This window comes from Telopea speciosissima, chromosome 10 (assembly GCF_018873765.1).
Source record: "Telopea speciosissima isolate NSW1024214 ecotype Mountain lineage chromosome 10, Tspe_v1, whole genome shotgun sequence".
NCBI lineage: Eukaryota > Viridiplantae > Streptophyta > Magnoliopsida > Proteales > Proteaceae > Telopea > Telopea speciosissima.
In genome coordinates this window covers 42,472,719-42,612,483 of record NC_057925.1, presented here as the reverse complement: position 1 = coordinate 42,612,483, position 139,765 = coordinate 42,472,719, and the positions used below count along the sequence as shown (strand labels likewise).

At 40.0% G+C, this 139,765-nt stretch overlaps 5 protein-coding genes across 10 annotated transcripts; 2 read left to right on the top strand and 3 right to left on the bottom strand.

The window, feature by feature from the left end:
- Positions 1-15,494: 15,494 nt before the first annotated feature.
- On the bottom strand, positions 15,495-17,834 carry LOC122643586 (protein NRT1/ PTR FAMILY 5.6-like). Its single transcript, XM_043837200.1, has 3 exons — positions 17,781-17,834; positions 17,040-17,677; positions 15,495-16,371 (listed from the first exon to the last, which is right to left on the bottom strand). The coding sequence occupies exons 1-3, from the start codon at positions 17,832-17,834 to the stop codon at positions 15,495-15,497; spliced, it is 1,569 nt and encodes a 522-aa protein (XP_043693135.1).
- A 34,328-nt stretch (positions 17,835-52,162) lies between these two features.
- On the bottom strand, positions 52,163-56,431 carry LOC122643585. The gene is made up of 2 exons (XM_043837199.1): positions 55,563-56,431; positions 52,163-52,490 (listed from the first exon to the last, which is right to left on the bottom strand). The coding sequence occupies exons 1-2, from the start codon at positions 56,429-56,431 to the stop codon at positions 52,163-52,165; spliced, it is 1,197 nt and encodes a 398-aa protein (XP_043693134.1).
- A 22,995-nt stretch (positions 56,432-79,426) lies between these two features.
- On the top strand, positions 79,427-92,415 carry LOC122644128 (abnormal spindle-like microcephaly-associated protein homolog). 5 transcript variants are annotated; one of them, XM_043837735.1, is made up of 23 exons: positions 79,427-80,212; positions 81,127-81,595; positions 81,712-81,797; positions 82,015-82,128; positions 82,224-82,412; positions 83,203-83,268; positions 83,527-83,583; positions 84,789-84,911; positions 85,006-85,122; positions 85,216-85,323; positions 85,409-85,538; positions 86,584-86,721; positions 87,561-87,737; positions 87,833-87,990; positions 88,091-88,435; positions 88,573-88,750; positions 88,960-89,102; positions 89,316-89,493; positions 89,600-89,841; positions 90,894-91,083; positions 91,652-91,877; positions 91,956-92,111; positions 92,265-92,415. In XM_043837735.1, the coding sequence occupies exons 1-23, from the start codon at positions 79,532-79,534 to the stop codon at positions 92,350-92,352; spliced, it is 4,359 nt and encodes a 1,452-aa protein (XP_043693670.1). In that variant the 5' UTR covers positions 79,427-79,531; the 3' UTR covers positions 92,353-92,415. The 5 variants fall into 5 exon arrangements, with proteins under 5 accessions (XP_043693670.1, XP_043693669.1, XP_043693668.1 ...); XM_043837734.1 differs by having other exon boundaries at positions 88,861-89,102; positions 89,316-89,488; positions 89,595-89,841; XM_043837733.1 differs by having other exon boundaries at positions 88,861-89,102.
- Positions 92,416-115,891: 23,476 nt separating this feature from the next.
- Positions 115,892-121,929, bottom strand: LOC122641917 (purple acid phosphatase 18-like). Its single transcript, XM_043835251.1, has 5 exons — positions 121,700-121,929; positions 119,878-120,546; positions 119,028-119,216; positions 118,465-118,553; positions 115,892-116,259 (listed from the first exon to the last, which is right to left on the bottom strand). Exons 1-5 carry the CDS (start codon positions 121,838-121,840, stop codon positions 116,040-116,042), a joined length of 1,308 nt encoding a protein of 435 aa, XP_043691186.1. The 5' UTR covers positions 121,841-121,929; the 3' UTR covers positions 115,892-116,039.
- Positions 121,930-122,520: 591 nt separating this feature from the next.
- On the top strand, positions 122,521-136,549 carry LOC122641918 (B2 protein-like). 2 transcript variants are annotated; one of them, XM_043835253.1, is made up of 6 exons: positions 122,521-122,619; positions 122,768-123,368; positions 123,914-124,014; positions 125,338-125,421; positions 125,509-125,619; positions 136,277-136,549. In XM_043835253.1, the coding sequence occupies exons 2-6, from the start codon at positions 122,777-122,779 to the stop codon at positions 136,319-136,321; spliced, it is 933 nt and encodes a 310-aa protein (XP_043691188.1). In that variant the 5' UTR covers positions 122,521-122,619; positions 122,768-122,776; the 3' UTR covers positions 136,322-136,549. The 2 variants fall into 2 exon arrangements, with proteins under 2 accessions (XP_043691188.1, XP_043691187.1); XM_043835252.1 differs by having other exon boundaries at positions 122,556-122,619; positions 122,762-123,368.
- The last annotated feature ends 3,216 nt before the right edge of the window (positions 136,550-139,765 follow it).

Sequence of the window (139,765 nt, the reverse complement as noted above, 5' to 3'; positions counted from 1 at the left end):
TTGTAACTAAGTTTCTACTTCAAGTGTTCGTCCAAGTCTGTAACTTCAAGTCTTAGCCTTTATCTCAGGCTTTCAAGGTTCCGTCAAAGTCACCTGTAAGTTAACAGTTATCTTCAAGCTTACCTCAAGAGTCCTGTATATCAAGATTGTAATTCAAATTCTCCAAGTAATATATAAGATTCAAGTTTTCTTTCAAACTTTCAAATATTTGGCCGGCTCGATGCCTACTTTTCCAATGACGCCGCAAATTGTGAGAGGGTTACCCCCTTGATCTGTGACCAATCCTTATCGGGATTGCGGTTCTGCTTAGCACACACATAAGTTTTATTTTCGCACAAGTTTTCACTTGTATTTACTTTCATTACTGCATATTTTATTTAGCATCATGGAAAACCTACTGCCGGAAAGTAAAATTGAAAGGGAGAGAAGAACTTAAACCTGGCTTTGATACCAGTAGGTTTTCCAGGATGCTAAATAAACTATGCAGTAATGAAAGTAAATACAAGTGAAAACTTGAAGGAAAACTTGTGCGGAAATAAAACTTATGTGTGTGCTAAGCAGGAACTGCAATCCTGATAAGGATTGGTCACAGTACTCAAGGGGGGTAACCCTAATCGATCTGCCAATTTGCAGGCAATCTTCTGCTGTGAAAAGTAGGTGGCTGAGCCGGTCAAATATTTGAAAGTTTGAAAGAAAAACTTGAATCTTATATATTACTTGGAGAATTTGAATTACAATCTTGATATACAGGACTCTTGAGGTAAGCTTGAAGATAACTGTTAACTTACAGGTGACTTTGACAGAACCTTGAAAGCCTGAGATAAAGGCTAAGACTTGAAGTTACAGACTTGGACGAACACTTGAAGTAGAAACTTAGTTACAACTTGAAGTATACTTGATGAGTTACACTTGAACTTGAAGAACACTTGATGAAAATAAAATTAAAATTAAAACTTGAAGAACATTTGGTGTAAGAACTTGAAGAGCTGAGCTACAGCAATGCTGCGTGCTTCTATTTTCCTCTTCAGAGATTCTCCTCCCATTCTTGGAGAAGACGAAGGGTCTTATAGAACTTTGGAGGCTTTTGACGCTTTACTTTTCCACCGAGAGCAACCTTATCTCGAAGGAATCTTTGGCAGAGCGTAGAAGCATGTGGGCGTGGGCCCAGACTGTTGATATTTGAGGCAGAGTCTTGACTTTTGAGGCAAAGCCGCCGAAAGTATCCTTGGACGGTAGTGCTACAGTAAAAAGTCATTTTTACTATTCACCACTTTGTCGATAGAACTTGGAATCTTTGAGAAGATGCTTCAAAAACTGCACCGAGGCATTCCACGTGTCGAAACACTGTTTTTCTCATTGGTTTGGTTTAGATGGTTCACTATATTTGAATGAGCCCAGTGGTGGCTTGACTATCTAGGACCAGAGATAGTAGCTGGGACACGACTTTTGATACAGCCACGTGTTAGTTGCTGAGCCATTCTTTTGATGTCGTCATGACTGACGATTCTCCAACATCAGGGTTTGGAGATTAACCCATGGGCTTATGGCCCAACTTTCTGGATGTTTGGCTCATGGAGCATCTGGTGGACCTTATTGAGGAGAACTGTTGACTGATGAGGTCCAGCCCATCATCAGGGTCTTGGGCAAATGGGCCTCCATGGGGATCAATGGATCCAACACTGGATTCTGTGCCTTCTCCTTCTTCAGTATCAAGGGCCGCAAGTTGGGCCTCGATCTCTGCTTGCTTGGCCTTTAATTTAAGGCATCTACTGCTGCTGGACTTGTCTGATTTCTCTGAGGGAGCTATTTGAGGGGTGGCTTTGGTAATTGATTGGATTAGGGCCTCAGGATTGCACTTGCTGAGGTCACATTTGTCCCACCACTTGACTCTGAAATTCCTTATGAGTATTGGGATGGAGCAATCGGGGCTTTCATTTTGCTCGGTTGCATATTCCCAGTACATGATCCAGGCCAGACGGCAATGGATGAAGAATTTCATCAGATCAGACTGTTCTGGGATTTGTTCAGTGTGCTGGCAGTAGATGTTGAAGGCATCAAACACTTGATCTGGTAGGATGTCTTGGATTGGCCCATAGGCGGTCCACCATCGGGGGAACCAATTTGGGATTGGGCTAAAGAACTTGTAATCAAAGCAAAAGAACCATGAATGTTGGTTCTTACTATTTTGATAGAGGAGGCATGGTGCCAAGCATCTATGTAATCAAAATAGTAGTATTCTTGTGGTTGGTAGATTTGAGAGAATCTTTTTGGAGTGAGGGAATGTGTGCCCCAATCTTTTGAACTGATCATCTGAAGGATTGTTATTGAGGTATGAGTCACCAGATTTGGATTATTTTTGTCAAAGTTTTGTTTGATGCGGATAGAATCCGTATCAACAAGAATGAATTCGTAGAATTCTTGATTTTTTGAACTGTTTGGGGAATAGAAATTACAATCTTTGTAAAAGACCCTTTGACCTATTTCTATGGGAGTTTTGCAGCCTTTGGTGAATTGATCATCAAGGATAAAAAGGTCTTGATAAACTTGTTTGAGGACATACTGACTTTTGGGCCAGTTCTGGGAAAGAACTGGTTTGGAGACTGTTGTGGAAGAACTGGGCTTGGCCAGGAGTTGAGAGGTCCTTGAATTTGGAATCATTTGGGTTGACTGACTAGCCACAACTTGGGTGAAGGAAACACTTGCAACAACTATTTTGGAAGGAGAAACTTTGACTAACTAGCTTGAAGGAGCGGACTTGGCATAAGAGTCTTTTGATTTAATGCCTGGTTTTGGTTTGGGAGGCTCTTTAGGAGCCATGATTACTGAAACTGTTTTAGGACCCTGCAAGAATTCACGGGTCAGGAAATCAGGAATTGAATTCATTTCTCCTTTGATATAAGTTATGTCAAAATCAAAACTTGATAAAAGGGCTTGCCATCTTGCAAAAATCTGTTTTGAAACAATATTTTGAACATCATTTTTTAAAACTTGTTTTGCAGCACTACAATCAACTCTTACTAAAAATTTCTTGTTTAATAAATTACTTTGAAACTTTTGAATGCAAAGAACTACTGATAGGATCTCTTTTTTGATGGTACTATAATTTTGCTGGGCTGGGTTCCAGACTCCTAAAGCGAATTGAACTAACTATGCTTTGTCATCTTGAACTTGCTTAAGAATGCCCCCATAGCCTAATTCTGAGGCATCCGTTTCTACAATTTTGAAGAGTGCAGGATCTGCAAGTTTTAAGCATGGGATTTCTTTAACTAATTTTTTGATATCTTGAACTGCTTTGGTATGATTTGAAGTCCATGGACTGGGTTTTTTCTTGAGCCTAGAGTAAAGGTCTTTACATAACTGGCTAATTTGGGGAATAAAATCTCTGACATAATTTAGGCTTCCTAGGAACCTTTGTAGTTGTTTTTTGTCTAGGATTTGATCAGGAAATTTGTCAGCAAAAGCTATAGATCTTTCTATGGGAATGACTTGATTTTGGTAGATGTAATGGCCTAAAAATCTAACCTTGGTTTGGAACAACTCCATCTTTTTCTGGGAAAGAACTAATCCACTAGTTTTCATGGTGTGGAAGAAGCTCCTAAGATGCTTGAAATGTTGTTCAATAGACTTGGAGAAAACTAGAATATCATCAATATAAACTATTATGAATTGGCTGAAAGGATTGAGGATGTCGTTCACAATATTTTGAAATTCACTAGGGGCATTTTTTAATCCAAAAGGCATTACATTCCATTCGTAATGATCAAATGGTGTGGTGAAGGCTGTTTTGTAACGGTCTTCCTTATGAATTTGAATTTGCCAGTATCTAGATTTGAGGTCAAATTTTGAAAAAATGGTAGCTTGGTAAAGTCTTTGGAGTAGTTCTTTTTTATTTGGTATAGGATATCTGATCCATTGTAAGGCTTCATTTAGGGGCTTGTAGTTAATGACTAGCCTGGGTGTTCCTCTTTCTATTTCAACATTTTTATTAACATAGAAAGTAGCACAACTCCAAGGAGACTTGTTTTTACTTATCAAATTTTTGTTCAAAAGTTCTTGGATTTCTTTTTTACAGATTTCTTGTAGTTCTTGGGTCATTTGGATCGGTCTGGCTTTTATAGGAATGTTCCTATCTGAAAAGCTTGGTTCATATGGAAGATGGACAATATGCCTACATCTATGCTAGAAGGCATCGGGAAACTCTGAACAGAGCTCCTTTTCAATTTGGGTCTTGGTGCTAGAAATTTGTTTCTGAATTATTTTATCTTGGAGTCTTTGCTCAATAGTTCTATGATTAACTTCTTGTTTTAAATATTGGAGATGTTTCTGTTTATTTTGGAACAGGCTTATAGTTGACTGTTCTGATATAGCAACAGCTTTGAGCAGATCTATTTCTTTTGTTCTAGCTTGTTCAAAGAATTCAAAATAAACTTGTTTACCTAATATATTGGTCATGATTCCTTGATTTGACACAGTGAAGGATTTTATGAGTTCTAGGAAAGGTTGCCCTAGAATAACTTTTGTGTTTAAATCTTTTACTAAGATGAACATTTGTTTGAGGCAGACACCTTGGTTACAGATGTGGACATCTGAAAGTTTGTAATTGACTTTCAATTTTGATCCATTTGCTCCTGTTAACTGTTGGGTTGTTTTTTCAAAGTACTGTGTTGGGACTAACCCTTCTTGTATGCAGTTTGTTTGTGCACCTGAATCAACTAGGGCTATAGTACTTATCTTGTGGGAGGAAGATATGACAATAGTTATATTGACATACCATTGTTGGCATTTGACTTTGTTAATGATATCGATAAAATCTTCATTATTATTTGGTAAAGTTTGTGTACTGTCTTCTTCTTCTATTTCTACGACATGTTTGGACTTTTTTAGGTTTGCTATATCTGCTTTTATGTTCTTGATTTCAGTTTTTAGATCGTTGGTAGTGGCCTCTAGGTTAGTGATTCTAACTTGGTCTGGATTTTGAGAAGAAGTAGGAGTTTTGTCAAACTTTTTATAAATATTTTTTATGTTGTAAGGGGTTGCCTTAATTTGAGGTTTTGTCGAGGATACTTGCTGTAAGAGTTCTTGAGCATGTTGAAGATATAGAGTTTTGGTATGTTTATCTTTTATTTGATCAACAAAGTTGAGGAACTCTTCTGGTTTGTTAAAATTTTTCATTCCTGAACTTGATTGTATCATGTTGATGGACTTTGATGATTCGGAATCATCATAATTTTTACAAAATACTCCTTGACTGCAATTGCAAGGAGAGGCTTGTTCATCACTATCACTATTTGACTCAATTTGGTTTATTTCATTTTCTTGGGGTTCTGATTCACTCTCGGAGCTATTTTCTTCTAAGCCAGCTAAGAGTTGGATTTTTGTATCATCAGGCATTATAAGGGAATTTATCTTTTTTGCTAACCTGCAATATTTTACTATGTGGCCTGGTTTACCACAATTGTAACATCCAGTCTTGGTGTTTTGGGTTGGCCTTGGTTTTGAAAAGGGTTTCTTATAAGGCTTATATTTTTTAGGGCTGGACCTAGTTTCTAGCTTTTGATCTGGGTCCTTTTGGTTTCTATATTTGTTTGAATACCTATTTTTAGATTTCCTAATGTGTCTATGACTTTTATGTTTCTTTTGAGAAATGGTTTTAGGATCAAATCCAAACTGTTCGCAGAATCCCCCTAACTCTTTTTTGTAGGATTTTGATTCTTTCCTAATTTGTTTTCTGTGTTTGATATCTGTACACAAAGCTAATCCTTCTTTGTGCACGAGACTTATGAGGTCACCATAGGTGAGAGTTTGGTAGGGGATTTCTCCATTGTTTTCTTCTCTTAATTTTTGTTTGAGTTTTTCAGAGAACAAACTGGGTAACCCAGTAAGGAACTTTTCTTTCCAACAGGGAAGATTTGCATCTTCCCTAGTTAGAACCTTGGTCATGAACGTATCTTTGTATCACTTGAAATCATGTAATTTTTTACATTTGAGGTTTGATAATTGTTCAGAAGATCTGTCCTTTAGTCTTGTGGGATCTCCTAGAAAATACTTGGTTATGCTGAAAATCAAAGTATTTACAGCATCTTCAACTGGTTGGTTATCAATTATGACTGGTAATCCTTGTTCATTAATTTGGATTGCATTTAGGATTGATTCTTTTTCAATTGGACTGAGAACATTATCCCACCAACCTTTTAGTTGACCTGTAAACCCAGAAATAATTATTTCTGCAATGGCTTGGTCAGGTATGTTCTTGATACGATGAGCATTGCTCACCATAGTCATTTCTTGAAGTTTATTTGCTAAATTATAATCAGACATACCATCTATGTTCCATTCATAGATGGTACCACTTTGGTAATTTGCTTGGAAAAATTCTTTCCTTTGTTCAATTTGGAGATCTGGGTAAGTTGGTCTGGAATAGTAATTGTTGTTCATGTATGGGCTAGTAATAGCATTTATTTGATCTTGATCTTCATCTTCACTTGAAGATTCAGAAAGGGCAAGTTGTTGTATATTTGCCACATTAGAAGCAGAGCTTCCTTGTGTTTCCTTTTGAGGTGTGTCAGGGACAACCAAGTTTTGTAATCTTATAGAAATCTGACTTATTAGATTTTTGTTTTCCTGAGTATTCAGGTTTTTTAGGCTTTTGTTGGATATTGTAAAAGGTTTGAACAAAGTTGTTGTTGAGGAAGTACTAGATTGATTTAGAGACGATGGTTCAGTAGGGGTGTCCTTTTGAACTAAGTTCTCTATCCTGATTAGTTGACTTCCTATGGTTTGTAGGTATTGGTTTGTATAATTTGTTTGTTCTATAACTTTTTTTGATCCATCAGTAACACCTTCAGTAGATCTAAAAGGTGTTGCCGAGATTTCAGTGTTGTTTATTTTAAACTTGATGCTTGAACAAGGAGGGTGTATGGTTTCAACGGTTTTGTCATCAGCTATTTTCCAAGTGTGATAAACCTTCTTACTAGCATTGATGTTTGAGAACGGATATGGAATGTCTCTATTACTTGTATAAACGTCTAGGTATGTGAAGAACATTATGTTTACCTTGATAGCTCTCATTTTATTGTACCAAAGGTTTTTGATTTCTTGTTGTTTCTCTTTTGAGAAATAGTTGAAGAACCATTCTCTTTTTTCATCATTTCTGGGTAACATGAAATCTATCCTGAGTTTGGGTTTGTCTATCTCATAGTCTTCTACTGTGATGACAGCAACTCTTGCTTCGTGTTGCATGTCAGTTTGTGTTGGTGAAGTTGGTTCATTTATTGGAGAAGACTTGTTAGACTGTTCTTCATAAATTCCTTGGGTAACATTACTATTAATTGGAGTATGTAAACCTAGGATTTGGAAGGTCCTTAATTGTTCATGTAACCTTTGGTTTTCTAAGTGAAGACTTGTCAGAGAACTGGATGTTGAAGCTCTACTTGGAACTTGGCTAAGTTTTTCAAATTCTTCAGTACTTGGTTTTATTTGTTTATCTTTTCTCTGAAATGTTATAGTAACCATTCCGTCTTGATCTTGGTTTATTGACTCTACATCACTATTTGGTTCAACAAGTGACTTAGGGCAAGTAGCCTGGAGACACCATTTTGAAGGAAACTTAATGTCTTTCCAGCTAACAGTTTTTGGGTGAACGGTTCTTGAATGGACAAAGTCTGTTTCTATGAACGTAGTCTGTCCTTTGATAGTTCTTCTTAGAGCCTTGGGTCTTAGAGTCTTCATAGCCTTGTACTGAATCCTATGGATTATAGAATTGGTATAGACCCTTGTTTCATCTTGTAACCACTTGTAAGGATGTTAACTTTGAGAGTATCTAAGAGATTTGCGTCATTCAGGGAAAGGTCTGGGTAACAATTGAAGTAAACTGGGCCTTTGTGTAAACTGGTTTCAATCATCCCTAGAAGGGAATCATCAAATTGTAGGAACCTTTGATCCCTGAGTGCAAGCAGTTAAGGGTGTCAATTTGGAACCGAAACTGAAACCGTCCGTGTAAAATCGTATCAAACCGCACCGTTGCAAAAATGGTACGATACGATACAGTTAAACGGTATTGACCACGGTATGGTACGGTATCGGTATTGGGTACAATACCGTCGGTATGTACCGTTACCGTACCGTTATACCGAAATCCTACCAAAACCATACCGTTTTTGGGGGTATATTTGTAAAATCAATTCATAACCCCTAAATCCCTAATTCCTTAACGGCTTAACCTCTCACGCTTTCGACTTTCAGAGTTTGAGTCTCACAGTAATGGAGGAATTCACGCTTTCGACTTTTATAGTTTCAGTCTCACAATAATGGAGTAATGGAGTAACCTTAACCTCTTCAAAGTTCAAACACAACTCCTCTCACAAAGGTCGTCTTCTTCAGTTCGCGAAAACCCTAACGGCGGAGATTTATCAGGTACACAATGAATCTCTCTCGCTCTCTCTGTCTCGATCTCTCGCTGTCTCGCCCTCTCTATCTTCCTCTGTCTCTCGCTCGCTCTCTCCGGCTTCGTCTTACTGGATCTGGGTTTTTTTCTTGTTTAAATCTTGATCTCTCGCTCTCTCTGTCTTCGTATTACTGTAAATCTTGATTCTCTAATAACCCATTTCTTATCATTCATCAGTTCTAAAGATTTTGTAGTTAAGGGTTTGAAACTTTGAATGAAAAGACGTGTTCACAACAGTTTCTCAGTTACCTCCCAATCACTGCCACCACATTCCCAGTTGATTCTCTTTCCTTCCCTCTTTCGTTATAAATGTTCCAAACATGGGAAGTTCATCACTGGTTTAGGGAGGTCAAGGGTTATATCTGTAAAGTCTAGATTCTAAAATCCCTAAGAGAATCAATCAAAGCAATTCTACCCAAAAGAAAAGATCTTCCATGAGGGAGGAAGGTATGGACTACGGAGGATTTAGTTGTTGATGGACAATGGAGTATTCCCTTATCATTTTAATTTTTTTCTTTTCTCGGTACTTCAAAACTTTCCAAATTTACGAATCCAAATACGCATTCAATTAATTCCCAATTTCCCATATCAAATCGCTTGGATTCTTCATATTTACTTAACAAGAACCCTCCTCCTCCTCTCGCTCCCGTGTGTTCTTCACTGCTCTGCTTTCATACTTTTTCCTTTTTTTTTGCTTTTTCGAGTAAGAAAAAAAAATAATGAAAAAAAGGGTAGTGAAGCAGGTCAAGCTTGTGCAGCATTTATACTATTTTTAAACAGAACAATGAAGGATTTAGTTGTTGATCGACAATGGAGTATTCCCTTACCATTTTAATTTTTTCCTTTTTTCTGAATTTATACTATTTTTATATCGTTTTTTTTTTTTAAATTGAATTTATACCGTTTTTGTACCGTATGCATACCGTTTTCACACCATACCGTATGCATACCATTTTATATACCGTTTTCATATCGTATCGAAATCGTACCGCTACGGTACGGTTGCAGGATTGAAAATAAGAGTCCTAAACGGTACGGTACGGTATCGGTATTGGGTACCTATTTTTGGTACCGTACCGAAACCGTACCGTATTACCAAAACCGTACCGGTTGACAAGCCTACAAGCAGGAGGGCTACATTGAGTCCTTCCCTGTGTAGGGGTTTTATGGCAACTTGGATAAGTCCTATGTGAAGGTAATTGAAGTCTTTTTTAAGTTTGTTAAGATTTGAAGGATCTAGGAGTTGGATCTCTTTCATATCTGGAGAGTAATTGATGGTTTGTTCGACTGTCTTGATAGTTTCAGTGAAACTATACCACTCTTGTTTATAGACTTCTTTGGTTGGGACCTTGGGTAAGGTCCAGTTTTGCAGGGACTGGTCAAGATCACTTGTTAGGACTTCATTACTAATTACTTGATTTGACGAACTGAAGTCGCCGACTAGTCTTGAAGACATGGTTTTACTTAGTCTACTCATAGTTATCGTAACATATCCCCCTAACTAAAATATACTTCTTTCCATCAAAGGGTGAAGGAGATTTTAGTTGCTAATCAACCGCATATTTGAGACTTACCTCTGCCCAACGACTCCAAATAGCCACTAATTTCCACGACGCAACTCCCAGAGGACTGCCGAAAAGTAAAATTGAAAGGGAGAGAAGAACTTAAACTAAGGGTCGACTATATATACATATTTTATATATATATATATATATATATATATATATATATATATATATATGTTGTAATATGGGTTACAGGTTGGTGCTTCGGATTCTGTTAGGGTTTCCTCTATACACAGAGTTCAAGGTTGAGCGAGACAGAGAGAGATGCCAATTATAGTGTTTTGTGGACTGATTATTGGGCAATAGTTTTTTATAACAGTACACAATAATGGTAAAAATAACTTTCACTTGTTTTTAGAAAAAACGTTTTTGTTGCCATTAATTATTATAAATTTTGATTTATGGTAACAGAAACACATGAAACAAAATAGGTTTATCAAACGGTTTTTCTATGCCATTTGTGTGCTGGGGACACAAATAGCACAGAAACACCAAAAACATAACGTTATCAAACGGTACCTTAGTGCAAAAAAAACCAAGTTAAACCGTTTTACATGGCTTCTGCAACCTTATATTACAAAGGTTATGTTAGGGTGATCACAAGAGACAAGGGTTCTTGCACTATGGATGAGTGCGAATAAAGAAGTAAATCCAAAAGCGTAGGAGTAGATTGGCATCTTGGAACAATGGATCTTTAACAAGTTAGGCTCTGTACGTGTGACAATGTTAAAAAAACGATTTTAGTGTTTTTTTCATTTTTTTAGAATAAAAACCGAGTGAAAAGTGTATGATATGTCCGGTTTAATTTTTTTTCTTTTTTTAAACAAACCGGACAATTGGCACACTTTTGATCCATATTTCTACATGTGAGAAACGCTTCTAGCAAAATGTCGGGGAAAATACCAACTTCACTTGAGTGAGTGAGGGTATTTTTATCTTTTGGCAATAAAACATAACAAAAGCCCATTTCTTCTCCTCTACCATATCCATTCTCTGGAGAACTGAGGTGAGAAGAGAAGAACTGCTGTCCTCTGCTCAATACGAAGAGAAGGAGGACGACCGCTACAACTCTCAACGATCGTCGCAACTTGGTGATCCTTCGAATCACACAACAGATTCACGCAACGTCTGTGATCCATCTTACTTGGAGTTTGGGTTTTAAGAATCCTAAATCGCATGGTTCTTCTTATGATTTGGAGTAGCAACAGACGAATTTTCCTGCAGTTTTTCTCTTGTTGTTCGCCTTTCTTGAAATCCTAGATGTTTTTTATTTTCCTTTCATTCATTAAAGTTTTTTCTTTTAATGCACTTGCATATTGGTGAATGGTTCTGCTTATGATTTTCAAGCATGGTCACAGATGCATGAACTTAATTTGAATTGAATTAATGTTTAATTTGATTTTGGAGCTCTGTATCTTTGAAGCCATACAGTCAAGGTGGAATTTGACTTTCATGGCCTTTCGAGCTTCAACTCTTTCACTGTCTTGTATTAATTTTGAATTGGATTTTTAACGATTACCACCTTAAAAACTTTGATATCTACTATTACTCTCCTAAAAACTTTCAAACAACTATTACCCTCCCCGACCTGTTGCATACTAATAACTAATGGGCCCCCACCATTACATTTCCGTAACGGAGAGGGTTAGTCGTGACAGTGTGTCATTATCACAGATTTTTTAGGACCAAAATGCCCTTTTGGGGTGATAATTATAAAAAAAAAAATCACCCCATCCCCGTCCCTTCTCCTCTGCAACCCCAAACCTTGTTTTCTCCACTTGAGGTCCTAATCTCGAAGCGTCCTAATTGAATGATAATGAAATAATATTCTTCAAAATCAGAACCATGACGGCAGCGAAAATACTTAAATCAGAAATCAAGAGTACAATTCTAAATATTAGGCACAAATTTAATGCGATCCCATGATTCAGTTTCACCGTTTTCGCATAACCCACTTGCAGAATTCAATTGGATTCTAACTTTATAAACTAAACTAATAACACTGAAAAGAAAGAGATGAAAGTCGATACCCATAAGAGAGGAAAGCTTTTGGATGACAACTTGACAAGAAGCAGGAGGAATTCCAGAAGGGGTGCAATCCTTCTTGCACAGGTCGTAAAGAGCTTGAACTGGAGAGATCTTGGACATCGGAACGTGCCGTTTGTTGTAACTCTAAACACTGCCACTGCACAACTGTTCTTCCTTGCCACGTAAAAAAAGTCTTTCTATTTGTTCACTGTGAATAGAAAAGGACGACTTTGACTAAAACCAATAGGCAGAGTTCTCCAAGCAGGGGAACTGAAGAAACGAGCGGAATTCTCTAGGGAGGCCTTCTCCGCTGCTTTTCTCACCTGAATCTCTTGATTCAAAGGCGTTTTCTCCTTAATCTCTTAAAGGCTAAGTGAAGCAAGGTTGTGTTACTCATTTTCTTCTTGAAACGGCTCATATTCCCCATTCAGCACCGAGCATGCCCCATTATCATCGATTTCTCCCTCATTTCTCGTCGCCGATCGTCAGGATTCTTAGTTCATTTAGTGCACGCCGGCGATTTCGTATATATCAAGGAGCACTCAGCATTGTTGGAGTTCTATCCTAATCATTCTATGTTATCGTATAATGGAGAAGCGCCTCTCTGTAAGTCTCTTCTTCTTCCCCTTCCTTATCCTGCCGGTTTAAGATTTGGTTTCCCTTTTACCCTATTATATTTCAGTCTCGCCATTTATGCTCACTGCATGTCATCACCAGCATCATTTACCCATCTCTTCTTCATTATGAACACTACAATTGTTGCATGGTGGAAGCCCACTGGTTTTGTTCCAGTCATTCTTTATCAGTTCCATTTATGTTCGGATTTGGAGGAAAAGATGTCAAGCGGGAAATCCGACTAAGCACAAACCTGCAATTTGGTTTTTCTTTTTGGTCTACTATCTTCTGCATCCCATATTCTAATTCGAGAAGAGTCTGGGGTTTTCCCCAATCGTTAAGGAGTTGATGCGGAGAGAAAATAAGTGGAGAAAACAAGGTTTGGGGTTGCAGAGGAGGAAGAAGAAGGAAAAGGGACGGTGATGGGGTGGGTTTTTTTTTTTTTTTTTACAATTACCACCCCAAAAGGGCATTTTGGTCCTAGAAAATTCGTGACAACGACACACTGTCACGACTAACCTTCTCCGTTACGGAAATGTAACGGTGGGGGTCAGTTAGTTATTAGTATGCAACAGGGGAGGGTAATAGTTGTTTGAAAATTTTTAAGGGGGTAATAATAGATATCAAAGTTTTTGGGGTGATAATTGTAAAAAACCCTTTTTAATTTGACTCAGGGGTTGTAACTGTCGTTGGGACTTGAGTCATCTGCAACCAATAGTTAGTTGAGTTGAGTGATCGTCAGAGGTTAAAGGTAGCTTGCCTCATGGTTGAAACCAGAGTCTGTAGAGAAGAGGTATACATATCAGGCAGGAGATCACTACTTGGTCGCATGGTCTCTTCACCACCATCTGGACCAATGGGAGAGGGCACCTGGGCGTCATTTCATAGTGCCCCGTGAGAGGGTGTAGAGGGCACCACCAAGCAAAGATCTTTTTCCCATATATATAGGAGGCAGGAGATCACTACTTGGTCGCATGGTCTCTACGCCAGCGTTTGGGCTAATGGGAGAGGGCGTCTGGGCGTCATTTCATAGTGCCCTGTGAGAGGGTGTAGAGGGCAGTACCAATCAAAGATCTTTTTCCCATATATATATTGCATATTTTAAAGCATAATTATGTCCTCCAATCACAAAAGTAAACAATTGAATGATAATGGAATTCTAGTTGAGAAGAGGTTTTTGATTTTAAATTTCAAATAAAAAAATGTATAAATAGGACCCAGTTTCGGAATCCCTTTATCATGAGCTATTACAGTAGGTGAGTTGCTATCAGGAATCGAGATCCTCTACTTCTGCTTGCCTGGTACTACTGTGTGCCGTACAGACACAGTAGGGTGGTGAAAAGACTGCCTTACCCCTGATCGAGCGCTTTGTCCAAGCGGGGGTAAGGCGATCTTTACCACCTTGCTGTGTGTAGGGCACATGGCAGTACCGGCCGGGCGAAAGTAGAGGATCCAGATTATGTTGACAAAAAGGATTTAAAAGGCAACAAGACAAGATGGAGTGGAGGCTGGCAGTGGTGTAGTCTTGACAAAGTGGGGGCTTCTAAGTGTTGCAGTAGTTGGGGGTGGAGGCTGCCAGCAAAGGTCACAGGGATTGCGGTGGATGGATTGCAGAGGCTGAACAGTGGAGTGAGCAGGTTGGAGGCAATAATGAAGGCCGCGGGAGAGGATTCAGGCACCAACGAGGAGAGGCTTGGGTTGGAGGAACACGCCCAAGAGTAGCTGGGACATTGGAAGGTAGCGTTTAAGAGCATTCCCCACTCCCCCCCCCCCCCCCCGCGCTCATTTCAAACCTCTTATGCCAACAAAAACTCACCAACACGAGCGCTCTTTAATGCCAGCCACATCCTCCATTACCCTGAATCACCCTTATCCACCACTTGTCGGTGACCATGCCCCTACACCCTTCACACCACCACTCGTAGCAGACCCCACTTTAGTCGTCGAAGATCCCACCCAAAGTTCCAAAAGGATAAACTAAAAAGCACAGCCATAAAAGGATAGACAAATAGGTATTTGTAAACTCAAAGGGGAAATGAATTATTCTATTTCTTTGGCTGCAACTTTGGGTAGAAGCAAAAAAATTTCTGAGGAACAGTGCATGAAAAATTGAATGGTAAATAAGTAGAGCCAATAGATATAAATGTGGTACATGATAGAATAATTCATGCAGAAACATACATGGAGATCAATGAGCATACAAGCATAATTATGGAGGTGTGATCGGTATACCTGAATCCATGGTTGTGGAAGCCTCAGTTGCACACGAGCTGTGTTGATCTGGTCTACCCTCTTCCACAAAACTTTAGGTTTTCTTAAGTTAGTCACTTAATGGGTCAATGACAACTATTTATAGTGGTGAGGGTAGAGACCAACCCTGCAAAGAAACTAGGGTTTCCTTACCATTAAGGAAACAATACTTTACGTCCGTACATAGAAACTGAATTCATACCATTAAGGTAGCTCCCATCAGCACAACTAAACCAGTTTTATTAAAATAAATGTGGAACTATGTCGGCCCACCTTATTAAAATCTTACATTACATAGTTATTTGGCACAATGAAGCAAGGAATCCATCTGAACTTATTCACTTTGTTTGTTACTTGGCACTTGTATGTATGTTATGTCTCTTAATTGTCAAATTTAACATGAATACATAAATACATATCATTAATTAGAAACTCCATGTACATCTTCTAAAATTTTGTCATTAAATTATCAGACAGAGTATAAATGCCATAATTGATATGGTAGCTGCAAGGACAATATTAAGGCAATATTGTTTTCTTAGTACAAGAAGAGGATTAAATGAAAAAATTACATTAAAAAAAATAAAGTAAAATCATAAATCTGGAAGAAATTTAATTATCAGGTTCACCAGAGGTTTTCTGTCTCCATCTAGTGTAATATTTGGAGCTTCAACATTATCAGTACTGTGGTCTCTCTCATCGGTAGACATCTTGTACCTCAGAAATTTGCACGAAGTTGAGATGCTACAGTATAGAAAAATGTTGAAACAACTTGTTATCATCAATACCATGTAATACTTATCAAAGCGACTCTGATCTATGGTTCCAGAAAACCAACTATTTGATGAGAGGACAGAAGTAAAAGGAGCACCAAGTAGTTTTCCAAGTCCAATAACCAAGTTACTTGCAGTCTCACTGTCACATCTTTCAGGTGCACAAACTCGGTCAGAGATGTACTCTTGTAAGCCACATTCTGTAAGTTCTTCCATAAACCCTAGCAAGCAAAATTGAGGAACTAGCCAAAATATGCTCATGTCTTTAGAACCATTAAGCCCTAATCTTCGAACTTCAACCCTCCATGAAATGAGACAACAAATTACAGTTAAGATTAATCCGGCACCAATTCGAATTAGTGCAACATAACTCGCAAATCTTCCTTTCCTTAACCTCTCTGGGAGCAGTATATATAGATTGGAGATTGCCGACTTGGACAGTGACTGAATCACAATAAGAGAAATAATACCAAAGTCCATATTGATTGGGCTTTCTAACTGGGAAGCTTGCTCGATAAAGAAGGTACTCCCCATAGCTTTTACTAGACCATACAGCAACATGGATGGCCAGAGAGGAGCCGTTGATATTATTACTTTTGCTTCCTCCAATTCTGTCATTGTGAAAAGCCTCCAATTTTTCTTTTGCTCTTTCTTGCTCATTGATGAAGCTTCAACGATAGCTGCTTTATCCAACCATCTGTTGTTGGAAATGAAAGGCAGTGACAATAATAAATATTAATCGAATGATAATACACAGATCAAAACAAATTATTTTAGACAAATTCTACTTGTTCATTTAGAAGAGATATTGGATGAATTCTTTGAGCCGGTTGGACAAGCAGAAGTCCACCCGGACTTTTTGGCCATTTTATTTTTGTGCAATTCGAAGGCGAAACTGCCTGCCGAAGTTTGGAATTTGAATTTTGAATTTTTTTTGTTTTCTTCTCATGTAAGCAAGCCTTTCTATAAGACGGCTTCGAAGTTTCCTTTGTAAGCAGTTTACAGTTTGAGTAGAAGAAGTTTTCAGTTTCCTCTACTTGTGGATTTAAGGTTCGTCCGCGTTACAACGAAATCTAACCCCCAGTTTCCTACTACATCACTTGTTGTCCCTTTACCATATAAATGTAATCAAAGAGATCTGTAGGAAGAGGGATGGGCATGTTAGTGGTATACCGTATACGAGCATTATATGTGTTTATCTCTCTCTTCTCCCTTTTGAAATGACTTCCTTACCCTTCAATGTGGGGAAACGAGAGATAAACACATAGGGTGGTAGCTAGCATACGGTATACCATTAGCATACCCAACCTATATATATACATATATATGAGAGAGAGAGAGAGAGAGAGAGATGTTGCACTACACCTGCAGAAATCAGAATCTGCAACCCTCAAATTATCATCAAGTGGATCTCTGAGTTTCTCTCCTATAAACCCCCGAACACTTGGACTGTTGGGTTCGAGCAGGGATGGGCACCTACGTGGGACCTGGTGTGCATCCCAGTGCATGCCCAACAGCCCAGCTGTTGGATCCTTCACTGGGCTCTCCCTAGGCGCTGGGCTCGCAGGAGAGGAGCCCAATCCTTCATGCAGCTGACTAGTATAAAGTGGGTCTTGGAAAAAGCTCTTCAGGAACACGGCCACCATAGCACGAAAAAAATGATTAAGAGAGGTCTCAGTTAATTCGCCATACTGGTACCATTTTATGGCAGAAAAGGAAATTAGCAATGAGCACCCCATCACTATACACGAAATTTCAAAGGTCTTATCCCAACTGAAGGGATGTGTGACTTGGGCGACAATAATTCCAAGTAAAGAAGCAAAGAACCAAACTAATATTTTCATGGTCTCTGCACATTCTTTCTTGTCTACAAACATTCCCTTGAACTGCTCAAGAAGGAATTCTTTCAAATGAGATTCTTGTCCTGCTTTCCCAATTGTTATGTAGACCAATCCAATATAGAGTCCGATCTTACCGGTGGGACTGAATATGGCAGACAATCCCTGCAGCAATATCTAATGGTTAGCATCCAATATAAGTATGCAAGCATGAACCTCTCCAATGAGGCAAGCGCCCAATGAGCATCCAACGGCTGGGCACGCTTACGCACAACCAACCCAGCCGTTGAAGACCCAGGATCACGTTCAGATAGACCCACATGGAGTGGATTCCAACTGAACAACTGTGAACCGTTCTTGTACGTGAACGTGAACCCAACTCGCAGTCGGGTTACTCATTGGAGAGGATCCACACGCCAACAGCTTAGGTATTGAAATGGTAAGAAAAACTTACCAAGGTATAGATCCAAAACGATGAGGAGATGATATGGAAACGATTTAGATGAACATAAGTGATGTGAGCCATGACAACCTTTATTATCGCTTCTGCCCCCTCTCCTACATTCATTATTATAGCAGCTTTGGATGTGCTCAAATTCTGAACATCCGTTAAGTATACCATCATTAAGGACATAATCCCATACTTCACCATGCTTTGGGCGAAAACCAAACCTGTAACTGAAACAAGATCCAAAGGAGATAGGGTTAAAAAAAAAACATTATTTTTGGTGGTATACTTTCAATGCTTTCCTCCTTCACTTCCATAGATTTAAGGGTTGCTGAAACATCACCTGCAATAAAAATTACAGCCCTGAACAAGATAATCCAGCTGAAGAGTGACATCTCCACAAAATTCCTCAAAGGCAAGTCAAGAAATGGAATGAACAAAATTCTTGGAGTTGGGCCGATTTGCATCTCTCTCTCCATGTTCGACTTCAACAACGATTCTCAAGTTGAGCTCCTTCTCCTTCCTATTTCCACAGCCTCCTCTCTTAAAAATCCTCTTGTTGCAATTCTTCTCCATTTTCCTTGTTAATGTGACATTTGAACCTTCTTTGTTCCTGTTGTGGGTCTTCCTCGCAGGTCTATTTCCCGGATATTTCTCTTCTCCATTTAACTTTTACAAAAGTTAAAAGGACCTAAATCTAACGAAGGAGAATATCCCACCTTAACCCAACCCAACCCTACCCTATCCTAACCTAAAATTCTCTCTCCTCTCTCACTCCTCTCCATCCTTCGTCTCTCTTTCTTTCCTCCTTCTGTTGGGTCCTCCTCATTTATGAGGCCAGCCACTGCCCAAGACAAATGGCTTGGGCGGTGGAATAGATTGTACAAAAAAATCAAAGCAAAAGAAAAAGAAAGAGACGAGAAGAGAGAAAAAGGGAAGAAGAATTGGGAGAATTGATGGGCTAATGGAAGGAAAAATGGGGAAGGGGGGTGTCTCCCATCTACCTGCCCCTTTATCTACACGAGTTCAATGTGGCATATTATTCCTTGTCAATTCTTATAAATAGGGGTAAAAGGTAAGGGTTCTATACACTTAAACAATATACAAGTTCAAGAGGTGAAGTGAGTTGAGCGGATGATTATTTGTGGAGTATTGGATTTTGTGTTATCTCTTCAGGGGTTTGAGAGTGTGAGTTGAGAGAGGGTGTACAAGGGGTATCCGATTTTAGATACAGGGTTGAGTTTGGCTTAAATCCAATGTATTGTATCTTGTACTATTATTTTCAAGTTCTCTCATAGTGAAGAAGTCTCAATTACACCCGTGGATGTAGGCATTGCCGAACCACATAAATACTTGTGTCTGTGAGTTTGCTTTTATCATTTTATACGCTCTCACTTTGTGTTAACGTGGGTCCCGCATATGGTCACTATTCATATTTACTATTCATGTATCACTATTCACATGTACTATTCACATGACACTATTCACAGTTATTATTCACATACTACTGTATTTCTCCAGTTTTCTTTACACATAGAGGGAAAGGATTTTCGTATTTTTCCCAACAAGTGGTATCATAGTCAGGTTCGCGTGAACGTGTGTAAAAACTTGGATTCAGTACGATGACCAAAAAAGGCATCTTGTTGGGTAAGTTCGACATGGAGCTCTTTGATGGCAAAAATAACTTCAGTTTATGGCAAAGCACGGTCAAAGATATTTTGGTGCAACAAGGGTTGTTCAAAGTATTGTCTAGCAAAGCCAAGAAGCCACAATCCATGTCTGATGATGACTGAGAAGAACTTGAAATGAAGACAGTAAGTATCAACCGCTTATATCTTGCACCTGAGGTAAAGTACGTATAATGTGTTGAATGAAACCTCTGTTCCTAAATTATGGTTAAAATTAACTTGAAAGTTTATATATGTCAAAATCCCTCACAAATAAATTGTTTTTGAAAAAACAATTATATTAATTGAGGATAGAAGAAGGAACTAACCTCATGGATCATCTAAATATTTTTAATAGAATTGTTACTCAACTGTTAAACCTTGAAGTAAAAATTAAAGATGATGATAAAACTCTTCTTCTTTTAGCTTCTCTTCCATCTTCATTTGATACACTGGTGACTACCTTATTGGTTGGAAAAGACACTCTCGAAGTTGATGAGGTGACAACGGCTCTATTGGAAAATGAGACAAGGAGAAAATCCTTGAGGCTGTCTCAGTAAGAGGCACTTGTCACAGAAAGCCAGGAAAGAAGCAGAACCAGACGACCACAAGATCGTGAGAAGTCACAGGGAAGATCCAAGTCAAAAGGAATGATCACATGCTACTACTACTAAAAGGTAGGGCATATGAAAAATGACTGTAGAAAGCTTAAAGCAAAAAGAGAGAACTAGGATGACAAGAAAGAAGAAAATGACACCACTGCCGTGAGCTCAGATGGAGACATTGTCATCATCTCGAGCTGTGAAAAATCTTGTCTCACCCTCACATGCAATGACTCAAACTGGGTCATCGATTCAGGTGCATCTTACTATGTTACCCCTCACAAAGAATTTTTTACTTCTCTTAAAATGGGTGATTTTAGTGTCGTAAAAATGGGCAACAGTGGCATCTCAAAAATTATGGGGATGAGTGATGTGAACATTGAAACAAATGTTGGTTGTAAAATGATTCTCAGGGCTGTAAGGTATATACCAGATGTCCGTTTAAATTTGATATCTACAGAAAAATTAGATGAAGAAGGATATCACAATCACTTTGGTAACGGTCGATGGAAGCTTACCAAAGGATCTCTTGTGATGGCAAGGGAAAGTAAGTGTTGCACTTTGTACAAAACAAAAGTGTAAATTTGTAAAGTTAAAATAAACAAAACGGAGGATGAGTCCACTACGGATGTATGGTATCGGCGACTTGACCACATGAGTGAGAAAGGGATGCAAATTCTCACAAAAGGTAATATTTTACCAAACATTAAAGGTACGTTCCTAAACCGCTATGTTCATTGTTTAATCGATAAACAACACCGAGTTACCTTCAACAAAAGTTCTCCCCAAAGGAAAAGAAGCATCTTAGAATTGGTGCATTCTGATGTCTGTGGTCCTATGAAAGTAAAATCACTTGGTGGTGCGTCTTATTTTGTTACTTTCATAGATGATGCATCTAGAAAAGTGTGGGCATTTGCATTAAAAACTAAAGATCAAGTTTTTTTGTGTATTTAAATATTTTCATGTCACTGTTAAAAGAGAAACAGGAAAACCTCTCAAATGCATTCCTACTGATAATGGTGGTGAGTACATTGGTACATTTAAAGAGTACTGCAAAGACCATAGAATTCGACATGAACAAACAGTTCCTAAGACCCCACAACATAATGGTGTAACTAAAAGGATGAACCACATCATTATAGAAAGAATCAGATGCATGCTTTCACTTGCAAAATTGGCATGGTGTTATTAGGGAGAGCCATGCGGACAGCCGTTTACTTGATTAATTTATCTCCATCAGCTCCTTTGAATGGAGATATTCCTGAGCGGGTATGGAGCGAAAAAGAAGTATTCTACAACCATGTGAAGGTGTTCAGTTGTAGAGCGTTCGTGCACGTTGTGAAAGACGAATGGTCCAAACTTGATAATAAATCAAAACAATCCATTTTCTTAGGATATGCTAATGAAAAGTTTGGTTACAGGTTATGGGATCTGGATGAGAAGAAGGTGATCAGAAGCAGAGATGTGGTCTTTCTTGAAGACCAAACAATTGAAGACTTTGACAAGATTGAAAAATCTCAGCCGTTCATTGATGACCTTGTGGATTCTGATCCAGATTCTCCACCCATGGCATATGATGATGGGGGAGATGCACAAGAAGGCGTTGAAGAAACAACCGGTGATGTCGATGGTGAAAATGATGCTCCTACAGATGATATCGATGATGGTGAGCAGGTGACTCAAGAGCCACCAGTTGAGTCCCAGTTAAGAAAATCCACCAAGGAGTGCCAACAATCTACCAGGTACCCACCTCATCAATATGTTACACTAACAGATACAGGTGAACCAGAGTGCTTTGAAGAAGCGAAAGCTGATAAACACAAAGCTGAGTGGTTAAAAGCTATGTGAGAGGAGATGGACTCCCTACATAAGAACCATACCTATGATCTGGTAAGTTTACTTAAGGGTAAGAAGACACTAAGGAACAAATGGGTGTTCAAATTAAAGACTGAAGACACAACCGAGATACAAGGCAAGGTTAGTTGTGTAAGATTTTGGGCAAAAGAAAGGTATTAGGGGGGTAAAGCAGGGGAAGTACGTGGAATATTGAGGGGTGGTACGTGGACTTATCAGAAGCTTAGGGGGGGTATGAGGAATATTGGGTACATTACAGGGGGGTACGCGTATTTAACCCATTAAAAGGAGGAGGAGAAAAGGAGGAAGTGAAAATAAAAAGCATTGTGCCTTGAAAGATGATTTTAACAAAAAGAAGAGCATGAGTTGCTGGCCGAGACGATGAAGGTGAGGAGTGGAGAGAGGTCATACTGTTGATCATGTTACTAATGACGAAGCCATTTGGGCCAAGGTATCAGTTAAAGAGTTGATAACCTTGGAATATAATGGAAATAGCTAGTAACAATAAAAGAAGGGAAAATGTCATAGACACCCCCTGTAAGTATATGAAATATCATAGACACCCCAAACTATGTCAAAATATCAACCTTCCCCCTAACGTTAAGCACTGTTAGCATCCAAAGTTGAAATGTCTATTTTAACCCCCCCAAGTAGTTATTTAAATAAATAAAATAAAGAATGGAATCCCATCCTCCCATTTTCTTCACCTTTCCTTCCTTTTTTTTTTTTAATTCTTAAAATATCAACTTTAGATTTTGCAGGTTACCGTCGAACTGCAAATGGCAAAAAAATTGAACCGCCCTTGGCCGATTGTCAAGCAATCCCAGACTAGCAGCCCTCTCGGGCGCGGGTTGCTATGGATTTAACTGCCGCTGCCATGGGTTAGGCTGCTGGTACGGGGTATGCGAGGGGTAAGAGAAAAAAAACAACCGCCTGCCAAACAGCCAAACAGCCACAGGCGGCAAGGGTTCCTAGTTCCTACAGACGTATCATTGCTGCAGCGGAGGTTAGCGTAATATTTAGAGGGCTGGATGCTTGGATCTGGGCTGATTACATGGCCTATACAAAGGTTATGCACAGTTCTGGATAGGAAATAATTTGCTTGTGATTGGGAGTGAATAACTTCAGTAATTTGATCAAACTCGAAACCTCTCTGCATCAATTTATAATAAAGCCATTAGTGATCAGAGACTAGATTCTGGACTTTCTCACAGTTCAAATGTTAAATTCATATACAATATTAGAAATTAAAAGATCACCGTAGAAGGCTACCCTTACCAATTAAATCACTAGATCGATGATGATCAATAAGTGTGTTTTAGGTTTAGTACCTGTAGTACATGTCTTAGTGATTGCAAGCTCTCCGTGGAGAGACCGAAGTATGAAATTTCCTCTTTCTCAGAGACCAATTCACTAAAACTTGATGTTTGGAGATGGCAATAGAACAATCCGTAATAATTCTCCTTCGGGCGCGTCTCGAAAAGCACCTTAATATTCCCATCATATTTCACCCATATTAAAAACTATATTTTTTTAAGATAAAGAAGACTTCTACCCAGATTTGGGAAAGATCAAGCCGGTTAGGCCGACATGGAGAAGGATTTGCATAGCTGGAGGATCTGCAACTTCTTGGCCACAGGCCATCTAGCCCATATCTGGAAATTTTTTTTTTTTTTAATTTTTTTTGTGTGTGTGTGTGCAAAACAATAAGATATAGATGACGATCTTCTAGGCAGAAAATAGATTTTACTTCACTCGTTCAGACCTCAAATACAGTAATCGGTATCTCTTTTTTTTTTTTCTGTTCATCTCGAAATTTTCCAGTTCTTGCTTCTTCCGCCTTAGAATGGTTTGTAATTTGGGTTTTACCCTTAAAGGTATTATGGGAAATTCACCGTGGTAAGGATAATTTCATCATTATAAAATAATTAACAGTGATTTAACTACACGAACCTAATAGAGTGGACTAAATTGAAATTAAATCAGAAAGTAAGGGTTATTTGGGATATTTTGATATAATTTAGGATGTCCGTGTTATTTCATATACTTACAAGTGGTGTACGTGAAATTTAGACAAAGAAACTTGATATCCTCAATAATTGGAGTTGTTGCTAACCGAAAGAGATTGTTGGAATCCTGAATGCACTTGACCTCCTGGTCATCAGATTCAACTTGTATGCTTCTATGACCCCTTGATATGGCATGAGACAAGCCACTGTGAATACCAAGAGCTTTTCCAATGAAAAAATCGTTAATTAATGGGATCGGTATCCTCTGCTGCAGCCTGTCCGCACGGCCCACATGTAACCCGAGCAGAGAGTAGAGGCTACATGGTCCCTAATAATAATTCCAATGCCTCCACATGACTTTTTATATTTTTAGGATTTTCTGATACAGCCAGCAGATAGATGGTCCCTTATCATAATCCCAATGCCTGTGCATGACTTTTTATTTTTTGAGAAGAGGGACACACTTCAGACGCAGCAGATAGATTGTTTTTGGGTGAAAGTGTAATCACACAAACCAGATGCAGCAGATAGATGGTCCCTCATAATAATGAATTTTTATCAAGATCAAGAACTCGGGTTTCGATCAGGTTTTGGCCCAGTTGAAACCGAGTTTTGATCGAAACTTTATACTTTTTCCCATTCATGAGGAAACTTTAGTTCCGGCAAAGAAGAATGTGTTGATTTGACTCAGTCAGCCATTACTAAGAAGAGCGTGTTGATTTTTATCAAGGATCAAGAGCACATGGGGGGATACCTCTCAGCAGCTTCTTCTGTGGTCTGTGGAAGACTCAATCAGCCATTACCATCAGTCTTGCCGCCCACAAAGAAAGGCACATCATTTCATAAAAAAACCTTTTTCTTTTCAAGAATTTCAACTATGCCATTAGCAATACTTCCCAAATTCCCTCTTAGATTCGGATTCGTTTCCAGATATCACCGGTACCATGTTATGTAGCTCACAACCAAAAATGTTGAATCAGTTCTTAGTTAGTCTTTGCCCACAACGCACGCTTGAAGAGGGCTTATTTGGTAGAGCACAAACCAGATTCATTGCAAGGGTAAGCAAAGTAGAAGAAGCGAAATCTCAAGAACCAGCAGAGAAATTAAAGCCAATGGATAGAGAATCAGAGGAACTCCAATTCCTGGGTTTGATTGGCATCTACAAGGATTCCTTGAAGATAATCTTCACATAGCGAAAAGTTTTCACCAAAATCACCCTTTCACTCATCCTTCCCCTTACTTTCATCTTCTTAGCTCATTTACAGATCCCTGAACTCATCTTCTTTAAAATCATCTGAAACAAAGTAGTTTCGATCGAAACATGATCGAAACTGCCGTTACTGAATTGAAACCATGTAGTGTTTAAAATCCCCCCCTATCTCGTCTCGGAAACCTGTGAAACTGAGATACCTCAGTGTTTTTGACAGGTTTCGATTGAATTCTTCTTCCATGATTTTTATCGCCCCAGTGCATGATCCCCCAGTGCACCCCTGTAATGCAGCCATGTGGCATTTTAAAATCCAACGGTAGAGTTTGAAGTCCGATAATTCCCATAACCCTAACCTCATCTCAAGTAAAGATATCAACAGATGATTGAAAATCCCAAATTCGATTCGCATTCGTATTCGTTTAGGGATATCCGTATTCGAAAAAACATTATCCGAAACTATTCGTATCCAATCCAAATCTAAATGGATTATCCGATTCGTTTAGCTCCCAATATCTATGTATCCTATAAAAGTACGTACTACAAATTTTTCTTCCAATTTTTCAGCTTCCAAATATACCCCTGAGATCCCTCCCAAAGACTTAAACATGACCACATTTCTTCCCGATATCCCTTTCTCACAAGCTCTCTTTCACGAACAGACGTAAACTCAAGAGAAGGTAGGGATAAAGATCCTCTCCAATTCTTTAATCTAGCAATTCCTGGCAATAGCACCTTTATTGTGCGACACATGGCACATTAAGATCATGTGGTGGGGATTGATTTGCACCATTTCAGGAACCACAACCCGATTTGGCAACCGGGTTATGCTAACCTAGGTTGCAACCAATGTTAGGATTTTCCCAAAATGCGACGAGTGTGGGCTTAATTAATTATCGGGTCGATCATTGATGGGGATCAAAAAATACAACGGCTGACGTGGCTGCTACTATTTTATTGAGATGGACTGGACCGGCCTGACCCATTGTAGAAGTGGGTTAGGGTTTGGGGAGTATTATAAATACTACTGATGAGAGGTCCCTGCATTCACTATTCTCTTTTCTCTTTTCTCCACAAGAAAATGAGTTGTGGGAGAGTTTAGGAGGCAGCAGAAGATCCCTATCGCGGATTGCATTCATTCTCTGACAGATCGATGCTGCTTATGGAGGCGTTCTTATGTGTTCTTCATCAACATACGTGGGTGTCAGGTACACTTTGTTTTCCCTGTTTATTTTGATTCAATCGTGTTCTAGGGATCTGTATGGGGACGGATTCGATTTTGAATAAAACCCATGAATGTTCTAACAAGTGGCATCAGAGCCGACCATACGGACCTAGGATTGATTGATTAAGAACCTGGATTGAGTTTTGACGGTGGAAATAGGGTTTTTGGCCAGATTTTGGCGGAACCGCACATTTTCGCCGCTGTCGGAGTTTTCCATCGGTAAAAGTCGGAGTTTTTTGTATGGCTACGAAGAGCTCGGAGAGACGATCACGGCGACGTGTGGATCTTCACCGCCGATGGCCGAACGCACCGACAGCTGTTGTAGGAAAAAAATTTTCTTCAGAGCGATGCTGACGTCAGCCCTGTTCCTTGCGGGTCACGTTTGACTCGGTCAATGTTGACATGACCAGGGTCAAACCTGACCCAGACCCGGTCAACGTTGATCCGACCCAACACGAGACCCGATCAATGACCCGGATTTCGACCCGAGCCACCCGATTGGGTGAACCGTCGGTCCGGTTCAGGTGAACCGGGTTCGATCCGATTTGGTTTGGTTCACTTTTTTATAAAAAAAAAAAGGGGGGGAAATGACCAAAAAACTTCAAATGGACCGTGTGGGTTCGTTTGGATGAATTTTAAGACGCAGTTGTTTGTGGTGTGTCTGCTTTTTCATGCTCTTCGTTTTAATATGCAATTTAACATACTTTGGATAAACAGAGACTATAATTTTGATGGTTTTTGTGTTTTCCAGTTGTTTTGGGAACAGAATCGACTGTTTTAGAACGTTTTTACTATTCCAGAAGCTGTCTTTTCCTATTTTGGAACACCGTTTTGATTGGATTCTGATCTGGGATACCCCATTTTACTTGTATTTTCAAGACCGACGTTTTGGGTATCCTGTTTGAATAGTTTTGATGAATTTCTGGGACCTGTTAATGACGATTGTGTCACCTTCGAGTGACGTATGGGTGAGTGGAGCATCTGATTGGGCTCCGGTTGGTCTTGTTTCGTTCGTAATTTCAAGACCTACCCACTAGTACCTGATTTTGGACGTTTAATAATCCCAGGGACCTGTTTTGGACGATTATGCTACTTTGAGCATATTTGGACTATTTTGGGTTGACCATTGTCGCTTGGACGATAAATGTGCATGTCACAACACATTATGGACGATCGATGTGTTTACTTCCACATATATTGTTGCATACCTGGTTGAGGAATTATGAGAGGATAAAATGGTGATCCACCAAAGTGGCCCATTGAATCCTTTTATGGTTCTGTCAAGGCAGCGGAATAGGTGACATTAGCCCAAAGGCGATGTTACCAAAGTTTGACGAGGTGATATGCATATGGATTGGAAGGATAGTGGTCTAAGGGTTCCAGTTGCCCAAAGGTGCTGGGATATTTGAAAACTACTGATCTCTTCACGGAAAGGCACTCTGTTCATCCAAAGATAGTGTATTCAAAGAATTTGGGATGCGTGGCCTAGGGGTTTTCTTACCGTCCAAAGGTGGAGAAAAATTTTCGAAAGTCATCGACATCTCGCGGTAATTGCAGTACGATAAATTGTTATTGAGGTACATAACCTAGGGGTTTCTCTATCACCCAAAGGTGGAGGGAGATTTTTGAAAGTTGTTGCTATCTCGTGGTATTTATGGTACGATAAAGACGTGTACCTTTGACCCGAAAAGGCAAGAATGCAATGTTGTTGTAAAGAAGTATTGTTGTTTGATATTTATCATCTTCATTGCATATAACTATGTGTCTGATGTGTTGATGATAAATGTTTAGAACCACTAATTTTGTGATAATATGTTGATACATGTTTGAATGACGAATGGACATGCGATGGTTAAAGAACATATTGATTTGTGCGATATAGAAACATTTAATATTATAATGTGTTGTTTCTATATATGCTGTTGACGAATGACGGATAATAACTTATTATGGTAGATGAAGTAATAAGTGAATAATTATGGTAACTGACGGTTAACCAACGAGCATAATGAACTATGAACGAATAATCCATCAATAAGAATTGTAATGATGAAAAATTAACAATTTGTAACCTATAGGGTATAACAGGCCTTGAGCCATTTGACGGAAGCTACTTCGGTGGCATGGATTGAAAATGTATTATTAGTATGAAAAGATAAAGCCAAACACTGAAATAAAACAAGGAATAATGAAATGAATGAGCAAGCGAATAAAATCACGAAGAACATATTGAAAAAATTGATGCACTTAACAAACTACGATTATACCTTGAAAGAATTGATATCTAATTGTGCACAAGAAGAGAAAGAATCTTAAGAATGATAACTTGACTGAGAACAAAAGAAGTAATCGGTTTGAATAGTTTGACGATTTTTTATTACTTTGTGCCGGGATGTGTGGTTTGAATCTTTATTTCAAACTTTATTGATTTAGTTTGCTCGATTCTCTTGATCAGTGGGAGTGCTTCTTTATATGATTATTCTGTTTATGGATTGAGAGTCCTTATTATTGCGTTGATATGCTTGCTGAGTGGGAGGACTTAAATATATGTTTCGTTTCGATTGTGATGCTTCTGTTCGTTGTGATGAATAGCATCTGCATGCATGCATATGATTGATGTGTTGAGGGCCATTTTGGTCCAAGGATGTTCAATTGGCGGCGAGCCAAGTCGTTCGGCTACTTCTAGCCATGGATGTTCGATTGGTGATAAACCAAGTCGTTCGATTACCAACGAATCATGATGATGTTCAAAGGTAACCTATGAGTCGTACAATGTTCATGAGATGTTCGAGGACCCACAAGAAATGATGACGATATTTATGTGATCACAGACGTGGACGACATTCCTTGTACAAATTATCTCAAGGCGGTTCATGTTAGTAGGTAGATCTTTGTTTGTAGCTGACAGAAAGTGATATGCCGTATGTTGAGGTGTATTTTCTGTTGTTGTTCGACATCGATATATTTGCTAACTGGATCAAGGTTTAGTAGCATTATTGTTGTATTGAGATCCCATGGCCACATCTGATAATGATGACCTTATAATTAATCTAGCCCAAGTGGGAGATTGTTAGGATTTTTCCAAAATGTGACGAGTGTGGGTTTAATTAATTATCGGGTCGATCATTGATGGAGATCAAGAAATATAAGGGCTGACGTGGCTGCTACTATTTTATTGAGATGGACCGGACCGGCCTGACCCATTGTAGAAGTGGGTTAGGGTTTGGGGAGTATTATAAATACTACTGATGAGGGGTCCCTGCAGTCACTATTCTCTTTTCTCTTTTTTCCACAAGAAAGGGAGCCGTGGGAGAGTTTAGGAGGCGACAGAAGATCCCCATCACGGATTGCATTCATTCTCTGATAGATCGATGCTGCTTATGGAGGCGTTCTTATGTGTTCTTCATCAACACACGTGGGTGTCAGGTACACTTTGCTTTCCCTGTTTATTTTGATTCAATCGTGTTCTAAGGATCTGTATGGGGACGGATTCGGGTTTGAACAAAACCCATGAATGTTCTAACACCCAAACCCAAAACAGATGAAGAAAAAAAAAAAAAAAAACACAGAAAGGGGGAGATTAGTTTCAAACAGTGACTTTCCCTCTCCCTCTCTCTATTCATCTTCTTCCCTCCTTCCCGCCATTGGTGAGCTTCAAGGTCTGAAACCAAAACCCAATACTCCCGCTGCAACTGCAATGGAGGAAAGCATCTGTGGAAATGCAGCCAGAGTCGTGGCTCTGCAAAAAACGATATCCAGTTATTCTACAGAAACCATTGTCGAGTGAGCTTAGAATCCTTAGATACCCTCTCTAAGGAAACTCATAATCTGCATCTACCCATATCTCCTCCTCCAATCTAAATTAACGTGGCAACACAAAGCTGAGAAATCCCTCATTCCCATAGATTCAACTGACTCACGCCTGGATCTCTATCCCATCAGATGGATACCATCAAGCAACAGCCAACAGACGTTGTACCTTTCCTCATAAATCTTGGATTTCCACAAAGAACCAAAACTCAGAAGAGGGAGAAAATAAAAAGAGAGAAAGTCACACACCACAAACGTGTTCAACAAAACTCGTAAGGCCAACAATCCTGCACTGATCAGGACTTCGTTTACATTACTTGCTTCAGTCGCTTCTTCTTTTTTCCTTTCTAAAATCCACCTCAGGTCCTCAACTCCTTCAATCAACTTCAAAACCGATCAAAGAAGACAGCAAATCTCAAATCATCAACTGTACTTCCAAAAACAAAAACAAACACAAACACAACAACAGATCTGGTGAATCTGGTTCTATTTACTATTTTAATCTCTTTTTTCTGTTCAAAATTAGAAAGGGAAGGAGGGAAGGAGGGAAGGAGATGAAGTGATGAGCCGAGAGAAAGGGAGAGGAAAGGTCGAGGTTTGAAAGTGTTTACCCCTTTTCCTTTCTGGGATGAGAAATAGAAACCATTTCAGCACAGTTATCATTGAAGCAAGAAAAAAATCGAAAGGCAATTGCACTTCAATAAGATATGCGGCTTCTCTGACCTTAATATTTCATCAATAAACAAAAAGAGGTACTCTCTCTCTCTCTCGCTCTCTCTCTCTCTATCTCTCTCACACACACACACTTCTCATGTTCTATCCTCTCTAAGGTCTGCGTGTACAAATTAATGGATATTTTTTCTAAAATTTCCTTATTTTGTTATCTAATTAATGATGCAGGTCTTATTTTGAAAACAAATTTTTAATGTTTTTTTCATCAGTGACTGTGAGAAAGGACTCGAGAGCCAACAAAATCTGAGGAATTAATCTGATTTTGGGAGAAAAATAGGTAGCCTAACAACTCAGTAAGTCTTTAATTTGTTTCCCACTTTTTTCCACCTATTTGATATATAGGGTGTAATCATAGATATCCAAGCCACCCTTAATTTCCACACTCTTGCGAAGATGATTGACAACATTCTCTATAATTGAAAAGACCACCTGGTTTCAGAGAATCCCTCTTATCTATCTAATTTCTTTCCTCTTCAATTAATATTTTTTTCAAGCAAAAACAAATTTGTTTGTTTGATTGTGGGTACAAGCTATTTCTTCCCAGATCAAACTCCGATCTTTTGTAGATCAAACTCCGATCTTTTGTTCTTGATATACTTTGACTCTGTTCTCTTATATTTGGTTCAGCAGCTTTGGTATCTATGTCTAGTTACATATAGTAGTTCTCTTTGGATATTTTTTGTATGGTTTCTGACGAGGCTAAACAGAACCACTTTTTTACTTTAGTTATTTCGTCCAATTTGAGGGAAATCGAAGACATTATATTTGATTGCATTTTTAAATTTATTCTACGGATTATCTGCTCTGTGTTACTGTATTTGTTTCTGGGTTCTTATCTCATTATTTACTCTATTTCTTCTTGGGCCACTTTCTTCAAATGTTTCCTTGCATTTTTTTAACCATTTCATGATCTTGTTTCTACTCATTAAAGCCAAATTTATTTTGTTATCATCTATTCAATTGGAGCAATCTGTTTTTTTTTTTTTTTTTTTTTTTTTTTTTAATAATAAAAATTCATAGAGGAATGAAATCTAGGTGGGTAAAATGGGAGGATGGTTTTACCCTTAAATTTCAATACAAATCGGTTTTACTTACATTTTGTTATCAGTATTCAACTCAAGTGTTGAATAATATGTTTGGCATGTCGACGAAAAGGAAGAACTTGAGTAAAATTAATAGATTGGGTTGATATTGTGGAGACTAGGACTGTTGCTTGTGGAGGTAACTTCTCTCATTAGTGTCACCTCTTCACACCGCAAGTAACACCTGTTAATCTCTAATAACCAGGGCAAATTTGATTGCATCAACTTTGAATTGAAGAGTTACAAGAGTTCTAGGGAACAAGATTGATTCCTAAGAATTGTTGTCGCTTAGTAAATGCAAGTATCATGTATTTGCAAAGTCTTGATTGTGGTATTTGAATAAAAATATTTTCAGTTGAAAATGGATAGACAACCATCAAAATAATAATATTTCACCATTCTTAGTATAATTTGAAAATTATGGTAATTGATTTTGTTTTGAAGACCAAAGCATTATGATAACACTGTTGACAATGTGCAAGATGAAAATGCTTTGTGTTTCTATGACTTAAATTTATCATTAAATTTTGGGCATAAGCTTTAGGTGATTTGAAGTACAACCATAAAATAGCAGGGTTTATTTAGATTTCCTTTGTGTGGCATGGTGCTCTGTTCACGCTCAAGAATGTGTATGGGCATTCTAAGTTATTTACCATTCCAGTAATGTCAGTCAGAATATTGTTGTTATTAAAATGATGTATTATGTTACTTGAATCTCAAGACCCCTTTTTGGTAGTTATCAAATGATTTCCTAACTAAACTGCTAATAAGTTTGTTTTATTATGATATTATTGACATGAATTGGCTCTGATTACCTATTTCTAGGTTAACAAAGTCCTGTTGAGCAACTGCGCGCTTTTATATATTTCCTGATTAAAGGAATAAAAGGCATTAGGATGGCATATATCAGTGCTCTTCATAATGTATGCGTTTCTTGGCCAACCTTGTTTGGACCAGTGATTAACAAGGCTGCTTTAAGAACCAGAAATTCACTAGGCAATAACCAAAATAAATATATTGTTCCACTAATTATCACAGTAAGTATGAGAATGGCCTAACATTTACCATATTCATCCATTTTATGTATATATATATATATATTAATTTATTTTATGCACTGGATCACTAAGTTATGTGGTTATAGGAAGGGATGATCAAATATGGTGGATCACACAACTTGCTCATGTGCTAGATTAAGCATTTTATGCCCAGACTTTAACCTCGAGATAACCTTTTTAATTGAATGCCAAACTCATAATAATGTGGGTTGTCATTGTTGGATTTGGTGGAGTGGCCCAGTTCTAAGAAATAAAAAAAAAAACTAGATTTTGAAGTGAACTTTTATATGGTTTAAGAGCTGTAATTCATGTTGTGGAATCATCAAATCACTAGTCTGACTGAAACCTTCTATTTAGCATAATCTAACTTAAGAGCTAACTAATCATATAGCGACCCTCTCTTGTACAGTCAACTAATTACATAGTTGATGAGAGGAACCATTGGAGAAGTTCTGCAAGACAAGGCCAGTTGACGAGGAGTTCATATTCTATAAAGTTTGATGTATCAATATTAATACAGGAGACAACATTCCATCATAAGAAGTATTTTATTTATTATGGAGGATATCATTCATTTCTATTGTCAGATATTGGAATAATAATTTAAAAGTATTTGCTCCAACAATAATCTCTCGGTGACACGTTCATTTAGTCTACTTTAGATGACCTGTCGATCTCAAGTGAGTGACGATTGCAATAATTGATTTGCTTTGTTTGTTGCATCCCCTTGATTTGATTACCTTCCTCCCCATCTCCCCTGGGTCGTTTGGCAATAATGTGGTGTCACTAAGTATGCATTAGTATTAGCGAAATGGTGAAAGAGTTTTATTTGACATTCAGTTTTTTTGGTATTGAACTTTCTGATTATCTTTGTGGATTTTGGCATAGAGAACTATACTTTAGGAAATTTAGGTTACATGATATTCTTTTGATTTTAGATTTAATTACAAGTCAGGGAGAAGGTGAGGAAAATTAGGACTTTGATGTTGTGGCTTCCTATGAAAATTGCTAAACTCTACCCTTCTAAGGACATTAGCTAAAAAATAGCTTGAGGTATTAGTTGCATTGGATTCTATTATGTTGATGAGGTCTTGATTTTTCAGATTTACATAAGCAATGTGAAATAAGGGATCTAAAAAGCTTCAGGAGCCTACAAGAGCAACAGTTTATGCCTAAACCATATTCCATTCTCCATAGGTCGAAGGTTATAATTAACAAAGAGATTTTAATTCAAAGTCTGTTGTTAGATAGTTATTCCCTTGGTACTTGGTAGAACTTTCACTCGATTATGATTAATCTAAAAGGATTTTAATGCATAGTCTGATGTTAGATGGTTATTCCCTTGGTACTTGGTAGAAAAATCTAATGTTAAATGGTTGTTCCCTTGGTACTTGGTAGAACTTTCTCTATATCATTATTTAGGTCTACCTTTTTCTTCTTACAACTCTCCCCTAGCTTCTTTTTTTATTTTTTCCCCATCTTACGTCTGCTCTCTTTGTCTCTTCTCCTCCCTCTCTTTTCCTATTGATCTTTGATCTCATTCTCCCCCTCTAATTAGCATTTAACCACTGCAAGTCCAAGAAAAGAAAAGAAACACCTTGGAAACCCCTGATTCCGATAGTTATGAACATAGTACTTGAAAAGGTTAACAAAATATTTCATCATCTTCCCTTGGCCTGATTTAAACTTGGTCTCGCATTTTGATGACAAAGAGAAGAAATAAAGCTTTCTCTATGTATTTTATGTTCATGTAATTAGTGGACACATGACAGCACTTGTAGTTTACATGTCCAGTTAACCTTGAAAAGGTCCTCCCACTCAACCAGTGCCATATGGCACATTAGACACTGACCTGTCATGTGGGCTCCCCTCAAAAGTTTCTTTGTATAGTGTTAAAGTAGGTCTACTGGAAGAATCTCTGCTATTTGGCAAAATTGTTTCTTGATTACATTACAGTATAATGATGTTTTGATCTTTGTCTGTTTCACGTTCTATGTGAATGATGTTGATCTTTTTTCTTTGTATCCAGTGCAACATGGATCTTCAAATTAGAAGTATGTTGCTTCTTATGACATGAATTAGATTTATTACATTTTTTTAATGTTAGTTTACTTTAGTATCACCAATCTACTAACTTTGGAATATGTTAGGTAAGTTTAGTTTACTTTAGTATCACCAATCTACTAACTTTGGAATATGTTAGGTAAGTTTTTCATCTGGTCATATAACGATTGATAATTGAATCATACATGTATTGTTTTAATTGTCTAACTGCAGGTGATCTATGATTGCAAAATGTGTTCTATCTCCATGGTAAAAGTTACAAGGAGGCAAAAATCATTAAGGTCCTTGATATAGCTATTGAACAAACAATTTTGGTGGCTGAAATGAGTTCAAAGCAGCTATTTTATTTTACTACTTATCATGCCAAACAAGATAGTCAAAAACTTCCTTTAACATATTCAGATTTAAAAAATTAGGGCTGCAACAAGGTCGGGTTGGGTTGGCTTTATAGAACCCTAGCCCAACCCTGAGTCCCCTTAGTTGGGCCCAGGCCCGACCCAACCTTGACTCAGGGCCTAAAAAATCCAACCCTGACCCGCCCTCAGGGTCGGGCCGGGCTGACCATGATTGGCCCTGATCATGGGGAGGGAGAAGGAAATGCAAGGGCTAGAATGGGCTGGGGTGAAAATTATCAATTTTACATAAAAAAAAAACACTATAATAATGTATTATATCACTTCTTATCTTCATATATAATATATTATATAACAAAATTTGGATGACATTTAAAGTTTATAATATATATATTATATCAATATATATTTTATAGCATAACTTGAAATAGGGTCTGGTCGGGCTTAGCCCAAAGCCTAAACCCTGGCCCGACCTAACCCTGACTCAGGGCCAGAAATTTCCAGCCCTGACCTGCCCTCAGGGCCAAATATCTCAGCCCAGACCCTGTTCGGGCTTAGGGCGGGTTCGGACCAACAGGGCCAAACTTGCACCCCTATAAAAAATGGTGTTCCAACAAGATACATGGACACAATTTCTTTATGTGATCGGTCTTAGAATTACTATTTTGTAATTTGACATTAGATATACAAAATCGAGTTATTAATTTCACGTATAAAACATGTTGGGGATGATTATCTTCAGGTGGTATTCAGCTTCGCTTCGTCCCTCTTTCCTTCCCTCTCTAATGGTAAACTTGCATTATGAGAGACTATTGTGGCAGCACCTAACAACACAACACTTAGCAGTTCTCCCTACCTATAGAGCAAATTCAAACATTGTGTTCGATCAAAGAGGATTAAATGACAATATAATTTCCAATGATACCACCGGGTATACCAAACGGTTTAAGTTCTTCCCATCTTATAGCGCTATTGGAATTCCAATAGCCTTCATGTTCGGTCTGCCTAACATTTTGTTGATGACCTCTTGCTCATACACACCAGTTGTATCAACGGATCCCTGCTTGTAATGGCTAAAAATGCATTTCAAAACTCCTGTTGCACCCACTGCAATATACTTTGCCATGATTCCCATACTGGATCTATTGGTACTGATACATACCCCAATCATCCACAGGCAGAGACCAACACTAATATTTCAGAGGTTCACATACAAGTGAGGGCTTGGGTAGTTGGGTGTCAAGAATCACAAAAACTCTTATCAAGAGCTTAAAATTTCCCTGAAAAGCACGATGATCGAATGCTATTTTACGGCTCTACTGGTACTAAAGTATTGACTAAGTCACTGTTGTCATAGGTGATAAACAATTGCATAAAGGGTCATCTCTTGGATTTTAGCATATAATGGATCCACGACCTTTAATGTTTGTACACATCCATTCACCTCCTCTTTGCAGGAGGAACTTCATTAACTCACAAACTCTACATCGGGAAACAACAAGAACTTTTTTCACACCGTGCTAAGATAACATAGAGATTTATATGATATTTATTTACATTTGCATGAGATAGAAAGAGAGGGCACCCCTATTAATATCATGCAACATTTGTGGAACAAGTTAACTACCTACCATTTTGAACTCATCCAATATGACTATAGGAGTACTGACAAAAATCTTGCCCTTTCAAGTTGCATCTTACAACTAAAGTGCTTTGGCGATGTAAATAATTTCATGTAAATAAGAGACACAATAATAATATGAAATAAATGTATATATTATTCTTTATGATGTTATCTAATGTGGCTAAAGGATTTCATGTATCCATGGGTTCTGAGTTTTAGCTACTTCTTTAATCTTCAGATAGAATTTTTTTTTTCAATTCACTGAATTAGTTACAAGGCTTAATTATTGAAAGATAAAATTATAATAATATGAGCCTAGACAACATTTTCACTCTCTCTCTCTCTCTCTCTCTCTCTCTCTCTCTCTCTCTACATATCGCTACATGTGCATTTGCACGTGTGAGTTTACTAGTAAAATTAAAAACCAATATGCGAGTTGTCCATATCATGATACCCTGTTAAATAATATATACTCTTTTTTCGGTAACTAATAAATACTCTTTTGACGGAGAAAGAACTTGTCATAGATAAATGGGAAAAGTTTTCATACACGGTCGTGTAAACCGTGTATGTGAGAGTGGGAGTTTCAAGGCATTAATTAATGGGTGGGGATTTATGACTTTTCCAACTCTTTGCGAGAGACCCTCTCACATACACGGCTTACACAGCCATGTATGAAAACTTTCCCCTAGATAAATTATTAACATAATAAATAATTGATAAACCAATGCGACTTTGGTTTCGTGAAGTGTTCATATTCTCTCTAAACCCCTAAACGCATCACCTAATCTAAACCGTTGATTTTATTTATATCAAATCTTAATCATTCAATGTAAAAACAGATCATTACCGTCTCCTGTTCTTTGCCTGGTACAGTGGTCCAGTTCCGCTCATAGGGGACAGGAAATGACGACCTAACCCCCTGTACGAACACACTGCCCAAGGGAGGTTAAAATGTTATTTCCGCCTCCCTATGGGAGTAACTGGACCACTGTACCGGGCAGGGAACAGGACAAGAAAGCAATTCATAAAAAAATGGATCATTGTCATCTCCTGTTCCCTGCCCTGTACAGTGGTCCAGTTCCTGTCATAGGGAGGCAAAAATGACGTTTTAACCTCCCTTGGGTAGTGTGTTCAGGCAGGGGCTTAGGTCCTCATTTCCCGCCCCCTATGAGAGGAACTGGACCACTATACCGGGTAGGGAATAGGAGACGATAATGAGGATCGTGATCTTCTACGACGTGTTGCCCATAGCGTCCTGTGCGGCCCAGACAGAGCACCACGCACAATGTCTGCCTTACCCCTGCCCATGCACCTTGCCCAAGCACGGGGTAAGGCGGACATTGCACGCAGCGCTCTGTCTGAGCCGCACAGGACACTACTGGCAGCACACCGTAGAGGATCTGTATTGTGATAATGATCCTATTTTTAACCCCCCCCCCAAAACAAAGGGTAAATTATGCGTCACCCCCTGGTTTTCACATGAAACTCATATCACCCCTTGGTTTTTGAAAAAACTCATCCGTCCCCCTCACCTCTCCTCCCCTGTTTCTCTGTGTGATGGAAACAAAAAAAATTGTTGATAGGTATAAGAATGTTGTAGAGTATAATCTTTGTATAGTAATACACAAATAAGTTATCATAAAGGTCCATGATAGTCAATCCCATAAACTAGAATTCAACCCCTGCCCCAAGACATAAATGTCTGGAACTGGAATTGGCATTGAACACTGATTTTGGGCTAAGGTAATGCTCTTGCAATGTTCAAATTGAAGGAAACCCAAGTACTCAACCTGTGCTGTTAATCTATTTTCTAGGACTAGGAAACATGTTTGCACATAGAAATTTTATTTTAACATATCATTATTATCTTTGGTGTCAAAATAAGCTTGCTCGGGTATCTATTTTTATGGTATTATTATCCTTGGAATGACAAAGGGATAAAGGAATGGGAGAGAAAGAATGATGATCAAAACTTTTTGATCAAAAAGATGAGATGAGGATTAAGAAGGAAGACTGGAAACCCTAGAATAAAATGGGGATATGTCTACAGTAAAAAAAGAAAAGGAAAAAACAAATTCAGGGGAAAGGATTTAGATTCGTACTCACCGTTCAGTTGGATTTTTCTTAGGGGTCTTCGCAGCAGTGGAGGGTGCTCCAGTGGAGTAAGACTGATGTCGCCTGAAGTTGCAGAGGTAAGACAAATCCCTCATCTCCTGAAGTTGCAGAGGGTTGGAGCTCCGTTGCATGAACAGGGTTGGACCTCCGTCACATGCTCTAGCGTCGCAGACTCCTCTTACCCTCGACGTCTCCGGCAGCTTCTCCGGCACGATGGCGCAATCGAGTTAGGGTTGAGGGATGTTCACTGTGAATGAGGGCAATAGGAGAGAGAGGCGGGGGTATTAGGTTGGGAAGTTTGAATTTGGTCTAACCATGGGTTAGTGTTAGGTTTGGTTACACCAACCCAGGTTAGCCTATTGGGTTGGTGTAACCAGGGTCACATCATCATGATTTGTCATCTCAAAAAAGGGAAGGTTGTTGGAACTAGAAGGTTCTATTTATTTATTAGGTGTTTTGGATATGAAAACCATTATATGATGTGTGTTTTGGGTATATTATATGTGTTAAATGTGGTAAGAGATATATGTTATAAGCTACTGAAGAGGTATAATTGAAGGAAGAACAAATCATGTTGATTGGAAAAAGAACTATTGAAGATGGTCTTCCGTGTGGTTAAAGAATCATGGTGTTGAGTACTACATCAAATGGAAGATTCCTTCAAGTCAAGGATTAGGATATGATTTAAATTGGAATATCTTTATAATCTTAATGTAGATTATAAACAAGATGTGAAAAAGCCCCAAAAATGACATAAAAAAGGACTTAAATGGAAAAACCAAGAAACTAGGTAATTTGACTTAAAAGAGTGTGTAAGTCTATTGTCCACGGTCTTCCACGAACAGGGAAGAGTGACCGAGCTATATTAGCATATCTAAAAAGTCTAAGTCTAAACTCACGAACAACTGAGCTTTTATTGATTAAGTGTCTGCAAACGACCATTGCGGTCTTCCGTGCAATCTTATGTGAATATCTGAGAGTTTAGAGAGTAAGTCATCTCAGACAAAAAATGACACGGCCTTTTGTGACCATCCTCCACACATGTCCGAGAGTGACCATCTCAAGTCCCTACAACTGCGGTCTTTGTGACTATCGCACTGTCTTCCGTGTGATAATAGATTAATACTATGGTCAAAAAGTTGGAAAGACATTGACTATAAATTAATGACTACTTGGACTATAACCAAGTCCCTACAACTGCGGTCACCGTGACTATTGCACTGTCGTCCGTGTGATAATAAATTAATATTGTGTGGTCAAAAAGTTGGAAAGACATTGACTATAAATTAATGACCACTTGGACTATAAATACTTGAGTAGAACTCTTATACATCTTCATTGATGTTGATGTGCTCCAACAACTAGTTTTTCTTAAAAATCATTAGTTGAATATTGGATACAAAAATCGCTTAATGTTTCTAACCATTTTGATGCTTTAGTGGTTCTCCAACAGCTGGTTTCTCATAAGCATGAAAGATGAATTCAAATGTTCGAGGGAGAAGCTAAGATTGACTCTAACAGCTAGTTCATTTGCCTATAAAAAGATGTAGTCACTTGATTTCATAAATCAATCAAGAAGACTATAACAATCAGCAAGTATGCAAAGCACAAAGAAAGGTCATTTTGAGTTGCTTAGATCGTGCTTCATTGTCTACATCCTCTTGAGAAGCTAGTGTTGTGTTGACTGTGCTCAAAAGTTATATCATCTTGACAAGAAGTGCTGCAACAGAAGCTTTAATGTGTAAAGTGCTAAAGTTGTAGCATCTTGTATTGATCTATGTATGCTTACAATTATTAGGCTTGAAATAAGAAGCCAAGCTTTACTATGAAAGAAAGTCTGTGTGACTGGTGAAATCCTTGGTTTGTGTGACTTGGGTAGAAAATCTTTTAAGCCTATGCGGCTTGGGTACTTAGCTCATGATTGAATGTGTAAGAGTTTTATTCTTGCCTGGGAAAAGGACCAGTTAGTGGAGAAATCCTCGGTCCTTGATCAAGGTAGTTGATAAAGGATAGGTTGGTCCAAGGCACTCTAAATTTTTGTTTGTTTGTTGATGTGCTCGGTTGGTGGAGCAATCTTCGGTCCTTGATCAAGGTAGTCGATAAAGGATAGGTTGGTCCAAACCACTCTAAATTTTTGTTTGTTTATTGATGTGCATTGTCTCTCTCCCTCTCTTGCATCTCTATAAACAAATTGGTAATATCCTCCATGGCTCTACCTTTGCTTGTTATTTCTTTATTTTATGTTATGTGTTACTGTGTGATGTGCTTAGGATTAGTTTTGGGTTTAAGTTTAATTAACTATATATTTTTTTTATTTGGTCACAAACCAATTCAGCCCCCCTCTTGGGTGCATTAGATCCTACAAGAGGGTAGGGGTGGGTACAGTTGTGGATTGCAGAGTGAGTAGTGTGCATGTAGGGGATCTTTGGTGTAAAATCCCTTTAATTTTTGGGAAATTGAATAGGTGAAGGTGACTGATTACGATTAAAGAATAGATTTGAATCCTCTTCTATGTGAGGTTTCAGTTTTTTTTTTTCTCTCAATCTATAGGATGGAGAATAAAACGAGTTTAATAAGGGTAACAAAATGAATATTCGATGTGAAGACAAAGGTATTTATGTAAAATTATTTCTTAGCACGTTGAGTGCCATGGGATTTGGAGAAATAGATTTAAAAGCATGTTCTAAATCCATATTTTTTTATGATTGAAAGTTCAGGTACATATAGAATAACTGTAGGCATGTTAGCTTGGTACATGTGAGGATCAACCCACAAAAAATTATCACCTCAATTTGCCAGCCTGTCAATTTCCTCAATTCCATCTGATAGAGAGAGGTGGACCTCACTTGGGCAGTGTGTTCGGGCAGAGTAGTGTGGTCATTTCTACCCCCTTCTATTAAATGGAATTGAGGAAATTGAGAGGTAGGAAAATTGAGGGGATAAAGAAACCCACCCCACCCCCTTCAACCACCACCTGAGATTGTAGATTGCATTCGATTTCTAAAAAGGATTTACTAATCCTACTGCAATTGTGTAACATACAAAGAAAATCGAAGAGGATGGGGGTGTGGTCAGGGATATACAGATGGGGTGGGGAGGGTAAAGCAGAGGTGGGTTCGTGAAATATAAAGGGCGTAGGGTTGCAAAAAGCATTAAATTAACGTCTTGCGGTAAACAAAAGCAATCGATAGAACATTTATTGCAGTCAAAAGCAATTGACAGAACATTAGGGGTTGGGGGTGGGGGTGGGGTGTAGTAGGGGGAGAAGAAAGGGAGGGGAGAGGGAGCCGGAGCTAGAGAGGAGAAGAAGGGAGATGGAGAAATGATGGTGAAATACCTACAAAAAAACACCCTTACTTTGAAAAGTTGAGTAGTGCGAGATGGGAAAATAAGTAAAGTTACAACAATATGCAGTAACCGGGTTAGTTATTGTTGCATCAAAGATCCGGCTGAAGCGAACTCTGCTTGCAAAACAAGGATTAGCAGAGAGTACCGAGTGGCGTCGGTGATCTCACTCCGATGCTTAAGTTAGATCTCTGAGCAATAGTTAAATTAGTCATAATTCAAATGGTTTGGATGTGTGTTACCTCCCTTCTTAAGGTGGCCAAAGAATAGAGTCGTGCCCGAATAGGTAAGCTGGAATCTTGGAGTGGAGTGAGACCGATACGGAGTGAAGTGTGGGGATAATGTTTATCTGTTACTTCCCACACGCCGGATTAAGCGTGACGTGGGCAAAAGTCTCAGACCTTGTTGGTCCCTGATAGACTTAGTGTCATTTACGCAAGCAGTGAAGGTCGTTCCTTCAGTGTTTGCTGCCATTTGGTTAGACAACGAGCCGCGCTCTCTGGGTACGAGCTTGGGCTGACCTCGTTCATACTTGTTGAGCCCATAACTTTGTCTAGGATTCTCGTCCAGTCCAGTTCGTTCTCGTTATGCCCGGCTCTATGTCCCAACACGAGCCCCCCACTCCCTAGGACGTTGGTGTCCTAGGGGGTTAGGTTCATTCCGATTCTTGGTGCCTCCCTTCGCACGTGTATGCTGTCAGATTGATGGCTGAGTGTGACATGAGGCTCCAGTTATTACCTGACACGTGGCTGCAGCCATTAAGGCGCCTCGGTTTGATGCGACGCTTGACGTTCCTCCTTTATACGGACGCGTGTCTGTAGGCATTATGAGCCCTGGGCTAGGCCTACTGTTGGCTGATCTTCGTCACGCTAAGCCCCCTACTCCGGTTCAGCCACATGGCCTAGGCTTTTACTTCATTGGACAAGCCCAAACGTCGGCTACTATTGGCCTTCCGATGGGTTCCACCCCCTGGCCGTTGGATTTGGGAGCGTTCCCTCTTCTTTTTTGTGTGCATAAATAGGGGCTTCAATTTTACTGTGACCTTTTACTGACTTCTGTCGATTTTGAGTTTTTTACTCCCCTTGGTTCTTACTGTTCTTGTTTCCTGCCGCTGCGTTTCTTCTGGTGGCAATCCTATTCAGGAATCCTTGAGCTTTTTGGTGAAGTTCTTCTTTAGTGAACTTGTGCCTCTACTGCTCTTGATTGACTTTCTGCTTCAGTGATTCTCCGACAGTAAGTTTTTCCTTCCAGTTATATCTTTATCTTCGTCCCAGTCGGAATCCAATGAGGGCTTCGATGAGGCTGCCGGAATGAGTGGGGGTTCTGACCCCAAAGTAAGTTCTGAGAGGACCCAAGAGGAGCGGTCAGCACTTTTTGGGTCAAAGAAGTTCTCCGCCCATGTTAAGCGCCTGTCTCAGGGTCCCGTCGCCTGGTCTAGTGGTGGGCAGGCATTAGCCGAAGGTTTAATGGAGCGCACTGTCGATGATAGTGGTGCCTCCAACGTCGAGGAAGAGGAAGAGGTCTTGGTGAGGCCCTCTAGCGTGGCTGCCTTTGAGAGCTCCATGACCAATGATTCACTGGCCACTCTCCGAACCCAATATGGTTTCCCCACTTGGGTGGAGACATGGATTCCCACTAGAGCCGAGAGGGCGAACACTCAGCGGCCTGACACTGTGTGCCTGTATGAGGTTGCATTTTAGTGTGGCTTGCATTCTTTGGTCCACTGCTTCATCTTGGAGGTATTGGATCACTTCAAGATCTCCCCTAGCCAATTGGTGGCCAACGCCTGGAAGCACCTTTTAGGCTTCAATTTATTCTTTGCCCAGCTCGGTCGTAAGGCCTCGTGGGTGCTTTTTCTTTACTTTTACCACCTGAAGCAAACCAAAGACGAGTGGTTTTATTTGGCCTTGCGTAGCACGGTGGGGTCACAAAAACCTAAGGCATTCATATGCCATATGCCCTACTCTACGAAGAAGTGGAAGGGCCGCTTTTCTTTGCGCACATCAAGGATGACCCCTTCAAAGCGGAGTGGGGCTTTGTGCGGATGAAATCTATGAATCAGGTCCCCATGCTGAGCTCATACGACCAGTGGTCTCTCGAGCTTGTTGCACAGGGCACGGCCTTCGACGTGCGCCATTTGAAAGACGAGGATCTATTGGTAGAGTATGGACTGAGCTCAGCACCGGGTGAGTCCCTTCCCTGACGAGCCTATTTTTTCCACAATCATGAACTATTTTTTACTCGTATTTGCCTTTCTTCCAGTGGATTTTGAACCAAATTTTGATGAACTTCATGGAGAGGCAGAATCGGCCAGGCAGGAAGCTCTGGAGGATCGATCCAAGCAGACCACTAGTTCCTCCCTCCCCGACATCTCCATTGGGGGGCCAGTGACCTCCGGCCTTGACTAGAAAAAATAGGAGGTCCCCTTGAAGGCAAAAGGGAGAATGGAAAAAACTGACAAGGTCTTACTGCCAAAGGCCCTTGAGAAGAGGGTGCGTGATGACGCGGTGGATCTTGGCCCTATCCTGAAGAAAGTTATGCGGGGTAACGGGTCTCCAGAGAAGGCTCTCCCAGCTCCGAAGTCAGCCTCTCAATGCCTGAAGCAAGCCCCCCAGGATTCTGTTAAGGGGAAATCGGGTAAGGGCGATAAGGGTGTTCTACCCCCGCCCAAGGGGAAGAAGCGCCTCTAGTTCACGTGGGAGGTTTACGAGGGCAAGTCCTCTCTCTAGCTTCCCCAGGTGGCTCAGGAGTTGATGGATCATGGACCTCCTGAATACGTGGAGGTCTTTCGCGCCCTGTCCACTGATGAAACTTCTAGAGTCCTTTGCCTTGGACTTCGCCAGGGTGAGCCTCGAGTTGGGTTTGTTTCTTCCTTTTGCTTGCATAGGGCTTTTCTGATGTTGTCCCGTCCTTTATAGGTTACCCGTGGGGTGAGCAAGCTACGGCGGTGCATAGCAAGCCTGTCCATCTCCTACGAGGAGGAGAAGAAGATGAGACAGGATGCAAAAGAGCAGACGGTAGCCGTCGTAACCACCATCTCTTCCTTGACAGAGGCGGCCAAGGGCCACGAGGATGTGGTCACGTCTTTCACCGATCGCATTGAGGTGCTGGAGAAGAAGTTAATGGTGGCAAACGGAGAGACAGAGATGGAGAAGCGAAGGACCCACACCATTCATGAAGACTTTGTTAACTTCCAGAATCGGCAGCCTCAAGTGATTGTTGAGGCTGTCAAAAAAGCTCTCGAGGCCTTCAAAGTTTTTCAGGAACTGACGGACCATATGAAGGAGGTGAGCTGGAAGGGCTACAAGGGGGTGTGAATGACACAGTGAAGCATGTGCTTGAAAAGACTCCCGATTATGACTTTTCGGGCTTCAAGTACTACATTCCCCCTATTCCTGCGACCCCCGAGGTGCTAGTGGTCTCCAAAGACCCCATCATTAAGGAGGACCATGCTGTCTTGGTGCCTTCTGATACTGCTTCGTCCATCGCTGTCGAGACCATTCTCAATCCTCCATCGGAAGGCCAGACTTCAATCGACCCTCCTCCAATGGACATGACCTCGGCTATTGCAACCTCTGACATGGACCCCCTCCCGCTGATGTTTGAACGCTTTGTATCTCTCTTTTATTTATTTATTTATTTTTTATAGGTACTTAGCTCGTCTCTAATGAAAGATATTTCCTTCAAGTGTTGGAGCACGCTTCTCCTTCTTTGCCCCTTTTCCTTTCCGTAGATCGTCACGTGGCCTAGAAACGATCTTGTATGCCGGTCTCCCAGGCTGCGTCTTCAAGCCAACTCTTCGAAATGGGTTTTCCTTGTTACACTTCACTTTCTGCCGTGATGTAAGCGTCATCATGACTTTGAATCTTCTCCCGAGATTTTCTGTGGATTTCCCACGCAAGCCTTTATTGCCTTTCCTTTCTTATTGACCCTTACCATTAATGGGAGCCACTTTTTGAGTTACTACCTCTACAACGGTGCCCTTCCACTATCTTGGAGAAATTCCCAGCCAATAGGAGAGGGGCACGTGTCCAGGGTATAATGGTGTTGGCACGGGAATCGAATCATATTCCATGTAACTATATCCTTCGTTATATTCGAAGAAACGTGAGGCCAATAGTGCCAGGACATGTGGCTCTTGATGTAACTTTCCATTTATGCGGCTCTGGGTTTCAAACCGTCACTCTTCTTCTTTAAATAGAGGCTAAATCCCCCACCTCACTTATCCCTTGCAGAATTATGGCTTCTGGTGTTTTTCTGTTGCTCCTCTTTTCCTTTGGCGATTTGTGCTTCTTCCGGTGCCTCCAACGCCGTCGCTCTTCTAGATATAATGGCTTCAAATTCCAAAAAGTGTGCCTTCCTCTCCGGCTCTTTTCGTCTTTAATCTTCCATCGACTTTGCCTTCGCAGCTTCAATCCTTGATAGACACGTGGTGTCCTTTGGGCGATTAGCTGTGGAGGTTTCCCTTTGTGTTTCCTTCCATTACCAACTCCTTGGAGTGGTAAGGTTACATCGAAGGGGTGGAGAATCTTAAGGAGGCCACTTCCTGCCCTTCCCACTGTTAATGTATTTGGCAGGTTGTGATGTGGGACTATCAGTGTGCTAGAGGACCCAAGCCAATAACGCGCTTATGTTCTTTAAGCTCTTCCTTCCCTATGGGGGTAGAGGAGTAGAAACAGGGCTATTTTTGTGCTTCAGCCTTCTGATGGTGAATCCCATTTGGCAAGGCCGCCTGCTCTTGATTCTCGGGGTCGCTCTGTGACAGGCGCTTTTGATGAGCTCAGTATCGATCTATCCGATGCTGTTGTTATTGCTACTCCTGTCTCACACTTCGCGACCCCTGGTGCTTGCGCTTCATCAGCCTTCTTCTGTTTGAGAGCACCAAGATGGTCTACTCTTAACTCATGTTGTTGGTGGGCTCTAGTTTGCCACGTTTTCTCCTTACATGGAGGTGTATTTGGATTATGACACGATCTCTGTAGCTATTTTTGTATGCGGTGATCTCCTCATGTAATTGCGCTTCAGAAAAATATTAATAAAAGATTCTTTTATTGCTTACTTGTGCTCTTTTCTCTGTTTCTGTCAGTCACGATCTTGCTGTGTTATTCCTTTTGTTAGCTAGCACTTTCTGTTGCCTGTATGAGCCATACTCTAGTACTAATTTTGGTTGCTACTTTTTGACGCTAGCGTAGCGAACTAGGCCTTTGTGTTGCCTTTTAGAGGCTAGTCTTTCATGCTAACTCAACGAGCTAGGCCTTGGCGCTGATCAAAAAGATCAATCTTTCATGCTAACCCAAAGGGCTAGACTTTTGTGCTGACCTAGGAGATCAGACTTTCATGCTAACTCAGCGAGCTAGACTTTTGTGCTGACCAGAGAGACCAGGCTTTTTTACTAACTCAGTGAGCCAGACTTTCGTGCTGACCAGAGAGATCAGACTTTCATGCTAACTCAGCGAGCTAGACTTTCGTGCTGACCAGAGAGACCAGGCTTTTATGCTAACTCAGTGAGCTAGACTTTCGTGCTGACCAGAGAGACCAGGCTTTTATGTTAACTCAGTGAGCTAGACTTTCCTTGATACTTGCACAAAAATTGGACGTAAACTGAGATTTCATTAATCATAGGCAATTGTTTACAACGACCTCTTACTGGTAAAAAATTTTCAAATTTTTTGAATTCCAGGGTCGTGGTATCTTGTTGCCCCCCGAGGTCTTCAAGTGATAAGTCCCTGGCCTGATCTGCTTGGAGACCACATATGGACCTTCCCAGTTTGCATCCAGCTTGCCTTGCCGCTGTGGTTGGGAGGCGCTTACTTTTCGCAAAACCAAGTCTCCAGCTCTGAACGTCCTCTCCTTGACTTTAGAGTTATAGTAGCAAGCCGTTCTCTGCTGGTAAGCTACGTTTCTCATTAATGCGTCTTCCTTGACTTCATCAAGGAAGTCCATATTGGCCCTCAACCCGTCCTGGTACGTTCTTTCGTTGAAGTTTAAACTCCTGAGTGGGCCCGCTACCAGCTCGACTGGCGCTAGGGCCTCAGTCCCATAAACTAACCAGAACGAACTCTCCCCTGTGGGCGTTCGAACTATGGTTTTTTATGACCATAAGACACTGGGTAGTTCATCGACCCATTTCGCCTTTGCCTCAGTTAACCTTCTTTTAACTCCCGCCAGTAGGGTGCGGTTGGTTACTTCTGCCCGTCCATTTGCTTGCGGATAAGTAACTAAGGTCGTTAGGAGTTCGATGTCGTATTGGGCACAGAACGCCCTGAATTACGGGTTATTGAATTACATCCCATTATCTGTCACCAGTATCTTTGGTAGCCCGAACCGATAGATAACCCTATCTCAAAAGAATTTCTCCATTTGCTGCCGTGTGATCTTTGCTATCGGCATAGCCTCTACCCACTTGGTGAAATAATCAACCGCAACGACCAAATATTTCCTCCCCCCTGAAGTTGGGGTGAAGTTTCCTAGGATATCCATTCCCCACATGGCGAAGGGGATAGGACTGAGGATGGAAGCTAGCTATGCAGCGGGCTGGCGCGGAATTGCTGCAAACTTTTGACATTGTTCGCACCTCCTTACATACTGAATTGCTTCTTTTTGCATGTTGGGCCAGTAAAACCTGACTCTCAGCACTTTATAGGCTAGATGGCGTCCCCCCATGTGACTGCCACATATGCCTTGGTGGACTTCTGTTAGGGCTTTCAGAGCATATGTCGGGGTCAGACATTTTAGCAACGGGCCGGGGACCGATCTTTTATATAGTACGCCCTCTATCAGCTTGTATCGAGCTGCTCGACCTCAAACTTTTCATGCTTTGACCATGTCTCTTGGTAGGACGTCGTCTCTTAAGTACGTGACGATTGGGTCCATCCAACTAGGCTCGATCTCAACCTGCGCGACCTCAAGAACTTAGTGGGAGGGTTCATAAAGCTGCTCATCGTATACTGAGCTATCAAGCCTGGCTACCTCTTCTGTTGACAGGCGCGAGATAGCAACTGCCTTCTCATTCTTGCCTCGTGGCACCTTGCTTATCCTGAACGCTTCGAACGAGCCTAACAACTTTTTGGCTTCTCTTAGGTATGCTTCCATCCGATTGTCCTTGGCTTCATTATCCCCATTGACCTGATTCACGATCAGTTGTGAGTCAGCTCGCACGGCCAACCTCTGGACCTGTATGGCCCTGGCAGTCCTTAGTCCTGCGATTAGCGCTTTGTACTCGGCCTCATTGTTTGAGGCTAAGAAGTTCAGCCGTAGCGCGAACTGCACTCTAAAGCCCTCAGGGCTTGTTAAGATAAAGCCAGCCCCCCTGACCTCCGAATTACTCGACCCATCCACGAACATAGTCCAAGATGGTTCTGGGCTAGTCTCTACTTCTATAGGGCTTTAGCTCATTCTCGCTTTGTGTGCATTCAACCACGAAATTCGCCAGGGCTTACCCCTTATAGCCGTTCTTAGCCGATACTCGATCTGATACTCGCTTAGCTCTACTACCCATGCGGTTAACCTTTCGGATACGTCGGGCTTGTGAAGAACTTTCTTCAGGGGCAGGTCAGTCATAACCGCTATAGGGTAGGCCTGGAAGTATGGCCTTAGCTTTCGCGCTGCCTTTACTAGTGTGAACGCGAGCTTCTCGATCTTAGGGTAGCAAGTTTCTACGACTAGCAGGATGTGGCTGACATAATACACGGCTTTCTAAATCCCGTCTTCCTCTCTCACAAGAGTTACGATTACTGCTACTGGTGATGTTGCCAAGTATAGTAGTAGCTCCTTTTCTAGCACTGGGCCCCTCAGTAGGGGCGGATTGGCGAGATATGCTTTCAGGTCTTCGAAAGCTCTTTGGCATTCTTCCGTCCACGTGAACCCTTTGACATCTTTCAAATTCTTTAAAGTTTTGAAGAAGGGCAAGCATTTGTCCCCCGAACAGGACACAAAGCGCGCCAGTGCCGCGATCCTTCCATTCAGTCTTTGCACCTCTCAAACTGTCCTAGGCGGGCTCATCTCCTGTATAGCCTTAATTTTTGCAGGGTTGGCCTCGATCCCTCTCTGCAACACCATGTAACCCAGGAACTTGCCCGAGCTGACTCCGAAGGTGCAATTAGCTGAGTTCAGTTTCATTTGGTGGGCCCTCAGTACCTGAAATGCTTCGTCCAGGTCTGTCAGGTGATGTTGGGCTCTTATGCTCTTTACCAGCATGTCGTCCACGTAAACCTCCATGTTTCTGCCTATCTGGGCTTTAAACAACTTGTTTACCATTCGTTGGTAGGTCACCCCTACGTTCTTTAGCCCAAATGGCATCACTAGGTAGCAGAAGTTTTCCTGGTTGGATCAAAATACCGTGAAAGCTTCGTCTCCCTCTTTCATCATGATCTGGTTGTACCCAGAGTAAGCATCCATGAAGCTCAGCCTCTCATGCCCCGCCGTCGCGTCTATCAGGAGGTCAATCCTTCGCAATGGGTACTCGTCTTTTGGACATGCCTTGTTGAGGTCAATGTAGTCCACACACATCCTCCACCTTTCGTTCGGTTTGGGGACCATCACCACGTTTGCAAGCCATGTGGGGAATTTTTCCTCTTTGATGAAGCCATACGTCTTCAGTTTCTCAATTTCTTCTTTCATCGCGGCCTGTCGCTCTGGGGCGAACGTCCTCCTCTTCTGTTGTACTGGCTTTCTAGTTGAATCCACATGCAAGGCGTATTCTGCAATATGGCACAGTATGCCTGGCATGTCAGCTGCCGATCAAGCGAACACATCCTCATTCTTTTGGAGGAACATGGTGAGTTCCTTTGCTTCCTCGATTTTCAGCAGGGATCCTATTTTTATTGTCCTGGTAGGATCTTGCTCATCGAGTGGGACCTCCACAAGCTCTTCAACTAGCTCGCCCCTCTGGTAGGGTTTATCCCCTTTGCGTGATTATTCGCGACCTCTACCTGGTAGGCCATTCCCCTACAATTGCCCTTGATCCCTTTCAAGAATGCTACATGGCACTCGCGGGCTTTCTTCTGCTCCGTTTGGTACTCCCCTATGCCATTGTGGGTGGAGAACTTAACCTTCAAATGCTTGGTGGAGACGACTGCTCCTAGCTTGTTTAGGCTAGGTTTGCCTAGTATGACGTTATAGGCGGTCGCCACTCAAACAACCATGAAGTTAACCTTTACAGTCTTCTAACAAGGAGCAGTTCCTACTGTCATCAAGAGCTCCACTGATCCCTCAATTGGGGCTGGTGCACCGGAGAACCCGTACAAAGGTTCTATCTCGGGCTTCAACGTGCCCGGCTCGAACCCGAACTGCAAGTACGCATCGTAGGATAGCATATCCACGGATGCTCCAATATCCACCAAAATCCTATGGGCTGGTCGGTTGGCTATAACTGCCTGAACCACGACAACATCGTCATGTGGCCAGCTCAGCCCCTCCATGTCTTTGTCCGAGAATGTGATCACGGGCTTGGTTCATGCTTTCTTTTCGGGGACCTCAGCTACCACCACGAATCGCGCTTTTGCCTTAGCCTTGCGTGCCAACTCTTGACCCGGTCCTCCCAGTATGGTGAGGATAGCAGGGGCCATGGACATGTTGCCCTCGTCCTGGTTTCTACGGACCTCCCTGTGATCGTCACGCCGGTCATCCTGACGACCTCGATCATCTCTTCTACGAGCTCTATTGTCTCCTCTGCGATCGTTTCTTACAGCTTCACGACCTCTAGAGTTCTCTTTCATATCTCCTTTGACATAATGCTTCAGGTGGCCCTTCTGGATCACGTCCTCTATTTCTGTCACTCCTCTATCCCGATGTATTATATATTGCCACATAGGGGTATAACTGGGATAATCTCACATCATCCCAACACCTACCAGGATCGCGGATGCAGTGTCCCAAGTCACAATCCACCTTGTCATCACTTCTTGATAACAATAAGGAATGTACAAAGGAATAAACCGTTCCAATTACAGAGTTAGTAGAAGCAAAATTAAATTAAATCATGCAAAATTATAGAGCATCGGTTCTCTAATAATATCACATATTATATTTCTACATAAGTAACCAATCATTACTCTCCCTATAAATAATATACAGTTTATACATGGAAGTGGAAAAGAATACAGAAATTAAATAAATAAACAATTGCCCCAAGGGCACAAATCCTTGGGTGTACATCTACATCCAAGCCATGTCATCAACTTCACTTGATTCGCATCCAACGGTGCTCGTCAAGAGGCTATCTGCATATAAACTAAAAATTGGTTGTACAACGGGGTTAGCTACACTTAGCTAGTGAAGGAGCAAAGGGGAATGCGCACACATCACATAATCAATATCAAACAGAATGATGCATGCTAATGTTAGATTCATTTTTCACCTAACACACAATTCTATCAGTCAAGTATATGCTACTGTGATAGCTCGGGAGACATTGAGGGTCACTTATCCTATCGCCCCAATGAATCCTCAACTATCACCTGAGGACCTGCGCCGATAGAAGCCATCATGACCACCCAGTGGCAAACCCCGATAGCCATCACTACCCCTGCCCTGGCCTCTCCCACCTCCATAGACCGCAGGTGCTCAGACTATCCAACACATAAACCCCTGTTGGCAAGGGTCGTAGCATAAGGGAACAAGCATCCTAGCCACAAATATACTATATGCAGGTCCTATTATCCCGAGAGGTATTCTGGGGGCATTAACGTCCCATTCCATCTAGTCCCCGGGTACTAGTACAGCACGGCACATACAGTTCAGGATGCAATACAACAGTTTTCATAATTTAAATAAATTGGGACTCCGGTATCGGCACACCTGGCACCGCAGTCCGATACAATGGTGAGCATTATACTATCACATTCTCAATAATTCATAATTGAATAAAATGCAATGTGCACCATGCTTATAAATATACATAGCATGCTTAATAATAACAATTATATAATATTCAAACCCAACAAAGTCACCCAGAACCCACTCACTAGGCATAGGTGTCACCGGGCGTGATTGGCATGTATCTCCCCGGGCATCGGGTGTCATCCCACGTGATTCAAATGAATCTCACTAGTGCATCGACCTATCATACAAAAGAAAGCAATAAAATGGGTATAGAAGGGTCCCATGCTAGGCCCCAAATGGTTAAAACCAAGTTTCAACCAAGACAGCAGAGCGAACTCACGGGCGGAGGAAAATAGGGTGACTCCTCCCCTGACTCCGTTTAGGCCAAGAGGTAAAGGCAGGGCGAGTGGATCCACAAGTGAAACTTCTTACTTGAGTCTGGTGGTTGATACATTCGACACCTAAGGCACACTTAAAAGGGAGCAGATCCACGAGCGGATGTGCATCTTGGGTCCGCCCCTACATCCGTCCGATTTCCTAAGATAGACCCGAGAGCGACAGGTCCCGGGTGGAGGCAAACAGAGTGAATCCATGCTATCGTTCACTCAGGCCAGAACATAGGATTTACACTGGGCGGACTGACAGGCGGTACCACGATATGTGGATCCGGTCATTTGTCCATCGACAGTCTCTTTCGAGATTTGCAAGAGTTTCAGCTCCAGCTTGGAGCTTGGAGCACCTTAGCATCTCAGGAATAGGGGAGGGGTGTCTAAGCATTCCTAGGGTCACTAGATCCTAGGCTTGAGCTCATGGATCCAAGATCCACAAGGTTAGGTCTCAATTCAGTCCACAAAGATGGGTTTCAAGGTTTAAAACCCAGGTTCTCCAACAATGGCTGTCATTGCAGCACCCAGGGGATTAAACCAGACCTAGGTCAGCTCCATTAGAGCTCCATCTAAGGATCGAACTCCACCTTGAGTCCCAAATGGAACCCTAGGTCAGTCCCAGCTCAGGAAACATCAAAACAAAGGGGAACAATAGGGAAGAACCAGGTTCGAGGAGCTTACCTCAGTGAGATCCTCCGATGGGGAGGTGAGATCCAGGGCTAGGTGAGCCCCCTTTCTCTTCTCCCTTCCTTTCCATCTCTTCTCCTTCACCTTCTTCTTCCTTCTAGGTCCGATCAGCAAGAGGAGGAGATGTGGGGCAGCCAGCCATTTTGGCATAGCTCCCATCTTCTTCCCTTCCCCTCTCATTCCTCTTCCACTCCTACTTCTTCCCTCTTTCTTCCTCCTTCTTCTCCTTCTCTTGTCTCTTCTCCTCCACGGTTTTGGGGAGGGGAAGAAATGAGAGAAATCAAAGGGGGTTCTCTTAACTTAAGGGAGTAGAAGGGACCTTAGGGAGTGTTTGGTTAGGGGTCTTAGGATGGGTTTAGGTCCTTAGGACTTAAAATGGGTTTTGGGTTGGTCTTAAGCCATGTTTGGCTCAAGCCATTGGCCTTTAGGTCCACATAGCTGGTTAGGGTATGTTTGGGGTTCACCCTAAGTCCATAGGACTCCATTGTCCACTAGGGCCTATTTGGTTTTAAGTTAAGTCATTAAAACCCATTATTTACCCAACTTAGGCTTTATGGGTCCCACTTTCAAGGTCCACTCGACCAACCAAGGGTAAGGGTGGGGGTCCACATGGTCCAAGGGTTTAATTAATGTGTCCAGGACACGGGGATGTGGGTCCCATAGGAAAACTAGCCAAAAAGGCTGATGACAGCATGAGCAGATTATCGATCGGATTCACCAGTAGTGGATCCGATCATGACTCCGGTGCTACTGTCATGGCCCAAACTTCAAGGAGAATGGCGGGGCTTTGGCCCACACTTACAAAACTTCAAGGGGGTCCTTCCTATGGTATTTCCAGCCCAAAGCCATCAGGTTTGACTATGGTCATAAGGCAATACCTATTAGATAAAGGTCCAGACTGCCCCGAGTATAAGGGGATAATTGGGGTGTGGGTGTAACAATTTCTCTCTTTAATTGCCTGCAGTCCTCAATATCGTGCCCTACATCTTTATGGAACTTGCAGTATTTGTTCTTGTTTCTGTCCTCGGGATTTGAGAACATCGGCCTAGGCCATTGCAGTAGGCCCCGGTCGTAGTCCTCCATCAGGATCTTGGTCTTGGTGGTATTGAGTGGGGTGTAATCAGGACTTTGGTCTCTATCAAACCTCGCTCTCTTAGTGCCCTTCTTCTCATCTTTCTCGCTTGCCCTCCTTTTCTTAGGGGCCTTGCCATCCACTGCCTTTCTTGCCTTCATGATATCAAACATGTTGGCATATTGGTAGCAGCGATCCAGTAGCTGCAGCATGGTCGTCATTGGGTCCAGTGCGAGCGACTTCACCAGGTCGTGGTTGGTGACCCCATTATGCAGGGCGTTGAAGGCCATAGCATCGTCTAGGTCCTTAATCTCTAGGCTCTCCGCGTTGAAGCGGGTGATATAATCTCTGATGGACTCATCAGAACGTTGCTTGACGGCTAAAAGATTGGTTGCGGTCTTCTTTTTCTTCACGCTACTCTGGAAGCGACTTACAAAGGCCTTGGCCAACTCGGTGAAGCTTTGGATGGAGTTGGGCTTCAGTTTCGCGAACCATAGTGCCGCGGGCCCCTTGAGAGAGGTGGGGAAAGAGTGACACGACACCACATCGGACCCGCCATAGACCGTCATCATGGAGTTGAAGTAACTGATATGGTCATTGGGATCGACTTTCCCATCATAAGCCTCGAACGTAGGGGGCTTAAAGCCCTTAAGAAGCTCGTCCCTCATGAGCTCAACCGTAAAAGGATGTTGGCCTAGTCTGAAACTTTCCTCTGGGGTGGTTCCCTTCTCCAGGGCCGCGATCTTCATGTTCATCTCTCTAAGCTTACGATCAAGCTTGCTTTCCACAATCTGATTGTTGACGGCGTCAATATGCGTACGGTGGGCGTTCAACTCGTCCTTGAGATCTTGTCAGGGCGACCTCCTCTAGGTCACTCGATCGGTGTTTGCGTCTGAGGCTTTGTAACGGGTTTTCTCAGTTCTGCCAGTTCTTCGGCCAGTGGATACTGATAGCTCCTTAATACATGAGGACCTGTTCCTAGTAGGCAGGTTCCCCGTGCGCACAGCTCTTGGAGGGGGTAGCTCCCGCCTGGATGGGTGCGATGACCCTGCCCTACTCCTTGTCACTCGTACGTCATCTCTCGTGAGCCTCTGGTTTTCTTAGGTAGTCCTGGGGAGTACGGGAGGCAGGATCGGTGCTGGAGGTGGCACCGATGTTGGTGGCAAGCTTGCGACTGCAGCCGCCACCATAGTAGCTACCCTCAACGCCTGCATTTCACGAACTACGTCCCTAAGGACCCCATTCTGATCGAGGACTTGTTGCTGCAGGTCCTGGATTTGGTCGACATTGGTAGGCGAGCTAGGATCAGTCTCTGGGACAAATCCCTGAGGCAGCTGTGGCGGGGGAGGCAATGCCCTGGTACCACGACTGGACTGGCCCTGATCCTGTGTCGCAGTTTGGCCAGTCTCTAATGCTGCTAAGGGTTGGGTTCCTGCTGCTTCTGTTGCTACCAATAGCTAGGGGTCGTAGGATGCAGTCTTCGTTCGCCGTTGTTGGGTTTGTTTCCCTACATTCCCACCACCACGAGTGCTCTTCGTTGTCCGGAGTGTTACCGAGTTTTCCACGACCGAGGGAATTCCGGTGTTGGAAGGAATGACATTATGTTCTCCTGTCATGATTCTGGCTGTTTTTCCGATAGAGATTTTGGGCCTTGAGAATGAACGTTCCCACAGACGGCGCCAAACTGTTGCGTCAAAGATCCGGCTGAAGCGAACTCTGCCTACAAAACAAGGATTAGTAGAGAGTACCGGGCGGCACCGGTGATCTCACTCCGATGCTTAAGTTAGATCTCTGAGCAATAGTCAAATTAATCAAAATTCAGATGGTTTGGATGTGTGTTACCTCCCTTCTTAAGGTGGCCAAAGAATAGAGTCGTGCCCGAATAGGTAAGTTGGAATCTCGGAGTGGAGTGAGACCGATATAGAGTGAAGTGTGGGGATAATGTTTATCCATTACTTCCCATGCGCCGGATTAAGCATGACGTGGGCGAAAGTCTCGGACCTTGTTGGTCCCTGATAGACTTAGTGTCATTTACGCAAGCAGTGAAGGTCGTTCCTTCAGTGTTCGCTGCCATATGGTTAGACAACAAGCCCGTAACTTTGTCTAGGATTCTCATCCAGTGCAGATCGTTCTCGTTATGCCCGGTTCTATGTCCCAACAGTTATAAACAAATTATCTTTTGATTATAGGGAATTTTTCACGTACCCGTAATTATAAAAACACCCGTCAATTTTAGGAAATTTCACGTGTCTCTACTTTTATAAAAATTTAACACATACCTGATGAGCACATTTATGTGTGAAATTTTAGGGTATAAATTATATATTTTACCACATTGGACAGAGTTACTCGGTGCTTTCTTGTGCTTTTCAGGGTTTAGGTGAATTCTTATGAAAATGAAGGAGATGATGCTAAGGAGATGTTTTTAAGCTTTTTAGAAGTGTAAATGGATGCATAGCCCATCGAGTCAGCTTCGCAATGGTTCAAACGGCACTTAATTCCGAGTTGAAACAAAGAAGTTATGGCCGTTTCCGTAACGATGCATGAAAATGGTCTGCATGGGTTTATTTATAATCGGATGGGGACAAAGTGAAGCGGAAGTTCGGATTTTAGGGGCCTTAATGCAATTATCAGAAGTTACTTTACTGTACCCGAAAGATTCCATTTGGAAGGCTCTGGACAGTCCAACTTCAACTTGAGATATCTTGGGCTCCCCAACTCCGAATTGGATGAAATTTGGGTCTATTTTGTGTGATTTTTTGCAAGGAACACAATGGTGAAACTTATATAAGCACCCCATGATCCAAGTTTTCTGAAGGACAGAATAGGTATTTTATTTATTCTTGAAGGAATCCTAGTCATCACCCTTACTCTCTCTCTCCTCCAACTTCTCAAGGGCACTTCTGGAATTCTACTTGGGATAGATATATATTTTCTCATCTATGGAAGGTTGAAAAATCAAAGATGCTTTGATTTTATTGCTTGGAGAAGATATCTACAAAGAAAAGGAAGCACTTGTCAGAATTGGAAGTTTATTTTTCTAGAAATAGAAGGTCTATGTAAACAATCTTCTCTTCTTCTTCTTTCTATTTTTTTTCTTTTTTCTTAGGATTCAAGGCATTGTAAAAGAGGAAAGAGAAAAGAATATTCTCCTTTCTTAGGGAATATTTCTCCTACACTTCCATCTTCTCTCTTCTCCTCTCTTCCACCTATAAATACCCCCTACCTCTCTTGTAAAAATTTGCTCATTCACTTAGTGAAATTTCTTCTTTTCTTCTCCTTCTAATTTGTGATTTTTGGCTTTTCTAAGTTCTAGTTTGCTTTTATAATTTTTAGTTAATGGTTATAATAGGTTTAGTTTATGCTTTAATTTCAATTTAAGTCTTCAATTGGGTTGTAATTTCTTAATTCTAGTTTAGGTTTTAAGCCTTCTAGTCTAAGTTCTTAAGTTGATGACAAAACTTGAAGATTTAGAAGAGGAGGTCATGGTAAGTTTATGCAAGTATTCAAGCTTTTCATTTACATTCATGCAAACACATCCAGGTTTTACTATCTAAACTCTCAATCTCATTCTCCATCTCCTCTATCTCTCTCTATCTTCTTCTTCTTCCCCCTCTTTTTCTTTTATTTTAATATGGTTGTGGTTTATGGATGCATTTTTATTCCCTTATTTCTTTTTATGTGGTTAGTATGTGTGGCTGCATTTTTATTCCTTTCAATTCGCTTTAGTTTGATAGGTTAGATGCTCATGTGTTAGGACACCGATTTAATCCCTTAATTTTGTTAGATGCTTATGAGTTAGGATGCATTGATTTTCGTTAGTTTAATTAGTTTAATTTAATACTTTAATTTGGTTCATTTTGCATTACTTTTAAGTTAGTTAAATAGAGTGGCGTATATCTCCTCGTGTTCGACCCGTAGCTACGATTGACCCGTACGCTTGCGGTTTTATTTTAACTCAAACAAGTTTTTGGCGCCTTCTTAGGAGATTATTGTCCATTTTATTTATTTGATTTTTAAGTAGTTCAAGTGTTTTAGTTTATTATTTTCTCTTCTTTTTTTTTGAAAAAAAAAAATCAGTTTTGAAAACCTCTTCTTGTTTCTCTTCCGTTTCAAATAGTGTGCGCCCAATCTAAAGTCCTTCATATGCTTCAACCCTCCATCTTTTGGTGTCCCTCATAGGATTAAGTTACCTATGACGCTACATCTTGACTTGGTTGGGTGGATTGACATGTGACTTATCTTTGGAGGTGACCACTCTTGATAACAGGAAAGCGACATAGTGAGAATGTTGGAAACATAAACGTATAGTAGACCTCCATTCTACATCAGAATCCATATTGGAGTCGCACGTAGGTGGCTATAGAAGACTATACGGGTTCCCTTGCTGTCAACCTATATGGCATCCTTACAGCTTTTGAACCATTGTTTCGATTTTTGAGGGATAGAGATGCACTATCTACCTTGGGGTCCCTCTTGTTTCTAGTTTTTTTTTTTTTTAAGTGTTTTTTTTTTTCTTTAATTTTTCTAAAGGAGACCTCATATCTATTTAGGTGGCTAAGGTGTGGACTCGTGATTCAAGTAATCGTCTTATTAGAAGACCACTTTCTCTACCACCTTTGACCATGGGTGACCAACAACCCAAGACTCTTAAGGATAGGCTTTACCCCACCAGGGCTGCACAGCCCTCATGCATTAGTCTGCCTGTTGTTACAGGGAATAACTATGAACTCAAGACCAACTTCATCAGCATGCTACCCCATTTCCATGGGATGGCTAATGAGGATGCATATCTCTTCCTTAGGGAATTTGAGGAGGTCTGTGTTCTAATTAAGGTCCAAAATTTAACTGATGATGCAATTAGGCTTAGGTTTATACCCTTTGCCCTGAAAGACCAGGCCAAGAAGTGGCTCTATGGACTGCCAACAAACTCCATTAATACATGGGATGAGTTCACCATTATCTTTTTGAGAAAATTCTTCCCTCTTCACAAGACCAATAAGCTTAAAAGTGACATCCTCCAGTTCAGGCAGAAACCACATAAGTCCTTTTCTAAATTCATGGAAAGATTCAAGGACCTCCTCTTAGAATGCCCTCACCATGGTTTTGACTTGTGGGAGCTATGCCAAATTATTTATGAGGGTATTGATTATCAGACCAAGCAACTTGTAGAATCTATATGTCCAGCAGGCTTTACTTCTTTTTCTGAGGAGAATGATGCATGGACATTCTTAACCAACTTGGCTGATAAGACTAGGGAATGGGAATCTTCCCAAGAGGCTGAAAGGACCACTAAGGGGTATCTCATTGAGGGTATGCCAGCCAAGGAGGCCAAACTTGATAGCCTCATAAAACGGTTGGAGTCCATAGTTCTTAAAGAGTCTATACCAGTTAATCCGGTCAACCAGGTCAACCATGTGTCGGTATGCAGTTGGTGCCAAACCCCTGGACACCTTTCTGAGGAATGTCCCAACACCTTGGGGGGCAATTCCAGCACTGAGAATGTAAGTGCTCTCTACCAAAATAACCCATATAGCAATACTTACAATCCAGGATGGAGAAATCACCCCAATTTCTCATGGAATCAAGGGAACCAAGCAGGCCCATCCAACTTTAACCATCAAGGCCAGGTTGGTGCCCAAAGGACCAACTATGCACCACAAAGCCAAGGAATGTCTCCTAACCCCTTTCCCCCTCGTCCTCATCCAGGACCTTCTATTAATTCTGCTAGGCCTCCTCTCCTTGCACCTTATCAGCAACCCCCAGGGTTTACCAATATAGGAGAGACAACAAGACTGAATGAGATGGACAACAAGATAGCTCTTCTCATGACAAGCCATAATAACATGGAAAAATAACTCACTTAGCTTGTCACTATCATGCATGAGAGGGAAACAGGGAAGTTACCTAGCCAGCCTGAGCCAAATCCTAGGCATTGGGTTCATATTCAGCAAGGTACCCAAGCTCCTCCAACCAATGTTGCACAAGGCCAACAGCACCAAGGGCCCTCTAGACAGGTAAATGTTGTTTATGCTTTAAGGAGTGGCCGTGAGTATCAACAGGCTAGTGCACCTCAGTCTTTATCATTTCATACTCTTGTTGACTCTCCCCCTTCTGAAGAGGCCATTGAAGTGCCTATAGTTTTAGGTTCGTCTGATGAACCTAAAGATATACCAGATGATTTGGTTGAGGAAACCAAAGAGGATTCTGTTGAGGAAGTTAAAAAGACCAACCCTAAAAGAATTTATACCCCACCTGCCCCTTTCCCAAATAGGTTGGTTAGCAAGAAGTCTCCTTCTATGGAGAAGATATTGGATGTGTTCAAACAGGTTCAGGTGAATATCCCCTTGTTGGATGCTATTGCCCAGATCCCCGCTTATGCTAAAGTCCTCAAAGACTTATGCACCCAAAAGCGGACCATCAATGTGCCTAAAAAGGCATTCTTGGCTGCTAACATTAGTTCTCTAATCTCACAGCCAGTAGCAGCCAAGCATAAGGATCCGGAAAGCCCCACCATCTCTTGAACTATAGGCCATACTACTATTGATCATGCCTTATTGGACCTTGGTGCAAGTGTGAACCTCTTACCCTTTCATGTCTACCAACAACTGGGATTGGGAGAACTGAAACCGACCAAAATTACTTTTCAACTTGCAGATCGATCGGTTAAAGTTCCTAAGGGAATGATTGAGGATGTCCTGTTGAAGGTTGGGGAATTTATTTTTCCTATAGATTTTATTGTTTTAGATACCCAACCCACTGCCAACTTTAAGGACCAAATCCCAATCATATTGGGTAGACCATTCCTAGCTACCAGTAATGCTTTAATCAATTGTAGGAATGGTCTCATGAAATTATCTTTTGGCAATACTTCAGTTGACTTCAATGTGTTTAGGTTGGGCAAGCAGCCTAACATGGATGAAGAGGTGCATATGCTTCAAGGATTTCCCGATGATATTGATACGTTCTTTGAGATTGATTTTGATTCGGGATTTCAAGAATATATGCAAGAATTGGAGGGTGTTGATGATACTCCCTTATCTAAGGTCTGGAGCATCCAACCACCTTTGGAGTCCCTTGGACCCCTATCCACTTCCATTCCCAAATCCTCTATTATTGAGCCCCCCACATTAGAGTTGAAGGCATTGCCCTCCAACCTCAAGTATGTCTTCTTAGGACATGATCATACTCTTCCTGTTATTATTGCTTCTGATTTGACTTCTATTCAGGAAGAAGAGTTGATTAAGCTTCTAAAGGACAATAAGGAAGCCATAGGTTGGACCATGTCTGACATCAAAGGTATTAGCCCCTCCATTGTTCAACATCATATACATCTGATGGAGAGTTCCACACCTTCTAGGGAACCCCAAAGGAGGGTTAATCCTGTGATGAAAGAGGCAATCAAGAAAGAGATCCTAAAATGCTTGGATCATGGCATCATTTATCCTATTTCTGATAGCCAATGGGTGAGTCCTGTGCAGGTTGTGCCTAAGAAAGGAGGAGTCACTGTAGTTGAGAATGCTAATAATGAGTTGATTCCAACCCGTATCCAAACAGGATGGAGAGTGTGCATTGACTATAGGAAATTGAATGCGGCAACTTGGAAGGACCACTTCCCCTTACCTTTTATTGATCAGATGTTAGAGAGACTAGCTGGCCATGAATATTATTGTTTTCTTGATGGTTATGCAGGCTATAACCAAATTCCTATTGCTCTAGAGGACCAACACAAGACCACTTTCACATGCCCTTATGGAACCTTTGCTTACCGGCGTTTGCCTTTTGGGCTTTGCAATGCCGCTGCTATATTCCAAAGGTGCATGATGAGTATCTTTTCTGATATGGTAGAGCACTTCTTAGAGGTGTTTATGGATGATTTTTCTATTCACGGCTCTACTTTTTCTAATTGCTTGCATCATCTCTCTTTGGTTCTTAAAAGATGCATAGAAAAGAACTTGGTCTTGAATTGGGAGAAATGCTACTTCATGGTAAAGCAAGGTATAGTTCTTGGTCACATTGTGTCCAAAGAAGAGATCAAGGTTGATAGATCTAAGGTAGACCTTATTGCCAATTTACAACCACCCAAGAGTGTGAAGGACATTAGATCTTTTCTTGGCCATGCAGGTTTTTACAGGAGATTCATCAAGGATTTTAGCCAGATAGCTAGACCTCTCACCTCTCTTTTGGCAAAGGACTGCCCATTTGATTTCTCTTCTAAGTGTCATGATAGTTTTGAGCAATTGAAAAGAACGTTGACTTCAGCCCCCATTATTCAAGCTCCAATTTGGACAGTTTCATTTGAACTTATGTGTGATGCCTCTGATTTTGCTATAGGGGCTGTTCTTGGGCAAAGAATCAATAAATTGCCCCATGTGATTTATTATGCAAGTAGGACTCTTAATGATGCACGACTTAATTATACCACCACCGAGAAAGAATTTTTAGCTGTTGTGTTTGCTTTAGAGAAGTTTAGGCCCTACTTGGTTGGATCACATGTGATTGTTTATACTGACCATGCGACTATCAAATATCTTATGTAGAAGAAAGATGCCAAGGCTCGCCTCATTAGGTGGGTCCTTTTGTTACAAGAATTTGATCTTGAAATTAGGGCTAAGAAAGGGTGTGAAAATTTGGTTGCAGACCATCTATCCGGCTGCCTAATTCCTTGATCGTTGATTCTCCGGTCAACGAGAATTTTCCTGATGAGTATCGATGGCGGTGTCTAGTGAACCTTGGTTTGCGACATTGTTAATTATCCGGTTACTGGTGTGACACCTGCACATTGGTCCACCCAAGATAAGAATCGTTTCTTTTCACAAGTTAAGTATTTCTTTTGGGATGATCCTTATCTTTTTAAGACTGCCGGATCAAGTAATCCGGAGATGTGTCCCGATCATGAGCAACAATCTGTCTTATCTTTTTGCCATGATCGAGGCTTGTGGAGGTCATTTTGGGCCTAATAAGAGCTAGGCCAAAGTTTTACGATGTGGATTTTATTGGCCTAGTCTGTTTAAAGACGCTTTTACTTATTGCGGGACATGTTCTTCATGCCAATCCTTAGGACGTCTTACTAAGAGAAATATGATGCCCCTCAACCCAATTCTGGTGGTTGAGGTGTTTGATGTATGGGATATTGATTTCATGGGGCCTTTCCCTAACTCTTTTGGTAACATGTACATATTACTTACTGTGGACTATGTGTCCAAATGGATTGAGGCAGTTGCTTGTAAGACCAATGACCACAAGGTGGTTGTGAAATTTCTGAAGAACATCTTCTCCCGTTTTGGTACTCCCCGGGCTCTCATTAGTGATCAGGGCAAGCATTTTTATAATCGGCCTTTTGAGGCCCTCATGAAAAAATATGGTGTCGTCCATAAGTTGGCCACACCCTACCATCCCCAGACCAGTGGCCAGGTTGAGGTTTCAAATAGGCAGATCAAGCAAATTCTTGAGAAAACCATCAACCCGAACCGCAAGGATTGGTCTAACCGATTGGTAGATGCGTTTGTGGGCCCATAGGACAGCCTTCAAGACCGATCTTGGTCAATCTCCGTACCGTCTGGTGTATGGAAAGGCATGTCACTTACCTGTAGAGATTGAGCACAAGGCCTTTTGGGCTATCAAGAAGCTTAACTTTGACCTACACACTGCAGGTGCCCATAGGAAACTCCAACTATTTGAGTTGGAAGAGCTTAGGAATGAGGCATATGAGAATGCCCGAATTTATAAGGAAAAACCAAAGGCTTTCCATGATAGGCACATTTTGAGAAAATCTTTTGAGGTAGGCCAGAATGTTTTGTTGTACAATTCTCGTTTGCATATCTTTCCAGGTAAGCTGCGTTCTAGATGGGATGGGCCCTATATTGTTCAAAAAGTTTATCCTCATGGGGCTGTTGAAGTCCTCAATCCAAGTACAGGAGCTACTTTCAAGGTCAATGGCCAAAGATTGAAGCCGTACATAGAGATGCCTACTCCAGTTGACGAAGAGGTCATGAATCTCCATGAGCCTCTTTACCTTGACCCCTGATATCCTGGTATGTATCCCCTCCCTTATCCTTATTCTTTCTTTTCTGCATGCATTGAGGACACTGCATGAATTAAGTGTGGGGGGGGTGTGTTGGACTTTAATTGTGAATTTTGTGAATTTTGAATTTTGTGAATTTTGATTGTGGCGATAGTTTTTTGGTATGTGCATAAGTCTCTTTGATTGCAAAGCGAGAGAAAGAGGGAATTAGGTATCCTAGCATGCGAAATAATAAAAAATCTCTTTTCAAGGACGGTAATTGATTTGTATCCGGTGAGAGGGATTGAATTGAAAAATATGAGTGTTATTTCATTTGATGGCTAGATTCCTCTATGTGTTTTATGGACCCTTTGATCTTTTGGCTAGTAGTTGAGACCAATTTGTTTGTGGCAAGGCAAGGCATGAAAGTGGAAGTGAATGAAAAAAAGAAAAAAAAAAAAAAAACAAGGAATAGAAAAGAAAGTGGAATTCCTTGGGACTAGACAGGGCACTGTGCCTCATGAAGCAGGGTGACTTGATCGAAATTCCTTGGAAGGAAACTCAAAAAAATAAAAAAACTCTTGCATCAATGTCTCAATGTCTTATGGATATATGCAAAAAGCGAAGCTACCAAGTATTTGGGTCTCTGGTGTATGCTCCACCATGTCATTCAGAGAACAGTAGTGGAGTAGAAATAGAGTTTGTGGTTGAGAAAGAAAAAATTTTTTTGCCTTAATGCCTGGAAAAAAAAAAGTATGGTCAACATTACTCAATGCCTAAGTCTTTGGTTCCATCGATGCTATGGGGGGTTTACTTGAAGGTGAGTAGTGTTCAGAAAATATGAGGAGATCCCTTGAACTTGATGCATGCTTGTTATTTGAATTGATGTGGGGTGATAAAATTCAAGTGTGGGGGAACCTTTGGCTCCTTGATCATTAGTTGAACACTTTTTGGGATTATGTGCACTGTCCTACTTATGCCATGATTAAAATTTGCAGCATTTATTTACAATTGAATTTTGGCTGTATATTCACTGCAAACACCCACGAGACACAACTCGTCCACTAGAGGTAACCTAGGGGTTAAAAGGCTTGTTGCACATGCTAAGTGCAACCGTGATTCCTACGAAAGTGAGTTAGGATTTTCTGCATTCTAGGTTAGTTTTTGTTTTTGCTTTACTTGAGGACAAGTAACGTTCAAGTGTGGGGGAATCTGATGAGCACATTTATGTGTGAAATTTTAGGGCATAAATTATACATTTTACCACATTGGACAGAGTTACTCGGTGCTTTCTTGTGCTTTTCAGGGTTTAGGTGAATTGTTATGAAAATGAAGGAGATGATGCTAAGGAGATGTTTTTAAGCTTTTTAGAAGTGTAAATGGATGCATAGCCCATCGAGTCAGCTTCGCAATGGTTCAAACGGCACTTAATTCCGAGTTGAAACGAAGAAGTTATGGCCGTTTCCGTAACGATGCATGAAAATGGTCTGCATGGGTTTATTTATAATCGGATGGGGACAAAGTGAAGCGGAAGTTCGGATTTTAGGGGCCTTAATGCAATTATCAGAAGTTACTTTACTGTACCCGAAAGATTCCATTTGGAAGGCTCTGGACACTCCAACTTCAACTTGAGATATCTTGGGCTCCCCAACTCCGAATTGGATGAAATTTGGGTCTATTTTGTGTGATTTTTCGCAAGGAACACAATGGTGAGACTTATATAAGCACCCCATGCTCCAAGTTTTCTGAAGGACAGAATAGGTATTTTATTTATTCTTGAAGGAATCCTAGTCATCACCCTTACTCTCTCTCTCCTCCAACTTCTCAAGGGCACTTCTGGAATTCTACTTGGGATAGATATATATTTTCTCATCTATGGAAGGTTGAAAAATCAAAGATGCTTTGATTTTATTGCTTGGAGAAGATATCTACAAAGAAAAGGAAGCATTTGTCAGAATTGGAAGTTTATTTTTCTAGAAATAGAAGGTCTATGTAAACAATCTTCTCTTCTTCTTCTTTCTATTTTTTTTCTTTTTTCTTAGGATTCAAGGCATTGTAAAAGAGGAAAGAGAAGAGAATATTCTCCTTTCTTAGGGAATATTTCTCCTACACTTCCATCTTCTCTCTTCTCCTCTCTTCCACCTATAAATACCCCCTACCTCTCTTGTAAAAATTTGCTCATTCACTTAGTGAAATTTCTTCTTTTCTTCTCCTTCTAATTTGTGATTTTTGGCTTTTCTAAGTTCTAGTTTGCTTTTATAATTTTTAGTTAATGGTTATAATAGGTTTAGTTTATGCTTTAATTTCAATTTAAGTCTTCAATTGGGTTGTAATTTCTTAATTCTAGTTTAGGTTTTAAGCCTTCTAGTCTAAGTTCTTAAGTTGATGACAAAACTTGAAGATTTAGAAGAGGAGGTCATGGTAAGTTTATGCAAGTATTCAAGCTTTTCATTTACATTCATGCAAGCACATCCAGGTTTTACTATCTAAACTCTCAATCTCATTCTCCATCTCCTCTATCTCTCTCTATCTTCTTCTTCTTCCCCCTCTATTTCTTTTATTTTAATATGGTTGTGGTTTATGGATGCATTTTTATTCCCGTATTTCTTTTTATGTGGTTAGTATGTGTGGCTGCATTTTTATTCCTTTCAATTCGCTTTAGTTTGATAGGTTAGATGCTCATGTGTTAGGACGCCGATTTAATCTCTTAATTTTGTTAGATGCTTATGAGTTAGGATGCATTGATTTTCGTTAGTTTAATTAGTTTAATTTAACACTTTAATTTGGTTCATTTTGCATTACTTTTAAGTTAGTTAAATAGAGTGGCGTATATCTCCTCGTGTTCGACCCGTAGCTACGATTGACCCGTACGCTTGCGGTTTTATTTTAACTCAAACAATACCCTTGTTCCGTTAATGTATGACTAATAACGTCAATATTAAGGGGAATTTCCTAGATCTACTTAGATTAAAAAATGATTTACAAAACCAGTACCAGTAAATTATGTTTTACATTCATAAGTCATTTGATTTAAAAAGATTTACCAAACCCCAACGTGAGTAAAAGAAGTTAAATGAATAACCCAAAATGCCCCAACATCCTTCTCTCTTTCTCTCCTTCTTCTTCTCCAACGGAACTAATCACTCTCTCTTGCAACCATTCTCTTGATCCCCCTCCTCTTCAATCCCGCCCCACCCTTCTCCTTGCAAACCCACCCCGCACCACCACCCCCACTGCCTGTCACCCCTCCCTCCCTCTCCTATGGGAGGAGGGAGGGGTGATACTAAGTTTTGTTCTTCTGGTATTCTTATTGAGTTCAGTCATTAATATTAATTCCCCCTTAATATTAATGGGTAAAATTACAAAAATGCCCTTGCAACAATTCATCTTCCCCAAATCGTTTAAATGAGTTGCAGGTATATATCCCTCCTTCCAAGGAATTGATGATTCAGATTTACCAGAAGAATGAAACCATACTCTTCCCAGTTCAAGGAATCATGGTTCCTTTCCAAGTTGATTGCAACCGTCAAAAGTGTGAACAACCAACAAGACAGTAATAGATCTTGGTTTATCCGTATAATTTTTAATGTTCCATGAACCCCATTCAGTTTCCATGACGCAAACTCTCTGAAATTCCAAGGGTCTATCTATTTGAAGGAGGTCTTCTTGTTCCGCTCCAAGGATTCAAGACATATTAGTGAAATGGTGCAACAAATTAAGACCCTAGCCCGGGCGACAGGTTGCTCACGTCACATGTAGTGCTGCTCTTTTCCACGAATTTAAAGCATTATTAGTGAAGTCATTTATTTATTTCTCCAATGATTAGTTAGTTTTTTTTTGGTAGGCAATGATTAGTTAGTTCACTTCACCAGATTTAGGAATCATGAGAAGGCACCCGTGAAGGGAAGCTCACCTTGTCTTTCTCGTATTTGCAGAAATATGCTGTTCATCAGTTACAAAGTTTGAAAAGCAAGCTCGAGATGCCCTTGACACCTCTTCAATTAATTCCCATTTCCCCTGCAATTCTTTAATTTCATGATTGATCGATTGATGGTCCAAACGCTGGGCGGTGGGAGGAGATCTGCCAATGAACCTGATGAGATTGTGGAGTAGCGGGCAAGGGAACGGAAGAACATGATCAACATTGACTTCCAAACTTTGTCAACAAGGTGAATGAGCTGTGGGAACAGCCGTAGGTCAAAGGATTTGAACTTGAATTTGACCAGCCTCTCATAGATCTCGGCTTCTATGATGTTCCCTACAAAGATACCTACAACTCATCTTCTTTTTTTTTTCAAATCCCAAACGATTGGGAGAAGATGAGTTGTAGGTTTTTTCCTCTTTTTTCTTGCAAGGGTATTTTTGTTACTTTATCCATTGATTTTAACGTTAATACTATACTAACGAAATGGGAGCATGTGTTAATTTTTAAGAAAAAGTACAGGGCATGCGAAATTTCTAAAAACCGAAGAGTATTTTTGTAACTATGTGATATCTCAAGAGAGGTACGTGAAAATCTCCCTTAAAATATATGTAAAACCAAAACCAAAACCAAAACCAAAATGGATCAAATCAAACCTAGTATCAGATAGATATGAGTATGTTAGCTTTACTAAAAAAATAAAAAGAGTTTGATAGCTAAAATCGATAATACAAAAAAAAAAAAAAACCAAACCGAATCAAACCAGAATTGATTGAAAATGAACCAATTTGGCTACATATTGCCTCAATTTCGAACCAAAATTGGCTCAGCCCGACCAAAAGTAGATTGAATGCCTATGAAACCCCTACTTCTACCTATCAAGAAAAAAGAAAAAGAACATTGCCTGGCAGCATGGCTTCCACTCCCACACCATCCAAGGTGAAATGACCTCTGTGCCCCTCATATCATGAGAAAATCCCATCCCTATTAATGATCTCACGTTCACTGTGATTGGCCCTATGCTGCTGCAGGACCACGTTGCAAAACATAGAACCATCTCCCAAAAAAGAAAAACCCCTCTGGTTCATAGTCACTTCATTAAAGAAACCCTACAAAACACTAGGCACAAATGACATCCCAATAGAAGTATGGAAACCCTAGGAGGTTGTGGAGTTTATTGGTTAATCAACATGTTTAACAAAATTATGAATACAAGAAAGATGCCAGATGAGTGGAGGAGAAGCACTGTAGTCCCAATCTACAATAATAAAGGTGATATCTAAAGCTGCAATAACTATAGAAGCATAAAGCTAATGAGTCACACTATGAAATTTTGAGAGAAGGTTATTGAAGCCCGTTTAAGAAAAGAGAGTTATATTTGGTGAACCAATTTGGCTTTACGTCAGGCACATCCACAACTGAAAACTATCTACTTATTAAGGAGACTCATGGAATGATATAGAGATAGTAAGAAGGACTTCCATATGATCTTTATTAACCTAGAAAAAGCCTATGATCGAGGCCCTATAGACTTAATCTAGCATGCCCTAGTGAAAATAAGGGTGTCAAGTAAATATGTGGATGTAATTAAAGATACGTATAAAGGCGAGATAACTAGTGTGAGATTTGTGGGAAGTCAGGGCAATGAATTCCCAATTACGATTGGGGAAATTTTCATCGCCACCCCCTCAAATGGACCAATATTTTAATGCCACCCCACTAAGGGCCAATATATCACTTTGAGCCCAAAAACTAACGGATATAAAGGGAATTAACTGTGCAAAAGTGAAATGTCTAAACTACCCTTTATTCCCAAACATAAAAAACCCATCCCCAACCTAATCTTACCGTTGGGAGTTCAAAATTGTGAAAGACCTAGGGTAGCCGAGCTCTCCTTGCCTCCATATTTGCGACCAGCACACCAGAGAGGCGACAAACACAGGTTCTTCTTCAACTTCTTTCCATCTCCTCCTTTCCATTACATCTCCCTCTCTTGCTCCTGCTATCTGCTTCTCTTTCTCCTGCCATCTTCTCTGCTTTCCCCTTGCTGTATTAGAGAACACCCACCCACAGAGCCCTTGCTCAGCCCCTTGCTCAATCGGAGAACATCCACCCCTGCTGAAGCCCTTGCTGTACCTGAGAAAACCCACCCCTAGTGAAGCTACTTCCTGTACCCTGTACCTGAGGACACCCACCCTTGCTGAAGCCCCTTGATGTACTTGAGAACACCCACCCACACTCACTCCTACACACCCCATGACACACAGGCACACCTACACAAACACACACCCCACACCACACCACAACACACCATAGCACAGACACACACCCCACACACAGACACACACCCCACACCCCACACGACACCACACACACACACACCTACACAAACACACATACCACACCACACCATAGCACTCCACTCATTGAGTTGCCACAACCACTGCCCCTTGTTATACCTGAGAACACCCACCCACACACACTCGTGCCCTTACACCTTGCTGAATCACACACCACACCATACACACACCCCTTCCCCTGCACCTTGGTGAGCCACACAACACTCCACACACTCACACAGATACACCCACACCCAAACACAGTTGTTGTACCACACACACACCCACACCCACAGACACACTATCAAACACACACACCCACACACCCATAGACAGCCTTGCAAACACACTCACCCACTCCCACAGACACATTTTCAAACACACACACACCCACACCCACACCCACATACACACTGTCAACACACACACACACCCATAGGCACCCTTGCAAACACACACCCCCACATCCACAGACACACCCTGTCAAACACACACACCCACACCCACATATACACCCTATCAAACATACACACACACTCCCCTACCCCTTGTTGTACCACACACACACACACACACTCCCTTGCCCTTGTTGTACCACACACACACACATACTCCCCTGCCCATTATTGTACCACACACACACACCCGGTGAAATTTGAAATATCCTTTTAATATATATTTAGAGTTTAATATATTTTGCGTATTTTTGCAGATAATAATGTCGACATCAGCTAGTGTTAACAATACAAATTCAAGGGCATTGAAATTTGAGAACTTTAAATGTGACTGTGGATACCGTGCTGGAGTTAGGATTTCAAAGTCTGAGCAAAATCCAAACAGGCTATACTACAACTGTCCCAAAAAAGGGAAAGGAGGGTTTGATTTCTTTACTTGGTGCTACCCAAAGGAAGACATGGGAAATCTGGCCATGTCTACAATTGTACCAAGAAACAATCACATGCATGATGGAAGTGGAATTCAGCCGAATGGAGTGCAACAGCTGAAGGATGAGATGTCTGCAAAAATATTTCTTGTGTCCCTAATTGTATTGATTCTCTATGCGGTGAACTTTGTATTGCTGGCTTTTAAAGTCTAATGTAACTTTTGTTTAAAGTATGATGTAACTTTAAAAACTTGGTTATGAGAAGGGTGTTGTCTTGTAAGGCATTTGGTATTAGTAATGAAAAAGTTGGTTTAAAGTCTTTTCCAAACCATTTGGTGATTCCAATATACTAAAGGGACACATATATAAAGACTTGTACACAATCAAGTATACTAAAATGATCACATCCATTGGCATAAACTAAGCATTAATGTGTTCCATCACAAATATTATAACATAAAAAACATTCAAAACCAGTGGTTCATAGCATCCATCTGTTCCAACAGAATTCCATGTCAAATTTTTCTAAAAAACACTCCTCACATAATTTGCATTAATACAAACCCAAATGTCCATAAAATCAAACCAACAGCTACACCTACTGACCACTACCTAAACTACTAGCAATTTGTGAATTCCTTCTTGTCCTATAGGCAACCATCTTTGATCTCAGTCTCTCTTGTACACATCCACTTGTCTTTGTAGATGCACTGGTTGATCTGGTTTGCCTCTGGGAGTTACTAATATCATCATAACTGCTGGTTTGATTTGACTGCACCATAAAAAAAAAAGCAACATTTTATTCACTAATATATATAATTATGAAATAAAGCTAGTTAGAGTATTAATCAAAAAAATTTACCTCACTACCCACTCTTACTCTTTTCCTTTTCCTTTTCCCTTTCACTGCACCACCTTTGCAGGTTCTCTTGTTGTGATGTAACTGATTGCACTTGCTACATTTTATTGATGATGATCTTCTTCTGAAGTCTGGAGGGGCTCCTTCATCAACAGCTCTTCTTCTATTTTTGTTGGGTCTTCCAGGCTTCCTTCTCAAAGGGGGGGGGGGTTGCACCACACCATATATACTACTCTCCTCAGATAATCTTATTATAACTGGCTGTGCATGGATCATATCTCCATATGCTAACTGATATCTCTACATAGAGTAGTATGGATCATAGTAGTCATCAATGGTATGTTGCTTAACAACAATAACATGGGCTGCATGTTTACAAGACAACCCAGTTGCTTCCCAAACTTTACAAGTACAAGTTCTATCATCCAATTTCACCACAACCACTTGATGTCCATCATTGACTTCAAACTCATACAGACCTGCTGCATGTGCAGTGCAACCCCTTGCTGACCTTTCAATAGCAAGCAATCTCTTCTTAATAGCTGGTGTAATTGTACCCATGAAACTGCAACCATTAGCATACCTCTGATGAAACCTTGTCATCAACTGCACCCTAAGTTGGTCAATCAAGTTCACTATTGGCTTGTCTCTATAAGGTGCAATCCACTGGTTGAATGATTTGGTCATGTTGTTAGTCACATGGTCACTCTTGGCACCATGATCAAAGGCATGCCTTGATCAGTTAGCAGGTGGGTTTCTCATCAACCATTCATGAGTTTCTACATTTATAGCTGTCAGCTCCCCCATAACTTTCTGGAAATCAGCAACAGTTGATGCTTTGACAGCAGTTCAGAAGGCAATCCTCAACATTGCTCCAGGATAAACACCCCTAAAGTTGGCATTTAAATGCCTACAATAATGTCTCTGATTACATCGAGGGAATTGTTGTTGAATTGAATCAATTAAACCCTATAAATGATTAACAAGTTATATATGTTAAGTTATGCATACAAAAGTAAAAATATATCTATCAACTATTAACCCAAATAATACTTACTAACCTTCTATTTGTCAGACATAAAGGTCAAGTGGGCTATAAAGTCTATCTCTGTTTGTAGAGCAATGCTTAAGCAATCAAGGAACCATATCCAACTGTCTTTTCTCTCAGCCTCTACTATTCCAAATGCAACTGGAAATAAACCATTATTTCCATCTAATGATATTACTGCCAAAAACACACCTCCATACTTTCCCTTTAGGTTTATAAATGGCCTACATCCTTGTACAAAACCTTTTATACATGCTTTAAAACACACAAACACCCTCTTAAACACAGGATTCTGATTCATATCCTATCTATCCTCCATTTGAATCTTGAGTACTGCTCCAGGGTTATACTCATCAATCAAATCAAGATAAGTTGGCAACTGTGCAACTGATTTAGCATGATTGCCTTCAATCTCTTCTTTGGCAATCACTCTTGCCCTATACAACTGTTGCTTGCTTGGTTGCAGTCAATACTGTACCTTCATCATTGCTGCCATGCTTTTAATGGGCATATCAGGATCTGCCCTGATGTGGGGACCAAGTTTAGCTGCTATCCATCTCGAGTTAGCTGCTGCCAATTTTGTCTTTCTTCCACTACAAGTATGTTTGTCTACATATGTTCTGATAATGAAAGTCTTGCCATCATTTGCAAGAGAAGCATGTATCCTCCAAGGGCAACCATCATTTGCACAAACCACAGTTACTCTAGTCCTCTCATTTTTTTTCCTATAAATTTCAAACCCCTCTTGAATTACATAATTCTTTAAGTGAGTTCTATATTGTTGCACACAATCAAAAGTCATCCCTACACCCAACTCCAATATTCCCCTATCATTCACACCACTTTTTTGGGAGAATTGTGAATGGTACTCCTCAGAATCATAATCTGAAATACCATCCCTATCTGACTCATCTTCATCTTTATCTTCCTCAGGAATATAATCTGAGTCTGCCTCTGCACCATGTTGATCAACTTTGTCGGTAAACATCTCACCCACTACTTCTTCAGATTCATCTTCACCATCATCTGAAGAATCTGAGCTTCTACCACTTTCTCTATCCAGCTCATCCTCACTAAGTTGCCAATTATCATCATCATCTGATTCATTCAACTCCACAGGTTCAAACTCATTAGATCCTGCAAGACTGGAAGGTGTCCTACTTGATATACCAAGGCCTGTAGCACCCCCCCTTTTGACAGTCTTCTTTGGTATTCTACTACTACTAGGAGCAGTAGCAATTTGGTGTCTTAGCAATGTAGGTTCACCAACTACATTTCTTTGCCTTCTTGTATTAGTGGTCCTACCAATCACCTCATGTTCAAACCCATTAATCTTATAAGATTGGCTTGTTTGGTCAGTCTCACTCACTTGCACATTGAAGACATACAGTCTAATGATCTTGTCATTATCATAAATGTCAAACAATTGCATCAACGATTGATCATTCCACACTTCTACACCCTCATTCCCACCCGGTACTGTAGCTTTGCATTTGAAAGTCAAAGCCCTACCATCTGGTATATGACTTAGGACTGTGCTATAGATGTCATACACCAAATCAATATATCCATACCTATCTCTATCAACTACTTTATGTGAAACATTCTCATTATAATAGTAATAAACAGTGAATAAATCCATCCTGCAAGCATTAGGCACAGCATATGATTAAAACAGTCCACACATAAAGGGGTTTTGGGTGTGTGTGTGTGTGTGCTAGGTGCAGCTGGGTCAGAAGGGGGTGTATGTGTATGTGGTAGGTGTAGCAGGGGCATAAGGGTGTGTGTGTGTGTGATAGGTGCAGCATGTGCAGATTAGGGTGTGGGGGGTGTGTGTGATAGGGACAATAATGGACAATGGGATGGGCTGTGGGGTGTGTGTGTGATAGGGACAGTAAAGGGCACAAGGGGTAGGGTGTGTGGTATGTGCAGCAAGGGCAGAAGTTGCTCAGGGTGTGTGTGTATGGTGGGGGGTGTGGGCTATGTGCAACAAGGGTACAAGGGGTGGGGTGTGTGGTATGTGCAGCAAAGGTAGAAGGGGCTCGGTGTGTGTGTGTATGGTGGGGGGTGTGTGTGTTTGTTAGGTGCATCAGGGGTAAGCTACCACCCTAATATGTGTGTGTGTGTTAGCACTCGGGTTTGGTGTGTGTCTCTGCAGGTCAGTGAGTAGTGTGTGAGTGTGCTCTAGGGTACATCAAAGGGATGTTCATGGTTGGCAATACAGATCATACAACTTCAAAAGTGTATCTTACAAAATATAGATCATGCAATTACAGTCTCCAAAAAATTTCAATTAGGGCAAAAAAAATTCGATTTTGAAGCCCAAAAATTTGGTTTTGAGAGAACTTACATTTTAGGGTAGTTGGCAGAGTGCGGTCATATCTTCAGGGTTCTTTGATCGTCGATATGTGTGCAAAGCCATGGTAGGTGCAGCAGTTGCAGAGATGAACCGTAAGTTAGAGAGGGTTGTGTGGGTAGTTGCAGAAATTGGAGAGATGAGTGTGTCCAGTTGCAGAAGGTGATGATGTATCTCAGTTTTTCGTTTCACTAAGGACGAAGAAGATGGGGTGGGGGTACAGGAGTGCAATGGCGGAGATGGGCAGCGCTGCAAGGCGGAGGGGCGGAGATGGGCAGAGATGAGAAGTTCGAAGGAAGAAGATGGAGATGGGTAGAGATGAAAAGGAATTTTGAAGGGCAAGTTTGTCTTTTTTAAAATATTAACATGTTCACGTCATCACTTAACTGTGATTCAATGATTTCCGTTAGTTTTTGGGCCCATAGTGATATATTGGTCCTTAGTGGGGTGACATCAACATATTGGTCCATTTGAGGGGGTGGCGATGAAAATTTCCCTTACGATTGGGTTACATCAAGGATTAACATTAAACCCTTATCTATTTGCGCTTATCATGGATGATCTAACCAAGAGCATTCAACACGAGGTCTCGTGGTGTATGCTCTTCGCCCATGACATCATTTTGGTGGATGAGACAAAAGCAAGGATTGACGCAAAGTTAGAGCTATGGAAATCAACCTTGGAAACAAGAGGCTTCAAGATTAATAGAACAAAGATGAAGTATTTGATGTGTAATTTTAGTCATACTATGATGGGTACCAACAATGTGTGAATTGGGGAAAAAGAGATACCGCAAAGTGACAATTTTAGATATCTAAAGTTAATAAAAAGATAAAGAAGGTGACATAGAAGATGATGTGTCACAGAGAATTAAAATGGAATGGATGAAGTGGAGAGGTGCGTCTGGAGTATACTGTGGGACCGACGTATTCCTTTAAAACTTAAAGAAAAGTTCTATAGGACTGTTGTACGATCGACTATGATATATGAGGCAATTAAGAAGTGTCATATTGAGAAGCTTTTTGTGTAGCAAAGATGAAGATGTCAAGATGGATATATGAAAAAACTAGGAAGAATAAAATAAGGAATGACCATATTAGAGCTGACTTGGGAGTTGCCCCGCTCAATGACAAGTTCCGATAAAGTCGTTTAAGGTGGTATGGTCATGTTCAACGGCCTAGAGACACCCCAATAAGGAAGAGGGATATGATTTTGATAGAAGGAACTAAAGGATTAGGGACAGTCCTAAAATGACCATTAAGAGTAATCGTGAGGAAGGACATACATAGTCAGTATGACCTCGAATAAAGCGTATTGGAGGACAAGGATCATGTAGGTACAAATTTTGCCAGAGGGGTGACAAAATTAGATGTCTATAGATCCATGTATCAGACCCCATTTAGTTGAGATTCTCCTGACTTGCTTGGTTGTGCCTCTTTCCTCTTACTTTCTTTTTTCGTTTTCCTTTTTTATTTCCATCTTTTGTTTGCCATTTTCCATTTCTCATATATTTTCCCATCTCTATTACCCATCTCTATATTCTCCTTTTTGGTTTAGACCATAGTTTCCTCTACCTTGTTTTGTTTGGATCCATGTAGTCGACCTCATTAAGTTGGGACAAGGTTGAGTTTGTTGTTGTTGTGGTTGATTCATAATCATTTCGTTGACTATGTCTACATGAGACCGTTGCAATTACAATTTTTAGAAAGCTATTCTCGTAATTCGAGTAAGAGGTCAAAGTCGTAAATCGGTTTTATAATCATGTAATTATTTTGCGGTTTTAAGAGTTAGGACTTATAAGAGTTGGGCTCATCATCCAAATTCCAAAGTTTATCCTCTCAAGTGCGGTGCGAACATGGGCAATGGTGTCTTTTTTTATCCTCCCAAATGTTGGGTGGACGGTTGGATTCTTAAGTGTAATGTATGCATGGAAAACTATCTCCTCCAGTTCCCTGCCCGGCCCACAGTTCCCCTAGTGCCTCTAATAAAGGGGGTGGACCCCACCCAGGTAGAGTGTTTGGGTAGGGGTAGGGTGGTCATTACGCCCCCCTTTATTCGATGCACTGGGGGTATTGGAGGGGACAAAGATCCGTGCATGCACCACTTGGATCTTTATCCCCTACAATTCCCTGCCCAATCCAGTTCGCCTAATGCCCCTAATAAAAGGGGGGGGGGGATAATGACCATTCCACCCCCGCCATAATACTCTGCCCAGGTGGGGTCCACCCCACTTTTATTTAAGACACTAGGGAATTGGACCAGGGAATTGTTGGAGATAATTTTCCCCATTTCCCCACACTTAGGATTAAAATCCTACATGTTCCCGCTTCTTTTCCTCTTCAAATTCAAATCTCACCATGGCTTCATAGTTTCAGTTTCTCGCTGAAAAGAGTACGAGTAGAAAGAAGAAGGAAGAGCGAGAAGGGGTAGGAAAGAGTAGAAAGAATGGAAGGAGATCAACCATCCCCTTCACCATCACCAAATCCTTCTACGCTCCTCAGAGACATCTCCAACTTTAGAACTCCTAAGCATTCCTCTCAAAACCCTACTTTTAATTCACCATTTCCTCACTTCTTTACTGCATCAAAACAAACCCCATCTTCTTCATCCTCTGCTTTCCGTCGCCGCACTTCAATTGCTCCATCCTCTAGATCAAAAGCTGCTCGCAAACTCAAAGCTTTCGAACTCGAACAATATCAGTCCTCTCTCAAGGCCCAAATTCTCAAAGAGAAATCACTTAAATGTCTTGCCAAATCACTCTCTGCTTGGCTCAATTTCCTCTTGGAGAATCCTAAATCTTGTGGTTGCGATCTTTCCGCCTTGAATGGAGCAGCTCGAGTGGAAATTGAGGCGACGGTGTTTGCGAACGGTAAGAGGGACAGTTGGCCAGGAGTTGACATTGGGATCGACGGAGCCTGGAGGGCCCCAAAGCGCCAGAGGGATAAGTCGTGGCAGGCTGCACATTTTGCTAATGCTGAGCCGTCATTGTCATTGTCGGCATTTTCATCACTGGAGATTTCAATGCGGGAGGTTTGCAGCTTTGAAGATTTGACGCAGCGGATGAGGGCCTACCTGAGTTTAGGGAGCTGCAAGGAGGTTCTGTCTGTAATCAGTCAAGTAGCAAAGGTCTGCATTCAGTCTCCTCGTACGCTTTATGGATCATAATTTGTTCATAAATGTTGTCCAAGTTGTGGTGGAATGATTTGGGAAACAGTTTTGGGTAAGGAACTGGTGTAATTCCCTAATAGAAAAATGAAAGACTGTTGCATTGTTTATCATCATTCTATAACTTCTGCCCTAATTTCCAATGACTAAATTGCTAATTTCACTTAAACGAGTAGAAGGAAGTAAGACTTGAAAAAATTCGGAAAAATACCTTAAAATCCCCTCGTACAAAACTCCTAACCAAAAAAGCCCATTGTATACTTTCTATATATCAGACCCTGTAAAGGTGGAATTGTATCTTATAATTCCCTTCTTGCAACATTTTAGTTCTTAAGGCATATAAATGATCACAAAAAAGAAACAATACCTCTAAAATGATAAATTTTGACTAATTTTATTTTCAATTGCATGCTATACTAACCAAAAAATTATAAGGATCTAGATCTTTGAAGGGTATTTCTAACTATTTGATTGTGATTTGTAGGGTTACTTTTGTCTTTTTACAAATTCCAACATCTAAAATGTTTTAAGGAGGGGATATAGAACAGATTTTTAGTCATGGGGTTTTTTAGATACCATTTCAATAATTTTAATTAGTTGGTGCCGTAATTATTTTGCAGAATAAGTTGGCTCCCTGAAAATATTTACTATGAGGCACTTTTACCTTATTGAACATTATTTAATACTGGGCTTACTGTTTAGTAGTCATGGTCCAATTGGAGGAAACATCAATATTTAGTTAAGCCCAGTGAATCACACATTTCCAGTAAACGTCCATTTTCTCTGGTGGTTCACAGACTATTCAATGGAGGTTTAATGTATGAACCTAAAGAGTTGTTTCAGTATTTGAATCTGTGTTGTGTCTTGTGTTACAGAATATAGATGAAGGGAGGTTCAAGATGAAAGCACACTGTCCCATAGTAACCGATGTAGGAATGAAGAAGAAGGCCACACGAGTTCTCATGACTTATAATCCAATTTGGCTTCGAATTGGATTGTACATTATTTTTGGTGGTGAATCCTTTTTTCCCTCTGTAGATGTAAATTCTGATCAAGAAGTCCTGTTCTTAAAGATGGTGGTTGAGAAGCAATTCTTTTCTCATGCGGGTCTCGCAAGAGCTTATGCTTATAACAAGTTGGTTGAAGGTCTATACAGACCAGGTTACTTTGAGGTTTTGGGAAATGTCATATTGAAGAGGTTTTTGTTGCTTGTTCTTATACTTGATAGAGCTAAATCTCAAAGCAGTCTTCCGATCAATTATGGTATTGATGGGACTGATGGGGGTTCTCCACTGTTGTTCATTTCTCAATCTGATATTAAATCAAGTCGACAAGTTATACATGGTAGTCTAACTTGACTTTCCCTCTTGTGTTGATTTATAACTGAGAATTCTTTTTCTTCATGTTATATAAATTTTGGGTTAATTTCTTCTCCTATATCTTGTTATGTAATAAATTAGATTTCTTATCATCGGAGGTAATGCATGGAGAAGGCAATGTTCTTGCACATCTGGTAATCATTGGATACAAAGTCCATTACCAACAGGTAAGTGGCCATGCTATTGTTGTCTTGTGCCATGTCGCTTTCCTTATTGTCTTGTGTTTGTTCAGGAATGAGGTGGTAATTTGGGTTTGACTTTTTATCTTAATATTTGCCTATTGGATTCTTATGTACTCCCTGATGGGAGTTGAATATAATGCATGTTGGCATGCACTTTTAATGGTTGATTGAGCAAATAAGTGAGACCTAACTTTTGCTGCAGTACACACTCTTGGAGTATGACTTCACTGTGAAAGAGTTATTTGAAGATCTTCAGGATGGTATACGGCTTTGTAGAGCCATTCAACTCCTGCAACACGATGCCTCAATTCTCATGGTTAGCTTCATTTAAAAGAAACACAATTTTCTTGTTACTTTCTCATAGGATCTTTTTTAGTGGTTAGGGATTTTGATGGTTTAGCCCATGATCAGAAAATGGCAGTTCCTTCAGACACTAGGAAGAAGAATTTAGCAAATTGTCAGTTAGCTATGCAATATCTCAAACAGGCTGCTGTGCCATTATATGATGAAGATGGAGAGATGATTTTAGCTGAAGATGTTGTTAATGGAGACAAGGAGCTCACCCTTTCGCTGCTGTGGAATATCTTTGTTCACTTACAGGTTTGTTTCATTTCTCAAATTTTCAGAATTTTTACATGACACTTTAACTATTTCTGTTATTTCCTGCTGTTATGTGATTTGATGATTCTACGTCTCCAAAAATCATTCCTCATTAGGTGTGGAATGGGTTGGGTGAGTTCAGGGGTTACCCGAACTGAACCCTGCCGAGTATTAGATTTTTTGACATTAGCCAACCCACAACAACAACAACAACAACAACAACAACAACATAGCCTTATCCCCAATAAGTCGGCTACATGGATCCTTGCTCTCCAATCAACATGGAAATTATTTTGACATTAGCCAATGAAATGGATGGAAAATTCTGGGCAGGGTAGAAAAGGGTTAGTTGTTGGGTTAAAACTTTAAAAATCGCCCCCCCTTTCCTCATTGCAATCGGTTGTGTCAATTATGAGTGACTGTCCTTACTACTTGGGTTCCATTGGGATTTATAGCCCATTGCTTATTTCTATCATTGATGGTATTTATTTTGAGTTCTATTTATTACAATGTTCACTACTCCAAGCCCAGGGCACCTACTATTGTGCTTGTTATGGAATGTGTTGAATGGAGTTCAGAATTTTGTGGATGCAGAAGATCTGATTGCATTTCTGCATCACTAGTTGCTTTATATTTATTTTTCCACAAGATGTAATGTAATGAGCCAAACGTTTTTTTTCCCTGCTGTAAGTTATGGGAGCTTGAGCTGTACCAAAAGCCTGGTATATGATATTTTTGTACTTGGTTTGGCTTCAAATTGTACAAGATTGATTTCTCAATAATTCTGCAGTTACCACTGTTAATCAACAAGACACTGTTGCTTGAAGAAATATCTAAAGTCAAGGGGGCTAACATGGTATGTCCTTATTTCTGAAGTGTATGACATTTTCTATCTCTTACATTCTACACCAAGATTATCTGAACTTATTTCTCATGTCTGAATATAAACCAGGAAGCTGGATAAGATTAATTTCTAATCTTTGATCTTTCTATATCTGATTGCTAGATAATTATTCCACCTACACTAATGACTCACAACAGTTATTTTCCCCTAAAATTCTGTTTGGCATGTGATCATACTTCCATTTCTAATTTTCCTTTTTCTGTTTGGTACGACCATTCAAAGGGTAAAACTTCCAATCTGATGGAAATGCTTCTGGAGTGGATTCAGGTATTATACTGGTCTTCTGGTTGTTCTAATTAACTTTCTGTTCATGAAAGTCTGCACATGTTTCTTTGGAATCGAAACATAGTCTTATGTAATCTACAATTGAACTTCTGTTATTTGGTAAATATTTTGGATGCAATTACTAATCTGAAGACCTAAAGGAAAAGATAAAAAATGGAGTTGAATCACAAAACATACTTCCCCACATAAAACTTACATTTCTCTCTCTCTCTCTCCCCTGAATTACAAATTTATTTAGAAATTGTTTTATTTTATTTTATCTTTTTTGGCAGAGAATTTGTTTTAGTTCACTCTCTTAGCAATATGTGCGGTCCCTTGATTTTGTACAAATATACAGCTTAACCAAAATATCTTTTAGATATAGGTGAATAGAAGTAAGACAATTCAATGGATCTACCAATGAGTGCATAGGAACAGATTCACTACTATTCAGAGGTTGATGGGGAATACCAAGTCTTCTATCCCATTTATCAGTTGAACATCCTGGAATATTTTTCTCTGTCCATTGCACAAAGATTGTCAAGTTTGACAATTCTCACTTTTAAGGAGAGTTTGTTATTGCATTAATTATGTTTTCATTAATCTTCCACAATTGGCCTTTATATATTTACGACTACAACATTAAATATCCTTCTTCTCTCCCTCTTTTAATGCACCATCCTCACTTTCTTTTTAATGCATTAAACATGCTAAGGGTAGCATGGGAAATGGAGAAAATTTTGAACACAGTTATCAAGGTGGCCATGGCTTTGGAGAGGGTCTAAAATCAAGACGACACCAACAAGGCGGCAAGGCGACGCCGTGTTAACTATGATTTTGAAGCTTTAATATTGTAATGGACAAACAAATCGGGACACAAAAAAATCCACAACAGTCAGTCCTTGTGGGGTGGAGGGATTGGAATTTTGCATGCTACAATGCAAATTTACTATGTCTCTTTGTGCGGCCGAATTCCTTTCTTGTGGGTAAACAGATGCATTGACTAGTTTGTTGATAAGGATGGGGTCACTTAACAAATAATAGAAAATTTGTGTATGTAGTTGTGTTTGGTTATTAAGACTGTTTTCTATTGCTTCGTTTCATTGAGGTTAAAATTTTTAAATTGCTCATATGTGGTGACTTTTGTTTATTTGATTCAGATGGTAAGTTCTTACGGCTGTGAATGTATTTTACTATGACCATTGCAGGTCATTTGTCAGAAGTATGATGTCAAGGTTGACAGTTTTGCATCTTTGGTTGATGGTAAAGCCATGTGGTGCTTGATTGATTACTATTTCCATAAGGAACTTTGTTGTTCTTATTTTCATAAGGTGAAACTGTAATGTATTTTGTTTGATTTGGTTCTCACATTTATAACATTCATACTCTTGGTTTCTAATGGCCAGTTGTCCCATTTGTTAATGGGGGGTTCAGGATGCCAATTATGAAGAGTCTATTTTGTTATCTGCTGATAATACCGATGCAATACACAACTTTATTTTATCGCAGAAGCTAACATCAATCTTGGGAAATTTTCCTGAGGTAAGGCCTCAATAATTTACTAGTACATGGAATATATGATTGCATAATTAAATACTCTCTGTACTGTCATATGTCACGTTTGATCATTTACAGGTTCTGCAAATGAGCGACATACTTGAACACCATGGTCCCTGTAATGAACATAGTGTGATAGTTTTGTTGGTATTCCTTTCATCTCAGCTGATTGGCAGGAAAAACATGGTAATTTTGAAGTTTTGTGACAAGTGATGTTTGGAGCTTGTTAGTCTAAAATATTATTCTCAACACATTTTTATCTCCTTTCTAGGATATATTGAATCTGCATAAGCTTCTGGGATGCAATTGTCAAAGTCCACATAAGAAGCGTTTAAGTCTAGAGAAGTGTTTGCTGAATTCTGAAAAGCCAGTGAAAGAAAATGGATCAGATGAATACAGAGGTTACAATCTTCCTATCGTTTATTTTTCTACGAACGTTATTTTAGATTTTTAACAAATGCAGCTAAAATTCAGGTGTCTTTCTTAAATTATTTAAGTATCATCCAATGTGGGTTTATAGTTTCCTTTCTATTTGTAGTGTTTATTTTATCAACATTGTAGTTCAAGTTCTTTAATTATCTTGATCTTTGTCATAGAGAAGGTTCCAGAATATCTTTTATCACGTTCAAATACATCCTAAAGTACAAACAAAAATCTAGTTCCCTGGAAAAGCAAAATTACCAGACAAAATGTCATGTATTTTAAAGTTAAACACAATGAGGAATTTTAGTAGATAGAATTTACAAGTATGGAGTGTTGCTCATGCAGAGCTATGTGATTTATTCATGCTAATTAATTGTGAGTAAAATTGTATAAGATGGCCTTAAACCTTCCATGCTTTATACACAGAATTTCGCTAAAAATGAAACAAGACATTAACAGAATGTATGTAGGAAAGGATAGTATTTATGAATGAATGCTTTTAGAGGAACTTAGGGGATACCACATAGAGTTGGTTTAGATTATGGAAAGTCAAATGAGACATTAATGGATGTAGAACCATACAAGAGTGTAGTATTGGAAAAGGATTAGTCAGCAACTACATAGTAGTTTGGATATCAATTGTCATTATTCTGGATGCAATTCATGACGTCTGCATGAGTACACTCTTCCTTAATTAAAATGGAATCAGAGAAATCTGCATGAGTACACTCTTCCTTATTGGGGTACCCTGATTGCGAAACTATGAAAGAACCATATTAATGTTACAGGGTACTTTTTCATTGATTCCATATAGAAAGTCCCATTAGTGATCTGCAATTTGGCTTTGTTGAGGATTCTCAATATATATATATATATATATATATATATATATATATATATAGATATATAGATATATTGTGTGTGTGTGTTTTTGTACCTTGTTGGAAACTTCAACCATTATTTCTGTACTTTTACTGTATTGAGGTTGCATGCTGTCTGATTCCTTCACATCTGTCAAAGCAGATGCTGTGAAAACAGTTAGAGCCATCAAGGCTTGGTGGGAAGATATGGCTAAACGAAACAATAGCTGTGTACATAAACCATCTGCCTCTAATGTACGGGGTCATGTGGATAGCAATCAGTTCTCTGACATTCAAAGAGGTAATTTGTATGAAATGTCTCTATTTTTCATAGTTTCCTAAATGAGATAGTTAATGTGCTAATATACTTTATGTTGATGTCTGCAATACTTGGTACACTGTACTGAACCATTGATCTAGGTCACCAGGTCTTACTGGAACTTTTCTTGACATCTTTTATTGCAATGTGTTTTGAAGGTTGTTGGGACAGCAGTCATGATCACTCAGATCATTCACTGCCAGCCCTGAAAGACCTGTCATCCAGTTTCATTTTTCTATTTTCTTTTCTTTCCCCCTATTTTTGTGGTTGGACCGGTGGTTGGAACATTCAGACAATTGATCATCTGGCCTGAACCATACCTTTTCCCCTCCATTCTCAGAAACACTGGTAACTTGTATAAATATTGTCCTATTAATCTTAATTGGGAACCTTTGTTTCTTGGCTTTGCTATAAATTTATCCAAAAGCTAGATGACATGTTTCTTGGTTTATTGAAAAGGTTGAGATCCAAACTATGAATAATTTCAGTGACCCATATCTATTCTCTGCTATTTCAGTGTTGAAATGTGTCCCTTGATCCTATCAAAATTAGCCTAACCAAGAATTGCTTGTCCTTTCATCCCCCAATTTCTGTCTCAATATTTTAGCCTCCTGTAACAACTGCTATCTCATAATTTTTCTCTTTTAGTCTCTGATCCGCTTATGTGAAGGAAGCTGAGGGGAGCTAGCAATGTTTCATTGAACTAGGATCCCATTTTCCACTCTTTTTCTTAAAAATAAAAAACACCTGTATTACTATGCTAGCAATCTTTACAATTAACATTCCTTTAATATTGAGTTGGGTATTATGTATTCTCCTAGAAAGGGCTGCAAAAATCATACAGTCTTATCTCAGAGGTTCAATTGAGTGCCACAAGTTTTTGAAGATAAAGTCCGCATCTTCTTTGCTGCAAACTGTTATTCTGGCTTGGCTAAAAGTGAAGCAGATGGGAACCTTCAAGAAAGCCAGTTCCTCAGTCATTGTACTGCAGTCTTTTGGTATATGACGAGCTGTAATTGTTCCAGAACTTGTTTCTCTGCCTATAAATTAGATCTCCACTCCCATTACATGATCCTTTGATTTTCCTGGACAGGATTGCAGGAACACTCACACACATTTCAGAGGTATTTTAAGTTCTTAGTTGACAGACATAGCTTTATCAGGTTGAGAAAGTCCGCTTTGATTATTCAGCAAGCAGCAAGGGCTTGGATTAAGCGAAGACATCAGAGTGAAAGCATGTTCAATGTTGAGGTTATGCCTCTTTCCATTCTCACTGTTGCCATTATTATGTGGTCATATACTCATATATGGAGTGAACAAGGTCTAAATTTATGACTTGGTTCAATTACAGAGTAAGCTGATGGATGGCAAATTGATAGTTAAGGACCTCCAAATTGATGCGGAGGATAATATTCAGGTTGCTTGGAGAGAACTTGCCATGCACACTTCTTTCTCCAACCAATGCATTGCTGCAACCATAATTCAGAGTCATTGGCGTGGTTGGTTCATGAGGAAAAACTTTTTGCATCAAAGGAGAGCGCTGATAGAGATTCGGAGTATGATTCGATCTCTAAAATGTCAGATGGTGTTTCAACAATGTACACTTAGGTCAGCAATCATAATTCAATCCTGTATTCGTGGATGGGTTGCTCGGAGAGAAGCTAATAGAGTGAGGCATCAAATTGTTGTGATTCAGGTGAGTTCTCTCCCTGTAAAGTTTCTGCTGCCTCCTTCGTTGAGTGGACTACCTAGATAGAGAGAGAGAGAGAGAGAGAGACTAAAAATGACAAAAGAGGTTTATATATCTGGTGCTGTTTGCTGCAATAATTCCAGAGTCATTGGCGCAGTTGGATGGCGAGGAAAGATTTTTTAAATCAAAAGAATGCTATAATAAAGATCCAGAATGACCTCAGATGCGTAAAATGCTGGAAGACTTTTCAGAGTTACAGGCATGCAGCCATTGAAATTCAACGGTTTGTCAGAGGGCAGGTTGATCGAAGGAGTCTTGTCGGTTTGTGCGGAATTTTTTGTCTTTAATTTGATGATGATTTATTAATTATTATTATGATTGGGTATTGTTTGCTTTGCTGGTTGTGGTACTCTGAAGCTGGTTCAGTGCAGGTGCTTCTTGTCTTAACTCGGTTAGAGGGTATTGTTGCATTGATGAGATCTCGAGAGACTTCATCCAGAGCCCTGAATTGAAAGTTCTTTTGTATTCAGTTCTGAAATTGCAAAGGTGGTGGAAGAGCTTCTTGTGGATGAAATCCAGAACAAGGGCAGTTATAGTTATTCAGTTGCATATTCGTCAATGGATTGCTAAACAAGTTGCTAGAAGGAAGTGGCATTGTATTGTTGTGATTCAAGTAAGACTTCCAGATTAGCCATTTTAAGATTTGGTTTTGGTTCTCTCTGTGGAGTTTCTGCTACCTCCCATTGTTGAGTGGACTTCCTATTTATGTATTCCCTCTTTTGTGTGTGTGTGAGAGAGAGAGAGAGAGAGTACCTAAAAGAATTTAATTAATAATGACAAAAGAGGTTCATATATTTGGTGTTATTGTTTGCTGCAATAAATCCAGAGTCATTGGCGCAGTTGGTTGGTGAGGAAAGATTTTCTAAATCAAAAGAATGCTATAATAAAGATCCAGAATGGTCTCCGATGCGTAAAATGCAGGAAGGCTTTTCAGAGTTACGGGCATGCAGCCATGGAAATTCAACGGTTTGTCAGAGGGCAGATTGATCGAAGGAGGCTTCTAGGTATGTGAGGAATTTTCTCTAATATGATGCTGATTTATTAATTATTACTATGATTGGGTCCTGTATGCTTTGCTGGTTGTGGTATTCTGAAGCTGTTTCAGTGTAGGTGCTTCTTGTCTTCACTCGTTTAGGCGTCGTTGTTGCATTGATGAGATATCGAGAGACTTCATCCAGGGCCCTGAATTGAAAGTTCTTTTGTATTCAGTTCTGAAATTGCAAAGGTGGTGGAAGAGTGTTTTGTGGATGAAATCCAGAACAAGGGCAGTAACAGTTATTCAGTCTCATATTCGTCAGTGGATTGCTAAACAAGTTGCTAGAAAGGAGCAGCATCGTGTTGTTGTGATCCAAGTAATACTTCCAGACAAGTCATTTAAGATGTGCTGGTTTTGTGATATAGAATCAATATTACAATCTGTTTTATGTTATGACAATCCTTATATTTGGCTAAATACAAGAAATCTTATTGAGTGCTTTCTACTGCCCAAAAATACTGGAACTTAACAAATGCATTTAGATAAATTTTCAAATAACAGCTGTAAATATTAAACTTCAGATGTTTGATGCTAATATTGGTTTATTACTAGTGTTATTTACTCGGCTTGAGCTTTCCATGCAAGCTATGAAAGGAGTCGTCTTATGTTAATGTGTTTAGATGTTCTCTCCCACCTTGGCATTCTTCAGTCAAGTTTAGTTGAATAAAGCTAACCCATCATTTTGAAGATTGATATGAGATTGGAATGGGATGCACAAAATTTCTTCCAGCTGGGCTGCTGTCATTAAAATTTCCCCCCCACTTTGTTCCATATGCATAAAACTGATTTCATTTTAGTTAAAAACTCAATCTTCTATATGCTTGATTTTTTGCATATCCAGCCGACTCCTATATCTTGAGTGCCTGGTGCTAGAGCTTTCCTAGCACCATAGTCACATCAATAGTCTGATGTAGTGTGGATTGTGATGATAACTGGCAACCATTGAAGTTATGGATTTCTTTATTTTTTCTTTTCTTTAGGGGGGATGTTAAGGGGGGGGGGGGGTTGAGTTTACTAAGAAATTATTGGGTACAGCCTTGCGCAATTAGCTCAGGTATCACATCACGCATATTTGTACTGCTTCTATGAACCTAGATATTCAAGAGTAGCGTATTTTAACTTGACAACACTGAGGCAGCAACTTGTATTTGTTTAGGATTTGAATACTTTCTTCTTTCAATCAATGCATCAACATGGAACTACAAAGTGTTACTCATTATGCTTCGATCCGCAATGAGCTTAATGTACTTTTTCCTGTTTTAATCATGAATAAACTTTATTAAATAAAAATAATTTCATGATTTTTATAGCCTTCAACTTTATATTATTTTTCTTCAATAGTTTGGCTAAATATCTTTACTTGGACAGTCATATTGGAAAGGGTACCTTGCACGGAAAGAATCGAAAGAGCAGGTACAAGATTTGCGGATCAGAGTGCAAAAGTCTGCTGCAAATGTGGATGATAGTATGCGTCTTATAAATAGACTTGTAGCCGCTCTTTCAGAACTATTGAACATGAGAAGTGTCAGTAGCATTCTTCATATTTGTTCTACTCTAGGTAACCTCTCTCTTGGTGACAGGGTCTTTGAGAGAGGAGACATTGTTTCAGTTACACTGTTCTGTTCTCTTATCCGAACTCTTGCTTAGATTATTTATTGGTCATATTGGACAGGCATAGCCCATAATTATTTCTGTTTATTAAACAACAATATTAGAACTAAAATATTATTTTCATTTTTTCTACCACAATATTAGAAATAGTGAAATAAGACTAACAATGTAACATACTTAGTTCTTAATTTTTTATTTTCCAATAGATGTTGGACATTTTTGTAACAACAGCAAACAAACCCTGTATGATGTTTTGAGACATTCTAATGATAACTTAAGATTCTTGCAATGTATTTCCTTTATGAATCAGGGAATAGAATTGCTATATAATTTTGGAAATATGGATTTTCTAGTTGGTTATTTATAATGTCTTAACACTTCCTTACTAGTCCCATTGATTTAAGAAAAGAATATGTTGAAATTATGATGACTAATTCAGTAATTCTCAACCACTCACGGTCACTTTAAAGGTAATAATTATACTTTTGTGCCTCCACCCCCCTTTTTGGGTGCAGATGTGGCTACAACACATTCTCAGAATTGTTGTGAGAAGCTTGTGTCTGCTGGAGCCATTGACACACTATTGAAACTGATTCGTTCAGTCAGCCGTAGCATCCCTGATCAAGAGGTTCTAAAATATGCGCTCTCGACACTCAGAAACCTTGCTCACTACCCACATTTAGCTGATGTGCTTATTCATACCCATGGATCTGTAGAAATATTCCTCTGGGAGTTACTCAGGTTAGTTCATCTGTTGTGTCTTTTGTTCAGAACCACATATTTTGCTTCATTAGTTGTTCGACATCAAGTTTACTGCAGGAACAAGGAGGAAGGATTTTTCATTGCCTCTGAGCTTTTGAAGAAATTGTGCTCAACACAGAAAGGCTATGATGCTGTACACAGACTCCCTCTCCTCTTAAAGAGGCTATATAGCCTTGCTGAAGATCTCAAGAGAAAAGCAAACAATGATAAGAGGTGAGGCTATGGAGAAGGGATTCTCTTTTGGTTGAAAGAAATCTTCTTTTCATATTGAAGAACCTGAGTTTAGTTGATGCCACAACAATTGGTAAGTCTTTCTTGTCATTGTTTTTGCATTCAGTTGATGAACCCTTTTCTTTTTTGATGTAGGAATGGCCGTCCGCTGGCTTTAAGGGACAGCACCGAACGAAGGTTGAGAGAGGTTGAAGAGCTCTTGAAATTGATTACAACTGCATAAAAATGTTTAGCCGATCTGGTCTTAAAAAAATCCTTGTTTCTATCTTGTATTGGATTGTAATATGGTTCCCCCTTTTTTTGGATTTCTTGTTTTTTGTTGGAGGGGGGTGGGGGAGATGATGGTGTAATTGTGCCTATGTTTAAAGTGTAAAAACTCTAAAATATGAACTCTAACTCTAACCTACCTGAAGTTTGTACAAGTGAACATGAGGCTATTGTGCGACAGATTGAATCTATCTGAAACTCTAATAATAGGTTTATAATGTCCTTATTAGAACCAATCCCTCTGTCAACGGAGATGATTTATCTTAAGGGATTCAATCCTCTAAGAATCAGCAAGACAATCTCTCAATCAAAGGAGATGATTTATCTCAAAGGATTCCATCCACAAAGGACTAGCAAGGCTTACCTTCAATAGAAAAGGTTAACGTTGGAAGGAGAACAGGTGATAAGAATATTGGATTACTCATGACACCTCTTGCTTCCTTAGATGTTCTCATGACACCTACTTCCTTCAATGGAGGAACCGTTACTCATAACCATTGTAAATCATCTATAAATAAGGACCTAATGCTATGGAATAAATAACAAAGAGAATTGCTATTGCCGTGGATGTAGATTTACCTTAAACCGAACCACGTTACATTATTGTGTCCATCTCTATCTCTTCTTCTCTATCGCTACTTTATTTTCTCAACATGGCATCAGAGAACCAAGAGTCCTTGGGATCAATTCTTCCCTCCATTGTTAATAGTTCCTCCCCCCTCACTGTTGGAGCTTATCCCTCTTTCAATAATTTGATCTCCATTCAGCTTTTGGACAACTATTTGTTTTGGCGATCACAACTGCTCCCTCTCCTGCACAGTTATGATCTCATTGGATTTGTGGATGGCATGAAACCATGTCCCTCCCCCACTCTCCCTGTTGTTGCTGATGACTCCATTGCCACATCTGTTGCCACCACTTGTCATGCTCCTATCCCGATGAAGATATTTTACATTAAATAGGGTGATTGGGACAACCGGTGTCATCCCAATACCTACCAGGATCAAAGATACAGTGTCTCGAGCCACAGTCCACTCTGTCATCAAATCTTGATAATAGCAAGGAACGTACCAAATGGAATAAATCGTTCCAATCACAGAGTTAGCGGAAGTGAAATTAAATTAAATCATGTGAATTATAGAGCATCGGTTCTCTAATGATAGCACATAGTACAATTTCAATATTTATAACCATTCATACCTCTCCTTAGTATTTAAACATAAAGTTTATACATGATTGTGGATGAGTACAAAAATTAAATAATAATCATGCCACTAAGGCACCATTCTTGGGTGTACATTTGCATCCAAGTCACAGTCACCGGCTCCACTTGATTCGCATCCAACGGTGTTCATCAAGAAGTTACCTGCATATCAACTAAAAAGGAGTTGCGCAACGGGGTTAGCTACACCAGCTAGTGAGGGAGCAAAGGGGAATGCACATACATACACACAAACAATTTCAAACAGAATGATGCATGCTAATGTTAGATTCATTTTTCACCTGACACACGATTCTATAAGTCAAGTATATGCTATTGTGATAACTCAGGAGACACTGAGGGTCACTTAACTTATCGTCCAAGTGAAACCTCAATTATCACATGGTAGCCTATGCTGGTAGAAACCATCAGGTCACACAGTGGTAGACCCTGATAGCCATCACTACCCTTGACCTGGCCTCTCCCACCTACATAGACAACATGTGCTCAGACTATCCAACACATAAACCCCTGTTGGCAAGGGTCGTAGCATAAGGGAGCAAGCATCCTAGCCACAGATATACTACATGCAAGTCCTATCGTCCCGAGAAGTATTCCGGGTGCATCAACGTCTCATTCCATTAAGTACCCGGGTATCAGCAAGGCATGACACATACAGATCAGAATGACATATAACAGTTTTCATAATTAATTAAATTGAGGTTCCGGTACAAGCACATCCGGCACCGTCACCTGATACCATGGTGAGAATAGTATCACATTCATACAGTTCACATTTGAGGTAAATAATGCAATACACACAATGCTTATATTTATATAATAGCATGATAATGGTTGCTTAATATGTATATTCAAACCCAACAAAGTCACCCAAAATCCACTCACCAAACTCAGGTGTCACCCGACATGGTTGACATGAATCTCATTGGTGCACCAGCTATCCATCGAGATGGGTAGCCTAAAAATACAAAAGCAATCATTAAAAGGTGTATAAAGGGGTCCCATGTTATGCCCCCAAGGTTAAAATCAAGTTTCAACCAAGACAGCACGAGCGGACTGACGGACGGAAGCAACAGGGTCCCTGACTCCGTTCAGGCCAAAATGTCAAAACATAAGGAGCAGATCCACAAATAGAACATCTTGCTTGGATCCGTTCGTGCATCCGTTCGATTTCTGAGACACATCCAAGAGCGAGCGGATCCACGGATGGATGCGCCATCTTAATCCGCCCTTGCATCCGTTCGATCCTTCAGATATACCAGAGAGGGAACAGACCCATGGGCGGAGGCAACAGAGTAAATCCGTCCCTGCGTCCATTCATGTCAAGTTACTGGGATTATACTGGAAGGACTGACGGATGGTACTGCGATTGGTGGATCCGGTCGTGCGTCCGTCAGAGATCTTTTTCGAGATTTCAAAGGGCTTCTCCTCCAGCTTGAAGCTTGGAGTACCCCTTACACGCAGGGTCATGGAGGGGGTGTCTTAGGTCTCTGTAGGGTCATTAGAACCTAGGTTTACCTCATGGATCCAAGATCTCATAAGGGTTTGGTCTCATTTGGTCCAAGGGTAGGGTTTCATGGCTTAGAACCAAAGGTTCAGCAACAATAGTTGCAAGGCAGCTCATAGGAGCTTGAACCAGGGTTTAATCAGCACCATTAGAGCTCCCAATATGGGATGAGCATCACCTTGAGTCCCAAATGGAACCCTAGGTTAGCTCAAGCTCAAGGAATCTATCAAAATGGAAATGGAAAGAGAGATGTACCTAGGGTTTAGGTCATACCTTGGTGAGAGGAGCTCCAATTCCAGCCCTAGCCAGCCTTGAAGATCCACCTCCTTTTCGTTCCTTCCTTTCCATCTCTTCTTTTTCTTCTTCTCTTGAAGCCTTGTCCAGACAGCAAGAGGAGGAGATGTGGGGCAGCCAGCCACCTTAGCATGGCCTCCTTCTTCTTCCCTTCCCCTCTCATTCCTCTCCTACTTCCACTTCTTCTTCTTCCTTGTCTCTTCTCCTCCACGGTTTGCTTGGGAGGGGGAGAGATAAGTGAATGTAAGGCTTGTTTTATCTTTTAAGGGTTAAAAGGGGACCTTAGGTTTTGTTTATTTAGGTGCCCCCAAACACTAATTAGTGTTTTGGGTTTAATTAGGTCTTAGGGCTTGTTTGGCTTAAGTTAGGGTATAAAACCCATTATTTATTTTAAATTAAGTCTTATGGGCCCACTTTCATGGCCCAATTAACCATTTGATGGTAAGGGTGGGGTCCATCTGGTCCGAGGGTCTAATTATGGTGTCCGGGACACGAGGATGTGGGTCCCACAGGAAAATAAACCAAAAGGGCAGGTAACAACATGGGCGGATCCACGAGCGATATTAGTTCGAGTGAGTCCGTTCGTGACTTCGTTGCTGCTGTCAAGGCCCAAACTTCGAGAAAAGTTATGGGGCTTTGACCCGTACTTCCAGGGCTTCGAGGAGACTCTCATAATAATATTTTAAGTTTGAGGTCACAGGTGTTGGCCAGTGCCACAATGGCATTACCCTTTGATAAAGGTCTAATTTACCCCGGGGTATTTGGGTATATTTCGAGTGTGGGTGTAACACCATTGATCCCAATCCAGCTTACATATCGTGGAATAGGTAGGATCATATTTTGTTATGCTGGCTTATTGCCTCACTTACAGAGGCTGTGCATGCCTAGGTGATAGGTTGTGTCACTTCTTATGAAGTTTGGAGTACTCTTGAACATTTATATTCAAATCCATCCACAGCCCGTATTATGCAGTTGAGGTTACAGCTCTAGCAAACCAAACGAGGTGTATCCTCTATCTATGACTATCTTCTGCAACTTAAAACTATTGCTGATCACCTTGCAATCCTTGGGCATCCAGTGGTCGATGAGGACTTTTGTTTGCATGTTTTAAATGGCCTTGGCCTAGAATATGTGGGTTTTGTTACATCAATATCCACTCGTAGCACTCCGGTCGCTGTAGGGCATGCTCCTTACACAAGAGCTCCACTTAAAAGAAGAATTTCCCTCCCTTGATATCTCATCACCAACAACTCACTTCACCGCTGCCTTTGTAGACTCTCGTGGTGGATGTTCTAACACCCGTGGAAATACCAACTATCGTGGTCGTGCCAATAACTGCATCCACTACTACCGTGGAAGGTCTGGTCAAGGTCGCCCTTCTCACTATGGTTACCACAATGCATCGCACTTTGGATTTGGTTTTAATCAAAGTAACAATTCCTCTCATGGTGCTGATCAATGTCAGATTTGCAACCGAATGGGCCATAAGGTCATTGATTGTCTTCAACATTACAACCATGCCTACTTTAATGGGTACACTCCTCCCCCTGTTGCAAACTTCATTGCATTTCCCCCATCGGAGGCTCCCAATAATGTTTGGCTACCCAACTTGGGCGCTACCCACCATATTACAAATGCCCTAGACAATCTTCATTTTTTTAACCCTTACTCGGGTACTGATCAAGTGCAACTTGGCAATGGCGCAGGTATGGCTATTCGCCATATCGGTAATGCATCTATTTCTAGTTCCTCGTCCCCTTTACTCTTACATAATATATTGCATGTTCCTTCAATTAATCATAATTTATTGTCTATTTTTCAATTTACTAAAGACAATAACGTTTTATTTGAGTTTCACCCTGATAGCTTTCTTGTGAAGGATCGTCGCTCGGGGAACTGCCTACTTCGGGGGAAATCTAAGGATGGACTTTATCAACAAGTAGTAAATAAATTGCCAAATAAGCCTTCTCCATAGGCATTTGTTGGAGAACACACCTCTATTACCAACTGGCACAATCGTTTGGGGCACCCTGCCCTCCGTACTGTTCATAGCTTAATTAGTTCTTTTTAGTTGTCTGTGACCAATCGGAAAGAATTTTCGGTGTGCAGTGCTTGTCAACAGGGAAAAAGTCACAAGCTCCCCTTTGTGGCATCCACCTCCGTCTCCACTGGCCCTCTAGTTCTCATCTTTTCTGATGTGTGGGAACCCTCCCCAATTACTTCTACTAGTGGTCATCGCTTTTATGTGTTATTTCTTGATGATTTTACTATGTTTATATGGTTGTATCCCTTGACTCATAAATCGGAAGTTTTTTATGTTTTTCAAAAATTTAAATTGCTAGTTGAAAATCTTTTTGATCAAAAAATTAAACGCTTCCATAGTGACTGGGAGGTGAATTTCACAATGTTTCTCGATTTCTTGAACTTGTAGGTATTAAACATCGCATCTCTTGCCCACATACCCATGAACAAAATGGGTTGGCTGAACACCGACACCGACACATTGTCGAAGCGGGTCTAGCATTACTCTCTCATGCTTTTGTGCCTAGGGATTTTTGGCACTACGCATTTGAAACTGTAGTTTTTTTAATAAAATGACTTCCCACCCCTGTAATTGGAAATGTATCCCCCCTTTTTAAATTGTTTGGAACTCACCCCACCTATGATCACCTACGTATTTTTGGATGCGCTTGTTACCCTTTATTAAGGCTTTTTAATCACCACAAACTTGATTTTAGATTTAGCATCCATACATTTCTTGGATATAGCCCTCGTCACAGAGGCTATATTTGTTGCACCCGCACCCCAAATATACCCCTATACCCCGGGGCAGTTTAGAGCTTTACCTAGAAGGTAATGCCACGGTAGCACTGGCCAACACTTGTGGCCTTAGACTTAAAATATTATTCTAATTACCCCCTCGAAGACTTGGGAGTGTGGGCCAAAGCCCTGTAACTTTCCGTGAAGTTTAGGCCCTGACAGCAGCACTGGAGTCACGAACGGACTCACTCGTACTAAATCCGCTCGAGGATCCGCCCGTGCTGTTATTTGCCTTTTTGATAATTTTTCCTGTGAGACCCACATACCCGTGTCCCGGACACTATAATTGGACCTTTGGACCATGTGGACCCCTGCTCTTACAATGAATTGGTTAAGTGGGCCATGAAAGTGGGTCCGCAAGACCTAACTTAAATGAATAATGGGTTTTAATACCCCAACTAAGACCAAACAAGCCTTAGAGGACAATTAAGTCCTATGGACTTAGGATACACCCAAACGTGACCTAATGGATCTAATGGTTATGAATAAGGCCAAACAAGCCCTAAGACCTAGTTAAAACCCATTTAAAGACCTAAGGGCCACTAAGTGTTTGGGGTTGCCTAAACCAAACATGGCCTAAGGCCCTTTCCTACCCTTAAAGGATAAGAGAATCCTTATTCTCTTATCTCTTCCCCTCCCAAGTAAACCATGGAGGAGAAGAGATAAGAGAAGAAGGAGAAGGAGGAAGGAGGAACAAGAAGTAGAAGTAGGAGAGGAATAGGAGGGGAAGGGAAGAAGATGGGAGCTATGCCAAAATGGCTGGCTGCCCCACACTTCCTCCCCAAGCTGACCGAACCAAAGGGAGAAGAGAAAGAGGAGGAGGAGAGATGGAGAGGATGGTTGGAAGGAGAATCTCACCAAGGTAAGACTCCAAGCTTGGTACCTCTCTCTCTCCATTTCCATTTTGTATTTTTTATGATTTCTTGAGCTTGGGCTAACCTAGGGTTCCATTTGGGACTCAAGGTGATGCTTGGCCCTAATTGGAAACTCTAATGGAGCTAATCTAGACCCCTTAGTGCTGCATTTGCAGCCATTGTTGGTGAACCCTTGGTCCTAATTCATGAAACCCAACCCTTGGACTTATTTGAGACCAAACCTTATAGGATCTTGGATCCATGAGGTGAGCCTAGGATCTAGTGACCCTAGGAAGGTTTAGACACCTCTCCCTTGTCCTTGAGAGCTTGGGGCACTCCAAGCTTCAAGCTAGAGCAAAAGCCCTCTGAAATCTCGAAAGAGACTGTGAACGGACGCACGATTGGATCCACCAATCGTGGTACCGTCCGTCAGTCCGTCCAGTATAATCTCTGTGTGTTGGACTACCCGGATGAAGGAACGGACTCAAGTCTGTTGCATCTACCGAGACCTCTCGGGTGTGTCTCAGGGGCGGACCCAAGAAGCACATCTGCCCATTGATCCGGTCCCTTTTAGGTGTGTCTCAGGTGTCGAACAGATGCACGATCGGATCCAAGTAAGATGTTTCGTTCGTGGGTCCGCTCGCTCTGTTTTACCTTTTGGCCTGAACGGAGTCAGGGACGGACTCACCTCTGCTGAAACTGCCCGTGAGTCCGCTCGTACTGTCTTGGTTGAAATCTGATTTTGACCTTGAGGGCCTAGCATGGGACCGTTCTATGCATGCTTTAATGATTATTTTTGTATTCCTAGGCTACCCAACTCGATGGATAGTGGGAAGCCCATGTGAGATTCATGTCAACCACACACGACGACACCCGTGTTAGGTGAGTGGGTTCTGGGTGACTTTGTTGGGTTTGAATATATATAATATACAAATCTTAAGCATGCTATTATATAATTATAAGCATTGTGCGCATTTCATTGTTACTCAATTGTGTACTATTGTGAATGTGATAATATTCTCACCATTGTATCGGGCTATGGTGCTGGGTGTGCCGGTACCGGGACCCCAATTTATTTAATTATGAAAATTGTTATATGTCATCCTGATCTGTATGTGTCATGCCGTGCTGGTACCCGGGTACTAGATGGAATGGGACGTTGATGCACCCGGAATACCTCTCGGGACGATAGGACCTGCATATAGCATATCTGTGGCTAGGATGCTTGTTCTCTTATGCTTCGACCCTTGCCAACAGGGGTTTATGTGTTGGATAGTTTGAGCACGTGATAGCTGTGGAGGCAGGAGAGGCCAGGTCAGGGGTAGTGATGGCTATCGGGGTCTGTCACTGGGTGGTCATGATGGCTTCTACCGACATAGGTCCCCTAGTGATAATTGAGGTTTCACTAGGGCGATAGGATAAGTGACCCTCAGTGTCTCCTGAGTTATCACAGTAGCATATACTTGACCAATAGAATTTGTGTGCTAGGTGGAAAATGAATCTAACATTAGCATGCATCATTCTGCTTGATATTGATTGTGTGATGTATGTGCATTCCCCTTTGCTCCCTCACTAGCTAGTGTAGCTAACCCCGTTGCGCAACCTCTTTTAGTTGATATACATGAGGTACTACTCTTGATGAGCACCATTAGATGTGAATCAAGTGGAGCCGGAGGCTGTAGCTTGGATGTAGATGTACACCCAAGATTGGTGCCCTTGGGGCAATTATTTATTATTCAATTTGTCTTCATTCCACAATCATGTATAAACTGTATGTTTATTTACAATGAGAGTAATGAATGGTTACTTATATGGAAATTGTAATATGTGTTATCATTAGAGAACCGATGCTCTATAATTTCACATGATTTAAGTTAATTTCGATTTCGCTAACTCTGTAATTGGAACGATTTATTCCATTTTGGTACGTTCCTTTCTGTTATCAATATGTGATGACAGGGTGGACTGTGGATCAAGACACTGTATCTGTGATCTAGGTAGGTATTGGGATGACACGGGTTGTCCCAGTCACGCCCTATGTGGCAGTATATATATTACATCGGGATGGGGGCATGACAATATTTGTTTCGATGTTCAATCTAGGCATGTTATTATTTCAAGGCATATCATTTTTATGAAGAACTTTTTCCCTTCCACTCGCCCTCACCATGTTTGTCCTCTCCAGTCCCTTTTGAACCATCTATACTTGGACTGCCTCCCCTCATACAATGGCTGTCCTCACCACCGTCAGCCTCTTCCCCTACACAACCTCACCATCTAGTGGTTGTTCCCATCAACTCTTATTCACCCTCCCCATCCCTACCTCTCCCTTCACCCTCATTGTCAACTACCAACAACCCAACCCCTGCAGTGCCTTCTACACTGCCCATTGTAGATCTATTTGTCGATCTTCCAGTTGAGAACCCACCTACCTCATGCCATCACATGGTGACCTGCACTCAAGATGGTACTCGAAAACCACATGTACTTGCTGCAACTCTACCACAATCTTCCATAGATCTCGTTGAACCTACCTCTTTCACTATGGCCAATCGAAATCCCCAATGGAGATAGGCTATGAATATCGAGTTTATAACCCTAATAAAAAATGGCACTTGATCCCTTACTCCACCTCAACCCTTCATGAATGTCATTGGTTGCAAAATGGGTGTTTCCTGTCAAACGAAAAGCGGATGACACTCTTGACTGCTACAAAGCCTGCTTGGTTGCAAAAGGGTATAACCAACAAGAAGGCCTTGATTACAATGAGACTTTTAGCCATACGGTTAAACCCACAACCATTCGTCTCGTCCTCTCCCTTGCAACCTCTCATTCGTGGCCTATTCGCCAACTTGATGTCCAAGATGTCTTCCTGCATGGTGTCTTACAAGAGAAATTTTTTATGTCCCAACCCCCCAGCTTTACTAACTCTCTCCTTCCTAATTATGTGTGCAGGCTTCACAAGTCCTTATATGGCTTAAAACAAGCCCCTCGTGCTTGGTTCGAGAAGCTAAGTTCTTTCTTACTTGAAATTGGCTTTACTAGTTCCAAAACTGACACCTCTCCTTTTATCTATCATTGCAATGATGTCATCATCTACATATTAATATACGTTGATGATATTATAGTTCCCGGAAGCAATGATGCTGCCCTCACTCGCTTCATTAGTCAAATGGCAGCTGCCTTTGCCATTAAAGACTTTGGGCCGCTTCACTATTTTTTGGGGATTAATGTGGTGCCTGTGGCACAGGGGTAATTTCTCTCACACTGCCAATACATCCTTGACTTACTACACAAATCAAACATGGCTACTTGCAAGCCTCTCTCCACACCGATGACCACGTCTACTCAGCTCACACAGTTCTCCGGTACCTTAATGGATGATTCGACTTTGTATCGAAGCTCCGTCGGCGCCCTTTAATATGCCACTTTAACACGCCCTGACATTCAATTTGTTGTCAATAAAGTGTGCCAGTTTATGCACCGCCCTACCACTGATCATTGGGCAGCGGTAAAATGCATCTTACGGTATCTCCAATCAACGGTAGATCATGGGCTTCTTTTTCAATGTCAATCCAAAATGCAGCTTTATGCCATCTCTAACACTGATTGGGCTGGCCGCCCTGATGATCGCAAGTCCACCGGTGGATTAGATATTTTTCATAGATCTAATCTCATTTCATGGAGTTCCCGTAAGCAAGCAACAGTAGCCCGTTTGAGCACAGAGGCCGAATACAGGGCTATCGCCAACACCGCTACTGAAGTTACCTGGCTGCAATCATTACTTAAGGAGCTTCACGTCTTCCTCCCAACAGCTCCTACTCTATGGTGCAATAATGTCGGAGCCACCAATCTTACTGCCAACCCGGTGTACCATGCATGCACAAAGCACGTTGAAATCGATTTCCACTTTGTGTATGACAAAGTCGCCAAAGGAAACCTCGACGTAAGCTATATTTCTACCGAAGACCAGGTTGCAGATATCTTCACTTTCATTTGCTCGTTTTGAATTCTTGGTGTCCAACCTCAATGTCACTAAAGTGCCCTTGAGTTTGAGGGGGCGTATTAGAACCAATCCCTCCATCAACGGAGATGATTTATCTCAAGGGATTCAATCCTCTAAGAATCAGCAAGACAATCTTCCAATTAAAGGAGATGATTTATCTCAAAGGATTCCATCCACAAAGGACCAGCAAGGCTTACCTTCAATAGAAAAGGTTAACGTTGGAAGGAGAATAAGTGATAAGAATATTGGATTACTCATGACACCTCTTGCTTCCTTAAATGTTCTCATGACACCTCCTACTTCCTTTAATGGAGGAACCGTCACTCATAACCATTGTAAATCATCTATAAATAAGGACCTAATGCTATGAAATAAATAACAAAGAGAATTGCTATTGCCGTGGATGTAGGTTTACCATAAACCGAACCATGTTATATTATTGTGTCCTCCTTCATCTCTATCTCTTCCTCTCTATCTCTACTTCTTCTTTATTTTCTCAACAGTCCTAATCACTCTTTTTTTCGGTGTAAAGACCTAAAAAGAAGAGAGGGTGGGAAATTTATTAAGTCACAAAAGACCATAGGTTTCTTGGAGGAAAATGAAGGAAAGAAAATTTCATTTTGCCACAGGTTTCTAGAGCTTGGTTATCTTTTCCAGAATAGATGGTGACCATCTTGAAAATGTTTGTCATCAGGGAAATAAACGGCCGGGAAATCAAATACTAAAATTAAAATTTTTTTTAGTTACTACTAAACATGGCTATGGAATTAACTCAAAAACATTTTAAATCTGGTAATTGAATTAGGGAGTGTCTTGAATGAGCACTTTTATAGGTGTATTTAAAACTTGATACATTTTATTTGTCCCTTTGTCTTATTTTCAAAAGTTTTTTATGATAGGGTATAGAAAGGGGTTTCAAAAATAATTTGAAAATGACATCATTATGTCATTGTAAATGTGAAATGATAATATTACCCTCATTGAAAAAATTGTATAATACTAAAAGGGCAAAAAAATAAGGTTACAAATTATTTAACACCTTGAGGGGTGTCAAAGAAAATTCCATTAAATTAATAAAAAGTGGCTATTTGAGCTGACCACGGAGGATATACTAGCTAGGGGTGTCAACCAGTTTGTCACGGTTGGTTTCGGTCGGGTCTAATTAGGCACCACCATTTTTAAGCCTAGCATGGACACAATATCATTCGGTTGGTCGGTGATCGGGCCTTAAACGGGCTTGGCACTCTTCTCCGTGGTGGATTCAGTAATTTCCATCTTCAAGCCAGAATCCTAAACTCCAAAGCTGATCAATCCCTGAACCCCATTGTCGATTGTTCTATTGAATCCCAAAGCCACTCTCACTTTCAACAAAGAATACACTATAGAGATCTATGGGCAAGAGAGGGGAAGAATACAAGAATACACATAATGTAGAGCCGAAGAGGAATTGTAGAACATACAGTTTCTTTCCTCTGAAATACGCTTCTCTACTGTTAAAACCCTCAACCTCAATGCCCAACTCTAAAGGACAAAAGAGATGAATTTAGAGAATAGAGATAACATATAGTCCAAAACTTAAATCAAATAGAAAAAGAAAACCGCAATGAGTTCTTCAGTTTGAAGGGATGGAAAACAAAGCGAGGACCATTTTGAGGCCGAAGATCGACAATAGGCTCACGATGCCAAAGATCAATGCTTACAAGGATTAGTGGATTACAATTTGGGGAGTGTTTCTTGAAGAGGAGAAAGCTTTGCTGCTGCGAAACAGACGAGCTCGTCCTAGTAGCTCTCGCCTCTCGATCTTCATCCCTTCACCAATTGGAGGAGACAAAGTTTCAGGTTTTCGTTGAAATAGGAAATAAATTGGGGTTTGTGAGGAGCAGGTTAGGTTTAATACTTTAATAGTGTGTGATTGTGTCTATATCCTATTTTTGGTCTATTTCGGTCAATAAAGAAATCGATCAAAATCTATTTCAATCAAGATTTACTTGTTAATCAGTGACTTAAAAACGGTCAGTGACTGATAAGACAGTTAGCAAGCGGTGAATGATCGATCAATGTTCAAAAATGGTCAAAGACTGACAGATTGGCAATGACCGATGAAAGTTCAGCAAGTGGTTTTAATCAATTTAAAAAAAAGGATAGTTTTGAAACTACCTGGTAACTACTGAAACCACCAAAATTGTCAAAGATGCCTACAAAAAGGGAAATTCAAAACAAATGAGGGATCCAACAAATCAATCAAGCCAGTCTTTATTTATTTATTTTTTTTTTAGGAGTAGTGTAATGTAGATTTTATCTAGCAACATGTCTTTTGGCTTGCTTCAAAAGACATTCATTATCATCAAGTTGCAAGCTTCAATAGTTTGTAGCTGGAAGAGTTGTGAAGACTTCAATAAATTCGTTTTTATGTTGTTAGTAATTTGGTAGATAGAGTAGTGGTAGTGTAACTACCAAGTTGTAAGCCTCATCAGTTTCGGATTTGGCAAGTTGTAATGACTTCAACAAATATGTTCTGCAAAGTAAGTAATTTGATTTTTTTTCTTCTCCTTCTTGGCATTGCAATCTTTGCATTTTTTAAAATCTTTGGAGTACCAAAGCACTAGTTGAATCCATCTTTGCCTGAAGCAAAATCAGAATAGTTTCCTCATCCATCAACGGTCTTAAGACCGAAGAAATTTGTGGGAAACAGATTGTGACTTTTATCGGTGGGCATCATTTGAATATATAATATATTATAAATCCAACACATTCATGTGACCATGTCCATAAAATGTCGGAGCCACTTATCTTATTGTCAACCCGGTTTTCCACGCATGCACAAAGCACGTTGAAATCGATTCCCACTTTGTGCGTGACAAAGTCGCCAAAGGAAATCTTGATGTACGCTATATTTCTACAAAAGATCAAGTTGCGGATATCTTCACGAAGCCACTTTCATTTGTTCGTTTTGAATTCTTGGTGTCCAACCTCAAAGCCACTAAAGTGCCCTTAAGTTTGAGGGGACGTATTAGAACCAATGCCTCCATCAACGGAGATGATTTATCTCAAGGGATTCAATCCTCTAAGAATCAGCAAGACAATCTCCCGATCAAAGGAGACGATTTATCTCAAAGGATTCCATCCTCAAAGGACTAGCAAGGCATACCTTCAATAGAAAAGGTTAACGTTGGAAGGAGAATAAGTGATAAGAATATTGGATTACTCATGACACCTCCTGCTTCCTTAAATGTTCTCATGACACCTCCTACTTCCTTTAATGGAGGAACCGTCACTCATAACCATTGTAAATCATCTATAAGTAAGGACCTAATGCTATGGAATAAATAACAAAGAGAATTGCAATTTCCGTGGATGTAGGTTTACCTTAAACCGAACCACGTTACATTATTGTGTCCTGCATCTCTATCTCTACTTCTTCTTTATTTTCTCAATAGTCCTAATCACTCGTTTTTTCGGTGTAAAGACCTCCAAAGAAGAGGAGGTGGGGAATTTATTAAGTCACAAAAGGCCATAGGTTTCTTGGAGGAAAATGAAGGAAAGAAATTTTCATTTTGCCATAGGTTTTTGAAGCTTGGTTATCTTTCCCAGAATGGATGGTAATCATCTTAAAAATGCTTGTCATTAGGGAAATAAAGGGCAGGGAAATCAAATACTAGAATTAAAATTTTTTTTAGTTATTATTAAAGATGGTTGTAGAATTAACTTAAAAATATTTTAAATCTGGTAATTGAATTAGGGAGTGTCTTGAATGAACACTTTTATAGGTGTATTTAAAACTTGATACATTTTACTTGTCCCTTTGTCTAATTCTCAAAAGTTTTTTATACTAGGGTATAGAAAGGGGTTTCAAAAATAATTTGAAAATGACATCATTATGCCATTGTAAATGTGAAATGATAATATTACCCTCATTGAAAAAATTGTATAATACTAAAAGGGCAAAAAAATAAGGTTACAAATTATTTAACACTTTGAGGGGTGTCAAAGAAAATTCCATTAAATTAATAAAAGGAAAAATATCATCCCCCTCCCCTCTAAGTTTCCATAATATTAACCCAATCCCCAAGTTTTGAATAATGATAACGCCCTCCCCTACTATCCCAAGATTCTATCATCAACCGTACCCTAACCATTAAAAAACTCCATTAAGTAATGATGTGACAGGTACAAAATATCTAAAACCCCAAAATACCCTTAATATTATTGTATTCCTTTTTTGCCCTCCCCTACGTTCCCTTTTGCATCGTGTTCTCCCATTTCCTCTTCTTCCTCTGCTGCTTCTTCGTCTTCTTCTTCCTCCGCCAGCAACTCGACCGATCCTTATGCTGAAACTAAGGTTAAGGCATGTTCCGGCCAATTTCTCACCGACCTTGATCATATTGGAATCACGCTGACTGATACATATTCCGATTCTGGATCAAATTCTAAGGGTTGATAAAGGAATTGCATCAATTCGAAGTTTTTAACTTTTAAACCATGGGGATTGAAGAAGAAAATGTGGAGCCCAAGTGGAGCAGGTGGGAGTGTAAGGAAAATTTGAGGGAAACATGTATTGAATCGATTCATAAAAAAAATGAGGCGAAAACAGAAACCCCACTGAAACCCATTTCCATCCATTCCATTTTTATTCTTCATTCCTTCTTTCTATTCCCCATTTCCATCTAGTCGAACCTGAAACCTCTGCAACACATCTCTGTTTCCTATTTCTTGAAACCCATTTTGATTCCACTATTACCGACCCTTCTTTCTCCTTCATTTTTCTATTTTGTCTTTCAGTTTTTTCTAAAAAGTCCCACCTAAACCCCACCGAACCCTCTCCCATTTTCCATATTCTTCTTCTATTTTCCAGCCTTTATCACATTCCATTCTATTTCTTCTTTTTTTTTTTCTACTGAAATCACTTCTCCCACTTTCTCTTCCCATCCCCTTTTTTTTCCTTTCTTCCATCTTCTCCAGCTCTATCGACCAAAACCCTTAACCAATTTCTCATCGTATCCCAACCACGACATAACCAATTCCTTCTTCTCTGTCACCGCCAACAACCGCTTCACTCTGCTCCACAACTTCAGCGCCTCATTGCCAGCGTATCAACATTACTGAAAACAGAACATTACCAATAAACAAGAACAGAAAAAGTAAAGGAAAATTTGAGGAAAACATGTATTGGATCGATTCATAAAAAAGATGTTAGAAGATAATCCGCATCGGTGCATCACTTTCTACCTCACACATAAGCACACACATACAAAAGATTTGTGTTCGTAAGAGACGCCACAGGGTTTTAGGGCTTTATGAAGGAATGAATGAGGAAGGAAAGGGGGAGCAGGTTGTCTGTTATACATACGAACTAGGGTTAGGTTTTCCGAATTCTTATATCAACTTCCCACTTTTGTCCCGTGGTGGTGGTGGCGGTGGAAGAGGATCGGAGTCGGCAGTGGTGGCGATGATGGTGGTGCTGGTGGAAGGAGAAGAAGAAGAAGCACAGAGGAAGAAACGACGCAAAAGAGAAAGTATAGGAGGGCAAAAAGGGAATATAATTTTAAGGGTTTTTTTTATAAACATATTAAGGGTATTTTGGGGTTTTAGAAATTTTATATATGCCACATCATCATTTAATGGTGTTTTTTTAACGGTTAGGGTAGGTTGATAGAATCTTAGGAAAGTAGGGGAGGGCATTATCATAATTCAAAACTTGGAGATTGGGTTGATATTATGGATACTTAGAGGGGAGGGGGATGATATTTTCCCTTAATAAAAAGTGGCTAATTGAGCTGACCACGAAAGATATACTAGCTAGGGGTGTCAACCGGTTTGTCACGGTCGGTTTCTGTTGGGCCTAATTGGGCGCCACCATTTTTAAGCCTAGCATGGACACAATATCATTCGGTCGGTCTGTGATTGGGCCATAAACAGGCTTGGCACTCTTCTCCATGGTGCATTCAATAATTACCATCTTCAAGCCAGAATCCTAAACTCCAAAGCTGATCAATCCCTGAACCCCAGTGCCAGTTGTTCTATTGAACCCCAAAGCCGCTCTCACTTTCAACAAAGAATACATTATAGAGATCCATGGGCAAGAGAGGGGAAGGATACCAGAATACACATCATGAAGAGCCGAAGAGGAATTGTAGAACATATTGTTTCTTTCGTCTAAAATACGCTTCACTACTATTAAAACCCTCAACCTCAATGCCCAACTCTTAAGGACAAAAGAAATTAATTTAGAGAATAGAGATAACATATAGTTCAAAACTGAAATCAAATAGAAAAAGAAAACTGAAATGAGTTCTTCAGTTTGAAGGGATGAAAAACAAAGCGAGGACCATTTTGAAGCCGAAGATCGACAACAGGCTCATGATGCCGAAGATCAATGCTTACAAGGATTAGTGGATTACAATTTGAGGAGTGTTGCTTGAAGAGGAGGAAGCTTTGCTGCTGCGAAACAGATGAGCTCGTCCTAGTAGCTCTCGCCTCTCGATCTTCATCCCTTCACCAATTCGAGGAGACAGAGTTTCAGGCTTTCGGTGAAATAAGAAATGAATTGGGGTTTGTGAGGAGCAGGTTAGGTTTAATACTTTAATAGTTTGTGATTGTGTCTATACCCTATTTTTGGTGTATTTCGGTCAATAAAGAAATCGACCAAAATCTATATCAGTCAAGATTAACTTATTAATCAGTGACTGAAAAACGGTCAGTGATCGGTCGATGTTCGAAAACAGTCAGAGACTGACAGATTGGCAATGACTGATGAAAGTTCAACAAGGTTGTTTTAATCAATTTAAAAAAAAAAGAGTAGTTTTGAAACTACCTAATAACTACAGAAACCTCCAAAACTGTCAAAGATACCTATAAAAAGATATTCAAAACAAAGGAGGGATCCAACAAATCAATCAAACCAGTCTTTATCTTTTATTTTCTTTTTTTATGAGTAGTGTAATGTAGATTTTATCTAGCAACATGTCTTTTGGCTTGCTTCAAAAGACATTCATTATCATCAAGTTGCAAGCTTCAACAGTTTGTGGATGGAAGAGTTGTGAAGACTTCAATGAATTCATTTTTATGTTGTTAGTAATTTGGTTGTAGAGTAATGGTAGTGTAACTACCAAGTTGTCAGCCTCATCAGTTTCAGATTTGACAAGTTGTAATGACTTCAACAAATATGTTATGCAAAGTAAGTAATTTGATTTTTTCTTCTCCTTCTTGGCATTGCAATCATTGCATTTTTAAAAGTCCTTGGAGTACCAAAGAACTGGTAGAATCCATCTTTGCCTGAAGCAAAATCAGAATAGTTTCCTTATCCATCAACGGTCTTAAGACTGAAGAAATTTATGGGAAACAGATTGTGACTTTTGTCGGTGGGCATCATTTGAATATATAATATATTATAAATCCAACACATTCATGTGACCATGTCCATAAAATGTCGGAGCCACCTATCTTATTGCCAACCCGGTGTTCCACTCATGCACAAAGTACGTTGAAATCGATTTCCACTTTGTGTGTGACAAAGTCGCCAAAGGAAATCTTGATGTACGCTATATTTCTACCAAAGACCAAGTTGCGGATATCTTCACGAAGCCACTTTCATTTGCTCGTTTTAAATTTTTGGTGTCCAACCTTAATGTCACTAAAGTGTCCTTGAGTTTGAGGGGGCGTATTAGAACCAATCCCTCCATCAACAGAGATGATTTATCTCAAGGGATTCAATCCTCTAAGAATCAGCAAGACAATCTCCCAATCAAAGGAGATGATTTATCTCAAAGGATTCCATCCACAAAGGACTAGCAAGGCTTACCTTCAATAGAAAAGGTTAACGTTGGAAGGAGAATAAGTGATACGAATATTGGATTACTCATGACACCTCCTGCTTCCTTAAATGTTCTCATGACACCTCCTACTTCCTTTAATGGAGGAACTATCACTCATAACCATTGTAAATCATCTATAAATAAGGTCCTAATGCTATGGAATAAATAACAAACAGAACTGCTATTGTCGTGGATGTAGATTTACCTTAAACCGAACCACGTTACATTATTGTGTCCTCCTTCATCTCTATCTCTACTTCTTTATTTTCTCAATTGTCCTAATCACTCTTTTTTTTTGTGTAAAGACCTCCAAAGAAGATGGGTTGGGGAATTTATTAAGTCACAAAAGACCATAGATTTCTTGGAGGAAAATGAAGGACAAAAAATTTTATTTTGCCACAGGTTTCTAAAGCTTGGTTATCTTTCCCAGAATGGATGGTGATCATCTTGATAATGTTTGTCATCAGGGAAATAAAGGGCAGGGAAATCAAATACTAAAATTAAAATCTTTTTTGGTTACTACTAAACATGGCTGTGGAATTAACTCAAAAATATTTTAAATCTGGTAATTGAATTAGGGAGTGTCTTGAATGAGCACTTTTATAGGTGTATTTAAAACTTGATACCTTTTATTTGTCCCTTTGTCTTATTCTCCAAAGTTTTTTATGTTAGGGTATATAGAAAGGGATTTCAAAAATAATTTGAAAATGACATCATTATGTTATTGTAAATGTGAAATGATAATATTACCGTCATTGAAAAAATTGTATAATACTAAAAGGACAAAAAAATAAGGTTACAAATTATTTAACACCTTAGGGGTGTCAAAGAAAATTCCATTAAATTAATAAAAAGTGGCTATTTGTGTTTACCACAGAGGATATACTAGCTAGGGGTGTCAACCGGTTTGTCACGGTTGGTTTCGGTCGAGCCTAATTGGGCACCACCATTTTTAAGCCTAGCATGGATACAGTATCATTCGGTCGGTCAATGATTGGGCCTTAAACGGGCTTGGCACTCTTCTCCACGGTGCATTCAGTAATTACCATCTTCTAGCCAGAATCCTAAACTCCAAAGTTGATCAATCCCTAAACCCCAGTGCCGGTTGTTCTATTGAACCCCAATGCCGCTCTCACTTTCAATAAAGAATATACTATAGAGATCCATGGGCAAGAGAGGGGAAGGATACCAGAATACACATCATGAAGAGCAGAAGAGGAATTGTAGAACATGCTGTTTCTTTTCTCTAAAATATGCTTCTCTACTGTTAAAACCCTCAACCTCAATGCCCAATTCTAAAGGACAAAAGAGATGAATTTAGAGAATAGGATAACATATAGTCCAAAACTTAAATCAAATAGAAAAAGAAAACTGAAATGAGTTCTTCAATTTGAAGGGATGAAGCCGAAGATCGACAACAGGCTCACGATGCCGAAGATCAATGCTTCCAGGGATTAGTGGATTACAATTTGAGGAGTGTTGCTTGAAGAGGAGGAAGCTTTGCTGCTGCGAAACAGACGAGCTCGTCCTAGTAGCTCTCGCCTCTCTGTCTTCATCCCTTCACCAATTCGAGGAGATAGAGTTTCAGGCTTTCCGTGAAATAAGAAATGAATTGGGGTTTGTGAGGAGCAGGTTAGGTTTAATACTTTAATAGTTTGTGATTGTGTCTATACCCTATTTTTGGTCTATTTTGGTCATTAAAGACATTGACCAAAATCTATTTCAGTCAAGATTGACTTGTTAATCAGTGACTGAAAAATGGCCAGTGACTGATAAAACAGTCAGAAAATGGTCAATGATCGGCCAATGTTCGAAAACGATCAGAGACTGACAGATTGGCAATGACCGATGAAAGTTCAACAAGGTGGTTTTAATCAATTTAAAAAACAAAGGGTAGTTTTGAAACTACCTAGTAACTACAGAAACCACCAAAACTATCAAAGATGCCTATAAAAGTAGAAATTCAAAAGAAAGGAGGGATCCAACAAATCAATCAAACCAATCTTTATCTTTAATTTTCTTTTTTAGGAATAGTGTAATATAGATTTTATCTAGCAAAATGTCTTTTGACTTATTTTAAAAGACATTCATTATCATCAAGTTGCAACCTTCAACAACTTGTGGCTGGAAGAGTTGTGAAGACTTCAATAAATTTGTTTTTATGTTGTTAGTAATTTGACCATAGAGTAGTGATAGTGTAAGTACTAAGTTATAAGCCTCATCAGTTTTGGATTTGACAAGTTGTAATGACTTCAACAAATATGTTCTGCAAAGTAAGTAATTTGATTTCTTCTTCTCCTTCTTGGCATTGCAATCTTTGCATTTTTTAAAGTCCTTGGAATAGCAAAGCACTAGTAGAATCCATCTTTGTCTGAAGCAAAATTAGAATAGTTTCCTCATCCATCAACGGTCTTGAGACCGAAGAAATTTGTGGGAAACAGATTGTAATCCATCTTTGTCTGAAGCAAAATTAGAATAGTTTCCTCATCCATCAACGGTCTTGAGACCGAAGAAATTTGTGGGAAACAGATTGTGATTTTTATCGGTGGGCATCATTTGAATATATAATATATTATAAATCCAACACATTCATGTAACCTTGTCCATCAAATCAAAGATTATATATATTTATATATAATATAATATCATTATATACTGATATAACGACATGCATGATGCATCACAGAATTTAATATCTTAACCATTAAAAAAGCATTCAGGTTTCAGTCGAGTCGGTCGATGTCCCACTATGCACTGGGAACAATCGTTTGTAATCGGCCGGGCCTTAAGCCCGACACATCTACTAATCGGTCATGTCGGGCTCCGTTTTTTTTTTTTTTCTCGATTGGTATCAGTCGACTTTACTACTGCAGGCGTGTAATTAACACCCCTAATACTAGCACCCTATTTATGAAATGAGAGAGAGTTCTCTGAGCAAGCAAGGTACACTACACCATTTTTTTAATTCACTGTTTGTTTCTATCCAAAACAATTTATATTTTAATGAATGTGAGGAGGTATGATATAAGCCTTGCGCAGAGAGAACCTTTTCCTTTATGAAATTGTTATCTTGTTGCCTCTCATTGGTGCGTTCTCCTGTGCCGCTTGTTCAGAAAACCCTTTATCTAAATTTATTTACTTTACAACCAAATCCCTTTGGGGGGAAAAAAATAAAAATATAAAGATAATATCTTAAAAATGCAATCTTAAAAATTGGGTTTTCTTTCCCATCACTATGCCTAATGAAGTATAACGCTTCATTATTTGCCACATGACAACATGGGTTAGTCCATGTGATGGAGGACCAGACTAGTATCTCATTGATATAATTTCATCTTAAAGTGGGTAGAGGAAGTAGCTAAAATCATAGTTGCAAAACCATGACTTGACTCGGTCGAGGTACCTTGAGTAAAAAAAAAAAAAAAAATCCTGGTCAGAAGTTGAAGTTGAAGATGACCAAACTCAGTCTGAGTCTTCCCCGAGTCTCATGTGACTGTGTTTTCACCCGAGTCAACCAAAAATCGCTGTGGTCATTTGCTCCTTCCATTAAATTTTTTTTTAAGAAAAATCCTTATTGGTGAAACCAAAACTCCAAGCCCTCATCCGTTTTTCTACAACTCCAATCGCCATTCTCTTTCCGTTTTCTTCAATGGAGCAAGGGGCAAGTGACAAGGGAATTTGCGGCTCTGCAACTCCACTACCCACACCCTCTCTCCTTCTTCTGGGGGCTTCTATTGCGGCTCTACAATTCCATTGTCCATTCCCTTTCTCTTTCTTTTAAGCTCAGTTGCGAGCTTGCAACTTCAACAACAGTGAAGCAATAAGCTCCTCTAATCTCTCTCTTCCCTCTGTTTCTTGGTTTCTTGCCTTCTTGGCTCTCATGGTGTTGCCTTCATCCTCTCCAGTGTCTTCTCCGACATTGATCTCTGCAAATGTCTCTCCACAGTTGCCTCTAAAGCTCGGTGCCACCAATTACCCGTTATGGAGAGCGCAGTTCTTACCACTGCTGAGAGGTTACAACCTGTTAGGTTATGTGGATGGCTCTTTTCCGAGACCCTCTGATAGCTCGGCAAGATCAACTCATCTTGAGTTGGATCATTGCTTCTTTGTCTGAAGCTACTGGGAAGCATTGTCCTTCTTGCAAAAGTCTTTTCTTCTCACTTGGGGAAAATTTTTATTTCTTCTAACCCACTGGATTCTAGATTTATTGACTATCTTTTCCCAAATTAATTAATTCTCTGGATGCAAACTCTCGTCACTGAACCCCATATGGCTTTCAAGCCTGTTTTTATCATCAATTTTGGGATGACATTTGGAAGGATATCAAGTCCCTGGTGCTGTCCTTTTTTCATTGTGGATCCATTCCTCCGATATGCAACCACCCTCATAAGTTCATGTTTGTTTGAACTTAAGTAAATTAAAAAAAAAAAAATAGATTGGCCAAGCCTATTTGGTTAACTTAAAAAATTTACCATATAGCAAGTTGGATAGGATTCAACTTTTGTGGATAAACAGATCTCTATGTCCCCTTCTCCCATCCAAATTTCACCCGAATGGACTTTACCAAGTGGCAAAGTAAAGAAAACTTATAAAAACTGGCACAATTACAGTTTAGACTTTAGAATGCCATTAGTGTGCACAGATATAAAAGGGAATGCAAGCCAATACTTGCACAGGCTTATATGGTTGTGTTCAAGTGTGAAACTTGACAAGCGATCTATCCAATAATTGGAATTTTGTCACATCTTTCTACCACATGACAATATGTTGTAGACTATGAGGGAATCTTATTTTCACAGCCATGGAGTTGCAATCTTCCCTTAATTTTGCCACATCATTCTATTTATTTGTTGTGTACTACTTTTTGGTATTGTGTATCCATAATAGTTCTTCAATAATCATACTGAATTTAATCATAAAAAAGGAATCAAACTGAACTCATACACTGGAATGTATATAAACCCCTCTCTCTCTCTCTCTCTCTCTCTCTCTCAATCTATTAATTGAAATACAAACTACAAAGTTGCACAATACTATGATATATTCTTTCACCACATATATTTACATAAAGCCCTATCTTGCACATTTTATATTAGTTATTAAAGGGAATACCAGAGATGTTCCAATTTCTATGGTGCCGTAAGGAACTTCCTGAATTCATGACTCTTTTCAGCAAGACAACCTGAACTGAGCAATGATGTTATCCACACTTGATCTGATCTTACAGGCTCATCATCATCATTCCTGTGCCAGCTCCAGGATGCATGAGTTGCATTCAGAATCATGAGCTCACCATGACCAAAGCTTGCTTCACGGAATGCAGACCACTCTGGTTCTGGGTTTATGTAGCTGTAGATGCATCAAAAAGTGATAGATTAAAGAGCAGGCCCAAAGACTATTAAAGGCAAATTTCTATTCTCCATAATGCAAAGAACTAAAAATTGGAAACCCATACAGGTCAGAGAATAAATTTAACACTAATAATCTTATTTGACCTGAAAAAAATTGTTGAAAGTATGTCCTTCCTCCCTAAGACAAACAATAAACTTGCCAATGTGGTTTCTTAGAATAAGGCAATGCTTATCTGAAATATCCGCAAGATTGGCATAAGTTTTAATTTAGTGAACATTTGAATCCTAAAAATCATCGTCTTCTCTAGTTTCACTACAATTACCTTCATCATAGTTTCCAAGGCAGTTGCCTAGGCGACTGTCTTGACGTCAAGGCCCCTTGACAACTAGGGTCGCCTTGGTCGTCTTGCGTCCAGGCGCCCTCCAACATCTTGGTAATGTAGGCTTACATTGGTAGAGGACCAACTAGGAGCCAGATAACCAGGATCTGTTATGAACAGGTGAATCAGCTAAGTCAAAAATTGGGTTTTTGGTGAAATTAGGGTTAGGATTTGGTTAGGGTTAGGGTTAGGGTTTGATGTATGGGTATGTCAAGTTGAGGTAGGGGAGTCTATCAGTGAAGGTCCTGAGATGTTTTGATGGATGGAAGTGTGTAAACTTGAATGGGCAGCAACTTAGGTTTAGGGTTTTGGGTTTTGAAAGGTGGAAGATGATGGAATCTAGGGTTTATAATAACAGGAAATCAAGTGGTTGAATAAGCTTAATATTTAGGTTGAGTGTGGGTAGGATGGAGGGGAATATATGTTGAAACTTACGGCTAAATTAGATGGCTAAATTTGGAGTTATGGAGGTTTCCTAATAGAGATAGGAGAGAGGGGTAAAAGTGTAATTTCAGACAATCAGCTGGGTAGATGGTAATGAAATTTGGAAAGAGTCTTTCTTAGGGTTTGAGAAAATTTGATCAAAATTTTAGCAAGTTCTAACGGTAAGATTTGGCTGGGCAGAATTCTCGCGAAAATTACCTTGCATGTGACCTTCTAGAAGGGGGGGAAGAATAATTCCTGGTTTTCAGTTCTAGACTTACTTGTGGATGAAGAACACATTGGATCAGAATTGGGGTGACCTTGTAGACTTGAACAGTGCTTGATGATGTAGAATCACTCTTGAAATCAGAACTTGAATGTAGAACTTGAACGTAATAGCAATGGAAAAAACAAATAACCAATTCAAACCACCCAGGTTAGGGTTAAGCTAGGGTGATGTTGGGAAGTATATCAGTGAAGGTTAGGTTAAGTTTTAATGGGTCTAGGATAGCTAACCAGCATTGGCAGCAAGTTTTAGGGTTAGGTTTCTGGGCTTTTTTTTTTTTCATTAATAAAAAAATTGTGTTCAATACTTGCCCCCCTAACAACATTATATAAAAGACTCAAAAGTAGACTCCTACACTAGAAAGGAAAGGCCTAACTCAATCCTTAACCTATTAGCCAACCTAAATTGACTAGGAAAGTGAAATAACAAAAGAAATAGACTCAAAACATGGCTGGACTTATAGAGTCATAATCCAGCCCAACTTAAATAGTCACATGACCACTTAACCAAGTCTTTTTTTTTTGATAAAAACTACTTAACCAAGTCATATGATCACTTAAGTGATCACATGACCACTAATTACATAAAAATAAAACTAAGGAATCTCGTATGCGACCTAATTACCCATATTTTAGGCCCATAAAAGTGGTATATTACATAGAAAACCCATGGGATCAAAAGCCCAACATGTATACAACCTAACCCTAGACTTATTCCCATCAAAATAAGCCTCTTTTGGTGATGTATCTGCATCACTTGGGTCGCCTAGACACTGTGACAACTATACCTTCCATCTCACTCAATTCCAAATTTTCACAAAATAGGTAAGAGTTAAAAATCCATAGTAGTGTGGGAGTAACCTCATGATCCTTCGACCATAAATGCAAATCCAAGACAAATAGACACTTTAGCCAATAATTTTCAACTTAAATTCCAGCAACTTCCAATTCTAATGTTCCAAACAAATAACTGTGTGGCATATTAAAATTTTCAAGCACTCGCAAGGATAGCAATTGAGAACAGGCAAGAATAATACGCTGAAAAGAATTTAAATTCATGGAAGCCATCATAACTTCTGCTACTGGAATATTTTATGAGAGAGAAAGAGAGGTACCTCTGTGCTAAACCTTCCCTGTTGCCTCCATCACCTACAGTTATATGGACAGCTCCGCAAGGGTCTGGTCTTCCATTGTTGACACGTTTCTGCCATGCAAACAACCATAGATTATAACAAGGGACTAGATTTGCCAGTTGAAAGCTTCATTTGTCTAGAAAAGATTATGGGCCAAGCCATATGTTTAATTTCACCACTCGCTCTTTATACAGGAAACTTCACCACATTAGCTGCCCTGCAGCATTTCAAAAGAAAGCTCTCTTTCTTGGGCACTTTCTCGACATTTTTTCAATATCCAGCATCATTAGCAGAGAAGATCAATATATAACGGGGTTAGAGCTGATATAGAATTGGCCAAGAATACAGAGCCATCTGAAGAAGTCCTCTATCTAATGGAGACTACTGATAATGGGCCATCATTCCACCATGTTGCAGGAAGGCCATGTGGTGAAAAGATCCAAGTTCTAAATGGTTTGTATGGACTTCTACCCAATACTCTTTCCCACTTTCAGTACACTAAGTGCCCCGAATTTAGAAGGCAAGGCTAAAAGGCATCTACTTACTGAGCGTTCATAAGCATGTACATGGCCAGCAAGAACGATATCCACACCAGCAGCATGAAGCAAAGGTTCCATGGAAGCCTTCATATCATCTCCCTCCCCTTGATGAGCCTTATTGCTGTTATACCATGGAGCGTGAAATAGCACTATCAGCCATTGTGTCTTATTCCGGTCCACTTTTGAAAGATCAGCCTACACTAACAGCATAACAGGAATCTTTCTTTATACGAACAATTAAAGAAATATCATGCAGAGAGTACATGACCATTCACAATTTCACATGCGTTGCTGACATAGTCTTAATGTTGAGGTGATTCATGCCTTAACTAGTTAAAAACTGAGCAAAGAGAGAAAGAGACTACTAGAAAACAAGGTTTTCAACATCTGAGTGAAAAGGTAAAAGAGTCCAGTACTCTTCAAAAATGACGTGGAAAGAGGATATGGGTTTGCATGCAAAGTGGGTAAATAATGCAACTCTAGTGACCATGATTACTTCAATCTATATAATTAGCAATTAATGCATATTTCCATCAAGCAGCAGTTTACAATTGATAAGAAACTTCTTGAATGAGCCAAACTCTTCGGATCATTAGAAATGTTCATAAAATCTACACGCAAGGCATCAATGGTTTGCCAGGATCATGATCACATAACTGTGTTTCTTTTTTTATTAAAATCCAGAAATCCTTAAAAATTTGTTTCCCTTAATTGAAGAAGCATTTTTGGAGCGGCTTAGTCATTCCTTTAACCAATTTAATTGTGCCGATCGAATCACTTTGTCCGAATTATCAACTATACTGTCTAAAGAAAGGGAAGTAAAACCAAGAGGAATTTAGGAGCAGCATGAGCTTACCTTCAGCCAGCTATATTGATCTGAGTACTGATCATAATCTGCATAAGAGCCGAGCATGATAACATGAACTCCTGCAACTTCAAAAGAATAATAAAGATTCGAATTTGATCCACTCTCCTCAAATGGCATCTTCCACCTGGCATTATATGATTCAAACCCTGCCTTAAAGAGTGGTATACTCTCTTCTTCATGGTTTCCTTCAGTTACCATCCATGGCCTTTCACTTGCAAGGGGTTGCACCAACTCACCAAATGTGTCCCATCGGTGCTGCTGGTAATCTGCATAAGAGAGGTCCCCAGGAAGCAGATACATGTCATGGTTACACCGGCCAATGTGGTCAAGAGTTGACACAGTCCAGCCTGTTTGACCAAGGTCTCCTCCCACGGCAAATGTAATTGGGAACTTAGAGGGCGGAGTCTTAAGCTTGAACTCTGGACCTTCTCCTCCACACTGGTAAAAGTAAACTGTATCATCTTCCAAAGGTCCAATGACAGTGTGGTGTATCTTTCCGGAGCTATAGAACAAGTAGCTGTATGATGTGGTTTCTCCTTGACCTAAGGCTGTATATTTTCCAGGTGATATTCCATATTCAACAACAGAAGGAGAGGATGCATCATCAGTGATCCATGTGATACGCATGTGCTTTTCTCCTGCTAGAGAGATGTGAACCTGCAAGAACCGATCTGTCATGCGAGTAAAATTGAACCAAATTAAGCCACAGTACGGAGGAAGAAGCAATTATGAACCATATGAGAAGAAACATCTAATAATCCAGCGCTAAGTTGCTTAATGATTTATTCTCTTAGCTTTAGAGTCCACTCAGGCCTCATACGTCGAAGCTTTTGCTTGACTGGTCGATGGATGGCTAGTAATTTGCATACCAGACTTACAAAAATGGTTATACAAAAGTAGACACTACACGCATAATGTGTGGACTAAATAAGATCAATTCAGCATCTAAGGGTAGAGGAACAACAGATTAAATAGATTGGCAAAGGTCATACATGGGCAGTCTAGGAGTGAATCCATGGATAGGTACCTAGTTGTGCCACATGGCAGGTCAGATGAGGCTGAAATTTTGTGGCCAAGTAAACTCCCAGTTCCCCTGCTCATTCACTGAAACAGAGTTTGTCGCATGGCAGAACAAAGCATTGAACAAATCTCGGACTACCAAGAGGGTGGAAGGGACTATGTGGGGTTGCATGGAAGCACATGTGAGGGTAAATGATTGAATTCAAGTCTGAAATTTGACACGTGGCCTATTCAGATCATTCCATAATATCCAGTGGTCATAATTGCCACGTCATTTTTCCAAATGGAAAAATTAGCGTGCCTATCTGGAGAATCTCTCCAGACGTCCCCGGCTTAGAAAACTTTCGCCGAAATAGGGAGCTCTTACAATCCCACGCAAAAAGAGTTTCCTGTAAAGAAATGTGTATTGCACTCTGCATATGTAGACACCACTGTGTTCCGATTAACCCCCCCCCCCCACCCAAAAAAAAAAAAAAATAATCCGCAAAATAAATTTGAGACATGAATTCAATCATATACTTATGCAATTTAAAGTCTTTCCCAACTGTAACACATTGACAGAGACTAACTAGTTAATTAAAGGAAAGTGACACTTTTTTCCCCTAATTGCTGAAAAACTCAAATCTAAAAAATTTTGGTATACGAATTACCTAAACTATTCAATCACAAGAAAACATAGCATGAGACCAGAGAAAAGGAGGCGGGGGGGGGGGGGGGGGGAAGAGAGTAAAACTGAAAATAAAAATTGAAATTAAGCTCAGAACGGCAGAAAAATAAAAGAAAAATTTACCTGCTGAGGAAGAGACGAATGCTTCTTCTTCCAAGGAAAATCTAAAGTTTTCCGAGGCTTCGGCCGAACATAGTCCGCCGTCGCACCGGCGGCGATCAACAAAACGATCGCCACTACCAACTTTCGATCCATACGAACCATTAAACCCTTTCTGCTAGTTTAGCAAAAATGCCGAAATATCTTCAACCTAAAGCTTCGGGTCTTGGGTCTGATCACCACCGAAAGTTTCCACTACTACTACTACTACTCATCACGCGACAGGAACCTACAGCGACAAATATCACGGGCCTTTAACCCAACAAAACGACAAAATTTAATGAGTGATTTGTCAAAGTTAAAGCCGTGATTCCTTCTATCACAAAATGCCATAAAACGAAGGCATCATGGGCCCCACCCTGGGGTCCACCATTTCTATTTACATATCAAGTGCCGTTATAAATATCAAATGCCAAAGCCAGTCAGGAAATGGCACAAAATTTACAGATGGAGAGATCTCCACCGTAGAATTGAGATCATCTTGTTGATCTCCCAATTGTATTGCGACACAGGAAATGAGTAGTCTGTGTCTGTCGGTGATTCAGTACTACGCAGGCAGGGCATTCCTGTAAATTTTCTATATTTTACAGGGTTGTTTTGTAATCGCAACGTGCATATATATAAATAAGAAGATCTCACCAGTCACGATGTCTCAGTGTTTCACACTCTCACAGCATTTCTCTTCTTCGTGTCACCCATCATAAGCCTTTAAAAACCGGGTTTTTTTATTTTTCCCAGTCTCCATTGGCGTTCCCTTCGCCATCGTTCGACTTCTATACTTTGGTTTTCCTGTTTCGCTTGATCTTCTTTCCTCTGGAGATTTGTCATTCCGGCGCCTTTCCTATACCATCTACGCTGAGTCAGAGTTCATACCGGCTTGTTAGGTAAGTGAAAAACCCTTCTTCGATTTGTTGTTTTTAGTTGTTTTTCGGTTCCAAATCTCGTCTTGGAATAGTGCCTGCAACTATTTTTAATCTTATTTCTTCGAAAATTTTCTCTTTCTGAGATACTCGATGCTTGTTTTGCTTGAAGAAAGCTTCTATGATGGATAGTCAGAGAAGCTTTTGGCAACTGGGAGATGAACTACGGGGACAGTCTGCTTCTTCTTCGGAGGATCAGAAATGGTTGATGGCTGCATCGAAGTTGGCTGAACAGACTAGATCCAAAGGCTTAAGAATGAACAACCTCGATCCCACTAAGACCACCATGGAAATGAAACCAACAGAGAAAATTGGGTTTCAGGAAGATAACAAGTTTGAGAGCCTTAATTTCGGCATGTTGAGTTTGGATTCTAAGCTGAATGAGCCTGTCAACAAGGGTGGTTATTTGAGTGGCTTATATAATGCGAAGGTTCTATTTCAGAAAGGCACTGGAAACGTTAATGTGGTTGTCGGAGGTAATATGTCTGGCACTAATGGCAGCCTTACTAAGGTAGCAAACAACATCAACAAGAACAACAACAATAACAACAGTAATAATAGCAGCAGCATCAACAATAGTATCAATGCTGTTGACAAAAGGTTTAAGACATTGCCTTCAGCGGAGACACTTCCAAGAGATGAGGTGCTTGGTGGTTACATTTTTGTGTGTAACAACGACACAATGGAGGAAGACCTGAAACGACAGCTTTTCGGTATGTTACCACATTTTTCATGTTGTATTTCACTAGTAAAATATTTCTCTTACTCGTTATTATTAGGGTTTAGGGTTTAGGGTTTAAACACAAGGTTGCTTAAAGCAATACACCCTGCATATTTAATTTGGAATAAACAGGTTACTGCCTCCAGCTAGTATTTATAGGAAAGATTAGGGTTTTAGGTTATATGGGTTTTATCCAGTGGGGCCCACCACATCCTGATTTTTTATTCAAGTAGACTTATATTAGAACATATATTAGGTTATAGAATATACCCAACAGTTATGAAGTACCATTTGGCTAGAGTTGGATTTTCTAGTTATTTCTTGAAGTCTAGGAGTGGTAAACTGCAGTTCTTTGGCCTAATAACAAGGTTCCTGAACAACTCGAATATACACCGTTTAACTGTATAAGCTGTTGGGGGCAATGGCTCTAAATGCTATATTCTGTAGCTACTGCTGAGGTTTAGGTGATTTAATGGTAAAACCTTGACATCTGTACCCTTAAAAATTATTTGAGTTGTGTGACTTTTCGTTATGCAGGTTTGCCATCCAGATACCGGGATTCTGTTCGGGCCATAACACCGGGTTTGCCTTTGTTCCTGTACAATTATGCTACTCACCAGCTACATGGGATATTTGAGGTACTAATATTTGTGAATTTTCTAGAACATGGGATGTTCATTCTTCCATTTTCAGGTGCAAATGAATGAAGGCATTTTCTGCTACAAATGGAAGACCTTTCCATTTTTGGTTTTGCTCTTTTATGGGTTCTTTGTCACATTGTCTAGTAGATGTGTCCATAATATTTTGAGTTATTTCTGAACTAGGTGGATGGCATAAATAAGTTTAGGCAAGCTATTACAGCAGATAAGACAATGGAAAGATGTCTTCTAATTTAGGAAAAAATATTCTCTGTGAAAAGAATGGTCTTGTTCTCCTTGCTCTTGGTTATTGGAAATGATTTTCTGTCTTGACCTTCCTTGAGGACCCTCATTAATCTATGGGAAAGCTACCATGTTATCCCTACCAGATTTGAAAAAGGATTTATCAAACCTCTCTAATTCAAAATAGTTAAGTAGGATTCTAATGAGAAGTGTAATAATCACCTAAGGCTTGCCAATCTAACCCTTGTGTTGATAAGGTGTCAAATAATTTTTAAAATTCTATTATCTCACTTTCTATATCCAAAGTACTTAATAAACCCACATTATTTACCTTAGAAGAAATGAGTTGAAAATTTCTGATTGGATAATTCATATCCAGCAATATGGCTGCTAAAAATGGAAGCTGTAGGTGATTATTCTATCATTCTAAAGTCATATCTAATAATTTTTTAATTGGGCAGGTTTAATCAATTATTTTTGAGTTAGAGAGACCCCTATTTTCTCTTAATGTATTCTTATTTATGATGAATAAATTTCTGAGTGGAAAACTTGGGGGGTGTCAATTAAATGATAGTTCTGCATTGTGTAAACTTTTGACTGTAAAACTTATTTCTCCTGTCTAGATAGCTAAGCTTATTATGGGGCAGAGAAGTAGGTGATTGATTTGAGGGAGAATATTTAAAACAGCCACAGACATGGTGCTATTGAGACCTGAACTTGCAATCTGAGTAATGTAACGGTTGTTAGTACCTGCCCATTTTCTTATGGGTGTAAAAGGGTGTACCCAGTGCACGAGTCTCCTGCCACTGCAGGGTCTGGGGAGGGTCATGGCTTTTTCCTGACTTGAACCCGTAACCACTAGTTTGCAATGCAGAAACCTTACTGTTATCCATTTTCTTATGATCTTAGTTAATGAATAACTTCCATTTATAGTTCCCTCCGTCTCATTGGTGTTCATTTTGTGCGGTTGTTGGGTTGGGGCTGTTGTTGTTGCAGACTATATCTTGCTTGTGGCTACTGCTTTATGTTTGTTGATAAAGATCGTAAGCCATTTCCTTATTTTGTCACTTTTTTCTACAGGCTGCCAGTTTTGGGGCAACAAACATTGACCCAACAGCATGGGAAGACAAGAAATGTAAAGGTGAATCAAGATTTCCTGCACAGGTAAGTGTAATGGAGGTTGATATATACTTTCCTCTGTTAATATGTAAGCAGGAATTGTTCACTTTTCATATTGGCAAAAATTGTTAGGTGCGGATCCGTGTAAGGAAACTCTGCAAGGCGCTCGAAGAAGATGCTTTCAGGCCTGTTCTGCATCATTATGATGGTCCTAAATTTCGTCTTGAGCTCTCCATACCAGAGGTATTATAAAACCCTAGACCGTATGAATTATTAAAATCTGTTAGCCTATATTTGTTTGTAGTATGGCTGCATGCATTTGGGGCCCGAAAGGGGGTGGTGGGCTTTATGTTGTAGCCGTGTTTTTGACACTGGTACACTTGTTAGTGATCTGTTGTAAATTCGAATCACATATGTGCTTCTTCTTTTATTTTTCATTCCAATATCACATGCACTTTCTACTTCTACAGGTATAATTTTGAATATTTGAAACTAGATAAATCTGTAAGAATATAAGATACAGAAAATCTTATGATAACATATGTGGAATGGTTTGGTGAATATTTCATTTGTTAGGGATATAACTTGTTCTCTGTTGGTTATTTTAATTGTAGTTTCAGCTAGTATGTATTCTGCTAATAAGGGAATGAAAAGATGATGTGCCTACTTGTGCCTCCTTATAACTTTATTTGCAAATGGGTTTGTGTGGTATACCTACTTACTTTCCCTTCTATCTTCGTTAATGTGAGAATTCAGATTTCTGACTTAGATTCAACTCAATGTCCTAGTTGAATTTCTTCCTAGCATGTTGACTTATGTTTAACAAGGCTTTGCTAAGTCTATGGCTTGACTCAAGTGTTACCAGTGACTCAAGCCTACTCTTGCAGTTGCACTTAAAAAAAGAAAAAATAGTCCCTTCGAGGTAGCTTAAAACCTAAAACCCTCAAAAGATTTTATTAGGATTTGTTAGCTATTTTGTTTGTGTGTGTTTTGTGGGTGGGGGTAAAGGATGTTAAACTAGGCCCATTTGGTCCATTAAGGTTTGTAGACCTTGAATTTTGTAATCCCCCGGCAATGTTCACATCCGGACATGGATCAACAAAGTTCTTTCTCTGAAAGGGCTAGACCCCTAAGCAAACCCAATCATGAATTCGATAAGGTTCGGATGAGTGTTTTTAAGTGTAAAATACTCAATGTTAGCCAGGGGTGCGAGAAGGCTGTCGGGAGTTCCCCTGATACCTAATTAGGGTTTATGTTTGTTCATAAATTTAAAATAATTTTTGACCAAATCTTGAACCAAACATTGCACCATTGGATAGTGCTCAGAAAAACGATTCCGACAGTATATTACTCGTCAATTTCCGGTACCCGGGTGTAAAGTTATTCCACAAACAAGAAAACACGCATTTGTAGGCCGATTTGGAGCTGATCCGGGCCCACCACACCATAAGAGCCGAATGTTCTTTATGGAGAGGGTGAGTCATTCGATGACTCACCCCTCCCTCCTTTCCTCTTTTGTGAGAGATTCTCTCTCTTCCTTTTTCTCTCCTTTTTTTTGTCTCTCTTTTTTTTTCTTTTTCGTTTCTGTTTACTTTTTCTCTCTTCTCCTCTCTTCACCACTCATCAAATCTCTTCATCCATTTATCTAATATCTTCTACTCACCAAATCTATTCACCATAGTTGTCACGGTGTCTAGGCGACTCAAGGCGTTGGAGAGGGGTAAAAGTCAAGGCGACACCAATTAGGCGGCCAAGATGCCCGCCTAGGCGTCCAATGCGTCCACTTATCAAATATCACCTCCCCTTATCAAAGATCTTCTCTTCCCTTATCTTCTTTTCTTCTTTTATCTTCTCACCTCCTTTCTTCTCTCGTCTTTTCTTGTGTAGGAGAGAGGAGTTATTTTCAACATGGGGAATTAACTCCTCCCTATCCTCTCTCTCCTAAAATATCCTCTTCTTTCCCCACCTCCTCAATTCACCTATAAATAGGGGGGGTCTCTGCTCTCTCATATCCTATTTTCCTTTGAGAATTTCATTTCTCCAAAAAAAGTAGAGTTCTTGGCCGAACCGTTGAGAGACCTCTCTCTTGCTTGCAATCACCGTTGGCCGAACCCTAGGAGAGAGATTGTTCTCTCTCTTTTGCTTTGTGTAGCACTTCTTAGCCGAAGCTTTGCCCGAGTTCCGCTGCCAAAAGTCCAGTTGATAAGCCGGAGTTCTGTTTACATCGACAAATTTTGTAAAAGTGTGAAAGCATCGTTGAAATTTAGGTATTTTCACTACTTTACATTTGGCTTAATGTAATCCATTAAAGTATATGCTTTATTGTAAATCTTAGTGTTGTTTAAGTTGTTTTGCATATGCATATTCATTCTAAATATTATTCATAAAATGATGATCCAATTGACAGACGTTTGGCCTTGCCTACCCTCAGTTGTTGATCTTTTTTTAGATTTCTCTGTATCGTGGGTATACACTGATTTGTCGATGATCCGACTGTCGGACGTTGGCTATGCCTACTCTCAGTTGTTGATCTCTTTTTTTTTTTTTACTAAGTTTTAGTAATGTGTGTGTGTGCGTTATTTTCACTAATGATCTGATTTACGGCATACGGCTACACCTATCCTCAATTAATTACTTTTCGCAATTTTTTCATGATGTATGCATGTGTGGTTTCACTAATGATTCAACCAAGAGAAATAGGCTCACCCTATCATCGGTCACCATTTGCTTTTTTGGGATTTTAAAATTTTGGTCCTTACGCCGTCACGTTTTCCTTAAAAGAAAACTTGTTAATCCTTACATAGTCGCTGTATCATTTTTCTTAAAAATATGTTCACCCCATTTTGTTGGGTTCGGAACGTAACTACATACATTAATGGTTTTTAATCATGTTTTAATATCAAAGGTGATAATTGAATATGATTTTATTCACATGAAATATCAATTTTGCCTTCCAGGGGCATTTTGGTTAATATGGTTTTTTTGTGCCAAATTTCATTTTAGACATCAGGAATGTCTCCCACATGATATTAATGTGTTTTGTAATGTTTTTTTATTTATTTAAGGTGATGCTTAAATATGATTTTTAAAGCATTTCATGCATTTATGCCCACTAGGGGGTGTGTGTGTAATTATTTTAATTTTGTGCTAGATTGCATTTTTGACATTAGGAATGTCTCATATATGATATTAATGATTTTAATCATGTTTTAAAATCATTAGTTTATTCAAATAGTAGTTTGGAACTACATTTGACTTGATCCATTTCAAATGGATACGTAGGCAACTCGTTTAAATCGAGTGTGGTCTCTGATCTCATGATCTCTTATCTTTTTTTTTTTTTTTGGATGAATAAAAATTTAAATTACGAAGAAAGGAGAATGAATATTCAAGCCCAAGGGCAAACAACCGAAGCTAAAGGCTAGCTAGGGCGTAAAATGGAAAGAGGAAGGCCCCAGGAGACAACAATGAGCCTGTTCCTAGGGGTATCCTTTACATCAGAAAGGGGGAGGGAACTGACTTTAGATGAAACATAAAAAAAGATGGCATTCCAAATCTTGTCGAAAGAGCGGGAGTTGGACATCCATCTTCTAAGGTTGTGCTCCATCCAAATGTGGGAGATAGCGGCACAAAAGGCAATCTTGCCAACCGAATCATAAATCGAGTTTCCTCCGAACGTCATGTCAATCCAAATCCATTCCCTGTTAAGAGAAAGAGGGGTACAGCGGCTTGGCCAACAATTCCAAAGAACACGGGTCCAGATGGAGGAAGCAAAGGGGCAAGAGAATAACAGATGATCTGCATCTTGAATTCCATTCCAACAAAGGCAGCAGTTGGGGGAGACCTGCATCTGGCGATGAATAAGGAAAGCCTGAGTGGGGAGGCAGTTTGCAAGGGCACGCCAAGCGGTGAGACTATGGCGAGGAATGTGCCCTTTAAACCAGACTACTTTGTGCCAAGGATTGGGGGTCCCTATATGTCTAACCATATCCCAAGCGTAGTGGGAACTGAATCTGCCGGAGGGGGAAGGGAGCCACAAGGTGGTGTCATCTCTACCTCGGTGGCCAGGGGGGATAGGGGGAGGGAGCTCCAAACGTCTGCAAGGGGAGGGGGGAGAGAGGGGGAGACCAGGAACCTCTCTTATCTTATGTTCTCTTATTATGCTAGATTGCATTTGTGACATTAGGAATGTCTTACATACATGTTTAATATCAATGGTTATATTTAAATGACTTTTCATACATTTATGTATTTATGCATATCAGGGGGCATTTTGGAAATTTACCATATTGTGTTTGTTTGCATATATTTAGTTTCTTATGCTGCATAGTATGTCAATCATAAGTTAATTTTGCATATTTTGAGAGAACCTAAGCATCTATCATGAAAGACCGACTCCTCCGAGCGGAGTGGGGTGCGTAAAACCTTCCCATCTCGGTAAACTGACCTCTTACCCATTCTCTTGCTAGATCATATGGAAATGAGTCTGAATTTACAATCTTATGCTAGTTCAAACTTGTCCTTCTGAGTCTGAACAAGTGGAAAAGATTTTGGCAAATCTTTATGGAGAGTATAATGAGCGTCTCTATTGTCAACCTATCATGACTTTCGAGACGTTTATACTCACAGGAAAGCGTGTTGAGGATAACTTGCTTAAGAGAGCACAAGGTCAGAATGCTACTTATGCTTACTCTGCAATACCCTCAGGGAGGAATCTGAGAGTCGGCAAAGGGAAGGGTCCAGAAGTAAATATGAAGGGCCCATTATAGGTACAAACGCTGAGCGGCCACGGGATATCGGATCGCCTTTCGCGGGATTGCTTGTGGGGAGACTCACCGGTGAGTTGGTATCCCTCTTCTTTCTAGTGACTCAATATTTGGTTATTGGGTTGTGGTTTTCTAAACCGGTGATAAGGAAAATGTATATGCATAATAAAAATGAACGAAGTCGCTACCTAGGTTGTGAAGGGCCTAGAACCCTGAAGATGTAGCCCAAATCTTGGTTAAAAGATAAGGCTACGATTGATTCCATATGATCTTGCCAGAGAATGGGTAAGAGGTTAGGTTATGGAGATGGGAAGGTTTTATGCACCCCACTCCGCTCGGAGGAGCCGGTCCTTCGTGTTAGATGCTTGGGTTCTCTCAAAATATACAAAGTTAATTTATGATTGACATACTATGCATCATAAGAAACTTAATATATGCAAACCAACATAAGATGGTAAATTACCAAAATGCCCCCTGATAGGCATAAATACAGAAATGTATGAAAAGTTATATTTAAATATCACCATTGATATTAAACATGACTAAGCATATTAAAAACATGTATGCAAGACATTCCTAATGTCAAAAATACAATCTAGCATAATAAGGGAACATAAGAGATCATGAGATCAGAGCCCGCACTCGATTTAAAAGAGTTGCCTACGTAGCCCTTTGAGAGGGATCAGGTCAAACGTGGTTCCAAAATATTGTTTGAATAAAACCAATGATTTTAAAACATGATTAAAATCATTAATATTATATATGAAACATTCCTAGTGTCAAAAATGCAATCTAGCACAAAATGGAAATAATTTCATATACACCCCGGTGGGCATAAATGCCTGAAATGCATTAAAAATCATATTTAAGTATCACCTTGGATAAAAAAAACATGACAGTGCATTAAAATCATGTGGAAGACATTCTTGATGTCTAAAATGAAATTGGATACAAAAAAGTCATATTTACTAAAATGCCCATGGAAGGCAAAATTGATATTTTATATGAATTAAATCATATTTAATTATCAACTTTGATTTTAAAACATGATTAAAAATCATTAATGCATGTAGTTACGTTCCGAGCCTGATAAAATGGGTTGAACGTATTTTTAAGAAAAAGGATACCGTGACTATGCAGCATAGTCCGAGATCTCGCCCGATCTCGCCGAGATTCTCGGTTTTTTGTAATACTGAGTCGAGATGGCATCCGAAACTGAAAAGTGTAATATCTCGGCGAGATCTCGGATCTCGGTTTCGACCCATTATTTTAACCCACCTACCACTTAAATACCTTACCTAATTGGACAAAACTCGACATATCTCGGCGAGATCTCGGGCCTAGATCTCGGGTTGACCCAAAGTTCAGGCTTCGAGTTGGAAAAAAAAAAAAAATGCACCAACTCGTCTCGGTTTTTCCAAGAGTCGAGTTGGTCCCAAGACCCGAGTTTTAGTACCTTGCAACAAGTTTTCTTTTAAGGAAAACGTGATGGCATATGGGCCGAAAAGGTAAAATCCCGAGAAAGCAAATGATGGCCGATGATAGGGTGACCCTGTTTCTGTCGGTCGAATCATTAGTGAAACCACACACGCACACATCACAAAAAACTACGGAAAGTAATTAATGATTGAGGATAGGTGTAGCCCTACGCTGTCAATCAGATTGTTAGTGAAAATAACGCGCACACGCACATCACTGAACTTTGAAATAAAATAGAGATCAACAACTGAGAGTAGGTATGGCCAAACGTCCAACAGTCGGATCATCAATAAAAACAACGTATACCCACGATACAGAGAAATCCGGAAAAAGATCAACAACTGAGGGTAGGCAAGGCCAAACGTCCTTCAGTCGGATCATCATTTTATGTATATTATTTAGAATGAATATGCATATGCAAAACAACTAAACAACACTAATATTTACACTAAAGCATGTACTTCAATGGATTACATTAAGCCAAATGTAAAGTAGTGAAAATACCTAAATTTTGACGGTGCTTCCGCACTATTACGGAATTCGTTGGTGAGATGCATACAGTACTCCGGCTTATCAACTGGACTTTTGGCGGCGGAACTCGGATAGAGTTTCAGCTAAGAAGTGCTACACAAAGAAAAAGAGAGAACAATTTCTCTCATAGGGTTCGGCCAAGAGGTTTGGGAGAGCTCTACTTTTTTTTAGAGAAAATGAAATTCTCAAAGGAAAATAGGATATGAGAGAGGATAGACCTCCCCCTACCTATTTATAGGTGAATTGAGGAGGTGGGAGAAGAAGAGGATATTTTAGGAGAGAGAGGATAAGGGGAGGAGTTAATTCCCCATTTGGGAAATACCTCATCTCTCCTACCCAAGAAAAGACAAGAAAGAAGAAGGGAGGTGGGAAGATAAAAGAAGACGAGGGAAGAGAAGATCTTTGATAAGGGGAAGGGATATTTGATAAGTGGTTGAAGAGATTTGGTAAGTGGGTGAATAGATTTGGTGAGTAGAAAGATATTAGATAAATGGGTGAAGAGCTTTGGTAAAAGGGGTGAAGAGATTTGATGGAGAAGAGATATTAGATAAATGGGTGAAGAGATTTGGTGGATGGTGAAGAGATTTGATGAGTGGTGAAGAGAGAAAAGAAAAGAGAGAAAAGGAAAAGGAAAAAAAAAAAAAAAGAAAAAAAGGAAGAGAGAGAAAAGAGGAAAGATATCTCTCACATAAAAGGAGGGAGGGATGAGTCATCGGATGACTCACCCTCTCCACAAAGAGCATTCCGCTCTTATGATGTAGTGGGCCCGGATCAGATCAGAAATGCGTGTTTTCCTATTAATTCACCCTCTCCATAAAGAACATTCAGCTCTTATGGTGTGGTGGGCCTTGATCTGCTTGGAAATGCGTGTTTTCCTGTTTTTGGAATAACCTTATGCCCAGGTACCAGAAATTGACGAGTAATATACCGTCGGAATTGTTTTTTTGAGCACTATCCAATGGTCCAAGATTTGGTCAAAAAATATTTTAATTTTAAGAACAAACATAAGCCCTAATTTCGTATCGGGGAAACTCCCGACAGCTTGTGATTAATGCTCTTGCACCCCTGGCTAGCATTGAGTATTTTACACTTTAAAACACTCGTCTGAATCTTATCGGATTCATGGTGGGGTTTGGTTTGGGGTCTAGCTCTTCCAGAGAAAGAACTTCGTCGATCCATGTCCTGATGAGAACATTGTCGGGGGATGACAAATTTCAGGGTCTACAAGGTGGCTTAAAAAATGTGTCACCCAATGCAAATGAACTGAGGCTGTATGATGACAACACTATGGCTGCCGCTTTTGTATGCATATACCTGCAAGTAATGTTCATTGGTTTGGTTGTTGTGCGGCTGAGCCAAAGAAAAGGAAAAAAAGTGAAGATAATGACAGAAGTACTAATATTGTGCCACTAGAGAAATATTTCTCAAGAAATAAGTTTTCCTTGGTTGTCTCAAGAAAAGCATAAACTTTCCATGGCAGCCGGTCTTTATTTTGTTCTCAAGATTCTCTGATTGTCCCCTTCAATGTTCTCTTTCCTTGAATTTTTAGCAAAACTTGGGAGGTAGGATAGTGAGGACTTGGTTTCTCAATAATTTAATGAACCAGTTTCTCCTCACCTATGGTGAAGAGAGAATATCCTCACCATGGAGATTAGACCCTTTGAGTAGCATGGAGAGAGGTATTTTAGACCTTGTACAATAGGGGGTGCAAGTTAATCACAGGGTCGCATTACCAGTGGTGAAGGAATTCTTCCTTATCCATGGGTTAAGGCAAACCTAACCCAAAATTTAACTACTTGCTCACTTCCATTTCGCAAGGCAACCAACTTTGCTTTGGGAGGAAGTTTCAACATTTTCTTTCCTCACCTTCTGGAAAGAGGCCAAATGCAATACTACTTGTTTGATTGATGTAGATCACAGGTCCATGTGTAGCCGTAGGAACAAGGCCCCAAAACCAGCCCAATATCGTTGTGGGAGACAGTCTGGGTTTGCTGATGTGCTAGGTTTTTGGTGGTTTGATGTTTCATCATATAGAATTTAGAAAAAAAAAAATTACTGTTTGCATGAATAGTACCCGAGTTACTGTTCACGGATGTGGGGCCACAGATGGATAACTTGCATGAAGGTTTTGTTGGAATATTTGTTATTTGTGGTAGATGACTCTTAGAAGATCTTGTGGGATCTAGTATAGCTTGCATGGAGGAGAATTGAAGTTGTTGTTGAGATCTTTTAAATTAGGGAGAGAGTTCTCTGTGGGAGAGCGCAGGAGCCACACGCACGCGGCAGCCAATGAGAGCCCGTGCGCTTGCATCTCGAGGGCTGGAAATTCTGCCTTTCATGGGGGGTAGGGCAGGGCGGGGCAGGGTCATTTCCCCCCCCCCCCCCCAGAGTACATTTTCCCTTTAATTTATTATGTACTTTCTATTTTTATTACAATCTATTTACTTGTAATTAATAGATAGAAAGTTTTTAATTTCAGTTTTAGAAATTAGGAGTATCTATTTTTTTTTTTTCCCTAGTCCAGCAAGTAGAGTTTTTTTTCTATTTTGTAATGCAACTTTATTTTTGTCACTTTCCAATAGCCATAATAGGGTAGTTACTATTTTCTTGTAATAGTTTTATTCATTATAAATAAAAGAAGGGCTGTATTCAGCCAGACACCAATGATGAGATTAAAAACAGAGAGATTGGCAACCATGTAGCTGTGAGAGACAAGTACGATGAGAGACTCATCACTATCCCCATTCTTCTATCTATCTATCTTTTTTACTTTTTATTTTCTTTTACTTTCCAATCAATCTGTATGTTTGGGAAAACAAAAGAAACGAAGAAAAGATAAGAAGAGAAATAGTAAGGGATATGTTCAAGTCTCCCACTTGAACTGCAGAGCAGGCTTCCCACCTAACTCCAACCTAGTCTCCCACTAGGGTTCTACATCTCACAGATCTGCATCTCACAGTGCAACAACATAAGTCATTCCTTTGTAGTTGAATATAGTCTTTCTTTTTTTTCATAATGAATAAAATCATTGCAAGAAAATAGTAACTTCTTATTACTATTGGTAAGTTACGAAAATAAAGTTGCATTTCAAAATAGAAAGTCTCAAGAATAGTTACTTGCTGGATAAGGAAAACAAAAATAGAAACTCCTATTTTTTAAATCTGAAATTAGAAACTACTTAACTAGTAGTCACAAGTAAATAGAAGGTAATCAAAATTGAACGTAAATAATAATCTAAAAGATCTTTACAGCAGCTTTCATTCGCCTCCACGCAAGCTGTACCTAGGTCTCCCAAGATCTTCAAACAAAACCTCCATATGGACCCCCACACACCATTGTTCACATGAGCAGTAACGTGGGTACTGTTCACGTGAACAGTAGTTTTTTTGGAATTCTATGTGACTTTCCATCGAACCAATAAAAACCTGCTACATCAGCAAACCAGGTTGTTTTCATCAGCAGTTGAATCCAATGACGATACTGGGCTTGTTTTGGGGCCCTCTTGTTCCTGCGGCTACACATGGACCTGTGATCTACATCCTTGACATGCGCACTTTTGGGTACTTGGTTTTTTTCTTTTGAATGGATTCATGTCACCCTAGCTTCTTTGATTTTATCTTTGGTGCTGTAATTCTTATCCTAACCCAATTTGAAGGATAGTTACATTGGTATTTGCCCTTCGTTGGAGCTAAGGGTGTCAATCGGTTTGGTCTCTCATTAACTAAGTAGTACTAACCTAATTCTTGCTTGGAGTATCTGATTACGTTACTGGACAACTGATTTAATGGAAAATTTTGAGCCTCTATCTCTACAACCATTGGATTCGTTTACATTTACCTGTTAAAGCAGAAGGAAAAATAAATTTTGAAGAAAAGTAAAAACCCTCGAACATTCATTACGCTTTGAAAACATTGTACAATAAATCAGTAACTTTGGATGTCTAGCAAGAAGAAATTTCTTTTTTCTCTTATAATTCCTTTTCTAGTCAATTATTGTATGAGGCCCTACACTTTCAATATTAGTTCTATGTTGCCATGAGCTTCAGTAGTTCTATATGTTACCTTTGTTATGCCATGGTTGCCCAAGCACTGACCTTCAGGACTCCTTGCTGAATATATTTTCAGACCTTGGCATTGCTAGACTTATGTGAACAAGGAGGAAGTGAGTGATGTGCTGATCACATCAGCTGTAGCATCTGAAACTTGTTTGAAGGCCGAGGAAAAAAAATTTCTCAGGGTGCAATGAGATCCAATTGGCGTATTTTGTGAACCTCTTGATTTTCTGCAAAGGCGGAAGCTCTTGAGTTGTTTGTTCAAAGTTGGGTTTTGGTGAGGTTGCCAAATAATATATTGAGGTGTATGTTGTATTGTTGTTTTAGCATATGGCAGGATACTTACTGGTCGGGGGGGGGGGGTGCTGGAGGGTGGCAGTTTGTGTTATGTATAATGATGCATGGGATTCGGCCGGCGTCGGACCTCCGAAGTTGGAAGAGAATGGCCAAAACCCAAAATTGTGAGTGTATACAGTTATGGTATATCGGAAAAGTGTCTTGTTTTGTAGGGTTTGAAGAATCGGGATTGGATCGATGGATTTGGATCTGAATGTTCTGGCCGATCTGGCTCGTTCGATTATTGTACACGAAGGACTACAAGTATCAACAGATAAAGCTTGACAAGTTTATCTCTAGTGGCTAAGCCATCTATCAACACCCTCCAGAAGAACTTAACCGAGTGTGAAGCTTCAATTCCACACAAATATCCAAATTCTCCTTCTACACTGATGGTACATACTACCCAATTCATTTTTAATCAAAGGCTTAACAACCATTCGAGTAGTCAACATACCAAATCGAGATAGGGGGAAAATTAGAATCAATTGGAATTTTACAGATAGCCTTAGCAACTGAAGGAGGAAAATATAATTCACCAGATCAACAGTCCAACGATCTCCAAGCCCCAACTTGTTCAAATAACGAAACCTATTGGACAAATGAATACAACATCAACAACTCAGCCTTATCTGAACTAAATGGGGTTAGCTACATGGATCTTTGCCTTCCAATCAGCTCTATTGAAGGTCATACGTGATATTAGGTTTAATTAAGCTATGCATGTCTTTCCCTAGCACTTTTCCTAAGGTCATTTTAGATCTGCCTTGGGCTCTTTTAATTCATTCAATCTAAATCAAATCACACCTTGGTATTAGGGCATCCAAAGACATCCGTTGAACATGGTCATGCCACTTCAAACGATTTTTTCGTAGCTTATCATGTATCAGAGTTACTCCCAAATCAGCTCTAATATGATCATTCTTACTTTATTTCCAAGTTTTGCCACCCATCCATCTTAACATCCTCATCTCCACTATACTGAGTTTATCTATATGATGCTTCTCAATTGCCCAACATTTTACACCATATATCATTTTTTATCATATGGCTGTCCTATAAAAATTTTCTTTAAATTGTAAAGGAATATGTTGATCACACAACATTTTGGATGCACCTACCCACTTCATCCATCCTATTTTTAATTCTCTGTGAAACATCATTCTTTATATCACCTTTATTTATGATTGAGCCGAGATACCTAAAATAATCACTTTGTGTAATCTCCCTATCATCAATTTCCACCACCTCATTATCTATCCTAGTGTAACCAAAGTTGCACGCCTTACACTCTGTCTTCGTTCTACTGATTTTAAAACCTTTTGGTTCCAAAGTTGATCTCCATATATAGCTTCAACTTGACATTAATCTCTGTTTTTGTCTCATCCACGAAAACAATAGCATTAGCAAAAAGCATACACCAAAGAACCTATTAACTTGGCGTTAATCTCTGCCATTAGATAAAATGAATTTCAATAGGAATTCTAAAGTTTCTTAACCCAGGCACCCAAGGTTTATTCCAAATGAAAAATGTTGATTGGATAGAGACTCTTCTGCAGATTAACTATTTGAGAGAGGGAAGAACCTGACATAGCCCATCCAAGATAAGGGAGTTCCTTTTATTTAACGCATTAAGATCAAACAAGGATGAGTTTGGGTAATACTTAGCCTTGACAAGTCTAGCCCACAAATCCTGTGGTTGATTTAATAACCTCCAAGCAAGCTTAAACAACAAGGCCTTGCTATGACTAGCACAACTTCTAACATAATTAAGAATTGATATAACCAAAACAGGTATCTTAGCATGAGATAATAGAAGAGGTTTCCACAAACCAAGCTTAGACTTGTTCCAAATCACCTTCTTACTTTTTTTTACACACCAAGGGAGTCCCAAGATAGGTAGATCCCTCCTCCATAGGAAAAAAACCAATAATATGGAAAATTTTATTCCTGTTAGAAACAAATGTTCCCTTACTTAAAAAAAAAATAAGGCACTAATCTTAGAAAAATTGATTTGTTTTCCAAACAAGTTATGAAAAAGTTTTAAAACAGCTTGTATAGATAAAGTATCATTTTCAGTAGCTCCACAAACAACCAAAGTATCATCTACAAAAAGGAGATGGATAATTTCAGAGACATTTCTACCAACCTTATTACCCTTAAACAAATTAAGCTCATGGTAAACATAGATAAGATAAAAAGATAGGGACTAAGAGGACGCCCTTGATGAATTTCCCTGGAAGGTTAAAAAAAAACCAAAGCCGCAAACTAGACTTGAACATAACTTGTCATATTGAAATAAAAAATGCAAGGTTTGATTACTCTGTTGTGGTTAAATAGGATGTGTTTCCTATAGGGCTGCAACATGGTCAGGTTAGGCTAGGCATTATAGAACCCTAGCCCAACCCTAAGTCCCCTTAGCTGGGCCCAAGCCCGACCCGACCCGACCTTGACTCAGGGTCAGAAAAATCCAACCCTGACCCGCCCTCAAGGTCAGGTCGGGCTAACCCTGATTGGCCCTGATCATGGGAAGGGGGAATGAAATGTATGGGTTGGAATGGCCCGGGGAGAACATTATCAATTTTACATAAAATAACACTATAATAAAATGTATTATATCACTTATTGTCTTCATATATAATATATTATATAAAAAAATGTGGGTGACGTTTAAAGTTTATAATATATATATTATATCAATATATATTTTATAGTATAACTTAAATCAGGGTCAGGCTGGGCCAGGTCAAGCTTAGCCCGAGGCCTCAACCCTAATCCGACTCAACCCTGACCCATGGCCAAAAATTTTCAGCCTTGACCTGCCCCTCAGGGCCAAATATCTCAGCCCAAGCCCTGTTCGGACTCAGGGCGCGTTCGGGCCGATAGGGCCAAACTTGCACCCCTAGTTTCCTAAATACGCTATGTTAATTTTGGTAGCTTGCTTCAATTACATGGGATTACTTGTTTGTTGGTTGCAAGAGAAGAAAAATGAAATTAGCTTGAAAAAAATGGTATTTTTTGTGAGGGCAAGGGTTTTTCACATGGCTCGTAGGGGAATTTCCTATGCCACATTAATTACGACTGGAAATGGTTTCGTCAACAGGGACCTTAATGGTTACGGAGAAGAAAGTGTTATTGTAAGGTCTATTTGTTCTCTCTCTCTCTTGAAATGACTTAACTACCTCCTATGTACAAAATCATTTTGCTGCTACTTTGCATTACCTTT

Bases quoted from the DNA above. Each gene is read 5' to 3' on its own strand.
- LOC122643585 (XM_043837199.1), bottom strand. From the start codon at position 56,431: ATGAACATGAAGATCGCGGCCCTGGAGAAGGGAACCACCCCAGAGGAA. The intron at 52,491-55,562 runs GCAATTAAAGAG...ACATCGGGATAG, and splicing joins CACGATATTGAGGACTGCAG to AGGAGTGACAGAAATAGAGG.
- LOC122644128 (XM_043837734.1), top strand. From the start codon at position 79,532: ATGGAAGGAGATCAACCATCCCCTTCACCATCACCAAATCCTTCTACG. The intron at 82,413-83,202 runs GTTTGTTTCATT...ATAATTCTGCAG, and splicing joins ATATCTTTGTTCACTTACAG to TTACCACTGTTAATCAACAA. The intron at 91,084-91,651 runs GTAACCTCTCTC...TTTTGGGTGCAG, and splicing joins TCATATTTGTTCTACTCTAG to ATGTGGCTACAACACATTCT.
- LOC122643586 (XM_043837200.1), bottom strand. From the start codon at position 17,834: ATGTGGGTCTATCTGAACGTGATCCTGGGTCTTCAACGGCTGGGTTGG. The intron at 17,678-17,780 runs GTAAGCGTGCCC...ATATTGCTGCAG, and splicing joins AACGGCTGGGTTGGTTGTGC to GGATTGTCTGCCATATTCAG. The intron at 16,372-17,039 runs GTGTAGTGCAAC...TTCCAACAACAG, and splicing joins GCAGATTCTGATTTCTGCAG to ATGGTTGGATAAAGCAGCTA.
- LOC122641917 (XM_043835251.1), bottom strand. From the start codon at position 121,840: ATGGTTCGTATGGATCGAAAGTTGGTAGTGGCGATCGTTTTGTTGATC. The intron at 120,547-121,699 runs GTAAATTTTTCT...CGGTTCTTGCAG, and splicing joins ATTCGTCTCTTCCTCAGCAG to GTTCACATCTCTCTAGCAGG. The intron at 119,217-119,877 runs GTAAGCTCATGC...CTGTTAGTGTAG, and splicing joins ATCAATATAGCTGGCTGAAG to GCTGATCTTTCAAAAGTGGA.
- LOC122641918 (XM_043835253.1), top strand. From the start codon at position 122,777: ATGATGGATAGTCAGAGAAGCTTTTGGCAACTGGGAGATGAACTACGG. The intron at 123,369-123,913 runs GTATGTTACCAC...TTCGTTATGCAG, and splicing joins CCTGAAACGACAGCTTTTCG to GTTTGCCATCCAGATACCGG. The intron at 125,620-136,276 runs GTATTATAAAAC...ATATATTTTCAG, and splicing joins TTGAGCTCTCCATACCAGAG to ACCTTGGCATTGCTAGACTT.